The sequence below is a fragment of the Diplotaxodon limnothrissa genome, linkage group LG20 (genome assembly GCF_057381915.1).
Source record: "Diplotaxodon limnothrissa isolate DT_005_m linkage group LG20, D_limnothrissa_male_GT1.1, whole genome shotgun sequence".
NCBI classification, from domain to species: domain Eukaryota; kingdom Metazoa; phylum Chordata; class Actinopteri; order Cichliformes; family Cichlidae; genus Diplotaxodon; species Diplotaxodon limnothrissa.
Genome location: NC_140615.1, coordinates 27,209,354 through 27,351,996, shown reverse-complemented (window position 1 = coordinate 27,351,996; position 142,643 = coordinate 27,209,354). Strand labels below are relative to the sequence as shown.

The 142,643-nt window shown below is 42.3% G+C and overlaps 7 protein-coding genes across 10 annotated transcripts; 4 read left to right on the top strand and 3 right to left on the bottom strand.

Moving 5' to 3' along the window:
• The first annotated feature begins 27,750 nt into the window (after positions 1–27,750).
• Positions 27,751–28,434, top strand: bhlhe23 (basic helix-loop-helix family, member e23). Its single transcript, XM_085345226.1, has one exon. The coding sequence runs from the start codon at positions 27,751–27,753 to the stop codon at positions 28,432–28,434; it is 684 nt and encodes a 227-aa protein (XP_085201352.1).
• A 26,644-nt stretch (positions 28,435–55,078) lies between these two features.
• Positions 55,079–66,002, bottom strand: LOC146611094 (voltage-gated purine nucleotide uniporter SLC17A9-like). The gene is made up of 13 exons (XM_085344190.1): positions 65,606–66,002; positions 64,868–65,065; positions 64,228–64,367; positions 62,764–62,863; positions 62,356–62,486; positions 62,140–62,236; positions 61,330–61,426; positions 59,792–59,879; positions 59,653–59,687; positions 59,367–59,482; positions 57,202–57,257; positions 57,094–57,123; positions 55,079–56,719 (listed from the first exon to the last, which is right to left on the bottom strand). Exons 1-13 carry the CDS (start codon positions 65,734–65,736, stop codon positions 56,541–56,543), a joined length of 1,398 nt encoding a protein of 465 aa, XP_085200316.1. The 5' UTR covers positions 65,737–66,002; the 3' UTR covers positions 55,079–56,540.
• Positions 66,003–69,612: 3,610 nt separating this feature from the next.
• LOC146611093 (glucose-induced degradation protein 8-B homolog) lies at positions 69,613–72,325 on the bottom strand. 2 transcript variants are annotated; one of them, XM_085344687.1, is made up of 5 exons: positions 72,259–72,325; positions 71,770–71,899; positions 71,426–71,622; positions 71,129–71,326; positions 69,613–70,660 (listed from the first exon to the last, which is right to left on the bottom strand). In XM_085344687.1, exons 2-5 carry the CDS (start codon positions 71,885–71,887, stop codon positions 70,487–70,489), a joined length of 687 nt encoding a protein of 228 aa, XP_085200813.1. In that variant the 5' UTR covers positions 71,888–71,899; positions 72,259–72,325; the 3' UTR covers positions 69,613–70,486. The 2 variants fall into 2 exon arrangements, with proteins under 2 accessions (XP_085200813.1, XP_085200814.1); XM_085344688.1 differs by having other exon boundaries at positions 71,129–71,263.
• Positions 72,326–73,373: 1,048 nt separating this feature from the next.
• dnah12 (dynein, axonemal, heavy chain 12) lies at positions 73,374–98,885 on the top strand. Its single transcript, XM_085345436.1, has 73 exons — positions 73,374–73,582; positions 73,719–73,806; positions 73,906–73,932; positions 74,032–74,221; positions 75,506–75,575; positions 75,681–75,839; positions 75,936–76,131; positions 76,318–76,506; positions 76,605–76,758; positions 76,846–76,937; positions 77,034–77,212; positions 77,310–77,445; positions 77,544–77,669; positions 77,763–77,897; positions 78,876–79,069; positions 79,149–79,389; positions 79,480–79,665; positions 79,759–79,959; positions 80,097–80,291; positions 80,378–80,499; positions 80,588–80,723; positions 80,809–80,955; positions 81,107–81,226; positions 81,371–81,527; positions 81,640–81,812; positions 81,925–82,077; positions 82,163–82,402; positions 82,551–82,796; positions 82,895–83,014; positions 83,113–83,222; positions 83,367–83,550; positions 83,649–83,789; positions 83,889–83,972; positions 84,177–84,365; positions 84,460–84,579; positions 84,728–84,916; positions 84,995–85,146; positions 85,292–85,430; positions 85,929–86,095; positions 86,222–86,477; positions 86,595–86,891; positions 87,032–87,210; positions 87,380–87,572; positions 87,706–87,867; positions 87,946–88,140; positions 88,381–88,514; positions 88,597–88,759; positions 88,858–88,938; positions 89,046–89,222; positions 89,312–89,443; positions 89,619–89,708; positions 89,791–89,931; positions 90,021–90,262; positions 90,990–91,137; positions 91,261–91,406; positions 91,500–91,714; positions 91,808–92,000; positions 92,091–92,283; positions 92,385–92,557; positions 92,698–92,838; positions 92,951–93,109; positions 93,228–93,523; positions 93,638–93,891; positions 93,982–94,122; positions 94,216–94,353; positions 94,436–94,669; positions 94,788–94,976; positions 97,239–97,342; positions 97,436–97,640; positions 97,753–97,890; positions 97,996–98,087; positions 98,444–98,511; positions 98,692–98,885. Exons 1-73 carry the CDS (start codon positions 73,374–73,376, stop codon positions 98,883–98,885), a joined length of 11,919 nt encoding a protein of 3,972 aa, XP_085201562.1.
• Positions 98,886–100,159: 1,274 nt separating this feature from the next.
• asb14b (ankyrin repeat and SOCS box containing 14b) lies at positions 100,160–103,383 on the top strand. Of its 2 annotated transcripts, none has more exons than XM_085344415.1 (10): positions 100,160–100,224; positions 100,778–100,902; positions 101,002–101,054; positions 101,142–101,273; positions 101,361–101,519; positions 101,627–101,872; positions 101,960–102,128; positions 102,229–102,763; positions 102,880–103,033; positions 103,110–103,383. In XM_085344415.1, the coding sequence occupies exons 2-10, from the start codon at positions 100,778–100,780 to the stop codon at positions 103,283–103,285; spliced, it is 1,749 nt and encodes a 582-aa protein (XP_085200541.1). In that variant the 5' UTR covers positions 100,160–100,224; the 3' UTR covers positions 103,286–103,383. The 2 variants fall into 2 exon arrangements, with proteins under 2 accessions (XP_085200541.1, XP_085200540.1); XM_085344414.1 differs by having other exon boundaries at positions 100,174–100,224; positions 100,725–100,902.
• A 1,579-nt stretch (positions 103,384–104,962) lies between these two features.
• Positions 104,963–119,310, top strand: tasorb (transcription activation suppressor b). Of its 2 annotated transcripts, none has more exons than XM_085344498.1 (23): positions 104,963–105,349; positions 106,695–106,840; positions 106,963–107,055; positions 107,167–107,239; positions 107,534–107,625; positions 107,719–107,853; positions 108,080–108,204; positions 108,337–108,368; positions 109,787–109,892; positions 110,121–110,224; positions 110,462–110,571; positions 110,982–111,054; positions 111,175–111,249; positions 111,410–112,273; positions 112,636–112,946; positions 113,061–113,163; positions 113,262–114,202; positions 115,569–115,691; positions 116,391–116,550; positions 116,654–116,762; positions 116,877–117,055; positions 117,204–117,338; positions 117,604–119,310. In XM_085344498.1, the coding sequence occupies exons 1-23, from the start codon at positions 105,046–105,048 to the stop codon at positions 118,839–118,841; spliced, it is 5,631 nt and encodes a 1,876-aa protein (XP_085200624.1). In that variant the 5' UTR covers positions 104,963–105,045; the 3' UTR covers positions 118,842–119,310. The 2 variants fall into 2 exon arrangements, with proteins under 2 accessions (XP_085200624.1, XP_085200623.1); XM_085344497.1 differs by having other exon boundaries at positions 117,601–119,310.
• Positions 119,311–128,484: 9,174 nt separating this feature from the next.
• LOC146611089 (amphoterin-induced protein 3) lies at positions 128,485–129,846 on the bottom strand. The gene has a single exon (XM_085345451.1). The coding sequence runs from the start codon at positions 129,844–129,846 to the stop codon at positions 128,485–128,487; it is 1,362 nt and encodes a 453-aa protein (XP_085201577.1).
• Between the last annotated feature and the right edge of the window lie 12,797 nt (positions 129,847–142,643).

The window sequence follows — 142,643 nt, the reverse complement described above, 5'->3', positions numbered from 1 at the left end:
GCGATTTGGCCCGCATCTTCGGCCTGTGGGAGCGAGTTTCCCACGCCTCGGACATTAAAGCCATGTCCATTGGGATAAACGCCATCGAGGCTATTCTCAAAGGGAATCCCCATCTCCACGAGCTCTCAGGATTTTCGGGCCTACTGTCCAATCTGCAGAAAGCCAAGGAGACAGTACAAATCCGCGAGCTCGTCATACCGCAACAGCGACCGCCACAATCGGGAAACGTTTCCACGCTGCTGCCACTGGACTCCTCTCCATCCACCCTCCACTCTGACTGTCACTCACCCGCTGCTTTTCTCGCAGCAATGTGGTCGGAGGATGAGGAGCCGGCCGCGATCTCTCCGTCGTTGCCGGTTTCCTCCATCACCGCACCTCCGGCTTCCCGAAGAAAACGGCATTCACGCCGCCGTCGCACCACCCCACAGCCGGACATTCGGACTTCTAATTCACCTGCTGTGGTGAGTGAGGACTCTGTGTCTTTTCCAGACATTATGACTGTTCATTCAGGGGCTGTGTTTTGTGTGGCGGAAGTCAATGCGAGCTGCTTATCGCCTGCGCAGCCCTTCACAGTTCAGTTAGCTCCCTCGCAGCCACCCTCAGTTCAGTTAGCTCCCTCGCAGCCACCCTCAGTTCAGTTAGCTCCCTCGCAGCCACCCTCAGTTCAGTTAGCTCCCTCGCAGCCACCCTCAGTTCAGTTAGCTCCCTCGCAGCCACCCTCAGTTCAGTTAGCTCCCTCGCAGCCACCCTCAGTTCAGTTAGCTCCCTCGCAGCCACCCTCAGTTCAGTCTCCTGTGTCCCCGCTAGCTCCATTTTCACCTCTACCATCGCTTCAGTCATCAGTTCGGTCTGCCACTCAGTCGCCCTTAGCTCCATCATCCACACTACCACCTGTTTCTCTTCCACCACAACCGTCACTACACCCAGCCACTCAGGCTGCTACTCAGTCAGTCATTCAACCCATAGCCCTGCCGTTACTATACCCTGTAGCTGAGCCACTAGCCGCCCGACCCACAGCCACTTCAGCCACTCCTCCACCCGTTACACCTCCACTACAACCATCACCGCAGTCCCCAGTGCAGTCTCCAGTGTCCCCAGTGCAGTCTCCAGTGTCCCCAGTGCAGCATCCTTTAGCACAGTCACCCACTCAACCACCAGCACCACAACCGTCACTACCTCTAGTTCGTTCCCCTGTGAAGTCATTAACTCCACTACCTACTCCACTCTCACCACCACCGTTACTACAGACATCAGCTCAGGTCCCCGTGTGTCCAGCAGCTCAGGTCCCCGTGTGTCCAGCAGCTCAGGTCCCCGTGTGTCCAGCAGCTCAGGTCGCACCTGAACCTTTGGCCCAGTTCCCCGTAGCAGTGCGGTTTTCTAGCCAGCTTAACGTTGAGCCCGGGGTCCCAATTCTCTCTGGCTCTACATCAGCTCCTGCTGGAAGCTCGGATGAGCTCATCCAGGACTCCGCGGCTCCCACGCCGCCATCTACCTCGTCCGCTGGGGGTTCCAGTGAGCCCGGCCAGCACCTCCTCGTCTCCGCTGGAGGGTCCGAGGGGCCCGTCCAGCCTCCTGTCTCCGCTGGAGGGTCCGAGGGGCCCGTCCAGCCACCTGTCTCCGCTGGAGGGCCCGAGGGGCCCGTTCAGCCTCCTGTCTCCGCTGGGGGGTCCGAGGGGCCCGTTCAGCCTCCTGTCTCCGCTGGGGGGTCCGAGGGGCCCGTTCAGCCGCCATCTGCGACCGCTTCGTCATCGCCTGGTCCGGCTGCATCTGCCTCTGCTTCTGCTACGCCTGGGCCAGCCTCTGCCTCTGCTTCTGCTACGCCTGGGCCAGCCTCTGCCTGTGCTTCTGGTCCAGCTTTGGCTTCTGCTTCTGCTCCGCCTGGCCCGGCCTCAGCCTCTGCAGCCCCGCCTGGCCCGGCCTCAGCCTCTGCAGCCCCGCCTGGTCCGGCCTCAGCCTCTGCAGCCCCGCCTGGTCCGGCCTCAGCCTCTGCAGCTCCGCCTGGTCCGGCCTCAGCCTCTGCAGCTCCGCCTGGTCCGGCCTCCAAGTCTTCGTCCTCGTCTGGTCCTGCCTCGTCTGGTCCTGTGCCCACCAGGCCATGGCCAGCGCGCCTGGGACTGGAGGGCCGCCGCCGCCTTCCGCGCGGTCGGCCTCCTGAACTGTTTCCACGTCTCCGCCGTTGCCTTGCGCACGGCCGGCCTCCTGAACTGTTTCCACGTCTCCGCCGTTGCCTTCCGCATGGTCGGCCCCCTGAACTGCTCTGTGTTTGGGTTATTTTCTTGGGCTCCGGTGTTTGCTGTGCTCTTCTTTTGTTTTCTGTTCCGAGCCCTCCGTCCTGGGCCCCCGCCGCCCGCCCTGGGTTGTTTTCTGTTTGGTTTTGTTTTTCTGTGTTTGGGCTGTCTGGAGCCAGCCCTTGAGGGGGGGGTACTGTCATGGTCCTGGGCCATGTTGGCACAGTGTTCTTAGTTTCCTTGTATGTTTGTATTTTGTTCCTTGCTTAGGCCATGTTTTCTGAGTTGCCCTGTTGTGTTGTTCCCTAAGTGTTTTCCCTTCATGGCTTTTACCCCCTGTGTGCCCCTCTGTGTATCTGTGAGCCCTCGTCTCTCCTTATGTTTTATTCCATGCTTCCCCTGCCCATTATGTCTAAGTTCTCCCCGTGCTCTCTCTTCCCCCTGTGTGCCCTCTATGTATTTATGAGCCCTCGTCTCCCTTTGTGGTTGTTTCATGTTTCCCCAGCCCGTTATGTCTGTGTTTTCCCCGTGCTCTCTCTCCTCCTGTCTGAACCTCTGTGCACTTCCTGTTTACCTTGTGACTCTCACGCCCGTACATGTCATGTTCAGTTCACCCCGCCCTGTCTCGTTATGATTATCAGTGTCACCTGTGTTCCCCGTGTGTTCCCACTTTCCTCGTTAACCCTCTGTGTATTTCTGTCTGCGTCTCCCTCTGTTCAGCGTGACGTCGTCCCTCATGCTGCGTGGATTTCCCTGTGTCTCTCTCTCCGAGTGTTAGTTTACTTTTCCCAGTTTAGTTTTGTATTTCCTATGTTCTGCCTCTTCGGCAATAAAGCTGCCTTTTGAGTTCATCCCCGTGTGTGTGAGTTTTGCATTTTGGGTCCTCCTCCTGCCTGCCACACAGCCGAGCCTTGACATTTCCACACTATAAGGTGCACTTAAAATCCTGTAATTTTCTCAAAAATCGACAGTACGCCTTATAATCCGGTGCGCCTTATGTATGAATTCTGGTTGTGCTTACTGACCTCGAAATGATTTTATGTGGCGCTCAAAAATCTGTCAAAAAATGTTTTAGTACGACTTTGGTAAGCTACGAAGCCACTTAATGGATTGTCGGAGCATTACGGCTATTGTAGTCAGGAGCCTCGCAGAAAAAATGAAAACGTACAACTCTGCTATCACTTCCAACATAAATGAAGACAGGAAAGTAAACAGCAGTGACGTTTGTAGGGTTACTGAAGTTGGACTAGCTGGTATATAATCATGTGCTACGTGATCACTAGCAACACCGCTACGTTAGCATAACATAAACACAGTGAAGCTGGAGGATGAACGCTAATATTTTTCCACTCGATAAAAGTTAACACAAAAGTTCTTGATGGTTAGGGACAAATGCAATCACATGGCAGGATGCTGTAAACGGACCAAACTTCAGTAGGGAGAACAACTGAGATGATCCTTTCACAATACTGTCACGGTCCGGGGCAGCGGCCGTGTGGAGAGCGGAAGGAGGACTCAAAACACAGCACTTATTCAGGTGTGAGGGTGATTTATTGATAATATCCAATATAAAGTGGGGATGGTAAAACAGAACTAAGGATGAACTAACTGGGAGAAACTACACAAAGAAATAGCAAACCTGAGCATGAAGGGAGAACAGCAGGGAGAGCACGCAGGGGATTACACCAGGTATGAACACAGACGACGCGACGAGGAGCAGAGGAAATCACACACTATAAGTACACAAAGAGACACTGGGAAATCACACACAGGTGGGGGAAACAGCTGGACCTGATTAACCTGACGAGACAGGGGAACACTAACACCAGGGACCAACAGAGGGAGCACAAACCCAGAACCCAGTATCTAAAATCCCAAAACACAAACCATCCCAAAACAGCCCATGAATAATAAAGAGAATAATAACAATAAGGGACACAAACACAAAGTCACTCAGTCATGGCCGCAGGACCATGACAAATACGAGGTTATTCATTAATATACTGCAACAACATGGGAATAGAGCAGCTGCAAGAGAATTCAGCATTAATGAATAAATGGTACGGAAGTAGAGGAAGCAAGAAGAATGAGTTGAGTAAAGTTTGACTTACCTGACTGTTTTGTTTTGCTTAATGCGCCTTATAATCCGGTGCGCCAAAAAATATGGCAAGTACAAAAGAAAAATTGAGCTCATTAAACTTGAACTAGAAAACACACTAAAGCTAGAAACACTGGGATTACAAAATACTGATGCTAAAAGGACCAGAACATAAATGGACACTCAGACAAAGGATCTAGAGAGACAATAAATAAAAAAAATACACAGAAGAAGTAATTATGGGAAGTGAAGACTTCTGGGAGGAATGAGACATGAATGAACTAAATCACAGAAGATAAGACACAAAACTAAAAACAAAGTACCAGGACCACAACTCTCAAACTAAAACAGGAAGTTTTAACTAAACAGGGAATACAGAGAATAATCCAGATACAAAGGACATGACACATGAGGAAGAGCGGGGAATAAACTAATGCAATTAGGAAATGAGAACACAACTAAATATACTTAAGAGTAAAATATGCAAGAAAAAATATAACTACTAAGAGAACCAAAAATCTCAGGGAATATTTAAATGAATACTAGAAAGACTCCCAAAAACATCAACCTAATTTCCAAAAGGTTGATGTAATGCTTGCGTTGAACGCCCTGGAATGAAATCTTAAAGTCTGCACATCAGTCTTGGTTCTTTGATTTAATCACCACCAGACAACTGGTTTACAAGTTTTTCACAAAAACCTGTGAACTGTAGCTACATTGTAACTCACTTGGCTAAATTGTTGCTGTTTTGCTCAGTTGGTTAATCAATTGATCAGTATCACCACCGGACAACTGCCGTACATAAGAATGAGGCCACTACATCTGTCTGTTAGGAGCAGCACCTACAACTAGACCACGCTAGATGTGAAGTCTGCAGTGATCACAATGGGAACTTTCAAATGACGAGTTCTGCATTACTCCTTTATTTTATTTTCAGAAATCCTACAAATATTGCAGATGCCAGTTTACCAGCTCTGAGAGTGTTCGCAGTATGATCGCAGAATAAAACAACAAAGATGAAAGTAGTGTAAATGTTGCCAGTACTACTCATTTCTGTTTATTGCGTATCCTTTATTTACTCTAACAGGGCTAGCTGGTATAATGCACTCAGTGCACTACGATTGTTTTAATCTAGAGATATGTGCAGATCTTTGCTTTCCCCTGCTTGGTTGATGTAAAAACTTATTTCAGTCCAACAAGGTTTTTTTTGGTTCACTACAGGCCTACTGAGTATCAGGTTATTATTGAAAAAAATAATGAAAATAATGGGAGGCTGAAAACCCTAGACTGTAATAAACCACAATTATCCTTTGAGCTGTAGACCTGAGACTTGACCTGGACCAGCTTTGCTTTGTTTACTTTTCTAGGTCTATTTTTAAGGGTTTGTTGAGTTAACCTTACATCTCCGGCATAGCGAGAAGAACTACATTTCCTTAGTTAATTGTCATTGCACAATATTTGCACAGAATATGACTTAGAAACCCACATATGCCTTGACATTGAGTCATCACCCCAATGATCTCTATTAGGCTAATTAAGCCAATTAACCTACTGAAATAATTCAGCGAGGCCACAGCACCACCTCGCCAACGCTGAACGAAACCCTGAAGGTACATCACACAGAGGCATGTGTGTGACTGATCCCTTCCCAGATACACCAAAAGGACAAGCACTGTTTCATATCATTAGCATAAACAAATTAGGGCATCGCTCCCTCGTTAGGCCAAATATGTCTCATTAGTGCCACAGCTGAACAAACCTCCTGATTAGGCCTCACTGTCTCCCCTTGAAGCCCACAAAAGGAGAGTCTATTTTTTAATTAAGCTCATTTGCATTTACAAATGAGAAGCTAATTAATGAGACTCATTTTCTGGGGCTTTTCTAGTTTGGCAGGAAGCATGTGGAACTGTTTTTACCTGCACGCAGAAAATCCCGGAGTGAAACGAGGACAAGAAAGCGTGGCTCAGAGAACTTAGAGAGCCAATGTTGTTTCTGCTCTTTAAACCAACAAACTGATGTTACATATTTTCAAATCACATCACTGGCAGAGCATCCGTTGTGCAATTCCTCCTACTCGACTTCACAAAGAATCTGTTTTTTGTTTCTTTTTTGATAAGATGGCAGTTGTGACGGAAAGTTCTCATTCAGTTTTGTGTTTGTGGGTACACGTTAGCTAAGAGGCCTCCTCTTGGTGAGCCCAAGGTGGGCAGGATGGAGTAAGGGGAGGTGTGGGTGGCGTGTCATGCGAGGACAAGAAGGTGACAGGGCAATTACAGTGTGCACGAGTGTTAATGTGTGTGCCCGTGTTTGTGAACGTGCACGTGTGTTAGAGAGTCAGAAAAAGAGGGAGAACAAGAGGGAGAGAAAGAGGGAAAGAGAGGTGTGATATCATCAATTAAATAACCCTCCCACACAGCATCTGGTGCTCTCTCTCAGGCCGTCTGTCTCTTTCCCGACCATCGCACGCCGATTTTCTGCTTCTCCGTTTGTTTTTCCTCTTTCTGTGCTTTAGTAGTGTCAGTGTTTCTTAAGTTGAACATGCTAGTTAGCCGAAGTCAGAGGGTGTAGCGACGCTTCCTCTGTCTCACTAAGCATCGGATTTCACATCCTACAAAAATAAATATACATATATATCTATATATGCACAGGTTGGCTTGAACACACAGGCTGATGGAGGGCAAAACCTGAAATAGAAGAGTTAATGTAACCAAGTGGAAGACTGTTGAGGGCAAAATCACTGACCGCATGTTAATAAGGCAGATGTGCACACTTTGCTTATTAATTCTTAACTCGTTGCGTTAACTGTGCTACTTCAGTTTGGGCAAAGTCCGTGATTCAGTAAGACATTTTTCCATGCTAATGAGACCACTGTCCTCTCTGTCTTCCTCTGCCGCACCATCTTTCCTCCTCTGATTTATTATGAAATGAGGCCAGTTCATGTGTATTGTAGTAAGACTAATATGAGATCCAATGATGAGGACAAAGAAAGCTTTCATATTAATAGGAAGAATCCAATTATAAGTTTATGTGAACTGCAGCTAGCAGGGAAAATTAATTTGCATTTTAACATTTTGGGTTTTGATGTTAGATTGAAAGATGAGAAGGAAAGAGGGAAAGCTCTGAAATGAGAAAAGGGGGGAAATTACAGATGTGCAATTTGGTGTGAATGGATCAAATCAGCAGTTCAAATCTTTTAAGGTGAGAAGTGATGAATGGAATGATGGTGTTGCACATAAAGCAGAGACATAGGGTATGTTTCTTTTTTTTTCATGTGTGAGTGTTATTCTTTGTGCGAGTGCTGACACGGGGCAACATCTCTCTCTTCATGTGCATGATTTTAGAATCTAGGTCAGCCTGGTGAATTAGAAACAATCTGCATCCCTCTGCATGCCTACAGTGAAGCCATCCAATAAGGATCCGTGTGTATGCGCACGACACCCACTCACACAAACAGACACATACGTGTGCACATCAATCAAGCCCTAACAAATATAATCCAATTTTAGATATGAGCCCTAGTTTCTCAAAATTCTCAAAGATTTAAGAGAGAAAAATATTAAAGGTGTTTCTGTTAGGTCTGCTGACAACAAAATGATGTGTCTCTTTGACAAATGAGGGCATTTTTTTTTTCATACCGCAGTTCAGTGCATGAGAATGACACCACTGTGTGGGAATGAGTGGGATTTGATGGAGTCTGCGCTTTGTTGTAGAAAGCTCTTGGTTAATGATATGCCTCTCTCATCCAGCCCGAGTCGCGCCTCCCCTCCCATTCTGCAAGCAAGAGAGATAACGAGGGAGCAGACAGCCCAAAACTTCACACAAAGAAGAGAGGAATCAGCACAACCGCAATCTCAGCCTTCACTCGCAAAACTTTCTCTTCTTCTCTGTCTTCTGTTTGCCGATAGTCTTCAGATGCTTGTTCAAACTTGTTCAAATACGCCTACTGATCAAGTAGGGGACAGCTGCACTTGTGTAACTTAAATGTTGGAGGGCTCTCTGGAAACAAGTCCAATCTGAATGTAATGTATAAACAAAAAACTGAATCTGAGGGTAGCTCAAGGCAGGAACTGCAGTAAGGTGACGGAGACACTTTGAGTCCGTGACTCATAACTATGAGGACTGTTTGCTTGCGAGCGTACCTGTCTTCACTCTGTGCACGCTCGTGCGTGTGCACTTGCCTTCCACATATGTGCATGCGGGTGTGCACGAGTTTACGCAAGCTTACATGTTGTATTCGTGCGCGCATGTCTGCGACTCACTGGGACAGAGGCTCGTCCCCCTCTAGAGCACCATGCTCTGATGGATGTTAATGTGGACTGACGCAGGGGTGTCCCCCGAGGGAGGGAACATGGCCAACGAGTGAGGAAGGGTGTGTATGTGGGTGTGTGTTTCTGTGTATGTGTGTATGAGATGGGGAGGGGGATTCGTTCGTTCTAATCCTCTCCCTTCTTCACAGAGCCAGAGCGGGGAAGAGGCACTGAACCGCCCAATGAATAAATAAAAGCCTCAGCCCCTGCTTCCTCCTCCTCCTCCTCCTCTCCCCTCCAGCCCAAAGCCCTGCACAGGAGCACTTAAAAGCATTTTAACAAGAGAGTCACTTCATTAAATATGTACTTCCTGTCCACAAAAACCCTAGAAGGAAAACTCTGGGTGACTTTTCACATTGTGAAATATTGGGAAAAATGTGGGGGTGGGGGGTGGGGGCATTCATGGGAGTTTGAGGCAGACAGAGAAACTATTGCGCAGAGAGACAAAGGGAGAGAAATATAGCAGTGCTGAAAAAAAGGACAAGCAAGGCGCGATAACAGGAGCAGTGAGGTGGAAATTGGTGAAGACCTGTCAGATCTCTCTAAATTTTCACAAACCACACATCAGGGCAGTTTTGCGTTCATATTGCATCCTTTTTATGTTTGTGTGTGTGCGCCCATTTGTTACCTGTTTTCAAAGCTTTGACAGAAAACAAATTTCATCAAATTACATTGCAGAGTCGAATAAGACTGAAAAAGAAGAAACAGAGTAAGATAAAGACAGTGGGGGGATGAGTTCTGCTATGCAATCAGCTCAAAATTTTAAAGACTTAAAGTTTGTAGGAAATTTTGGAGGGAAAGAAATCGATGTTTCTTTCGTGTTTTTGAAGCCACTGCAAGAAATGGTGCAACTTAAGCACCAAATTCAGCTCGATGGTGTATTACAGTTTTTCTCAAATGTTAAAACACAAAAGCCAATCCTGTAACCCAAATGACCAGTAGTCTAAACACATTTACCAAATGTAGCCACCATATTCCAGTACCATAAACACATGTCACATGAAGACACAATTCACAAAACACAACCCTCTGTACTCATAAATCTAAACACATTTTTCCTTGCTAAAACACATGTTGCAAAACAACTCTGCTCATATTCTCAAATGAAAGCCCATGTGATGCAAAATGCTTGCCACAGTCACCAATCTTTGAACACAGGGAACACACCTGGCGTCATTCACTACACACAATGACTCAAAATTGAAGACACTTGTTGCTAATGCTGTACCCACATGTAAAAGCAAGTTCAGAGTGCACAGTATGCTGAAGAGTCCAAACAAACACAATGGATGAAGGCAGAGTCAGGGGAAGAGGAATTTGATGCAGAGGAGGGAGAAGAGCTGGCCCTGGAAGAAGAGGAGCAGGCCAATGAGGAAGAGGAGTTCAAATGAGAGGAGGAAGAGGAGCGACCAACGAGGAAGAGGAGAAGGCCAACATGGGAGAGGAGAAGGTCCAGGAGGGAGAGCAAGACAACCTCGCACCATCATTACGGACGAGATGCGAGCAACAGCTCAGCGACATGATGCCGCACAGTGATTGTGGTGTGTGTGTGGTGTGAATAACGTAAATAAAAAAACTTCACACCCTGTTCATGTTTTCAAGATTACTGTTGTGTGCAATAGATTCTGTTTTTGCATTGAGTTGTGTTACAGTAGTGTACGTACATGCAGGATTTTCTATAGATTTATACTACTCATATGAAACTCACAAATCTAAATGCCTAATCCTCTGCAGGGATCTACGACGATCCGTTACTGTACAGTTTATAAAAATATGCATTGGCAGTTATGAAACAAAGAACCTTCTCACAAATTGGGCATTGTGTTTTCAATAGTTTTGCTGTAGTGTGTAATGCTGTGTATAGTGTTTACAGTTTTGACAGCTTCGAGCTGCTCTCTTGGTGTGGGAGTTTGAGTTTTGCAGTGGGAAGGTGTGGTTGTGTTTATGTAGCTTTAGAGAAGGGTGTTGTGTTTAGACATTGGGGGACCTGGTGGTAACGTTTGTGACATGTGTTTTAGCATTTGAGAAAAACTGTAATGTTGAAACAGGCTGCTGTTAAAAGGGACTGTACCACCTCTGAGCACTTTTCACCCAGACATATTTAATATGTCATAAAAAGAGGAGTTCAGGTCAAATGTTAAATCTTTTAGCTTGCATCGGTGTCACATCTGCAGTCTAGAAAATGCTCCACACAGACGGTGATGGTGTTTATCAAAAGCACATTCATTCGATCTTTTGCGAGTTTATAATTTAAACTTCAAAATACATTTTGAAATTTGGCACATTCAAGGATCTAATTTAAAAAATCATGCGAAATATGATTACTGACATTCAATTTTTCATACCAAGCTTTACAGACACATACCTCTACTATAAATAATGCAAAGTGGTGCCTTAAGTAACACTTCAGATTGGGATATCTGTTGGGAAAGGTGATAAAGATCAGGCATATACACCATAAATACAACAATGCATCTGTACAGACCTGCTTAAAATGAACATAATCTGACCTGTAAAGTTTCTCATTGCAGAGATCACTTTACTGGTTAACCCTTGTGTGGTGTTTGGGTCCGTCGGGCTTGTTTTCAAAATCTCAACAAAAAAACCCAAACATTTTATCACGATTCAACCTCAGATTTTTCTCGTTTTCCGTGACCTATGAAATAACACATTTTCTATGACTTCCCATTGTGAAGTGTGCAGATGTTGTTCAACCAGAGCTAACAGTAATGTCTGCACGACATCAAATAAGAGTTTAAACCTTGCATCCTACTAAATAATCCTTATTGGGAGATTATTTCCTGATCTAAATTCTGTTCTAGATTCAGTAGTAAAAGATGAGCTGCACTGTGTGTGCCCAGGATAGACAGGAAAACACAGTATACGTGCATCAAGTGTAAGAAATACATATGCAACACACAGGAAAGCTCTGCCCCTCATGTGTTGCATAAACTGGCACGAATAAGATATTCCATTAGGGACTAAAAAAATAGACTAACATGAATCTCTTCACTTTCTAATTCAAGTAAATATCAAACTTTGGCAAACTTTGCTTCCTTTATATTTGTTCAAGGTACAGATGTTACGATTTTTCTTATTATATTTTGTTGTATGACTTGAAGATTAATGGTATTTTATTCAAACTGGCTCTAACAGAGGAAAATACCAAATATTTACTGTATAATATGTGGTATATGTTGCTTTAAAGCGGGATAAAGTAAACATCTGTTAAGTATTTCTTTGCATACATCACTCTCCACCATTTGGCCTTAGAACTGAAGAAGCTTCTCGGATGAGAGGTGAAACGTCTTCAAGTAACTTGAAGAAGTCCAGACGCTTTTCTTTGCAAGCTCCTTTGACCACGATGACCTGGATGACTGAGAACCTTCACAGACATTTTGCATACATTTATATGGCCGTATTGATTTGAAAACTAAAAAAATGCAGTGAATCCATCAGACCTGCAAGCACTAGCTGAATACACCACACAAGGGTTAATATGCCATTCAGTCTGGAATGTTTGGCCTCCAAGATGAATCTAACTCGCCAGCATTATTCATGTAGGAAAGGACATTTTAACTCTGAATGAAACTCCTCCTGTGCTGTGGTCTTATTTCAGCAGCTGCAGGTTTGTCATTTCATACACTTTAAGTAGAAAATAACAGACTATTTGTAAAAAGAGGAATCACGAGGTTAAGGGGAATTAGCCAACTGACATCTAAAGATGTTAAAGCAATACAGCACTGTTTTAATTCTGGACATAGCAAAAATGAACATCTAAACACTAGCAAGGTTAGGGAGGGTTACTAAAGGAATACTAATTCAAATACACTCCCCAGTCACTTCAGTATTTCATAAAGTGCCGATCTACTTGGACTTTTCTGCTAAACAATTTCTAGGATTTACAGAGAATGGTTGGAAAAAGATAAAATATCCAGTGAGCATCAGTTCTCTTGTTGATCATATGTTGGTGATAATTTGATATCTTGGTGATATGTTGTTGATGCCAGAGATCAGAGGAAAATGGCCTGATGGCTTCAAGAAGAAAGGACGGCAACAATAACTCAAGTAAGGACTTGTTACAACCAAGGAATGCAGAAGAGCATCTCTGAATACTACAGCAGCAGAAGACCACACTGGGTGTCACTCAAGTGCCCTATGTTTTGTATTATGTATTTATATATTTTAACTTAATTCATGATCTTTTCCCAAACATAACCAAAAACTAAAAGTAACATTTACATTTTAAAAATCCGCAAGTGCCAAGGTCTCAGAAGTGCATGAACCGCAGTCTTCTAGCTGACAAATCAGAGGCTGTTGTAGGCCTCTATTTTGGATCCATATTCTCAGGGTGTCCCATAAACCCCTTGCTGGTTTGTCAAGGCCCCAGTGGCAAAGGAGACCTTATGTGTAACACCGAGATTCAGGGCAGGGCAAAACAGCACTGAAGTACAAATAAGAACAAATTGATTTGGGAATTGGTCGCATGTCAAGAAGATATAGAAAGCTGTTAAAGTTGCATCCAAGAGTGTCTGAGATGACAGCATACACAACACGAGATAGTAATTAGTATGTTATTGCGTGGTTTGCATTATTTGTTGCTGAGCTTAATCTCCATGGAAAATATCTTAGTCATGGATTAGCTGGAATATTTCAAACAAACGGCGTATGTTGAAAAGACAAGAGACATTAATGCAGTGGGGCTTAGGGCAGTATTCTAGCAAAGTCCATCCAGTTAACAAACAGATGGATTGGCTGGTCATAGAAAATAATTTTTTACTGCTTACTAAGTTTTTTTTTTTTTTCACTTAAAAATACAACTGCTGACTGCTTTGACCTCCACGGTGATCAGGCTAACAGAACAAATCATCATCAAAACAAAAAAAGCACACTTTTAGATAACATTTTTATGATCTACACAGTCAGTAGTGAAAACAGAGACAGGTGTTCACCTTGTCCCAATGCATTTTCTTTCAGCACAAATTCTTTGATGTTTTGACTCCAAATCTTGGATATACATATGTGTGTCAAAAGGGAACGGTTGGATTTATGCTGTTCCAGCTGTGTGTGGCTACAATGTGGTAACATCCAGCTCGGAGCGAAGTCCACAAACATGCCGAATGGCTACTTGTGGATGGTTATAAAACTCAGTCACTCTCCAAAGACACTGACGCTCAACTTTAAAGTCTAACACAAAAAAGCTTATGTTTGAAATAAAAATTACCAGTTCAAGCTGTAGTAAGGCTTAAAGTTGTCAAGTCACACATGCCATTTCGTCTATGTCACGGAGGAGCAGGGAGGACTCGGCGCAGACTGAAATCTCAGAAAAACAGGTTTATTTACACACTCCAGGTGCACTATATACAGGTGAAGGAGAAGGGGGCCAGGGTTCCCAGGGGTGCAGAGCGGGGTCGGGAAAAGCGTCCAGAGTCTCCAAACCAAACACGAGAAATCTGCATACAGAGAACAAGGGTTAGCACGGAACTTTCACGGACAGAGCTCAAAACTGGCTGAGGCTAAAGTAGCACTGACGAGCGTTATTCAATAGTCCAGCGGAGAGGTGCTCTCAGTCACTGCCTTAAGTAGCGGGAGCAAACAAGGTGAGGAGCCACAGGTGATTGCCTACAGGTGGTGGAGGCCGGGAGCTCACAATGAGCTCCGCCCAGGCAGCGAGCAGAGAGAGAGGAGAGAGAGAAAAGACAAAACATAACATGTAGCCACACAGGGCCAGCCGAGCAGGCACGGGGACCATGACAGTACCCCCCCCTCAACGGGAGCCTCCCGGCGACCCACCAGGCTTACCCGGATACCGACGATGGAAGTCCCGGATCAACTCCTTGGCCAGGACAGCCGACCGGGGCACCCAGGACCGTTCCTCCGGCCCGTAGCCCTCCCAATCCACCAGGTCCTGGAAACCCCGTCCCCGGCGCCGAGAGTCCATAATACGAGTGATGGCGTACACCTCCTGACCATCCACAAGCTGGGCGGGCGGAGGGGCCCTAAGAGGGGGGCACAGCGGGCTGGAGAGCACGGGCTTGACCTGAGAGACGTGGAAGACGTTGTGTATGCGCATATTGCGCGGCAGCTTCAGGCGAACAGACACCGGGTTGACAACAGAGTCAATTTCAAAAGGCCCAAGGAAGGTGGGCGCCAGTTTCTTAGACTCAGCGCGAATAGGCACAAAGCGAGTGGACAGCCATACCTTCTGACCCGTCCGACGGCGATCAGCGAGGGCCTTGTTTCGCTCCTTAGTTCGGAGCAGGGCCGCTCTGGTAGTACGCCAGGCCCGACGGCACCTTCGGAGGTGGTGTTGCAGAGAGGGGACCGCATGCTCGCCTTCAAGAGCAGGAAACAGCGGCGGTTGGTACCCCAGAGAAGCCTCGAACGGCGACATTCCCGTGGCGGACGACGTGAGGCTGTTATGAGCGTACTCAATCCACGGTAACTGGTCGCTCCAGGTGCCTTGATTGTGGGAGACAACACAGCGAAGGGCAGCTTCCAGCTCCTGGTTGGCACGCTCCGTCTGTCCGTTGGTCTGAGGGTGAAAACCAGATGAAAGACTAACCTTTGCGCCCAGGGTCGTGCAGAACTCTTTCCAAACCCGCGAGGTGAACTGAGGGCCTCTGTCGGACACGATGTCGTCAGGGATGCCGTGCAGCCTAAACACATGTGCCGTGAGCAGTTGAGCAGTCTCCAGTGCGGTCGGGAGCTTTATGAGGGCAACAAAATGCGCAGCCTTAGAAAAACGGTCCACAATGGTTAGTATTACTGTGTTACCTGAAGAGGACGGCAGCCCCGTGACGAAGTCCAGGGCGATGTGGGACCAGGGCCGGCCAGGAGTGGGGAGAGGCTGGAGCAACCCGGACGGCGGTTGGTTGGGACGCTTGTTTTGAGCGCACGTGGGACAGGCGGTCACATAGTCTCTAGTGTCTTTTATCAGGGAGGGCCACCAGAAGTAACGTTGCAAGAAGGAGATCGTGCGATGAAGTCCAGGGTGGCAGGAAAAGCGGGCGGTGTGACCCCACTGGAGAACACGTGACCTGACGGACGTGGGAACATAAAGCCGCCCTGGTGGGCCCGTCCCTGGGTCGGTTCGGTGACTTGCGCCTCGAGGATTTGGGATTCAATCGCCCAAGTGACTGCTCCGAACACGCAGGAGGAGGGGAGGATGGGCTCAGGGTCAGGGTCTTTCTCCGTAACGGTGAACAGCCGGGAAAGGGCGTCAGGTTTTACGTTTCGTGACCCGGGCCTGTAGGTGAGAGAAAAGTCAAACCGTGAGAAAAACAGAGCCCACCTGGCCTGCCGGGAGTTGAGACGCTTCGCTGACCGGATGTACTCCAGGTTTTTGTGGTCTGTCCATACAATAAAGGGATGCTCAGCGCCCTCTAGCCAGTGCCTCCATTCCTCTAGTGAGAGTTTCACAGCCAGCAGCTCTCGGTCCCCGATGTCGTAATTCCGCTCCGCTGGTGTGAGGCGGCGAGAGAAGAAGGCACACGGGTGGAGTTTACCTTTAAAGCGCTGAGACAGGACTGCCCCAACCCCCGTCTCCGACGCATCCACCTCCACCACGAACTGTTGGTTGAGGTCAGGCTGTTGAAGGATAGGAGCGGTGGCAAACCTTTCCTTTAGGCAGGCGAACGCCTCCTGGGCTGGCGGGTCCCACTGAAACGACACCTTCGGGGAAGTAAGTCTTGTGAGAGGCAATGCGATCTTACTATAATCTTTAATGAAGCGCCTGTAGAAATTGGCAAAGCCCAAAAAACGCTGGAGCTGCAGGCGATTTGGGGGCTTGGGCCAGTCTAGGACTGTTTGGACCTTTGCCGGGTCAGGCTTCAGATTACCTTGAGCGATGATGTACCCCAAGAACGCCACTGAGTCTACGTGGAAGTCACATTTCTCCGCCTTCACAAAGAGTCTGTTCTCCAACAGGCGCTGGAGAATCTGTCTCACATGGACTTCGTGCTCCTTCACAGTCTTTGAAAAAACAAGAATGTCATCAAGGTAGACAAAAGCACAGCGGTTAATAAAATCCCTGAGGACATCATTGACTAGCGCTTGGAAAACAGCAGGGGCGTTCGTCAGACCGAAGGGCATTACCAAATACTCAAAATGACCAAGATGTGTATTGAATGCCGTCTTCCACTCGTCTCCCTTTCGAATCCTCACTAGGTGGTAAGCGTTTCTCAGATCGAGTTTGGTGAACACTGTAGCCCCTTGAAGTAGTTCAAAGGCAGAGGAGAGAAGGGGCAGCGGGTATTTGTTTTTGATCGTGATTCTGTTGAGGCCACGATAGTCTATACACGGCCGGAGGGTTTTGTCTTTCTTGCTGACAAAAAAAAACCCCCGCACCCACAGGAGAAGAAGAGGACCGCATAATGCCCGCGGCCAGCGAGTCGGTGATGTATTTCTCCATTGTCTCTCTCTCAGGTTGGGTGAGACTATACAAGCGGCCAGAGGGAAGCGGCGCCCCCGGGAGGAGGTCAATGGCACAGTCGTAGGGCCTGTGGGGGGGGAGCATTTTTGCTTTGTCCTTGCTGAATACTGCTGCCAGGTCGTGATAGACAAAGGGAACAGCGGACAAATCGCACTCCTCTGTGGGCTCAACTGTGGTTAGCCGAGTGACCGGGGGGGGTGGCAGTTTTAAGACAGTTCATGTGGCATTCCACACTCCACCCCGTAACACGCTCTTTCTTCCAGTCTATCTGGGGGTTATGTTGCACCAACCAGGGGTAACCTAACACAAGTGGTGCAAACGGTGTCTTGAACACGAAGAAGCTAATCCTTTCAGTATGGTTACCGGAGAGTGTGAGAGACAAGGGTTCAGTAATATGAGTGATGTCTGGCAAACGTTGGCCTGATAAGGCAGACACACGGAGCGGATTAGGCAAAGCTGTGGTAGCAACGTTCAGCTTTGTGGCTAGTGAGATATCAATGAAGCTCTGCTCAGCACCAGAGTCTATTAATGCAGAAAGAGGGTGAATAGCTGTCTGTATCATGAGCTTTGCGGGCAATGTTAAACGTGGATGGGAGTGTTTACCAGACAGGTCGCCCACCAGTACCCTCTCCATTACTGGTGGGCGCGCTCTTTTGCCAGAGCCGGGCAGGTGGAGATAAAGTGACCCTTACGGCCGCAATACAGGCACTCACCAGCGGAGAACCGACGCTGACGTTCCGCGGGTGAAAGGCGGGAGCGTCCTATCTGCATCGGCTGCTCTCCTTCCTCGCCCCTGCTGTACTCACGGGCTCCTCGTGACTCGGGGGAAGGGTCTCTTGTTGCCCGCGGCTCCCGCGGTGCGTGCCTCCGCACGCTCCGGCGCGCACGCAGCCGATCATCCACCTGAATACACAGCGACATAACAGCCTCCAGAGATCGAGGGAGTTCACGCATCATTAATTCGTCCTTTAGGTCGTCATTGATGTTGTTTAGTAACGTGGTCCTTAATGCCTCCTGCCCCCACTTTGTTTGCGCTGCCAGGGTCCAAAAATCAACAGAATAATCAGCCATGCTGCGCTTACCTTGTTTAAGGTTGAGTAAGCGGTGACCGGCGGCTTCTGTGCTGGAGCCCTTATCAAACACAGCCTTAAACTTGGAAAGGAAGTCAGCATACGTAATTACAGGGTTTGCTTGAAGTTGAGCCTGCGCCCAGGTCAAAGCACGGTCACGTAACAGCTGAACGAAATAGGCGATCTTGACCTCATCGCTAGAAAAGACATGTGGCAATTGGCGAAAATGCATAGCGCACTGCATCAAAAACCCCGCGCACTTCCCCAGCTCCCCCGTGAATGCCTCAGGTGTGGGCAACAGCTTATCCAAAGACACAGAGGAGAGAGGTGGTGCAGCAGCGCTTGCAGCAAAGCCTGATGTTACCTGAGGAGATGAGGCAGAGGCTGGGCGCTCCGGGGGGCTCGCCTCGGGGGGGCTCGCCTCTAGTGGTGTTCGTTGGGCGACGGCCAGAGCCAAGGCGGCCACCTCTCCACTGAGCCGGACTAACATCTGCTCATGCCGGTGTAGTAGCTCCTCCAAGGTGATCGGGGCCGGGGCCGAGGAAGCAGAGTCCGCTGAGTCCATGGTTGGCTGGACTATTCTGTCACGGAGGAGCAGGGAGGACTCGGCGCAGACTGAAATCTCAGAAAAACAGGTTTATTTACACACTCCAGGTGCACTATATACAGGTGAAGGAGAAGGGGGCCAGGGTTCCCAGGGGTGCAGAGCGGGGTCGGGAAAAGCGTCCAGAGTCTCCAAACCAAACACGAGAAATCTGCATACAGAGAACAAGGGTTAGCACGGAACTTTCACGGACAGAGCTCAAAACTGGCTGAGGCTAAAGTAGCACTGACGAGCGTTATTCAATAGTCCAGCGGCGAGGTGCTCTCAGTCACTGCCTTAAGTAGCGGGAGCAAACAAGGTGAGGAGCCACAGGTGATTGCCTACAGGTGGTGGAGGCCGGGAGCTCACAATGAGCTCCGCCCAGGCAGCGAGCAGAGAGAGAGGAGAGAGAGAAAAGACAAAACATAACATGTAGCCACACAGGGCCAGCCGAGCAGGCACGGGGACCATGACAGTCTAGGCTGATAGTAAAAATAAAGGTGGTTACGCATACAGCCCATGGACATATATGATATCACAGTAGCTACAACCATCTTTTATTTACAGTATATGGTTACATACTTGCTGGTGGCTGTAAATCTCAGTTTTGCTTCTATGGAAAACATGAAGGTGCCTTTGTGCTATTTGCTATTTACAAAAAATGTAGGTGACACTCCGCATGTTATGCATCACCAACACAGCTTATATAATGCAGTTTTAGTATAGCCAGTGTTTAATCACTAATAAATATAATCAAACCCTTGATGTGAAAGAGTCATTCATGGTTGGTTTAATCTAAATCTGTCAGTGATTCAAACTGTTACTTTCAGCATATTACAAAAGCATAATTTAGAACAGTAAATAGCTTTCTTTTATACCTACTGTATCACATCATATTTGTGTTTTTTTCCCCCTTTTGTTCTTTCTTGAAGCGTATAACCAGGCGGTACATTATATCACGGCTAATTGGTACCTTCAGATCAGGTACAGAAATTACTGCTCACTTTGCTGATTCATACTGAATGAATGATTTAAAGTCACTGATTACATTCTTGGTTCATTTCTTTTATCACATTTCAAATGCACTCGAGAATATACATTAATTAGCAACTGTATTTCTTCTCATACTGCTGCAACAGTCTGCACTGAACCTGACCGCCTTAACTTAACTGATTATTTCACTCTTCTGTTGGTTCAAACTTTTAGTGCCTGAAAGCTTGCGTGTTGTGCTTCCTGAGTAATTGTGTATCTTTTGATATATTAGACATTACATGTGTTAAAGGCCCATGTTTGAGTAGATTTTGAGCCATGTACATGCATCACTGTCCTTCTGAAATATTAACATGTAAGCTGCACAAAGCTTGTCATTATTATTTTGATTCTAACTTCTGTTTTTAGGAGTTCAACCAAATCATCTCATATTTATGCATATCCATGTCAGGAGCAAAAGAAAGACATGCACTGGAAGCACTAAATCTATTCAAATCAATACGAAAAAAATTAATAACACTAACAGCTAATGGATTTTTAAAAAAAACTACGAACCAAACTGCAGCAAGAAAATATTTTGCACTGATTCTATTTTAATTCTGAGTGGTATTGTATTTGCCCTAGTTGGTAGAGCCACATAGAAATAGCCAGATTCATGCACTCTGCATGTTACAATGCAAACATCATTATCAAACCTGAAGCATGACAACCTGAAACAGCATTATAAACTCACAAGATTGCTGTATGACAAAGTTTTGCTGACAAAATCAAATTTTCACAACAGTGTTTACCCTAGTTCTGTGCACATGCTGATTAAATCATTCAGCTCTTTAAACCTGTTTACACAATCAGCTGCTTCTTGCTCTAACCTTTGTTACTTTCCAACATGCCAATCTACCGGCCAAATGCCACAGATTACTGAACAGGCCACATGGAACCTTTGGCACGTTCATCTATCACACAGTGGATTTAGTTCCTGAAGATACTACATCTGAGTAGTAACTCAAACTGTGGGGAAACTTGCTGCTCCTATTTTTGAGACTAGCAGCTGTTAAGGACTCACACTGATAAGAGAGGATATATTATTCTCATTTTCCTCTCTATATTTTCATTCTAATGACTCTGGAGTAGATCTGCATGATTCACATATGTACTAACAGTTTACCGGTATGTACCCCATCAGTTCATTTTAGCTCTTTTCTGTCTTTAAGTCCAGTTTTTTCCTTTTGGCCAAGTTACGAAAGCCTGCAGAGGGGCAGTGACCAGTTCTTGTGAGGTGTCCTGCTTGTACATTTTGGGCAACGAGAGGATTGTACAAAGATGGCATCCATGATGAGATGGCATGGCCACAGCAGAAAAACATTTAAAAGCCTAGCAGAAGTCTGACGCCTGAGTTTTGTGCACATGGGTATTAGGTTTACCTCTTTATTTGAAACTGCTGCCACAGTCAGTATGAACATGTGCATCACTGTAGCTGCCTTTGGTCATTGTTTCTGCTACTGCTATGATCACAAGTTTTTTCCTCCTTGTGGCATCAATACAAATCAGTTTTATGTAATAGGACAACATTAAACATTTCATTCCAGCTCTAATTTAGTATGGTCACTGCACTTTGAGGACTCAGTGTGAAAGATGCATTCATATGTTAGTGAACACCTTGGTGCATATGGAGAAGAGACTGGAGGGCTACTTTTGTCTTTCAGAAACCATTGCATTCAACTTAAAGGCATCTTCTAGAAAAGCTGGCGAGTGAGCACTGCGGAAATACTGTGTTTTTGAACTCGATCATGATGCATGTTCTTAAATAGCTGTAGACATGCGTTTGACAGCTGAGACCACACAACTCACTTGTGAATTGGTTCTGTTCCTTTTGCAGCACTCATTTAAACATTTTGTGTTGACTTATTACAGAGTACGGCTGCGGCACCTTTAAGGGGGGCGAAAGGGACTCTAAAGTGGGTCAGAGTAAAAATATCTTCAACAATTATTCATGGGACCCCGCCTATCTCTACCATACCTCCACCCTGTGAAAAATCTGCATTGCACTGCAGTGAGGGGAGACAAAATGGAGGGAAAAAGAGATATGGCGCGAGGGGAACCGTGGAGGATGGAATTTCGGGATAAAGAGACCAAACACAGAGTCAGGAGCGAGTACTTTGTTTAGTTCTTTTGGCTCGGCTTGTGATGAAACGTGGGTGCAATAGGCGATATGCAACGTACAATGTGCAAGCTGCACTTGACAAAGATTTCCTTTCATGCTCAATGCTAAATTTTGCCAACTTTTGCTCTGTCATCATCAGAAAAGATCTTCCCAAACACTAACATTGTACCCGCCATTTCAGCTGACTCCTAAGACTGACTGAATTAAACATTTACCACACCGACCACAGCGATCTCGTGCTAACTAACTTCCTGTCAATTCTAAGATGAAAATAGAGAGGTTTGAATTGGGGAAAGGCTTTGCAAAGCGGAAAGTTTTGCGAAATCTCTCTGATTGGGCAGGTACAAAGTGTGTCCGGTGATTTGTGACAGCGTGGGGATTTTTGGAGACTCTGGATTGCGTGCTTAAGGTTGAGTGAGACTAAGACTTTTGGGTTTGTTTCATGAGTGCCTTGGCTGAAAGCATCACGACCGGAGCAATGAATAAAATAAAGAGCTCTAATTATTTGTGCAAAAGAAGAAGAAGAAGAAGAAACTAGATTCCAGTGCAGCAGAGGGGTGTCATGGCTGCCAGGTCCCTGCAGGTCTGCACTGTAAATCCACACATTAATCAGAGTCGGCAGGGAGAGATCAAAGGAGCCTGTTCCATCTTTACTCAGAGCAGCACTTTGATGTCTGTGTGTGTGTGTGTGTGTGTGTGTGTGTGTGTGTGTGTGTGTGTGTGTGTGTGTGTGTGTGTGTGTGTGAGAGAGAGAGAGAGAGACAGAGAGAGAGATGGGGAGTGAGTCAGACAGAGAGGGAGCAGGGTTGAAAGACAGCCTGAAAAGAAAACTCTCATCCTGCTGGGGTTTGAGATACAATCAAGACCTGGTCTAACTTTGAATATCAGCACCTGTTAAGACTAAAAAGAGAAGAAAAAAAAATGCTCCCGCTCACTGCATGCACGGGAGTCTACAAAGAGCAAAATTAGCGCACATCATGATGACAGCGTGAAGCCAACACAGCCGTGTGTATAACATGGATGCTCGCGTCCACACGTCTGCATGCATGCACATATAAACGCATTTGCCTACGTGCTTTGCCGCGTGCATTGTTCCTGTCAAATGTGACCGCCGCCAATTTCGGTGCAATGGAAAGTACTTTCCTGCCCCATGGTGGTCCTCCCCTGTCACTGCAGCGTAAGCCCTTCTCCCTTCCTCGCAGCAGACACTGTCACAGAGGATGGTGGTACGCCACCATCGCTTGGCAGCTGAGCCTGCAGTTGCCATGGCGACACGGAGCTGCAGCAGAGGCTTTAAAAGCATCATGTATTAATAGTTGGTGTGTTGACACTTTTTGTGCTTCTTCCATTCTCTGTGAAGCGGGAGCTTTTAGTGCCCAGTCCTGCTTGGAGAAGGTGAGGATTCTGTGTAGTGCTGTTAGCCGAACACTTGGGGATCTGATCTCAGTGAGCAGAGAAGTGCAGTACTGCCATTGCTGTATCTACTTACAGTACAAGGCTACGTTTCACTAACACTCTAGATCCTTAGTCTTAAAGTTAGTGATATTATTAATGCTCTGTGTACACCTTAGAGCTCTGCTTTTGTTTAGATGCTGTTTGCAAAACCCCTTTAAAATAAGCTTCAGTAGTTAGATTGACATGAACATTTGTGCGGTAGAAATAGCATAATCAAATCACACAAAATAACTCAAGAAATGACCAAAACTTTCTTTACAGACAGACCGTTTCTTTTCTGTTGTAATATGTCTAGGGTATTCTTTTTTTTTTTTTTTTCAATTAATGGACGTCTCTGCCATCTGCTGGCAGAAACTAATACTGAAAAGGTGAATTGCACATTAAGTTTGAGAATTAGATTTAACAAACTATGACGTGATGTAACGCCCACCCTTAATCATCAGAGTAAACCTGGACTATGTAGTGTTTGAAGTCACACACGTGAATAAATTGTAATATAAAATGAGGTTTTCACCTACAAAAAATATGTAAATAGCAACAATAAAAATAAAATCAAACCCACACTGAGAGGTTTGTGATCAAACACCTCGCTATTCTCTGTGTGATATTAAGAATATATAACTAGAAAGCATATTAATATTTCTATGGGAAGGATATTGTAGAATTTGTTTGTTATCATGAAGCTACATGTTTGCTACAGCCTTCAATCTTTTGTATATGGAAAATCTTTATACCCTGTTGTGCTTTATGTTATCTTTTTACCTGAGATATTTTTATGTGTCTCGCTAAGCACTGATAACAAAATTAATAACAGATTATTCCACAAAGCTGCTGCATTTTCAGAGTTATGGCATTGTGCATGGTGCTTACTGTCACACTGTCATGACTTACTTTTTGTCATTACAGTTTCCAAAAAGCTGTAAGACTGTAAAAATGTAAATAAAAACACAATAAATTGTTTTGGAAATGATTACAACTAGGGGCAAAGACAACATATCAGATGTTGGTAGACAGAAATGTGTTATTATTATTTTGGTATATGCTTATTTTCAATTTGATTGAAAAAGAAGGATGTCATATTTACCGATGTTTTGTGCTACCTCCTCTTTAAATGCACTCTGTAAGCAAATGAGAACTGAGGAGACTAGTTGCAGTTTTGAATACAAAATTGTGTGAGAGCTGTGTCTGTTTCTAATGTTACCTGGGAGCCTGAAGACATTTCCTGTCCTTTCAGTGTCAACTGCTTGCCATTGTGATGTGATGTGATTTCAAATTCCTGAATTCTTTGGAATCAAAAATGCATACCTATGCAATCTTTTATATGTGAACACCTTTTTCATTTTCTTTACTTTTGAGAGATTCAACCCAACTGGTATGTACTTTCAGGTCCAATCATTTGCCTATTTAGTTATCAGTATTCATCAGGTGTACACAACGATTTCAGTCGTTTTTGTTGATTTGTGGCCCCTCAACCTTTCTGATACACGCTGCTGGCATCAATGGGTTTTTTTTTAATGGAGAAAGAAAGTTGGAGCAAAACAATAAAATGTGTTAGTTTCAACAGTCTATATATTCTCCTTATTCTGTTGGATATGAAATAATTTTAATCAAATAATCTTGTCATTTGAAATCATTGTGTGCTATCATGGTTGGCACAGTGGTTAGCACTGCTGCCTGAAAGCTTTTCTGTATAAAGTTTGCATTTTCTCTATGTGTCTTCACATATTCCCCAACATTCTCCAACAGTCCAACATGCTTTATAGGTTAATCTATAAACTGACTGCGGGTTTAAGTGGTTGTCTGTTTCTGCAATTGACTGATGACCTGTCCAGGGGGTACCCTGCATTCTTTTACCGCAACTTTTTAAGAAACTTTTTTGTATTATGTTAGGTTGTCTTATTTTAGACCGCATCTGCCACTTGTCAAATCACACCAACAATAATTCAGTTAAATGTTTCAAAATTCAGTGAAATCAGTTGCTTCAGGATGTCAGAGCAATAGGTTGCCACACAACTACCACACAACTAAGTCATTATACATCAACTAGTAGTAATTGTGTCAAATTCGATTCAACAGTAATTCCTAATCCAAAGGAGTGGAAATACAAAAAAGCACATTGAGATAGTGTACCAAGAATGACTAAGACATGTAGTCCCGTGGACAGACTCAAATGTCCCATCTTTTAAGCCCCTGAATAGCACCGAAGCATTACAGTTTTACTGAGAGACCTAGACAACGTCTAATGCTGTGCTTCCAAGGGGCCATTAACCACACACATAACTCCACTCATGGTGCATTATCTATTTTCCACAACAACAACTGTACATCTGCAGTAACAAAACTAAAAACACCACAGCAGATGCAATAAACACAGTTCTCTTAAACTTAGCAACAAAAACAATGTTCACAGGGCTTGAGGGAAGTTTATCTAAGCCATTATAATAATACAATATATCAAACACGTGCTAATAATTACATTTGCACACGATCAGAATGTCACACTTTCTCTCCCCATGAAATGAAGGTGCAAACTGCTGTGACTGAGCTTTTCACATACAGTGAATCATTGTGCATCATGAAGATCAAACATCTAAGTGTCTAAGTGAAGTATGAGCCCCTGGAAGTATACACTACTCTTCAATGCAGGTATACTACGGGCATCTTCAAGAGTACTGCGTATATATATATATATATATATATATATATATATATATATATATATATATATATATATATATATATATATCTTGTGGTTCTCCTTCACTGCTTCCATGAAGAGCATGCGGAAGTTGGCCAGTTCTCCGGCTCGAAGGACCACCAGTGTAGGCTCCTCTGGCTCTAGTCCCATGCCTAGCACTTCAGTCTACCCCACCATATATATATATATACCTCGTCAAGCTGTCGCACTAGAGCATTTTTAAGGCATCTCCACAAGGTGGCACCATCACCTAAACAAAAAAATACACTAACATAGGGGGAGCTGAATGTACAGTGTATGGCTTTAGTGAGTTACGGGAGGCTTCACCGTGGTGTAATGCTCTACAGTGAACTCAGAGTGGCACCGTTATCTCAGCTATCAACTTAGTGACAGTCAGGACACCTGTTCCTCATCCTCAGGAAGTGTCTGACTTGCACTCTAACACCTACAGATATAATGACGTTTTAATTCTGATTATCGTTTGGTATATAATTGTATTACAAATCTTTATTTAGCAGATTTAGCAGATATTTAGAGATCTCAAGTTGACGCTGAGCTATTTTCTTTAAATTCTATCAAAGCATCCTATTGTCTCTTCTTGCAAAGAAGAGTATTGGCCTTTAATATTATCGCAAATTGTGACGATTTTCATGACATTTGGTTACTGATTCTTTCACTAATCACTGACTGGATAGTGTAAGGGGCTGTAACACCTGATGTCTGAGTGTATCTGCCCACGAGCTTTTGTTGGTGCTGATAGCAGAGTGCAGGTGAACGGCGGTCAGGAGGACTGTGGGTTCATTGTTAGGACTATCAATCAGAGAAGGCTGCACAATTGAAACTGATGCCCAAAACTGTCACTGCACTGTCAGCTTGTCTATCTATCACATTCACTTCAAAAAGCAAAACGCTCGAACCTGGAGGTCACATTCCCAAACCTCACAAAATGTCCTTTACCTGATCCCTCACTATGTTTCTGATCTAGACTTCTTCAGATAGGTGAGTCCTTTTTCTCCAACGACCTAGTCGTATGTTAAGGCTTGAGCTCTTCTTCATTTGTGCATTTTAAATGCCTAAAAAAAATCCTACAAATACCTCCAACTTCAAGTTTATTTAAAATATCGGAAAGAACAGTTTTGTTAAATTTGTATTTATTCGTGGAGAGTGCCGGCATACACGCGGCTGTGTCAGTTTGTGTTGCATTTATCGCTTTGTGATTGAAATTGGGAGCAGACCTGCGCTCTTCCTGAGTTAATTAAAACGCCCCCCTGATTGGACGGGCAGATAATCCCGACGGGCCTCGTGCTCCTACTAACTTGCAAGCAGGGCAGAGCGCCAGTCACAATCTGCCCAAGGCGAGGGAGGGCAAGAAAGACGCGCGAGAGGAAACCGACCGTACGAAAGGGACACGAGCGCTCCGGTCTCAACGAGCACAGTTAGAGAAGTGTTGTTGAACGTGGGCTATGCGCGCAACAAGGGGGGAGCGCAGTGTACAGAGGAGGTGAATGCATGTAGAAGCTTCAGATTCACAGCCTCCTTCTTGAAGAGTCACTGCACTGACAGAGGAAAGGAGTGAAGAAGGAGGGGAACTCCTTGGAAACAGCAACTCTTGGAGAGAACTACGCGAGAACACGCTACTGTTTCCAAAACAAAAGCTAGGATAAAGGATAAGGATAAAGGAAGCGCGGTAGACTTTTCCTGGTCAAAACCTGCTCTGGAAGAGAAAATGAATGCCAACGAAGAGAATCTGCTCAAGTCCATCAGCAACGACGCGCTCCTCGACCTGACGCAGCGCTACGGGCAGTCAGCCTTCGGGTTTGGCGCTGGCCATGGTGCTGGAAGCCCCGGCCGGTACCCGCTTACACCTGCCACTGATTTCCTCTCCGGGCAGACCGCGAAGTCCAACGAGAGCGGCGGGGAACACACGAGCGACGACGAGGATGGCTTCGACTCGCTGGAGTCCCGGAAAAGGGGCTCGTCATTTGGGGACGACAAGCCCGGAGGGGCCCTCGCTAAGAAGAGCAAGGAGCAACGGTCCCTGCGGCTCAGCATCAACGCCCGCGAGAGAAGGAGGATGCACGACCTGAACGACGCGCTGGACGGCCTGCGCGCCGTTATTCCCTACGCCCACAGCCCCTCGGTGAGAAAACTCTCCAAAATAGCCACTCTCCTCCTGGCCAAGAACTACATCCTCATGCAGGCGCAGGCTCTGGAGGAGATGAGGCGGCTGGTGGCGTATCTGAACCAAGGACAGACCATAACCTCACCGATCCCCACCGCCCTGGCACCCTTTGGACAGGCTGCCGTATACCCCTTCTCGGGTTCCGCACTCGCCACCTGTGCCGAGAAGTGCACTACTTACTCTGGGGCACCGTCGAGTCTCTTCAAACACTGTAACGACAAGCCTTGATTTGCTTTAACTCTCTTTCCTGAACTTTTAGCCTACCTATACTGCACCCGTGTCGGTCTCTCACCCACCCTAGTTATTTTAAAACCATTCTGTGGAAAAAAAGAAGAAAAAAAAACGACTTTAGTCTAATGCATAATCTTAAGATATGGTTAAGTGAGCATATTGCAATGTTTCATCCAGATTTAACTGACGCTACATAGAAACTGAACTGCTTAGGCCTTCTTATAGGATGACGTCCCTGTTACTTTGTCGCTTGTACTTTACAAACACTTACAGGCCATGTCCAAATTTGGGTAAATTTGAGAAAGCTTTTGTTATCAGCTCATTTGTAATCTATGCAACATTCAGTAACAACAACACGAAACGACGAAACGGGACCCAATGCTACAACATTTAGATTTGAAACCGCAATTAAGGCTTCCCCCGACTGACTATATGATGCTATGTGGGAGATAAAAAACACAACTTTATGTGATTCTGACTGATATTTTCTGATACCATGTGTTGACAGGTTTGTTTTTATTTTACGTTACTGCACATTTCTCATGATTGTATTGTACAACTTAAAAAAAAAATCACTTGCTTCAAGCCCGGTTATCTTAATGGTTATATGACTACAGCCTATCAACTGAAGAAGCGTTTTGGTTGTGTTGCAACATGGATTTCATATATTGTTTATATGTCTTTATAATTAAAACACATATCTATGCTCGGACTCGGTTTGCTTCATTTCAACAACAACGCCACAGCTTTAAAACAGTTTTACACGAGACACACCGCTGACATGATATTTAAACTTCAGGCAGTGTAAAAATACACACTTTACTTAATTTAAAATTTCAAAATTTTCAAATGCATTCTGTTTATATTTACGTTCCGGACACAATGCCGTGTTTTTTAGGAAACCCTGAAAAAACTGACACACTTTTAACGCATCTATTTTTCAAGGCAAACAAATGGGAGAATAACGGTGCATTGTAGCCACAGACAAATTTTATATGTGAAAAAGAAAATAAAAACTATCACGCTGCTAACATGATCTCTACTTCTTACCCTCTGAGTTGAACCCCCCACTCACCCCGCAAAAAATGAGTTGGCATTTTTCTGTTCTTGCATTTCAAGCCTTTGACATGAAGAGATGGGTCTAAACGAGCTCAGTGGGGCTGGTGAGGCCTGTTTGGCACGCAGTGGGGTCGGTGGCGCTGAAGGGAAGTACGCAAGAGCCGCCCGGGGCACCCAGGACCTGTCTCTGGTTATTTGGGTGATTGTATGCTTCCTTGGCGGGCTCTTAAAGCCTGGACAGCTATTAACACGATTTCTGCTCCTGTCTCTTTGGTAGACAATTCACTGAACGTTACAGGGCCAGCTCCCCTTTGCAGGTTGGGCACTGGATGAATTTAGAGCAAAGTATATACATATTTAAAAAGAAAATATGCTTGGTATTTGTACTGGTCAGAGAGAAGTGATATTCACATTCCTGAAAACAAGCATTTGTCTTTGTTTTTGATCATCTCTAACTGTCTGATAGTATCTCTGTTTGGCACACTAATAACAAGTCCATGTTATCGCTAAGTTTACATATCAGTGCTTTATTATTTCTCTTTTTAGTTATAGTAGTGTACATATGTTAATGTAAATAGTCAGATTTCCATTTGTGGTTTTGGGGTGTAAATAAAAAACATCTAACGTCACAAAATATATTACATATTTAACCTATTGATCTGGAAATTAACACTGAACAAAGATCCACACAGTAGTAGTGGATTAAACAACGCTTCCATTAGACTGATTACAATTGTAAACCGTTAGGTAAATGTGCTCTTTTTCAATCACCACCAGCCTGAAAAGTACTTTGATTTGTAAGAAAGAACTTAGAAAAAATGAGTAATACCAGAATAAATGTTGCCTTTAATCTCACAGGTGCTTTTCCTACACTGACATATTCACACTCATTTGTGTTCTTTCTACTTGCTCCGATGAATACATTAAACCAGACATTTGTTCTTGAGCAGTCTGGTAAATCTAGTCAGAGACTAAGTGATCCACCACAGTGTGTCTCTCTTACAATTTAGATACATGTCACAACAACAGGCCACCCATGGCATCTTAAATGGGACCTTTGATGACACATGCCTTGTCTGAGGCCCCGTGAGACAGTTAGGACAGCGGAGATGAAATGTGACAAATGCTGCCAATGATGTGAGGACTCTGGCCCTGCGCTTCATCAGTCCCTGTGCAGCCTAATAGCCATAAATGAGACTGTTGCTTTTTGTGTACCGATGGTTGGGTGGTCACTGTTCCTCCCTATAGGCCTCAGATGTCGAGCTAAAGAAATATATGTTATATTTTGGCACCTTATTATCTTAATGGCCATCAGCGTGCATAGTGGTAGTGTGTTATTTGACATGTTGGCTATACATTAAGACAGATTTGCGGTCTTGCTGGTCACATGATGGTGTTCCCCGATGCTTTAGCCAGTCAGCAGTGAATGAAGTGTGTTTTAAATAATCATTTATCTTCATTTTTCTGTATAACGAGGGCACTTTTGTGTGTTTTACAATTTTCGTAAATGTAAATCAGAATCTGAAGATGTGGGAAGTGGCAAACATTCCTTTTTCTTGTTGTGCAACATGTTGACTGCTCATTTAATTTGCTGATAAATGGACTCAAATTAAATAACTGTTCTTAATTATCCATGTAATAAATTGATAATTACATGGATAATTCATGTGACTTAAAGTAAGTGTCTAATGCAATATCAGAAAGTACAATTTGGTGTTTAAAAATATTAAAATTGAGAGAAATGTACATATCTTTTTTCATAACATACAGTAAAAAAAGAAAAGAAAAGAAGAAAGAATAAAACAAACACACGTAAAGAATTTTTATCCATACAACTACAATTATACAAACCCATTGATTTTGGATGCAACACAGAAAATAGATACATTTCTGGATATGCTCCGGGCAAGGTTAAAAACAAAATCTGCCACATGTTTGTGAAGGCTACAATTATAAAAACAAGATTTAAAGTCATCATTTAAAACTATGAATGAAGTACAGTGAAAGACAGTTATGTGTACTTATATTCCTCATCTGGACCTGTCTGATCTGTTCTACCATGACAGATTGTGGAGTCACCTCACACACAGAATTTAAAAATAGTCATATTAACCTGCGTCATCACTGTCCTCTCCTCACAAAAACACATTTTCAAACAGGTAGTGGGAGTACTGCAGTTGAACGTAGATTCATCTCTAAATATGATATAATCCAGGTATTTCAAAGTGTTGAAAGAAAATATTTTACTATAAATGCATTGTAGTATTGTATAGCATATATTAAGATTGCAAACTATTATTGCTGCCTTTTCTCACCTATTTTCTCTTGTGGACAGTGTATTTATTCGGAGAAATCCTCGGTGCTTTACTACTCTCACAGCCCAGTGTGGTGCAGGAGTACGGACAGACTGTGTGATGTCTGTAAACATTTGTGTTTGCTCTCGGTGGGATAGAAAGGGAGTGATTTCATTACCATGGCTCAGAGCTTTGAGGTATGTTTGTGTGCTTTTCTCTAACCCGATGGTATAGTACTAAAACCATATGCCCTTAAGTGCGTACCTCTGCCTAATGCATCTGACAGCGCTGTTTTCTCTAATTAAGTTCTCTCCATGTGCAAGCTCATGTGTCTGATGCACATTGTAGCACTCCGTTTCACACACACATAGCCCAACACACAAACTGTACTTACAACAGGGGCCTTGAAGGAAAATGAACACCCTTCGACTCTGATTAAGCTTACTGCAGGGGGACCAAAGGGTTTATTAAACATTAGAGATTTTTTGTCTTCATTAAAATGCGCTCACAGAAGCATAGTTGAGGCTTTGTATGTGAAGTGGCATTGAAGGCTTGTTTTTATGCAGGTTCCTGAGAGGGGGAAGGGGCGAGGATGTGAGATAGAGAATAGACCTAGGCAAGTGGATGTGTGCGCGGGGGGTTCATCAGTGTGTGGAGTAAAAAAGAGGGCACAGCACGTGGAGGAAGAGATGAGGTGCTGAGGAGATGAGAATGCCAGAGGTTGCACTGTAAGGATGCCCCACATTCACCCACCCAGCCACCCGTGGACCTCCAACTTCTCTGCTTCACTATGACATCACACTTTGTCGTCCCTCCCAGCCCCGCCTTGTCGGAAGCGATAAGCGGGTGAGTCAGTTGGTTCCGAGGAGCCATGTGATTTGGGGCGACGTTCCTACAAGTGTAGCGGGGACGGGCCAGGGCCTTTCATTCGTTAATCAGATGTCTAAAGGGGGGTTGGAGAGAGGATGTCTGTTTGTATGTGTCTGTGTTTTTGTGCATCGTGTGAATGTGTGTGCGCGGATGCCCGTGTTTTGTGCTCATATGGCTGAAAACCCTTGAAACATGGCAGCCATGCAAAGCGTTTTGCCTATCGCCACAAGGCACCTGACACGACGCATGGTAGACCCAGACAGTGTGGCAGGGGCCAAATTGGGCCTGGTAGGGGGGGAGAGGAGCTGGGATAGGCAGCACTTGATGACAACAGTCTGAGCCATTGTTGAAAATGATATCCTAGGCCAAAATTACCCTCATTTTTTGTTGATCCCAGGACATTTTGATTCTCAAAGGCTCAATTTTCTTTCAAGACCTCTTTTGCACTTTACTAAAGCTTTTCTCACCCCTACATTCTCCTGCTAACTTGCCTCTATTTCTCCTCCTCCTGCAGTCCCTCCCCCTTTTTCTATCCCTGTGCTCATCACACTCTTTCTCCTTTAGCTTGTTGTCTTGACAGAGGATATGAGCTGACAAACGGGGGCATCCGTTATTGTAGCATGGCCTAATCTCTGTAATGGTCCCAGACATACATAACTGGTGGTGGGCAAACACTAGACATACACAGACACATAGACACGCAAACACACCTCAACTTACTAGACAAATGTACATGAATGCCCTGGAGTCAGCAATCAGCAAACCCTCCATCACACTGTATCTCCTTCTAGTCCCAAAGACTTACCCTAACTTTAAACACTTCTTGCCTAGCACTAACCAGTACTCCAACTTTAAACCACATCTCAGCCATTGAATTTGAAGAATTATCGACAAGGCACGTAATGCAGAAGTAAAGTATACACCCATCTACACGCGCACACACACACTTTCACACACAGGCCCCAGCACCCCTCTCGCTGCTCAGTACCAGCTGAGGAGCACCATGGTTTTGTGGGGAGCAGGGGGAGCTCGTTATCCTCATTAATTAATGACAAAAGCGATGTAATTGGCCATCCATAATCCTCCATGCGGAGACGGTGTGACAGGCAGGGCCGGGACCATCAGCGAGTGCTACTCATAAACACACACACCGAGGGTAAATGAAGACACATTTCATCCTGTTTTTGTGCGTCAGTATTTATGTGTGGCTTCTGATGCACATTAACTGAAAGACATGCAAAGTGATACCAAAGGTTGCAAGAAGAGGGAAGCGTGACTCTGTGTGTTCCCACAGTTTCGGTGTCATTTTACACAAATGAAGAACATTTCAAAGTGTGTCACTTGGTTTTTAATTCTCATCTTATTGTACTGTTTAAGGCTCCACTGGGCCCAGGCTGGAGCACCACACTGCAACATGCTGTAACCCCCCCACTCAGGATGAAAAGACAAGATTAATGGCACTTCCTGTCGCTGACGATCTTGCACTAGCCTAATTAAAACCACTGGAACATGCGCGTAGCCAAGGATCAGTGGCTTTTAATGAGGAGCTTGTAGGCTGATTTGGGCCTCATTTTCTGCTTAATAAGGCCGGTTTAAAAAGTAATTTTGGAGGGATGTGACTCCTTTAAACCTGCTCATTATCAATGATAGCGCTTCACTTAAGTACTTCAGGAAACGCTGTGTTTAATTAATATTGTGTCGCGCACGTGGATTAGCTGACAGGCTGGAATGGTGGAGTGCAAGCAAGTGAGCAAGGGAGCTGGAATTGATGAAGAACTTTCAAGGGCACTGATTTCATTAAGCAGCTTCATTACAGCCCAAATAACTCTTCATGTCATTTCAGTGCTCCAGTCACTCTTACTGTGCACATACACACACATACACACTCACTCACACACACACAATAATCCTTTGCCGAACAAGGAAGGCGCAGCAACAACTTTTACATTTTAAGTGAAAAGAAAGACAATGACAGTTTTGCTTCAGGTGATCTTGATGACACCCATTCTCAACCTGACAGTGTTTTTCTATTCTTTCTTTGTGCAGTGCTGCCAAACAGAATTAGCAACACTGCATTTTACCATGTTACGTGTTTTGTTTTGTTTTTTTCATTTTCTCCTCTTCCCACAGCTTTTTCTTTGAAAGCTCATAAACATTAAGGTCAAGCAGTTTAAGGGCTTGTGAGTGCTGTCACAACTTTCATTGTGCATTTCTAACCCACCCACAATACAGAGGCTACACAAAAGCTCTTACAGCCTCTTTATCCCATTGTGTTAATCTTCTTAGCCCCCTGACTTCACTGTTCAATATGTATAGAGCAGAAAAGAGCTGGACTTGAGGGGCTTTGAGTGTCATACAGCTCAGCCTCTGGGATTTTCTTCACTCTAGGACTAATAACCACAAACAATCAGTCGGAGGACCCTGCTCTGTTACAGTAGGCTGTTAAACTGAGACAAGTGTACATCAGTCATTCTAGATTCCAGCAGCTGATGGTGTTCATTTTGTTTCATTTGATGTGTAAAATTTGTTTTGGTGTGGGCAATGTGTGAAAATGTGCTTAGACAAAAAGACCCTGAATGACTTAGCGCAGTGGTTCTCAGTGATTTTCTGGCATGCCCCCTCACTTCTCAGTTCACTTCTCACAACCCACAATTTTTGTCAATGATTAACAATAACAAAAGATCCAAGCTAGCTTCTAGTTGCATAAATCTCAATCTGATTGCATTAGCAAACTTTTTTTGTTTAAAAAGGTAATTCATTCATATTTTTCCGCCGATCATCCATGCCCTTCATGCAGTGGCTTCGTGTCCTGCCAGTGTGGCCATCCCACAGTTTGAGAATCATGTAGTTTGTGATTTCAGGAGGGAAATAAACTCGCCAGCATCAAAGGAGTGACAACACCAACATCAAATGTTCAAAATTTCATAGCAATCACAAGCTAGTGAAATAGACCAAAGTCGTGGCCTAACTGACACAGTTAGAAATACTTCACTCATCACAGCTGAAAATCACAAATGTGTAAAATCCTCAAAGCTAACTGAAAAAGTGAACCCAAAATTATGTTTCCTTAATTAACCCTTTTATTGGAGATATAGTAAATAACTTCTGTTTCTTTAAGCTGCATGACAAAGAAAAAGAAACTGTTTATGACTCATTCTGGGGCAAGGAGAGAGAACTTCAGCGAAAAAAACAAGCTTTACATTCTGGGGAAGAGAAAAATTGGAAAAGAGACATGCTCGGTTTAATCTCCAGAATGGGAAACTGCTTACATTATTTTTCGCCATGCCTTGTTGATAGTATTCACACTGTACAACATCCTATCAGGTAATATCACAGTCTTTGAGGGATTAGCGGGAATAAGAGGGCTTTTATTCTGTTTTTTGGAAGGGATAATTCCTCTGAAATATTCGAACATTTTATTACTAATATGAAAATGGATTGAAGAGTATTTGTTTATTTTGTCCATGCTTAGGTTTCTCTGGGACAGTGTAGTGGACAAGCAGGGTGATTTTAGTGATTGACAGCGAGAGGAACAAACAAACAGACAGATGCTTTATTCTCAGAGAGGCTGGGTTTTAGCATCACTGTTATGCAATAAAGCCTCTCTCTTTCTCTCTTAGTAAGAAACAGGGGTTTTCAAGGCTTTTGATTTTTGCCACCCTCTTGATGTAGCATCTTGAGCTACATAACCAAGTTAGCTTCTGGCTGCTAATGCTAATCCCACAGTGGTTAATACAGGAGCTCTAGATAAGCCATGGACCCACTCTATTGTTATTCCCTTTTCATACAATACAAATAAGAGGATAATAATGCCAGATATGATCCCCGGAGACTGCTATTGTTTTTGATTCTGAGTCAAACAGCAGAAAAACACCTCTTGTTTGTTTCTCCAGTATCCCTTGTTGTTTTTGTTTTGCTATGGTGAATATCTGGAAGGAGATGAACTCATATGTGAGACCTACTAAGCACAGCACTGAAAACATCATCTTGTTAAAAGACAATATTGTTCTCAGCTAATGAATCAATCAACTTATCTAACTGCTAAGCTCCTGTATATAAATCATTCATTATCAATGCTCTGGTAACCTTCCGGTTTTATCTCGGAGGTCCAATTGTCATCCCTCAGGTCTCCTGTCTCAAGGTTGATCTGCACAGAGGATGGACAAGAGACAGCTGCCCATCAGTCTCCTGCTACAGCAGGTCATTAGAGCACAGCCTGTGTTTGTGTCTATGTGTTTGTCATTTACAGGTTTAATTAGACAGTGCTGTTAATGGAGGAGATGACTTTGGGGCTGTGGATGAATGACACTCCCTCATCTCAGGCTGCAGGGCTACAATATGTTTTGCTAAGAGTAGAGGAGGGGAGCTCAAGACGGAGAAATGTGTTAGAGGAGTGGCGATAAAGCAGAAGGAAGGAGGGACGAGTGGGTCATATTGATATTATTTATGAATGGATGACTCTGTGTGTGTGAGTATGTGTGTGTGTGTGTGTTTGGTAATGGAGCCCCATACTGTATCACCGTTGGTCCAGGTCACCTGCCGTTCACTCTGTTGTGTTAAGGATTATCCCAGGAAGTGAACTGGAGCAACAATAATATGAAGTGTGCCTCTTACTGTAAGCTCGCCCAGGAGTTGCTGGCACACACACACACACACACACACACACACACACACACACACACACACACACACACACACACACACACACACACACAAATAAGCGCTCACACAGATACATGGAGAGACATTTGTTAAAGACCTTGAATTAAAGCTTGATGTCTGCAATTCAAGTATTTATTGCATCACAAATCCTTTGTGCTGGTGGCAAAAATTTGAAAACTGCATAATTTTCAAAATACTCACGGAACTGAGAATATCCTACAGTATAATTCATTTAACGTATAAATAAATAAAGAGATAAATAAATAAGCAGATTAATTGAGCCAAATCTTTGTACCCAGTGGTTTATTTCATATTTTGCCATTTCATAAGAGTCATAATCCAAAACCCCGCAGCACATTTGGAATATGTCCATACAGGTGACTCTGTGTTGAATCACATTAAAAACATGTTTTTGCTTCAAACAAACTGCACATGAATAAATTTATTTATTACTACTAAGAATGAAAACAATAAATATCACCAATCCAATGCTATCAGTTAGAATGTATCTTCTGTTAATACTGCAGACAATAAAACCCTATTTTTTTTTATAAAAACAAACAAACAGGAAATAACACGGGATACATTTATCTTATCTTCCTCTTTTATGCACACACACACACACACACACACACACACAAAGAGCGAGACAGAGAGCGAGACAGAGAGAGAGAGGGCGAGATAAAAAGTCCTGTTTCCTTCACTTCAGAGGACAGTACATTGATTTAATTCATTCACTTGTCATCACCATAATCAGGAAATTCCTAGAAGACTTAACCTACACAGGGTAACGAGGTCCTCACATTGACTTAATAAACATGTGCGTCCTCACAGAGCCAGTAATACGAGTACACACACACACACACACACACACACACACACACACATTTCTGATCTTCCTCATAAGGTGAACATGGGATTTCTGGTAATGTCCCAGCTCCATTTTCATTTTAATCACGACAATGGGATCAGACAAGCTAGTGGGACGGGCTTGGCCTGGCTTGGTTGATTGTTCTGATTGAGTTTTCTTTGTTTGGCAGATATGTAATGCAGCCTGCTTAAGAGGATTTGATAAGGGGAAGGAGGTTATTGTGTGATTTAATCATGTTCACTGAGGTGAACCTGCACTTATCTACTTCCTGACAGGCAGAAAGTGGTCTTAATATTTCAGCACAGACAGGGACAAGTTTGTTGGTATTATCAACATTCTGCCGCTATGCTACAGCGTGCAGCAGTGCATAGTTTATGATAGGATCTTTCAGCCATTTTTCATATGGTTGTACATTACTTTAGGACAGCGTTCCTGATTGTGTAGGATTAGAGGTAGGTGACAGAAATAAAACAAAAGGGATTGATATTGATATAGGTTCAAAAGTATTTAAAATGGTAGGTTAGCAATATTCTATCATTTTCAGAGAAGAGACAAAATAAAACATATTTGATGCCCCAACCCTGTCTGACACAACAAGCCTGTTCATTACAGACAAAGATCTAAATAAATAAGGATAAAATTTCCTGAAATACCTGGAAACTCTATTTTTAGGAAATGTTAATTAAACAGAAGTAAATGGTACCTTTGTGTGAAATTATCTTCAGCTGTGTATGTGATGTTTAACTGAACATTTACACACACAGTGCATGTCCTACTGCTGCAAATATAATCTACCATACTCTCTTTCATCATCACCCAGTGTGGTCATGCAGTTCACTCTTAATTTCTTTTGATAATAATGCACGTTTATGACCTAGGCTGTGGTGACACAAGCAATATTTGTCAAGTCAGTACTTATTGTGTTGACACTAAGGAATTTAAAAAAAAAATCACTTGAGTTATGCTTTAAAGTTTTGCCAAAAGAAAAAAAAAGTTGAAAATGTAAGTGTAGGAATTTAGAAGACTGAAGGTCTGTTTGGTTTACGTTTTGTGTTTTTGGGGGTGGGGGCATCTTTAACATTTGACACAGCAAAGATGGATTACTTAGCAATCCCTAGACACATAATAGACAGATTATGGTTAAGCAAATGCTATGAGGATAAACTATGTCATGAACAATGTGCAAAAGATTAAAAGAAATGCAAAGAGTTAGTGTGTCACAAAGGATTTTTGAGGTAACTGGACTCATACATTCCTACATATTTCTTATTAAACTGCTTTTTGTGCAAGCTAAATTCAAATCCAGGGTAATTTATATATAAAATAAACATGTTTTAGTTTCTAGTCATACCTGTCAGATTCACATAAATTTCAAGTGTACATCAATATCAATGTGTTCATATAAAATCAGTGCTCTTAATATATCCATAGGGGTCCCCTGATATCTAAATGGTGTTCCCGTCTGCCACTGGGAGGATTAAAAAGGCTAAAATGGGGGGTGATCTCCTCCTCCTGATGTTCACTCTCCCTCTTACATTTTCACCCTGTGCTCTTCATTACTATCTGCTAAAATAATCACCTGAGGATATTTTTTTTTTTACCAAAAGGCAGATTGAACTACACTAACTAATGTCTCTGCAGTATTACAAATGTAAAGACTTAAAATACAAGGCTGTCTGCTACTGTACTGCATGTGTGTGGGAGACAGAGGAGCAGAGAGATAGATAAGCCGAGCATTAGCTTTGCTCAGTTAGTGGGGTTTCCTCCATCAGCAGCAGTATTATTTACATGAGTCCCAGCAGGGTGCCTGCTCCTGATCCAACATTTTACTTGGTTAGTCTGTTGATATTTGACATGACAGTTTAATCTAGATTGAGAGAAACACGATACAGCATGCAAATTCATATATTTTTACTTTACTATAAATGACATAGATGTATCTTTTTTCAAACAAAATTATTGCAGGAGAGATCATCCAGTGCGTTTGGATTTCCTGGATATAAGCATTACAATATTAATATACATTTTTTAACAGTGTACACTTAATTACTTGATCCTCTTATGGCTTCTCCAATTCTCTGATAAACAAGGTCGTGTGAAAATATAGAGCATGTGTATGAGAAAATGATATGACCTATTGCAAAGAAATTGCCACACCCAAAAACACTGCGACACTATGACCTCAACAAACATTACCATTCAGCCCCTCCCTTCACCTCCTGCCACCCCCCTCACAAACACTCAGACAGGCCCATCTCATTTTAACCTAATCAGGATTTACAATATGTAGGTGCACACGCACACTATTTATTAAAGCATCTTGAAACTCGGATATTATCCTGATTTCCTTTATAAAATCTTTATTCTGAGATTTAATTTAATTGTGTTTTTGTTTTTTCCCCCTAATCTGGCACTTTTTTTTGTTATATTCTGCATTTGTGCAAAAATATTTTAAGCTTCCTCTAAAATGTCTCCACCGTCTCCTGTCTCACATCATTTTTAGGCCTATACTTGCACAGAGGCTTTGTGGCTGACTTGCTGGCTGGTTGAGTGTGACTGGCTGGCTTAGCGTCAGCTGTTGGCCCAGCCAGGCTCAACTCAGATTGCTCCAGATTAGGAGATGGGGCACTCTGAGAGCAACTATGATCCATATTAAAGCTGCATAAAATGAAAATTGCAAAGATTTAGAGGCGGATCATAGGCCACAGAGAATTTAATCACAACCTGGCAGTGTCTCTGTGTGTCTGTGTGTGCGTGCGTGTGCAACTCTGCATAATACAGAGTGCGCAGTGACATGAGGATTATTGATGTAGGCTGTATTTACTTATCAACCCAGTGTTTAAAGATGTATCACAAATGTTTTATCTGTGCTGTATTTTTTTCTCCTGTAAAGGCTCCCCGTGAGCATGGTGATGATGCATGAAAAGTGCAAGGCTTCTATGATTTAAACTTTGGACACAAATATAGTGCATTCATGGACCAAAGAGAAAAAGCTAAGTCTTGTATTTGTTCTGTGTTGGTGTGTGAGTGGGCGAGAGAGTGTGTGTGTGCTTGAGCACAGCCGGGGATGATTCTGTTCCGGTGTCCTCAACACTTGTAATCTCCCTAAAGCTTTAAATACTGTATTCAAATTGTAGTCTGGTAATAGATAGCTGCACAAAGGTCCTAAATTTAGCCATGATATTTACCTGTATTGTGTAATATTTTCTCTTATCTGCCTACCATTTAAAACTAAAATTAAATATTTCAGTTACTTTATTCGTATGAAGTCATCACATAAGATATTGTGAACAATACATATTAAATCCACAGTCCTTCGAGTCATTCAGAAGTCTGCCTGGTGTATCTGGACTAGTGGAAACATACAAATAACCTTTTTGGTTATCTTTTTGTTGTTTGAGTATTGTTATTATGTGCTGCTTGCATTTCAGAATTAAACATTATACAACAGATGGCTATCCAGATTCAAATAGACAAAACATTAAATCTGTTCAGAAGCCTAAAATGTTAAGCGATAGTTCTGATTCAGACAGCCCATAACCGTAGAAAACACTTTCAGATTTGGTTCATTAGCCAGCTGCATTTTCAACATTTTTGGGAAAGATTATATAACAAGTGCAATTCTGCACAAATATTTTATTTACTTTAAAACTAGCAGCCAATGTCACTGCTGTTGCTTACATATAATTTTATGCACTTTTTATGGATCTTGTTGTTACTCCAGCAAATGTTTTGTAAACCTATTTTACTCCTGTATATTCATGGATGTATACATTGTTTTCAGCTTGGACAGTGTTAGTAATAAAACAACAAAAAAAGTATTTTTTTTCCTTTACAGTTTTCTATTTTTTGCAAGTGTGCTTTTTTTGCATGTTTGCTTGCAACCACAGGCTAGATGCGCTGAGGAAACCTGACAGAATTTGTAATTTGTGCCCTATTTGTGCTCACCTGTATTTGTGTCTCTGCTGTATCTCAACACATATGATGTTACCTACATGAACATTTTTTCAGACTCTCTCCTTATATCACTTTCATTGTTTCTTTCTTCATGTTAGCACAGGTTTTTGTTGTTCGTATCTCCTCTGCTAGCTGTTTCATCCTCTCTTTCTTCCTCCCTCCTTTTTCCTCCATCCCATATTTCCAAATCCCTCTCCAAGAGCACATTGTGTGTGTGTGTGTGTGTGTGTGTGTGTGCGTCTGCATGATTGTCATACACACAAATGTGCACACACACATGCACAGAACGCAGACTTAGATCGAGCAGATGGTGACCGTATTCATTTTTTCCCCGACTAACATTAACCATTCATTATAGACAGCAGACTAAGCCAATCCCACATCCGCCCCCATGCAACACGTACACACACATCCACACACGCACACACATAATGTCCAATAATTTTGCCATTAGCTCAGTGATGGTCCCAAAATCTTGCATGCCCCTCCGTCAGTGTTGATACTCTCTCCTTCCAGACGGTCCCAGTTCTGCTCTGACTCAATCTGTTGACATTTCTGATTCCGTCTCTGTGACTCAAATTTCTTCTCCTTCACTTCAGCAACCCACAACAGGAATGAGGAGCATCTGACGATTCCCTCTGCCTCCCTTTCCATCCAATCCATCTATTTTTTTTTCTTTGTTCTTTCCACTTTCACTGTCTGGCTTCTTCTGGCAAGTTCCCCACAAGTAGGAGACACAATCACACAGTCACTCTGCTTCCTTCCTTTGTTTCTCTTTCTGCCTCATTTACATCCTTTCTTATTTTCTATCTCTCTGAAATTAAATAGAACAAAACTAAAACCTGTTAGGCAGTAAATCAGGTTTAATCTGTGGCTTGAAGAAAAGATGAACATTAATCCACATCTGTCCATACAAATGTTTACCGCTTATATTTCAGACGTGATTAGGTTCCGCTGTTAATCTGCATGCTCACAGTTATGTACAGTACACGCATGGCTGCAAAAGAAAAAAAGGAAGAAATACGTAGGAGTGCTATTATTTGCATACACAGTTTAGCTTAAATACATGCACATTTGCTTCTGTGCATCCCTCCCCCTGTAGAGAAAGCCATCTGAGGAGATTTTGGCCCTTTGCTGCTTTGTTCAGTCAAAAGGCTGCAGAGGCAGAGAACTCTCACTCTCACACACTTAAACTAATGAGAGTTGTAGCAGAGTGAGTTAGTGTTCCTCAGCCACCCGTTGGACATCAATTGCCCTGAAAGGCCTGATGGCTTTACTCAGTTCCCTTTGCGAAACCACACCCATCGCTGCCCTTTGGACACAGCCACACAGACCTGCCCACACGGACAGTCGAGGTATTTTTCTTGAGTAGTCTAACTCTTTTGTGGTCTATACCAGAAAGGGGTGCATCATCACAGCGAGCTCCTCTGGAAAAGCAGGTATAAAGACAGATGACTCAGTTCTGAGCTCTGATTCCACACAAGCAGTTGGTACAACAACACAAAGTTTAAAGGTGCCCTGTGGAGATTTTGACTACCATGGTATACTGTTATATGGAGGGGATCCCTGTTGTTGCTTATACAGTGCATACAGGCCAGCATTTGAATGACGCAAACTACTGCTTCTCATTTCAGCTATCCTGCTGATATTTGACAGTGACACACAAAGAGTGCACTGGACCTATGAAATGGGAATTTTAAAACAAACAAACAAAAACAACAACAACAACAACAACAGGATTTTATTAGGAAGAAAATACATTTAGCATCTTTTAAGCATCTTTTTAGTGCTTGATGATACACACAGTAGAAATCACTTTAGCATTGTTCTGAAACTGTACACATATTGTGTGTACTTTCATTAATCAACAAAATCACATGACTTTAAAGGAGCAAAACAGAGTTCACGGTGACAGTTTATGATATTACCTGTACAGTAGTTGTATTAAATTGTATAAATTGCACTTAAGCTTACTATATTTGTGTAAAAAATACTCCAGTTTGCAACATGAAATGCAGTGGAAAACTTAAATATTTGCTTTTTTGTTCTGATTGCTTTATCGGACATTAATTTGCCGTATGTCACAAAGGCCACGAGTCCTTTATATTGCACGGTTTAACTGTGATTCCTTTTCATTCTTCAGTTGGATTTTTTCTATGTTGGTGGTTAACCTGAGTAAAGCAGTGCAAGTGTCTGCCTGCGTAACGCAGGTGTGTCAAAATACATTTGATTGTCCGGTGCAATTTATTTTGTCTGCTCTGTCCATATTCCTTGCAAATAGGACCCATCCCCCCCAAAAAACACACCACAAAACACGTTGACAACACTCCTCTCCCTCCTTTTGTCTCCTCTCCGTCCAGCTCCTTTTCTGTCAGTCAGTCGGCTGCCCTAAAACTGTCCTAAATGACTTAATCTACAGGGCAATAGTACTCCAGAGAGGCTGGTGAGTGAGGACAGTCTCTGTGTGCTGTAAGGGGATTGCTGTAATTACTGGGATCTGTGCACCGTATTTATCTTTTCAAGGGATGGGTGATCCTGCCATAAAAAGCCCAACATTTGGCAGTTAACTAATGCACACCATTAGATTGATTGTGCTGGATTTGTGTCTGTGTGTGTGTGTCCCATATTTTCCTACTGCTGCCATGGTCTGTGATGTGTGTTAAATAATGCTTGGTTGTTCTCTGTAATCCTGATTAAATGAGGGTTAATGTGTGTCTGTTAAACTTTTTCACAGATCCCCCAACCGTGACCTTCTACAGCTAAATAGTTTGCATAAATGAACTGGCTTATGAGATATAATTAGATAGACGGAGACACAGGCAGACAAGGAAGAGGTACAAGGATCAGGTAATACCACAGGCTATGTCTGTTTTTCTGCCACGGTGTCCACTATTCCATTTCAAAAAATAAATAAAAACCATTGTCTGATATGCTCCTTCCTTGAACATAAACCTCAGCAGCTTTCAAAATCTGACATTAGGAGTAAAATAAAAGAGAGAAAATAATGAAAGAAAATGAAATTATCACTCTTCTTGGATGTGGCAGAGAAACAAACAGATTGACCACGCTCCTCTTTCCAAAATCCTCCCCCGTGCAAGCAACATGTTCCTCACGTCCATCTTGGCTGTTTTTTTTTTCGTTTTTTTTTCAGATATTTGGTGTCAGTGTGTGTGTCTATCTGTGTGTGTGTAAATGTGTAAATGTGTGCATTGGTTTGTGTGTGCTGGTTGTGAAGACGGAGGCTGCACCAGGCTGTCCAGCCTACACACAAACCGTCCCGTCGTTAAATCACCTTACTGTTCCATCCACCATCCACTGCCCTGAGCATGTTTTTCATTTGATGTATGTTTTGGTCGAAATGAAAGACACACGGGGAGAGAAGAGAAAATAAAAATGCAGGGGTATCAAGACAAGATGCATAAACATTGGATGTCAAAGTGACTAAAGACTGTCTTCTCCTTGCATTAATAAAACTAACTTTTGCCATCTTTTAAACTCTCGCACACTCGCTCTCTCATTTAATCTCTCTTCTCTATCCCCTTTCTCCCACTTGTTCCTCATTAATTTTTATGTTTCTGACCTCAGAAACGGGCATGAGTACACAGATATATTACAGTAATTATCTAATTTTACAGTGCCATTAAATGTCACAGAAATCCAGAGTTATGACATTAATACAATAAAGAGGTTTTGGGCCAGAGGGATGATAACTTACTACTGCTCCAAAGTGTCTGCTGTGGATTTTTGCCAGTTTCATTCTACCAACATCAGCAGTGTCTTTCATAGTTAAACACACTGCATACATTAGACAATTCGTTTATTAATATCAGGTTAAATGTTAAATTGCATGTGTGGAACTCCGTTTTATCTTTAACTGAATATTCAGAGAACAACCATAGTGTGATATGATTACCAAAGCATACATTCCACATCTTAATTTCTGTATTCAGAAGAATTTTCCAGTAGACATCAGATTCACAAAATATTATATTTAGATTCTCCTCATTTTCCCGGATTCTGGCCGGCAATAGTGTTATTTACTGTGGCTCTGACTGAGGCACATTTGGGAGCAGTTCAAATTCAAAGCTGTGCCAATCTACTCATTCCTTTTTTTGTCTTTTTTTTCACCCCCTCAGTCTCCCTCTATTTCTCTCACTTACTCTCCACTCATTTCGGTGTACCTCTGTCCCAGTAGATGGAGATGTGAAATATTTAAACACACTTTGTTGTTTGGGGACAATGCACTTCAGCAGATGGGCCATCGCTGCACAGACCCCAATGTATGCAAATCTCCATACAAAGCAGCCCAGGATGTTTTCAATATAACACAAGTGCCTCAGGCCTTGTTTTAATCCCTCTTTACCCACAGCCAATGCACTGTTTCATCCAGTCAAACGCCTTAAGCGCTGTGTCAACTTGGACATCTGGCCACATAACTGAACCCAACAAAAGTGTGCATGTGTGTTAGGAAGAGAACATGTTTATGCTGGTTTAGAAGTGGAGGAAAAGGTGATATAGTGCATGCTATTGAACTAAAATACCCAGAAATAAAATCATCAGTGGTGTTATTAGAGTCAGAGTACATCAAAGGACCAGTCATTGTAGTTTCTGTGGTGGATTCTTCGCCCTCAACACCAGGGGAAACAGGTGCCAGTGTTGCTTTCTTCATTGTCTCTTAACTTGTTTTGCTGTTTTTCTCACTTGTTTTTCTCACCCCCACCCTCTAGGAACAGGTAACCAGAAGTACACACATGCAAATGCGTGCGCAGATGCACCAACACACATGCACGCACGCTGGTGCTCATGTACACAAATGTGGCAAGGTAACACACGCATGCTGCCTGCAGACTTTCTGGTCAGAACACTGATTTCTGTCGTTGTGACATCTGAAGGGCGCTACAGCACAGCCAGACACCTGGATACACATGGCATCCTTCACTACTGTGTGTCAAAGTCCACGTGTGTGTGCGTGAGGGTTTGTGTGCTAGCTAGGTGTGCATTAGGTGTGGGGGGAAGGTTCCATAGAAGGCAGCATCTCCTGAGGGTAACTCATGAGCTTTTCCTGGATGGACCACAAGTTCAGACGCTTAGAGCAGTGCTGCATGTCCTCACTGACCTACATGATACACATGAACACGTATGTACTGCATATGTACAGTGTGCATACTGCAAGACTCGTGTAGGAGGAGGAAGCCATATTTACTCATACTGTCAATAACTAGGTTAGCACAATTCATTGAGCAAAATTTTTTAAAAAAAATTTAGCTAAACTTTCACTGAATGACAGTTTAGTGTTTGGCTTGGAAAGGTTGGAAAAATACACTTCAGTGTGAAATAATGAAGCATTGTGTGTTTAAAATGTTTTCTGATTTATTTGCATCAGATAGAAATTTTCACTTAAGGAACGCAATCGAAATATTCTATGTTTTTTTAATTATAAAATGTGCGGGATAAAATGTTCCATTTAATGGAATGAAGCTAACATTGCTACTGACAGCATAAAATCCCTGCACAATGAAACTACATGGATCAAAGTATAGAGCCATGATTAGAAATACTGATTGAAAGTCAGAGTTTAATGGATACATCTCTTGGATTTTAACATCTCTGTTTGCAGATTTTTATCAAATTGTAAAAATGTGTTCAGTGAGCAGCCACTATAAATTGGAGCTCTGTAAGCATATTCCTTTTGCGCCGTGTTTGGAGCTGGCATGAGAGAGACTGCCTGCAGCTTGTGTGATGGTCTGTGGATATGTGTGGATGTGGGGGGGCTTATGTGTGCATGTGTACTTAAACCTCAGGCCATGAAAGTGTGTGCGTGTCTGTGCGTGTCTGTGTGTGTGTGTGTGTGCGCGCGTCTCATTATGTGTATGCGGTTGCATGTGTATGGATCAGTACGTGCGTGTTCAGGGGGAAGAAAGAGTGTAGGTGAGTGCAGGAGACAAACCTGTCAGTTTCACAGCTGGTTTCTCTGGCTGCAGGGCTCAGGCCAGAGCAGGGTGACACTCAGCATCACAGCACCACAGCACAGGGCCTGGGGTAAACACACCATCATATACTGTAGAGGCAAACACATACACACATACACATACCTTGGTTGGCTGCCCTCACCCATAAGACCAAGAGACCAGTGAAACACACCACCTGGGCAAGTCATCATATCTTGTCAAAGATTTTTTTTTTTTTTCCTTTTTGGCTCGTCGAAGGTGTGAACAACATCACAGACCAGATTGCCTGGCAATGGACTGACCATCATGTTGTAAGGAAGGGGCGGGGGAGGTTGAGAGGAACACAGAGTGAGAGAAATAACAAGAGAAAAGTATAACGTAAGATGAGAATGGATGTGTCTTTAGTAGCTTTACCGAAAGACGGAGTCGCTTGTCTCCCCGCATTATGAGCCCCAGTTGCTCGTTTGCAACTATCACACTCACTCTTGACGCCTTATTGATGATAGGAGTTGGCGTGGACTATTAGCTGGGTTGTCGCTTCCTACGTCAAAAAGAGATGGCGCTTCCATCCTTTGGTCTCATTTCAGGACTTGTTTTATAAGTGCGTTCCCGAGTGGAATGGACTCTGCGGATGAAAGAGCCTAAGGCAGTCTCCCCCACACCCTCCCCACATCCTCCACCATCACACATTACCATCTCCGAGTAGATGGAAGTGATGGCAATTTCTTTAGGGTATTAGGAGGATGCTGGCCCTTTTTAAAAAAAATTTTAGTTCTCATACCAAGTACAGTTTTGAAGAAAAATGATCATCAAGGTAAGAAATGTGTTACATGAGTTAAGGTGATAATTATAATTCTGTGCAAAGCAGCTGAGCAACAGAACGCAGGTATGTTCAGGAAAATAAACAGCCCCACTGTGAATTCTGTTGACATTTTGCAGAGAAAGAACCCAAAGTGAGTCAATTATAAAAATAAAGTAAACATGTTGACAGGAGAAACGAAACTGTGTTTTGACTGCTCCTGTCGAGGGAGGTTCCCCTGTCTAAAGTTTACATAGTAAATGATTATGCTTCACTGATTTTGCCCTGGATATGTGTGTGTGCGCGTCTCTCTCTGTTTGAATGTGTGCACTCGGCGATCAACTTCTGCTAAATACTAATTACTGAATACTTAGTACGGATGCCCTTTCTATTGGGTCCCTTTAGTATAAACATTCATTATAGTGCTTTTTCTCCTTTGTAGCTCCATCATCATTATTCCACCACATCCCCTGAGGAGTGAGACAGAGCCGAGGCCGAGGCCGGGGCCGGACCAGGCTGGGAGAGAAAACACTAGAACCAGAGCGCCAGGACCTGGGAATGCACACAAGTGATATTTGTGCGAGGAGATCAAAAAGCGTTTACCTTTAGATGTTTCCCTGATATGAATATTCAACATCCTTATTGAAATCTAATTTGGGTCTCCTTGTCTCAGGGGTCTTTTCATCAGTGCCTGTTGCCTGAGGCCACTGCTGATTGACAGCCAAACTTTAGTAAAGAGCAAGCAGGAAAAAAAAGGGGAGATCTGGTGGTGTTGGAGATGTGAGCGGTGTGAAGCTGGGGAGAGCTGGAACAGATGAGTGGAGGGGTACTGAGGGGGGGTGGGGGTGGGCGAGAGGGCGGCGGGGGTGATTTATTTAACCTCCTGGTGTGCATGCACAAACAGAATGCAGCAAATTATTGGGAACATAACAAGCAAAACAGAACTATTTCACAATATTTTATGATTTCAGGCTTTTTGTTCTCTAACCATGTTGTCCACATGGACACAGCGGTATGTGAAGAAAGAATCACTATACTGGCATTTCTTTTCTGAAAAATAAGCAATTGGATTAACCACTTAATTGATGGTTAATCAGCAACTAGTTTGAAAAGTGACAATTTTAAACAATTTCATGAAACAGCTTAAAAATGTCTCCTGAAGCCAGATTCTCCAGTCTGAGGAGTTGCTGCTTTTCTCTGATATGTATCAATGCAAATCAAATATCTTTAGGTTTTGGACTGTTGCTCAGACATAACAGTGAATCTGACGATGCTGACCTGGACTCTGTCACTGATGAAATGAAAGTATGTTTATTCAAGCCTCATACTTTACATAAAAAACGTGGAAATTCTTGCTCATTTTGAACCTACTACAGTGATATTGGAGCTTTTTTAAACCTTATACTTTAGGTTTATAATTTTTATACCATTCCTGTCCATCTAAAGCTGTGTATCTCTGAATATGATTATCTTAAATGTGACATTTTTTTCTGATTAGATTAAGTAAAAACTGGAAGTTTGTTCATTTTAAAGAAAAAAGCTAAGCAATGTCTCTAATCTGAATACATGGCTGCTTCTGCGGGCTCATGAAAACTTTAATTTTAAAAACACCAAGGCAATTACAGGAATGGAAAAGGCATATGCGACATTGTAGAATATCATACACTACTGTAGATTAAACAGTATTAAAATCAGCTCAGCCTTAAACATCTACTGCAACAACAAAAAAAATGCAACAAGAATATTAATCCAAAATGCCACACACTGTATCTGCGAGGGACTATTTTATTGTGGAATAATTACCTTTATTTGTCATACTTTAATTACATTCTGCTAAAAATTGTTAAATACTTTTGAATGAAGGTTTTTAACTTGTACTGGAGTAGTCTTAATGTGTGCTGTTATTCTTACTTCGGTAAAGGATCTAAAAGCCTCATTCACCCAATCACATACATCGCCTTGACCAACACTCCCACACACACCATCCAATCAACCCCACTCGGGCCAACTCTAGGTTCAGTAGCAACCGCTTCAGAATGCACAGTGGAGGAGCTGGGGATCAAATCCACCCCCCCAATCAGTGCACAACCCGCTATTCCCTTCTGGGCCACAGCCACCCCCAGAAAGCTAAATCCAAATCCACCTTCCCCTGGACTCCACTTCTGGACTCAATCGGGATAATAAATTTGAGATTAATTAATAACACAAATAAACCGCAACCCTAGATCTGCATACCTGCTACACATAGCAAAGGGGCTGTGTTTATTTGTAATTTACTGCTCCAGTCACCTAATTTATTCACCCCAGTATTCAAGTATTCATTTTTTTCAAGATCATATAGCAAGAGATGCACTGAATGTTGTAATTCAAATTTGCTTGTTTCAGGTGAGATGAGACGGTAAGATAATTCATCCTCAACTGTTTGATATTTCTGATTAATTGATGATTTTATGAGCAGTAGCAGAAAACATTTTGCGATAAGAGCCTCCCATTTTTGGTTAATGATTTTTCTATCTCTTGCATTAGTAAACAGATTTTCTTTGTGTTTTGAATTTTTGAACAAAATGTACAAAACAGATTTTACTGGCAAATGATTTATGAAAAAATAATGAGAACACTGGGAGCTAAAAGAAATACTTTTACTCGTCTTAATATTAAAAATATTAGGAGAAGTAAAGTCATTCTCATTAACAGCAACGCACAGACATTCATGTTTAATAAATATACTTTCATTTGTTATGGGTGAACTGAAAAGGCGTGCTATATTTACCCCATCAGTGTTTTATCTGTTCTGTTCTTGCCTTAAAACCAAGCATCTGACACTCTGTGCCAAAGGCGTAGCACCATATTGTTTTCTAAAATTATATTTCTAAACATTTGTTCAGATATTTGTCTCTGTTTCTGACTAAGGACCTGTGAACTCCATAACCATTCATTTGGCAAAAGAAGAAAAATCTGTACTCTCACTCTGACTGCAGGGGAGAGCTGGTTTGCAGTGATGGAGTGCATTTGTGTCTTTGCTTCTCAGGGTTATATAATAAATATTAGACTCTGAAAACAGCCTGAGCCTCTTTTCTGCTGTTGTGGCTCTGAAAACAGAAAACATATCGCTGCGAAGGATTCAAACCAAACATACCTGTGGGTTCTAGAAACAGACCAAACAATTGCAGGTGAGGCTGAAATGAGATACAGTAGAGCCATGTGCATGTATACACACACACACACACACACACACACACACACAAACCAACACTGTCCTCATCTGGCCAGTGGGCTGAGCATGGTTTAATGTTATTATCACGCAGGTGTGGGTCTTGTCCCTCAGGGTTCCATTAAAATGATGCCCCTCTCAATGGAGGCTCCATTTGCTCTTTAGATTTAACACGGGCCATATGTCTAGCAGGAGGCAAACAGCTGATGGGGTTTTAATTGACAGAAATCAACATATTTGGTTGTGCGCATGTGTGTGTGCGATGGTGCGCTAATGGTGGATGAGCTTGGTCATCAGGGGATCCCTTTAAAGGGTCAATTATCTATCAGAAGAAAGAAAGAAAGAAAGAAAGAAAGAAAGAAAGGGATGGAGAAACGCTGCGGGTCTCGTTTAGCATTGTAGGACATAATCATGCACATCAGTGAGTGATTACAATTTCCTTCATTTTGGAGCTGACATTCATTGTCCATCCCAGGAACACACTGGGTGTACAGAGCACTAACTTCATGTTTCATCCAGCTCCACAGAGATAATGCACCAGGCTGCAGTCAAATCATGTAAAATTACCTCTGTCACAGAGCTGCTTTAAGCTCAGGAGGGGACCCAAAACCAAAGACTGTGTCTGCTGTTGTGTTCAAACTCAATCGCTGCTATAACAAGAGACTGAAATAACAAGACGTAACATACGAAACCATTTTACACTCACTTAAATGGAAATATTTCTTGGATGATTGGTGAAAAATGGTTGAAAGTAGTTCGAAGTCCTGAAGGATAACAAAACGTTAGGCTAACAGGCGCAATGCAATTAGCACATAAAGCCTGTCAATGGCCTTCAGTATCACAGCCCTCTAAGGAGTGGGAGACTTGTAAAGCCTCCTGATCTATTGCCACAAAGTGATTAATCCTCCCTAACAATGACCAGTCTTAAACTGGGCCTCTATATTATTAGGTAGTCCTATATAGCATTTTAGCTTTTCACTAATTAGCATTCAGATCAGGGACCCGAGAGACAACCCCTCCACCACAGAGGAAGGACATAGGATGAGATGGCGACACAGTGAAATGTCATTAACTTGATGTTAATTACTAATTAATGGGGCTATTTCATTTACATGTATCTCTGGCTCTCTGATGGGCCCTGCATTTACTGGGTTACTCCTACCAGCCAACAAGTAGAGAGGAGGTGGGGAGGGTTTATCTCCCCCTCTCTCCTCTACTCTCCCCTCAGTGTTTCATCTCTGCTAATTAAATAGTGGGCCACTCATCATGATTATGTCTGCTTTTACAACACCATTTTGTGTCAGTGAGAGCACTCCAATAAGTGACTGGCCATCTCTTTAACACCGACGTGTTTTCTTTTTTTATATGAACTGTACATCAAAAAGCTAGATTCACTGCCAACCCGCTCCGCTCCTCTGACTTTTATCTGACTTGTTACTTTCACTCACTTGTGACCCCTCCTTTTTTTTTTTCTTTTCATCGCCACGCGGCAGCCACAAGCCATCCGTCTCCATAGCAACCCGAGCCATTCGGTCCCATGAGGGGGAGTGACTAGCGTCTGGCCATTCGCACGTGGGTAGTGCCAGCTAGCCAACATGGCACACAGCATCCTGCCATATGGTGCCACCACATAAGTACTGCTGGCCTGGACTCGGGATCCGGGGCTGTAGTGTGGCCGGTAGTGTGAACACGACGAACCTGCGGTGGAACCTGCTTTGGACTGGTCTAAATAATGGAGTCCAAATAAAAGGTTCCCAGGACAAACCTTTATGGTTCCTGAAAAGCTTGAACGCTTTGTGTATGAAAAGGCTCTTTCGTGCAGAAGCTGGCGATATTTGCTGCAAATCGACATTCATGAAAACTTCATGGGTATGCTGTTAAACAGGAGGACCCCTTTATACATAACAGGAACTGTGGAGTATCTGGAGATTGGGAAGCACGCCGTGTGCTCGCCTCATTACTGATGCTGCACTGCCTCTCTGTGGAGATGCAGAGAAAATACACGCAGTATTTTCTCTGTGCAACATATTGAAGAAACTCAAAATAGTTGACAAAAATATATATTTTTTTATTCAAACTCAAGAGCTTTTAAATACAGTATATCTGAAACACATTAGAATACTGCATTTTATTTTATCTAACGTGTACATTACAGGTTATCAAAAACTATTTGACAGAAGGCTTTCAGCAACCTGTAGTAAGATATGTTGGCGAAAACTATTTATAATGTAAAAGGTTTACATTTTCAAGATGTGAACATAACAAAAAAAAGAGGCATGTGGGCATTTGTGAATAGTGCAGTGCAAGCAACTGTGAGATCCAGCATAAGAAAAAAAAAAAAACTGTTGAAGAGGGATTATTTTGTACAGTAGTCTTATGTAAGACACAAACACAAGCATGATCTGATGTCCCCGCATTTGTGTTGTTGTTGGATCATCAAAACCTATGTTGTGATGTCATCACAAGCTCATAACCATAACTATAGCCAGTAACACTAACCCTAGCCCAAAATCACACCCTAACGAACATTAATTATGATGATCCCGGAACAATACCAATACGTGGATATCGATACACCCAAGCAAAACACACTCTGTGTACGGCCACACTAAAAACATAGTGTTGGAACAGAATTTTAAGAGATTTGGGGAAAGATACTCGATTTTAGATAAGAGTTTTTAAAAAGGTAATCATAATTTATAGCTACTTAGGATTATGTTTTTCTACCAAACACAAAAATAAATAGGTAAAGAAATGTTCTTTTTTTTTTACTCTGAAAGACGGAGAGCTGCGCTTTAAATAAATCCAATGACTTCATTCTTTTTTGTAACAAGTGACAATGCCAACATCAGAAATGCACTTCATGTTACACCTCCAAGTATACATGGAATAAAATCCTAGAAAATATAAGCCAATGTGGAGTTGTATGCCAATAACAGTAACAAAAGACAAAGAGGCAACAAAAATCCAACAAATAAGGCAACTATCAGCAATGTACAGCAATCAGCACTTGACACTTTGTTACCACGAAGGTGCATGTCTTGCAGTTTTCTTGTTGCTCAACTGAGGCACGAAACAATAAATACATAGATTTAAGGTATCAAATAAGCATCTGGACCTAACATGAAAACAGAACTTGTAAAACTGTGAACGCCAAAGATAAACATTACATTTACCTAAACCTTCAGACGGAGTTATGCAGCTAGTTTTACGTTGCTACATAGGTTTCCAGTTCGATTGTACTGAATCCGATAATTTATCGTTATCTCGCCTGTCCCCTAACATTCATAACGTCACTGTGTAACTTGGAGACTATTTCAAACTGCCTTAGTGACAGCTAGCACTATCTATCATGAAAAGTTAATGGATGCCCTCTCAAATACTGATATCACTTCCTGTCTAGTGCCTAAGTAACAAAGGTATTAAGTGCGATGATAATAATGCAACCTAAAAAGGTTTCTTCTTGAAGAATCGTGTTGTCTGCATGTGTTGTTTTTACATTATTATGATATCACACTGGTGATTATTTAGATATATTTGTTGTCTATTTAACACAATTTAAAAAAAGAAAGTCTTTCAAACTCTATCCATATAAATATAAAATTACTCAAAGCAGTTAGGTGAGGTATTTCTATTCCATGCAATTACAAATAATGAAAATACAATTATTTAAATTAATTAATAACCTTTGGTCTTTCAACTTAAAACAAACCCTTGGAGACAACGATCAGCGAGAGCGCCTAGGCAAAGCCTTGCTGCCATAAAGCTCTTGGTGATTCGAACCACAGAAGGTAAATTGTATAGGACATTAAACCGCCTTTAAAGTAATTAGTGGCTGGGTAATGAGGTGTCACTCAGATCTCTCAGTGACGGCTGAGTGAGGCGTACTAATAAAAGACTTCAGGTATGAGAGGCTGGACTCTCCCTGTGTCATCCACGCCGCCTAACCCATCCCTGCAGGGCAAAAACAAACCACCTCGGTCTGTCACAGCTCTCACTCCGGAGAGTGACACATCCATCACTGTCACAGCTCCTTCGGCACAAACACAGCAGAGCAGTGGGCTATGGCTTTCAGTTAACAATCTGTTTGATTTTCTTGTTCCTAAGTAACACAGTTTGTACACATGTTAAGTGTAAACTATTTTCCATGGAGCCTGGAGGTAGTGTAGTCTTTCCTACTTCCACGTTCTTCTTTAACTAGCACAGCACCCTTTAACACAGTTGTCTTCTTTCCAGGATCCAAGGTTAAAGCCCGACAAGACTTTTCAGTAACATTGTGCAGGCTCTGCTGTGTGCTGCTGTTGCAGTCAAACAACCACAGAGCCAATCAAACTTTTCATAATTGTTGTGTGCAGTTCCATCTATGCGCTGGATAATATCGCAGCTGCTGGTTGCCCGAGGTCACATTCAGGTCCCTCCAATAACTGACGATTTAGATGTGTATGTTGTGGTGGCGGAACTTAGTAGAGTCAATGTCAACCCGGCGTGCCTCAGCGAATGCCAGGAAGGTACAGAGGCCAAGCAAGTTGACCGTGGTGATGAGGGCAAACACAGAAGCCCATGAGCCTGTCGCCTCAATGAGATACCCCGAGAAGTACACCATTAAGACCCCTGCACAGGAACACAGAGTAGCTATAAATAGCAAAGCAGCACAAAGAGGGTAACAACATGTGCAAGTGGCAAAACTATTCAATTTGTCCCACATCTAAATTTCTACAGAGAAAATGTCAATCTTTTCTGTGTCCCTCACAGGACCACTAACTGTCATCTCCTCATCCCTGTATTATTCATCTGACACAAACTTCATCATGGTCCCTTGATGAAATATGAATGGGACAAAGAGACAAGCGGGACTGACATTCAGCACATCACCTCAAAGTTTGAATTTAGAGAAGTGAATCAATGATTTCACTTAAAAGCATGGAAGCAACTACTGGTAAAAGATTAATGACATGTAGATATTTTTTTAATTAATACAAACTCACCTGAGAAAGCACCGCATGTATTCATAACGCCTGGAAAAGAAATGTACAGTAATTACTCGTAAGGTGTGACATTTTGCCATTGTTCTAAAACACATTTTTAGAACTTACCAAATAAAGCGCCAGCACAGGACGGAGCAAGATCTTGAACATTTACAGAAACACCACTGCAACAGAAAAACATGTCATTGTCAATTTGAACTTCAGAAATGACTCTAAATACATCCCAAACCGCAACAGAGTATAAGCCTAACTCTGAATGGCATTTTTTCCCATAAAAAAACAGATGGAGAGAAAATCTGTGTCTGTATGGGCTACTGCTGAATGCATATTTACTGGTTTATTGTAAACATATCTATATCAATTCCACTCTCTTTTAGTCATCAAGGCTGGAACCAGAGTGAAGAATAGATTTTCTTTAGTGAGTTCGAAATATCATTAATGGAGCCACATAAAAACAAAATGAAATACATTTATTGTCCACATCATAATCATTAAATTTACTGATTATTACTACGAGGTAATATATGTATATAACTTATACTTTTTATTTACACCATTCAAATATGTATAAAATGTAGTATTAGGGCCACAGTTAGAAAAAATCTATATTGATGATTGTTTTGAGAATAAAGTTAGAATTTCAAGAAAAAAATCAAAATGTGGAGATTACAGTTGATTCAAGACCAACTGCCACGGTTGCTGTACCTTCTGAGTTAGTGAAATCATACTTCAGAATCAGCTTTAGTAACAAGGAAGGAAAAATTTTTTTCTTTAAGCACATAAACACTATTTTGTCAAACAGAAAAACCACATGGCTGGTAAAAGGCTGCTAATGAACAGATGCAAAGTCATTGATGGTTACCATGGTCATTGTTCCTCAAGCTTCCCCTTTCAATATGCAACTGAATACACTAAAAGAAGTGCACTCACAATTTCATTTAAAGGATATCTGATTATTTTTAGATATATTTTTGATAGGGTTAGCACTGTTGCCGCACAGCAAGAAGGTCCTGAGTTCAATTCCAACATCAGGCCGGGGTCTTTCTGTGTGGAGTTTGCATGTTCTCCCCGTGTTTGCGTGGGTTCCCTCCGGGTACTCCGGCTTCCTCCCACCGTCCAAAGACATGCAGCTTGTGAGGATAGGTTACCGGTAATTGGAAAATCCAAATTGCCACTAGGTGTGAATGTGCGAGTGAATGTGAGTGCGAATGGTTGTCTGTCCCTGTGTGTTGGCCCTGCGACAGACTGGCGACCTGTCCAGGGTGTACCCCGCCTCTCGCCCTATGACAGCTGGGATAGGCTCCAGCGCCCCCCCCCCCGCGACCCTGAAAAGGAGAAGCGAAAGCGAATGGATGGATGGATATTTTTGATATCTTATTGCTTTGAACAAATCCCTTAAAAGCCCCAAACCACCAAAGAACTGATCATTGTTTTCTTATTCTTTTTTATCCTTTTCTTTAGTCACTCTTTTTTAAAATGTTCCTCTGTGCCAAAGAGCTCCAGTGTTGTTCACAAGTTATTAAATACACATCAATGAATCATACCATTGTAGCGGCTGTACCTTCATTACCATAAACCCAAGTTGGCTTGCATACTTATTAGCACACCAAACATGCATTGATGCATTCTTTAAAAAAAATGCAGTATTTACTTTGGAAGTTATTTTAACTTATTATAATTAAAGTCGATGTTTATGCCCTGTTAGTAGCTGGGATGACGAATTCCAAGACAAACCAAATGTAATAAGGCACTACTAGGTAAAGTGGTTAAAACATAAATGCTTACAGACACTGATCCGATACAATGACAACTAGACAAACTGCATGCCTAATAAAAGCTGAGATCTGCCAAGTCTTCCTTGGTTATGCCTGAGCCAAGCAGCATGATTTAAGACTTTTTCAAATACAAAGTTGTACACTGGGGGGCGGAGTGGTGAAATATTTAACATTTAATTTCTAAGCAGCTATGCAAATAAGGGTAATATTCTGAAATTGTATCATCAAGTTTGAGTGAACAAAACACAAAACAATCTCTCAGGAAACACCACATTCACATGTAAAGCTAACCTCACATCTGCACAAATACCCACAATGGGGCAAAACATTTCTTACTAAGGAACAAGCAGGTTAAAGACCATTTAATATTTGATCCAGTCACGTGGGATCAATGTGTTCTCATAAGCACCTCTGTCGGGTAATGTTTAGAAAAGTTCAGGGCTGCAGCATAAGTGTGAATACAGCTACAGAGTGTGAGGAAACAATGGGTGGCAGTACCTGTGACTGAAGGTGGTGAGGCCCATGGTGGCAGACACAAATGCTACAGCCCAGGGGAAGGTAGTTGTGCCACACAGAAGAAGGGTAAACACACTGGACACACCCATGGAGAAAAACTAACACAGAGGGATGGACACATTAAAAAACCCCACATCAAACACAATTGTACATAATTCATTACATAAGCAGTGTAAACAGGACAGTCATGCACTTTGTACTGGGAAGAAGAATCACACTAAACATGCAACATACAACAGAATAACTGAACAACTGAGAAATATCGTACCTGCATCAACTTCCTCACTGATGCTGTATCGAAGCCTGAGGGATTCAGAAGAGAGATTAGGGAAGTCCAATGTAACGATATCAGTGCACTAAACATTTAAAATAATACTGATGTACAGTTTATTTCTCCTATTGTTTACCTTGACTGATGAGGTGGTCAGAGAGACAGCCACTAAAGAGGGATGACGGTATGGCCACTAACCAAGGAATGACATTGAACACCCAGCCCTGGAAAGATAAAATATTTTTGGGCTTTATTTGACCACATACAGCAGCCAGCTTCGTGTAGTGTATCAAGGACATGTGCTGTTTTAGTGACCTGTCTCAGTGATGATGATCCTAACAATTAATGACAAATAACTGTGACTTAATGTTGCTTTAAAAAGTCGACGAGTCTTAAAAATTATTTTTAGAAGATGGATGTAGAAACCCAGTGGTTTCTTGACTGCATTTTAAAGCCTAAGCAATAGCATTTTAGTCACTGTCATGCTTTTAAGGAACCAGAGGAACCCATGTTTAGGAAATATGGCAGGGTGCTAAATATACTTGTTCTTCAAGTATGTTAAATACAAATATACCTGACAAACCAGCTGCCTACATCACCAAATCTGGCAATCAAAGTGGCCACAGCTAAAAATCTTAGAAAAACCACGAGTTAAAACAACAAGAAAACCCACCAATTGTAGAGCTGTTATGAATTTGGGCCATTTTTGTGCTAGGTTGTAAACATGCTTTGCAGTGGTGTTTGTTAATTTGGACATTTTAGCATGCAAATCTATGGAGATTGCCTCTGTTTTGCAGCCAGGCTCAAGTGGCCCCTCCAGGAACTATAGTTCTTGTAATTTTTCCAGCTGCTTGGTCAGACAGATTTTCAAGTTAAAATGCTCAACATTGTACCATAAGTAAACATGTTTGCAGCCTAGTACAAAAAAGGAGGTTTTGGCCAAAGAAAACCCCCACCTAATATCTACTTCCATAACAGTTCTGGGAGGTTGATTTTATTTTTCATCCTTTCTTGTAATCTCCTTCTTAAATTTCATTAAGTCTTAAAAGATGCAGAATAAGATGTCCAAAGCTAGTTCACCTCAGCTAATTTGAGTCACTGAACCAGATGACTCAATTGCACTTGTGTTACTTGTGCCTTTTGGAGCCTGTTTAATGCAACTACCTGACATATAATATTGCTGGCACCATTTTTGCTGGTTATTTTTTCCTACAGCCTATATGTGAATTCTAAAGAGTCAAACTGTAGTATTTTATTCGTATGTTATTCAGCAGATATCTGTGTCTGTGCAATGCAGTCTATGAATCCTCCACAGTGTCATTTAAGTGGTCACTTCTGGTTCCATGAAACCAGGATGGTGATGGCCAAAATTCTAAAATCAAAGCTTCAAAACAGGAGTTTACAAAAGAGTGCATTTTTCCTTGACTTTTCCTCAAGCGCCACCATTTGGTCAAAATTTTAACCTATTCAGAGTTTTGATTTATATAACTGCAAAACTTAGAACATAGTTCAAAGCGCCTTTATATCTAATTCTACTTTCACAAAGTCACTCACATGGCTGTAGACTCTAAGTCTAGTAAATAAAGGTGCAGTATTTCATATTTTTATCCCTTAAGCCCTTTTTTTATTGATTGGTTTCTCTAATAATCAAAGGAGTCATGAGAAAATAGTTACCTTGGCATCGGGGAATGTGTCTTTAAAGAATGTTGGCAGCCATGACAAAAGAGTAAAGAAGGTGCTCGCCGTGCAGAGGTGCGTCACTATTACAGCACTGGTTATTGAATGAAGAAAAACAAGTCTCAGTGAGCCCATTATAATTACACAACTACTCGCTCTGGGTTTTTTAGCACACAATGACACATTGACTTAGATACTGTTTTTCCTATTAGACAAAGGTTTGTATCTGTGCTATTTGTTATTAACCGATACCTCTATGAAGGTATGATGCATTATGTTAAAGTGAGTCAACAGCATAGTAATACTTACAAGCCTAAACTACCATGTAATATGTGGAGGTGTCAACAGGGATCAGATCAATTAAGACCACACATGTACTCTGTGTCACTGAAAATGGAGCACATCAGGTGTATTACAGTGTATAAATATCTAGGTCATAGGGAGGGACTGGAAGGAAAAGACCTCAGAGACATGATTCAGACAGTTGAGGAACACCAACATAAATCCAATAATAAGATATTTTACATATTTCCACATTCCTCCACCTATTTTTTTTCTTCTAGCTCAACACACATGCAATGGTTACAATTAGTATTCTGAAATTTTGAGGTTGCAGTAAATCAGCCGAAGCATTACATCAGAACCTGAAGGCACACAGGCAAGATTATTGCTGCTTATCCATCTGAATATGAAAACAAGCATGCAGTACTGCACATGTGCACAGAGCATAAAATATGTGTGCAAAAATTATAGGTGCAATTGCACATAAAGTCACACCCTCATAAATAAACACAGGCTTTATCTCACCAGACAGCAGGTTGTTTTAAGAGCCGTAACCAATGTCTTTTGGTCAGTTTGGACTGGGCTCCACTGCTGCCCAGGGACTCCAGGGTGATTATAGGCCCTACAAAACACAGATAAAATACAGGAACATGAGCACAGAAGAAGATGCTGACTCCAGCTGAGCAGGTACAAGATAAGAGACAGCACAGAAACTACTGACACAGCTGAAGCATCACTTGCCTTCTCCTTTGAGTAGATATTTCCACATGCAGTAGGCCCACAGGACTGAAAGGAGTCCAGAAACATAAAAAACACTCTGCCAGCCGTAAAGGTCCAACATGAGGGAGCCTGCCCCCCCAATTACCAGAGTGCTGGGAAATAAAACCACAACAACATGACAAGTTAAAACACAACCCTGTAAAAAGACATTTCCGCATGTGATTAGTATGACAGAATTTTATTGTGAAATTTCCTTATACATTTTTACAGAAACAATAAAATCACCATATGTAATAGTAACTGCTATTAAAATCAATAAAAGCACAAAAAAACTTCTTGTTTTGCAATAAAAACACCCAATAATGAACTAAGAAGGAACACTCAGCCTTTTCTCACTACTACCCAGTTATTGCATAACACTTGACTCACCCCAGATAGGAGCCACTACCCACGGTGCTCATGAGGAAGCCTCTTTCACTTTCCACCACCTTTTGTGAGCACAGACTTGCAAGAGAGGGGTAATGAACTCCTGACATGAAAACACAAAGCATAACCAAATTTTAGAAGGGCTTAAGGTTCAGCGGAAGAACGTTACACATTATTGTCTAATAAGACAAACATAAAAATGTGACAGAAAATAGAAACAGAGTAGTACATATGATACTGTGCTGGGTTATTTGAAATAAAACAATGCAGTCAAATCAATTTAAGGACACTTTTAAATGACTAAACTTAATCGCTGTTCTAAAGCCAAACAAAGCAAAGTACAGATGTCTGTTTGACAAATCGAACATCCCACCAGCAGAGGTAAATATGTCTTGATTGCTCAACAAATATGAGAATTATTATTTGTTTTCTATATAAAAAGTAGCCATGATGAATGTAGGATACTCAAAGATCTTGGATTCCTGGGATCCCACATTTTTAACATTAAAAGACTAGCTAGTGCAAGGGTGTTTTTAACATTTCTTTGTTGTCTCTGCAGTGGACACGTTCAAGTCACATTCCTTGTAAGTGTGACTGACAAATTGAATCATTAAACACAAGACAAACGTCCGCAAACATGAACCAACAAGGACTTTAACAAGTGTCTGCACGAGTTCATGTGGGTCAGATAGATTATTTCGACTTCCCTGATGCAGACAGTAAGCAGATGCATTGCAAACAGAATTTTGTAAGAAATGCCACAAAAAATAAATGAAAGACCATTTACTGGCAAATGTTCTTGAGGCATTAAAGGCAGCAGCAGTTGTGGTCAGATGAATAATGTCTGATTGCCCATCCCTACTGTTCTTGTGCACAATATCTTTAGAGCACACTGAGAAAATCTCACCAAATCTGGGGCAAACATTCACTTGGACTCAAAGAAAGTCACTCTGACCTCACATCGCTTTGTTGTCTCTTCAGTTGTTGTGAAGATGATATCTCAAGTAACCCTAAAGGAAATTTTGTGTCTTCAGGTTTGGCACGAACGTCTTCTTGGGCTTAAAAATGTTTCAAGGTCACATAAGGCCATAGATAGAATAGAAAATTACAAAAACGTTAAGGGGGGGGGGGGGGGGGGAGTGGTGACATTTTATATTCAAAAGGTCAAAGATTTGCACATTTGCATGTTAAAGGTCTGAAAAATAATCAAAAAACTTCTGGCCCTCACTCAACACTGTATTTCAGAAGTCTTCACAATGTGAGTCCATTTAAACGGAAGCATGACTTTTTGGCAGGGACATACGACTGAAAAACAGCAATTACAGATGCAAATAAGTCTGGCAGTTATCGGGAACCCGAAACTGCGACCGATGGGAGTACTGTCCGAGACCTTTTTCATTACCTGGATCTTACACCTCACTAATGTAATCTCAAGTGGTGATTCATCTTGCACACCGCTAATCTCACCTTGCAGTAGGCCCATGAGGAAGCGAGCTAGTGTCATAGAGAGGATCGGCTGGGAGCAGAAGTGGGCCAGGATTGGGGTGAAAGCTGTCATTGAACCCCAGGCTGCTGCAGACAGCAGGAGGACCTTCTCACCTCCCACCCTGTGAACAGAGCACAGATGGGTTGCATTAGCTTTAACTTTGGCCTACTAAGATATCAACTTTTGACTTCTAAGATATCAGCTTGGAAGAACACATTGAGAGGTTTTAATCTTTTGGATAACTTTGGCTGAAAATATAATCATAGAGAATATTTGATCTAAATAAGGTGAGCATTTAGATCAAGTATTTTGGACTGTTAACAGTTTCTAGAGTGAGGAAAAAAAATACTGTGCAGACACCCATGCAGCTTATCTGTTAATGACACTGTGACTTAACATGACATTACAGGGCAAACATCTCGCTCTGTAGACTGAGCAAACACCACTGGGCTGCTTACGTCAGTGCCAGCACGGTTCAACATAAAGCGACTTGATTTTAATTACAACTCTAAAACTAGAACAGATGCCAACTGAAGACCCGCTTCAGAGTTCTGTAGACTCAAGATGATTTTCAATCATAAACCCAGAGCCTACCAACTTATAGAGCATGCGGTTTCTTACCGGTCACTCACGTAGCCTCCGAACACCTGAGTGAAGCAGTAGCCCCAAAAGAAGCTGCCCAGTACCATGCCGGACTCCCTCTTGCTCCAGCCGAACTGCTCTGCCATGCTGACGGCACAGATGGGCATCGCCACACGGGCGCAGTACAGGAGGCACGTCCCCAGCAGCAGCACCACTGTCCATATCCTTGCCACAGGCCTGCACCGGAGGAGAGCAGAACAATTTGAATTTGGCTGCACATCCCCCAACAGCTGGGGACAAACTTTGGCCTTGTTAGACCAGTTCGTAGGGGCTGTCTTATCTACAGTATGTGGCGGAAGCAAGTCCAACCTGTAGGGCATTCAACAGGGGTTAGTGGTGATGGGTTCTAACATGGTTTGGTTAGATTTATACATAAGATACTAGTATTCAAAATGTACATCATAACTTTATAATAGTTCATGGCAGTCTTTTCATAAAGGCAGCACTGTTATTTCCTTCTTTTTAGCCAAAACAGCACTGCATAAAAACACTGAGCCATGAAAGGCCAGAAAAGATACGTGTCACCACCAGATACAGCACTTCAGAAACCCTGAGAGGACCGGCAGGCATTAAGCGTCATTAACGATTTAAAAGTTAAAAACTCTCCCCCCCCTCCATATGGCCTCTGTGAGCCTTTTAGGCGGTGGGTTTGATTTAGTAGAGTTGTTAAAACATGGTTAAAACGAGCCCCGATGAGTTGGTGTTACCAACGGTTACCTTGACCAGCTGGTGTTGTGTTCAGGCCACTTCTTATGACACCCGGGGACGATCTTGGCGGGCGGGTGGTTGTCCTTGTGACAGACCAAATCTGGACTATAGGTCTTGCCATGTTTTTGAATAACTGCCATTCAACGTGAGGTGACGGACGGCAGCCTCTTCTCAACCGCTCCGGGTATACTGCACTTTCTTCCCTTTCCGGTCGATCAGTGAGAAAAGTAAGCGTTCGGGTGAAAAGGGGAAATCTTCTCCTAAAAGTATGCGCGAAATCACATCATAGGATCCTGACGGTGAATTCCATACCCTGTAAAACTGGACTAACAGAGAGAGAGGAGGTGATCGCCGTATTCGAAACAGAGCTAGAAGGGGGGGCAGTCTGTTTTTCCTGATGGCCTAGGAGGAGTAATCCACGTGTCAGTTTTTCTTCCCTGCCTCCTCCTCCAGCCAGCAGCCACGCAGCAGTTCTTCTTGTCGTCGCTAGGGTTAATCAGGAAGTGGTTTAGCCCGGCTGCTTCATCCGTTACCTTATCATCTGAAACGTCAGAGAGACGCCTGTGACTACGGGCCCTCGGCGATGATGACGATGCAGTACTGCAAGTAGAAACAGAGCCTCCGCGGAGAACCAGGATGGGCTCTGTCGGTGAGCTGTCCTTGCCGGATGAAGATGTGATTCTCCCCGTGCTGAGATGCAGCTGTCGGGATGGGGCACCAAAATGCGCAGTACCTAGAAGGTTGCTGAAATGCTCCCCCGGCTATACTGAGTTAGCAGGAAATTGTTACATAACACGTCACAGCATGTATGCTGGTTGCCGGTGGGAATTAATGTACGGCAACAGTGTAAAGTAACAAACTTTTTGATAGTAAAATAAGAGGACAAATTAACAGCAGACTTCACCTACACACACACACATACACATACATATATATATATATATATATATATATATATATATATATGTATATATATATATATATACATATATATATATATATGTATATATATATATATGGTAACATCAGGTAGAAGGAATTCTCAGAAGCTTGAGAAATACCAAGGGCTGAGAGCGGCGATTTGAAGGGTGAAGCCAACAGTGACCCCCAGACTGGTAGAGTGGATAGACTGGTAGATCTCTGTTCAGAACAGTGCAGTTCCAGGAACAGCAAAGACCCAAGCTTGAAGGATAAAGACTGCCCGCAGGGGCAAGTTAAGAATTTAAGATTTTTTTAGTTGCATATTTAGTCACCGTTTAGATATCACCGCAGTGTGTTGTCTGTCTCTATCTCATCCAATCACTAGCTTACTCTTCTGTTACACCAATCCTTTGAATACATCAGTGAATTTTCTCTGTGTTCTTCCTCTTTTTTTCCTGTCTGGCATCTCCATATTCAACATCTTTGTCTGGCACATCCATTTTCCCTCCTCTGCACATGTCTAAACCATTACAACCTTGCCTCTTTATCTTTGTTTCCAAAGCACTTAACCTAAGCTGTCCCTTTGATATGCTCATTTCTAATCCTGTCCATTCTTGTCACTCCCAATACAAATCTTAATAGCTTCAGTCTGCCTCCTGTCTTTTTGTCTGTGCCACTGTCTCCAAACCATGGATCCATACAAACACGCAGAGGCCTCACTGTCATCTTATAAACCTTCCCTTTCACTCTTTCTGCTGTCCTTCTGTCACAAATTCCCCGACAACCATTTTCACCCAGTCTACCCTGCCTGCACTTTCTTCTTCATCTTTCTTGTGCACTGTTAGTTGCTATGGATGACAGACCCCAGGTTTTCAAACTCATGTCATCTCACTAGATCTCCTCCTTGCATGTTCACCTTTCCACTTATCTTTTTCCTATTCATTCACATCAAATCAAATCAAATCAAATCACTTTTATTGTCACATCACATGTGCAGGCACACTGGCACAGCACATGCGAGTGAAATTCTTGTGTGCGAGCCCCACAAGCAACAGAGATGTGCAAACACAACAACACAAACGAGCAAAATACAAGAATGGCCAACCTGAAACTAATAAATATATGTACAATATATAATAGTGTATGCATTTCTGGATGTGTATACTAAATATTTTCCTACGTGTGTGTGTGTGTGTGTGTGTGTGTGTGTGTATACACATTTTTACAAATTAAATAGTAAAAAAATAAAATAATAATAATAATAATAATAATAATAATAATAATAAAATATATAAAATATACAGAGTTGAATATGTGCAAAACAAGTGGCATTTATATACAGTGTGGAGTGCATAATGTTGAAGTTCCAGTAGTGAAGCTGAGGTGTCTATGACGTGTTCAGCAGTCTGATGGCCTGATGGAAAAAGCTGTCTCTCAGTCTGCTGGTACGGGACCGGATGCTGCAGAACCTCCTTCCTGATGGAAGCAGTCTGAACAGTTTATGGCTGGGGTGACTGGAGTCCTTGATGATCCTCCCCGCTTTCCTCAGGCAGCGCTTCCTGTAGATGTCTTGGAGGGAGGGAAGCTCACCTCCAATTATCCGTTCAGAGCACCGCACTACTCGCTGGAGAGCTTTGCAGTTGTAGGTGGTGCTGTTGCCGTACCAGGTGGTGATGCATCCAGTGAGGATGCTCTCAATGGCACAGTGATAGAAGGTCCTGAGGATGCGGGGGCTCATGCCGAATCTTTTCAGTCTCCTGAGAAAGAAGAGGCGCTGCTGCGCCTTCTTCACTGTTTTGTTTGTGTGTACTGACCACGTAAGATCCTCAGCCAGATGTACTCCAAGGAACCGGAAGCTGCTCACTCTCTCCACAGCAGCGCCGTTGATGGTGATGGGGGTGTGTACTTCTCTGCACCTCCGGAAGTCCACTATCAACTCCTTTGTCTTTGCGACGTTGAGGGTGAGATGGTTGTCTTGACACCAGTGGGTCAGGGCGCTGACCTCCTCCCTGTAAGCCGTCTCATCACCGTTGGTGATAAGACCCACCACTGTAGTGTCGTCCGCAAACTTCACAATGATGTTGGAGCTGTTAGTGGCTGTGCAGTCGTAGGTGTAGAGTGAGTACAGGAGAGGGCTCAGTACACACCCCTGTGGAGCACCAGTGTTCAGTGTGATGGGGGATGAGGTGATGCTGCCCAGTCTGACCACCTGGCGTCTGTCAGACAGGAAGCTAAGGATCCAGCTGCAGAGGGAGCTGCTCAGTCCTAGATCCTGCAGTTTCCTGTCCAGCTTCGAGGGAACGATGGTATTGAATGCTGAGCTGTAATCTACAAACAGCATCCTCACATACGTGTCTCTCTTCTCCAGGTGTGACAGGGCAGTGTGTAGTGTCAAGGCTATGGCATCATCAGTGGACCTGTTGTGGCGGTATGCAAACTGTAGAGGGTCCAGTGAGTCGGGTAGTGCAGAGCAGATGAAGTCCCTGACCAGCTTCTCGAAGCATTTGCTTACGATGGGGGTCAGGGCTACAGGTCGCCAGTCGTTCAATGAGGAGATGGTGGAGGATTTGGGTACAGGGACGATGGTGGCCATTTTGAAGCAGGCTGGGACTACAGACAGAGAGAGGGAAAGGTTGAAGATGTGCGTGAACACTCCAGCCAGCTGAGCCGCGCATGACCTGAGGACGCGGCCGGGAATCACATGTACTCCATCTGGCTTCTTATACTCCAGAACATACCTCCACCACTCCAGGCTCTCTTCCATCTCTCCCTACTCTCATTAGAGATCACCTATACATGAATGCATCAGTAATAAGTATGATTCACAGGCAGGACACTTTCTAGAGTTAATAAAGTGAACACTTGTTTCACAGCATGTCATTCATCATTGTGTCTCTTTCAGTGAATTCCTATAAGTGAAAGTATGATATTGTTTGTTTGGTAACAGTCAGTATAACATGGTAATGTTTAATGTAATTGGTAAGCTGTCATATACCAGAATTTTAATGGAATTAAATATACTTGATTGCTCTTTACCTCTACAGTTTGAAGTCTCTAGAATTGAAACACACCAAGTCTTTCAACACTTGCCCAGTTTAAAAATCCCACTTTTATTGCAAAATAATATCCCAGCAAAAAAAGAAAAGCACATTAAATTTTGCAAAACAGCGACTGGTTTCATAAATGTAAATAAATCCATCTGTAAAAGTGCCTCCATGTCTGCGGACACATTATCCATTCACATCTTTAAACATTATCAACAGTATTCAAAACACTGAAACTGAGGCTGCCTTTACACTTGATGGCATTCCGGTAATCTCCTAGATTGCTAATATTATATTTAGTCTGAAAGTCTTTGTGGGCATCTTTTTTTTAATAATGCCTCAAGCAACAATACAGCATAAAATCTGAAGCAGATTTTAACTTTAAAAGGTAACAGTAGCTTCAAACACCCCAAGTATCAAGTTGTGGCTACTGTCATCACACAAGAGTAGTAGCTGAAAGACCAACAGCTTAGCTGAGCAGACTTTTTTTCTAGGGATGGAATATATGTTTATTTGAAGCAGTGCACACTAAGCCAACCATTTATCCTGATCAAACTTTTCCTCCTCTAAGTGGTTACACACAGAAAGTGATAGCCTAATTTAGGCTTTATTCACACATTCCAATGCCAACAACTTTCCCTGCCAAAAGACAGAAAAACTAGTGTAACTTAAGTATACTAATTTTATATAAACAAATATGTAAATTAGAATACCAAGTGAAATACTTGCACGTCACTTTAGTGTGAGAGGTCATTTTAAAATGCCATCCAGTTTCCTGCACATTCTGAGTTAATAAAGTATCAAAAAGCAACCCTTACAAAAAGAAAAGGTTGTACTCTATATGAGTCAGTTTGTTGCGGGGTATGAATAGATAAAGGAAATGTGTCCATCTTGTGATGCTGTGGTACTTTTTTCACTTTGATCCTTATTTTGGGTCTTCAATGGTTCCCTTGCTGAGGTCAGTCATTTTAGGATACTTCACTTTCTTTTGGTCAAGTTCATTTTGAGCCCACAGCAGCAGCTTCAGGAGCTTGGCCAGCTTCGGGGTTGACTCTCTGTTTTCATAGTCTAGTACACACTGATTTACTTCACTCCACACCTAAAAAAACAGAAAGCAACATATAGAATAATTTCTTGTGTATGAAAATGAGATCACTTCATTTGATGTTCTCAGATTATAAAAATCTGTCTTCAGAACTACAGCAGACGTCACAGGATGAAGGTCACTTCCTGTTGATGGGAGTTTTTATCTCACACCATCACTAGCTGCTGCTCATAAGGGACTGTCTGATTGTTGGAGTTATCTTTGTAATACTGTTGGGTTTAAACCTAATAATATAAAATTCCCTGAATTGACTGTTGTAAATTCGCACAACATAAAAAAAGCTGAATTGAACTGAACTTTACAAACGCTCACTGGGTGAGAGTAGTACTGATAATTTAAATTGGCTTCTTATGTAAAACTGCTAGAATGTTCCCTTCAATCAGTTAAAGGACACTTTGCCTATACAGTAAATCAGTTTAAAATTATAATGTGTGTATAATAATTATAATGTGCTGATTCTACCTTTTGCCTCTGCATCATGTTAAGGAGGTCTCCGAAAGGTGACTCTTCTGGGTTGTCAAATGCCAGCAAGGCCAGCGTCCTCTCCATCTCTGTCAGACATTCTCGGCTTTCTTCCCCCTGTTCTGCTAGCTGAGACTGAGCAAATTCAAGGGCAGCTTCAGTCTCCCTCAAACGAATCAGCTCAATAAGATGCTGCTGCTGCAAAAACCAGAAAGCCATGGATGCAATCAGGTGTTAAAATAGCAAGGCATACATAACAAGAAGCAGTTATTAAAGTACAAAGCTGAGATGTCTCACCTGGAGATGAAAGTAGAGGTAACGATTTGTGTCCAACAGCTCTGGGTGCAGACTGTTGATTAGGGCGATAGCATCCTGGATCTGTCCTTTCAAGATCATTTCTCTGATCTTAATTCTTTCATCTAAGGAGTCCAAGTCCACACTAGGCTCTATCCCAGACTCCATCCTGAACTTCTCTGCTGCCTCCTTAAAACCCTCTGTTGGACAGGAAAAAAATATATATACATAAGAAAAAATCCGCTCCCAAAATCCACACTCACATCTGTACTTGGCTTCAGATGTCTGTAAGAATAGACATCTGAAACCCAACTTTCTGTAACAAAAACCACAAAAAGATACCTCACCTGTCACCAGGTAGTTCATAATGAGTCTGTTCATATCAGCCCTCTGGATGTGGACATTGTTGAGTTTTTCCATCCACTCCTCCCTTGTTATATCCTCCGGCTTCTCTGCATAACTCATTATGATAAGATCCTGCAGGAGTGCATCGGGGTTATGTTTACAATTTAAAAAGATATAATTTTAGACACCGAGAATATTGGCTTATGTAGTATTAACGGTTTATGTAACTAACTGTAATTCCTTCAGTGTGACTGCAACATGACAACATGACATATGAAATTCTACGTAACAATAGTTTGGGCCTTCTCTGAAAAACACAACACTGAAGCCTGACTTTCGTCAACACGAATCAAAACAAAGATAACCTGCACCTTTAAAAGCATATACTTCGGATAAACGCATCAAGGACGAGCCTTAATATATTTAATTATATTCTATTAGTATTTATATACTACATAATGTCCACATAATGGGTAGTTTTATCACAATACCTGAATATTTTGTCGCTACTTTCAAGCAGTAGCTAGGTAGCTAACGGAGAGTAAGCCTCTTCTTCTTCTTCCTTCGTCTTCCTTATTTCCGGTAGCAGAATGTGCCGCAGAGAAAATGCTGCCCCCTAGAATAAACCCGAAGCACAGCAAATGCACACTCTGTGACAAAGTCCATTGTGCATAAAACATACCGTTTTCAGTGCGGTTTGAAGAGGACCACAGGTGTAGAATAGGAGTTAGAACAATCTAAAAATGTCTGTATTCATGTCTCTTCTTCAAAAAAGAGCTTTCTTCAGTAATTACCGCGAAATTAAGTTAGTGTGAATATCCTGATAAATCCTAAACCTGATACTTTACTCTGAAATCTGTTCAAATTATCAACTGACCAGACTTCCCTTTGTATTGTATTACAGCTATTTAAACGATCATTTCACTGGTGAAGAAAATATATTATAAATGCATGAGCCACCCGTATTTCTTTCAATGTTGCTTCCAGGGAACCAGATTTTCTTGTAATTTTGTTAAACTGTTCTTGTATGCTTTTTTTTTTTTTTTTGCAAAAAAACCCAAAACATTCTTAGTCAAGTTCATAGCCATTTTCAGAGAAATATATATATATTGTCTCTTAAGGCACTTAACAGTTACCAATTTATCATTCAAGCATAAAAAAGCACTAGTTGATGAACCAGTGCTGTGTTTACACATACCAAATAAATTGGCAAAATAAATAAATAAATAAAGATGTAAGTATCTTTATGCACTTTGTTACTAGCGATCTGCCATTTGTTTCAAGGATGGGAACAATAAACTCCGCCTCTTCCTGTGGCCTGTTAACTGTTTCTATGGTAACGACGCCGTTAAAGCTTCACAAGTCGGTTCAGAGACTAAATTGTGATTATTTATGAGTAAACTAAGCAAAGCGTAAATGTATTGGAGGAACAAACAGGTGAATCGACAGATTTTCACTGCAGGTAAATACTGTAATAAATAATGCAACGTAACGTTTGCCTGTTCACGGTGAAATGTTAGCAGAACACTAAAGTTAGTTAACCAAATAGCTTGGAATCTTTCAGCTAGTTTTTCTTCTGGTTCTCTTCAGTTTCTTGCTGTCAGGAATGGCCACCTCTCCCGGAGTGTTCAAAAACACACAGAAAAGGATGTCCAACTTTCCAGTCCTGCCCCCTATTGAAGGGGCACAACAGCTTGGAGAAATTGAGCAAATCATAGCCAAGAAGGAGGAAATAGCGGAGAAGGTAGCGGTCTCCAAGAAGCTGCTGAGACACAAAAGGAGCAAAATGGAAGTAAAGCAACGCCTAAAGATACTGTATGTCCTTTCTTCAGCTATGATTTATTTAATTTTTTTTTTCTGTGTTAAAGTAGTCCATATGTCTGACATATGCAGGTATTTATATTGGTTTCTGTTTCCTGAAGTGTGGCAGTTTGTTGCTTGAATTTTTTAGGGTCTCTAAAGCAGCAGAGGATTTAAGACAGAACAGAGAGAGGGGAGTTGTCCGCAGCTTGTCCCCAGAGCCACAGCTCCCACCTTCTGTATGGCATCTACTTATTTATGCATACATACATACAAGTACTAGCTAAATAAGAAAATATTCCCCAAAATAATGGTATATTTCAATCCTTACTTTACAGATGTTTAGTGAGCAACGGAAACAAATGGTATGTGTACTTTTAAGTATTAAATTTGATATGTGAACAGACAACCTCATTAACATCTATGTTAATCCTTGACTATTTAATGTATTTCCACTTTTACAGATGAATTACAACTTCCTTAAGCAGTGTGTGGAGAGACGCGAATGTCCAGTTATTCAGCAGCAGTGGTTAGACTCGATTGTAGATCGAGTCCCAGCAAGACTAAGAGGCAGCCCCGAGTCAGAAAAACTGCTGCAGGAGCTCTGCAAGGAAGTCAGCGACAATTTCAATAGTGTAATTGTAAAGTACACAGGTATTTCCAGTTATTTATGTTGTATGAATGTACAGTGCAGTGCAAGAGTGTAGGTACTGAAATTAAAAACAGAAAGCTTTCAAAAATATGTTTTACTTTAATTTTTAAATGTAGTAAAAAAACAGTTTTCCAACAGTAAAGAAGAAAGTTGTATTCCTTTTTCAGCAGTAACTTGAAGTAATAGTTTTCTATATGATTTCATCAGTCTCCCACATTGCTGTGTAGGAATCTTGGCCCACTCTTTTTTACAACGTTGATTCGATTGTGGTTTGTGTGTGTTTGTTAATGCACAACTGGGAATCTGCAAAATTTTAATTGTTTTATTTTTGACCAAGTGTTAGCTGTTGGACAGATGGCCTCACATTTGGGTCTTGAATACTTTGGTATTCAATGGTGGACTCAGTAGCTCCAAAACAGTGTCAGATTATTCAGTGCTGTACTTCACAGCTGATATGAGGTGTTTCTGATATGCTGTGTTTGGGTTTCATCCAACAAGACACTGTGTGCCATGGCCAAACATCTCCACTTTGGTCTTGTTTGTCCAAAGGACATTACTCCAGAAGTCTTCGGGTTTGATCAGATGCAACTTTGCAAACCTAAGCTGTGCTGCCATGTTCTTTTTAAAGAGGAGATGCTTTTCTCCTGGAAATCCTTCATAACAAGCCACACTTGTTTAGTTTTCATGGTTCTGGCTTTAAATAGTTAACAGGTTATAGTCTGAGCTGCACCTCTTACTTTTTTTTGGAGCGTCTCTGAGCATTGCACAGTCAGACCTTGGCGTGGATTTGCTGGGATGTCTACTCCCTGGGAACAGTGTGGCATTGCATTAAAACACACCTGAATCCTCCGGACTAGCAAACTAACAAGATGTTTTCCTTTGATAGAGGTGGTCACACAATCAGTTGATTTGACTGCAAATCAGATCAATCACTTATTAATTTCAATGGAAGCAGAAGGGGTGTGCAATTCAGTGAAAGTTTTCTTTTTCAAATCCATATAAATGTAAACATTTGCATGGTCTTCCAAGCAGCTTAGACACCATACCTTAGTTTTTCTGTGGCTTTATACTTCCCCAAAGTGATTTCTTGTTAAAACTGGGGCTCTGGGGTAGCAGGATTTTGCAGGACTTTTTGTTGCAGGTTTTTTCAACTCACTTTAAGTGTTTTATGGCTATTGTTATGTTGCACAATGACAATATCTGCTGATCATATAGATTAGAGTCTAAACATCTAGATTGTCTTAAACTAACCAGATATGTGTCACTGGTATGTTGATCTCCTATAGTGGGCACAGTGTTAAAGAATCCACAGGCAGATGGATTGAACTCAGAAAAACAGAGCGCTACACAACCAAAGTGAGTCCTTAGTGTGCGTTTAGATCTGTGATTTAGACATAATGACTAATATTCATCAGTCTTTTTATGTTCCCATTTTTAAACTGTATTTTTGATCATTTGCAGAATTCTCAGCTTCTCCCGTCCATGGCATGATAGTTTTATCAGAAGCCGCAAGATGATAAAGGCAAACTTGCATATTCTTAATCCTGTAATGCAGACTCTGTTGGATCTTGGAAACACAACATTCTCTTCACTGGTCCTAATTGAGCTTTCATCATACAGGTGAGGGATGTGGACATAAAGGCAAACAGGCAAATTTGACCTGTCTCAGCAAATATAGACATCTATTTGATTTTACTTTGGCTTCTGTTGATATAGAGCTTCAGGACCCGTGGATTCTAAGAGCCTACAGAACAAAATGGCTGTGGAGTGTAAGAGGACAGAAGATCGCATCATGAACACCTGGTTTCCCAAAGTCATCCACCTTTTAACAAATCAAGAAACTCTCAAGGGAGTTAAAGAGGAAAAAATTGATTCCTTTTACAATTGTGCTTCCACCCTAATTTCCAATCAGGTAAGATGATGCTCACTATATTTTAACCTGAAGAATGTCATAAAGACCATTTCATAATTGGCGGTTGACAGCTAGTAAAATCAGTATTTCACAGTGTTTCATTTAATGAAAAGCTTAAATATATGTAAAATGTGATTCTTAATTGTACAGTTAGTCTCATGCATATGTTTTTCTGTAAATTCGTAGCTGAAATCTCTTCTTCATGGAAGTGTGGAGGAGTTTGTCGGTGTATTTGATCCAAGCAATCACCACCGCTTGCCCATCTTTCGGATGGCTTTAACCTTTGACGATGAAAAGATGGAAATTTATCCCGCCTTACAAGATCTGGAAGCTGCTGTTCTTGACATTCTAAGTGCCATAACAAACACTTTTCAGGTGAAATTATCACTTTATGCCAAATGTGTCAAATTTATGCTAAATTTGCCAAAAATGCATTCAGAGCTGGTAATGATATCTATGACATTGTTCTACAGAAAGTACAAACTGTCCAGTCGTGGCTGGCACAAAACACATCTTTATTTATGGATGCCAAGGTGACTGATCAGATCCATGCTTGGGCTCAGGCCACCGTGAAGAGTGCTGTGCGCAGAAATCTAGAGGAGCCTGACAAATATTTCCAGAACTATGGTAATGTGCCATAATATGGTCATTTGTAATCTGCACTCCAGTAATATTACTTCAGTTTATTGGTGAAATTTGTGGTTTATTTCGTAGTTGACAGTTACGACTGGCTGGTTAATGGAACTGCACAGGCTAAAGTAGAGACGTTTATGGAAGAGGAACACTCTTTTGATGAATACACTAAGGTAGCAAATCATAAAGTTGAATTCAGATTCTTGCCTTATCTTGTTTTATCTTGTTTTCTGGTGACTGTCATTGTGTAATCTCACTGCTTATTAAAGCAAGTGGAGGAGTTTCGTGCTCTGTCAAAGGAGATTATGAGCCTCCCATCAAAAGCCCGCTTCACAATGGTCCATCTGGACTGTGAGGAGCTGAAACAAGGGCTTGCCAACAAAGCCAAAGCTTATGCCGAAATACTTCTGAAGAAATTAGTCTCCAGGCACCATGAACAAAATCTAGAGTAAGTCAGTTCTTATAATACTACCAAACAAATCTGTCCTTCTATGCTTAAATTGGTCACATTTTAATTCTTGTTTGTGTGTGTGTGTCTGTAAAAGGATTTGCTCTGAGTTTGAAAACATCAGAATGAGAGCTTTGAAAGTTCCAGAGAATACAGAGGAAATGGCTCAGATGCTTGACTTTATACATGAAGCTAAGAGTAAAGGTCTTGCAGAGCTTAATGAAAAAATTAAGGTAAATAAACCAGTAATTGCTTCCACCTGTTATAAAAGCATACTAATTTTTGATGTCTTGCATCAATTCTAACCTGGTTTGCTGTCTCGCTTTGACAGGAAGCATGCTGCAGACTAATCTACCTCTTGGAAGTCCACGTCATTGAAGCAGAGGATATGGAGCTTAATTCGACTGTTTTTCTCTGGCCACAAAACATCCTTCATACTTTTGAACTCAGCGATGAGGTAATGCGGTAGCGTGTGCTTAGTTCAATATAACATGAGTGTTTTGTTTTGTTATGAATAATCTTGATTCTGGACGGCTCTATTGTTTTCCAGTTAATGGAGAAGGCCAAGAAGAAAGGAGAGGATGAGTTGGTTGCTAAAAGAGAAAAATTAATGGTGCAGCTTGAAAAGTTGGGACGCAGGACTGAGGAGTTTAAATTTCTCTCTGAGCTGGAAATGATGCAGCAGGTAGAGCATGGTTTATGTTTCAGAATACCTTTAATGAAAGAGTTTTTTCTTCCTTTCTTTTTTTTTAGTAAATTCTTTATTTGTATTCTTGCCTGTCCCATCTGTACAGTAAATATGTTTGTTACATTCTTTGAAAGTCCAGTGGATATGGGGAAGCAACAAAGGAGGGTCTAGGTCAGGGGTCTCAAACTCCAGGCCTCGAGGGCTGGTGTTCTGCAGGTTTTAGATATCACCTTTTAGATATCATACACCTGAATCAAATGATTAGTTCATTACCAGGCCTCTGAAGAACTTCAAGACATGTTGAGGAGGTAATTTAGCCATTTAAACCAGCTGTCTTGGATCAAAGACACATCTAAAACCTGCAGGACACCGGCCATCGAGGCCTGGAGTTCAAGACCCCTGGTCTAGGTTGAAAAAAGAGACAAGAAAGCAAACTTGGCAATTAAAGTATTTTCATTGATTAAACTGAAGAAGACAGTCAAAACACTGTCACCATTACTATCACCTTAAGTACTCTGGCCTATTGCTGAGTAGAGTCAGCTGCACAGAAGGGTAGCGCCTAAAGCTTGACAGCGAGCAAGACACACCCACAGGATCAAAAATCACAGTAGGCCATGCTAGGGATGTAGCTTAGCTTAAGAGACAGTCTGTCCAATATATGCCATCGCCAAGCTTCAGGACCTATGCCTGGCCGGGTTCGGTTTTTGCATAATAGTGATTTACTTCTGAACAGAGTAGATTATCCGTTGCTCCAGCCTGATGCTAAAAACGTCAATTCTGAAAGAACTGTAAAATTTAGCAAAAAGTGATACAACTTTATACTCCTGGCCTAAATTGCATGTTATTTTGACATATTTATTACACAGCAACAATAAGACTGTATTATTTGTTTTGTTATTTCCAGCTTAGACGCTAATCAATAGCAAAACATGTCAGCAGCATTGCTATAACTGGTATCTCTTTTTTTTAAATCAGTATGTTGCGGATGTCCGAATAGTTCAGAAACTTCTCCACGAGGCTGAGGAGGCTATTACACTCATTAATAAGGAAGAGGCCTTCTACAAGTGGGACCTGACATGTTTCCCAGAAGTTGAGATCATCAACGAGAATATCGAACCATATCAGAAGCTGTTTGGATTTGTCCTGAACTGGCAGCGCACAGAGAGCAGGTCAGATTCCTATTTGATGCATGCTGTTCCTTTTTTAAATTTTTAAATCCTGCTAACCTTTTGTTTCTTTTGTGCCTAGGTGGATGGATGGCTCCTTCCAGGACCTTAATGGTGAGACGATGGAGGTAAAAGTGGATGAATTCTATAGGGAAATCTTCAAGATGCTCAAGTTTTTCCAACAGAAAAAGATTAAGGCTGCGCAAGAGATGGAGAGGATCTCTGAGAAGAGGCGACACCCTACTGAGGATGATGTGACAAAGGAAGAAAGCCCAACTATCAGTTTGTGTTCGGCTGTAATGGAGCAGATTAAAAACTTTAAGGTATTCTACACAACTGATATTTAAAAAGAGTTCATTAACAAAGTGTTGCTTTTTATGGAATGCCATTAAAAGGAATGTGTTTGTGTTTAGAAACATATCCCCCTGGTGTCCATCTTGTGCAACCCTGGCCTCAGATCTCGCCACTGGACCCAGATGTCACAGATAGTTAGCAATGAAATCACCCCCAATGGTGGTACAACACTACGGAAAGTTCTCAAGCAAAATCTGACTCCATACCTGGAAGACTTTGAGTCCATCAGTGCTGCTGCCAGCAAAGTGAGAAGATTTTGAAAGTCTGTGTGTGTTTATACAGGTTGTACTTTATTCTTTGTGTTAAATTATATATGTCCACTCTATTACTCACTACAGGAGTTTTCCCTTGAGAAGGCTATGAAAACCATGGTGGGCATTTGGGATAGTGTCTCCTTTCACCATCAACCTTACAGGGAGACTGGCGTTTCCATCCTGACCGCCTTAGATGACATTCAGACAATGTTAGATGACCAGATTGTGAAGACTCAGACTATGAGGGGCTCACCTTTCATAAAGCCCTTTGAAAATGAAATCAAGGTTAATATGAGTTTTATATTTGCATAACAAATAAATGCTGAATTTGCCTATTAAATTTGTATAATTTGGCACCTGGGAGTATTTTTTTAACCTCCTACATATAGAGAAAGCTTTAACCATTTGTTCTGTGATGTTAGCAATGGGAGGAGCGTCTGCTTCGTATCCAGGAATCCATAGATGAGTGGCTGAAAGTACAAGCCCAGTGGCTTTACCTGGAGCCCATCTTTTCATCCAAGGACATCATGCAGCAGATTCCAGAAGAGGGGCGACTTTTTCAAACTGTTGACAGGAACTATAAAGAGGTTATGAGGCATTGTGTTAAGAACCCTAAGGTAAGAAAAAATGCATTTACATTTACAGAAAGTAAATCTAAAACTATAATTTTTTGGTTGATTAACTGGATAATTTGTTAACATAGATTCTCCCAGCAACCTCGCTACCTGGTTTGCTAGAGAAACTGCAAGATTCCAACACCCTTCTTGATAGCATTATGAAGGGCTTGAATGCATATCTGGAGAAGAAACGTCTGTTTTTTCCTCGGTAAAAATATTTTTTTGCAGATTTTATTTCTGTCCAGATCTTTCATATTATCACAGATTTTAATATGTAATGCTAACCCTGGTGATAGGTTCTTCTTCTTGTCCAACGATGAAATGCTGGAGATTCTGTCTGAGACCAAGGATCCACAGCGAGTGCAGCCACATCTGAAGAAGTGCTTTGAGGGTATTTCCAAACTAGACTTTCTGCCCAATTTGGATATCCAGGCAAGGCAGTCACACATGTTGTTTTCATTACATAATGGTGTGGATGATTAAGCCTTTGACTAAACTGCACAATGTTCTTGTTCAGGCCATGTATAGCAGTGAAGGGGAGCGCGTTCAGCTCATCCAGCACATCTCCACGTCCGAAGCCAAAGGAGCTGTGGAGAAGTGGCTGATTCAGGTGGAAGACGTGATGCTTCGGAGTGTTAGAGATGTAATAGCCCGGTCCAGGGTGGTGAGATCACTGTTCTTCGTACCTAATTTGAAATAGTATTATGGTTTACTTACAATGCTGTCATACTGTGTATGATCCTGTGCATCAATATATATATATATGCATGTGAGTCAGTGACAAATGAATGGATGTATATGGGTGTCTTTGGCAGGCATACGCTGAGACTCCACGGAGCCAGTGGGTCACGGAGTGGCCTGGGCAGGTGGTACTTTGCACCTCACAGATTTTCTGGACATTGGAGGTTCATGAGGCTATCAGAGCACACCCTAACGTGGGTCCTTTTACATGTTTCTAATAAAGAAGTGATGTTTCTCACTCTTGATCAAGTGACCTGAGTATCTTTTACAATGAACTAGACACCTTAAAAATATCACCTTGGGAAGAAACTAAAATAGTAGCCGGCTGTTCTCTGCAGGGTTTAAAGAAGTACTATCAGAAACTTCAGAGTCAGCTGAATGACATCGTAGAGCTGGTGAGAGGAAAACTGGCCAAGCAAACACGGATTACTTTGGGAGCTCTGGTCACAATTGATGTCCATGCCAGGGATGTAGTCATGGAGCTTATTGAGAAAGGTACTGCAAGAACAAAACAGGTTTATTAGTATTATGCATTATTATATAAAATACCTTTGAACGATAAAGAGAAAATGCACAGCGATTAAAATGTTTTCTGGATTTTTAATAGGTGTATCACAAGAAGCTGACTTTCAGTGGCTGGCCCAGCTTCGTTATTACTGGAGTAGTGATAATGTTCGCGTTCGCATAATCAACTGTGATGTTAAGTATGCCTATGAGTATCTGGGGAACTCGCCACGCCTGGTCATCACTCCTCTGACTGACCGATGCTATCGAACCCTGGTAAGAAAACATTTCTTAAAAATAGTTAATTAAATATGTTTCAGAACTTGCATACTTTTGCTTTTGCTGTAGGAGTGATAACTGACATCATATTTTAACTATTCTTTTTGAGATTGGAGCTTTCTACATGAATTTGGGTGGTGCACCAGAGGGTCCAGCTGGAACAGGAAAGACAGAGACGACTAAGGATCTGGCTAAAGCACTTGCTGTGCAGTGTGTCGTCTTTAACTGTTCAGATGGACTGGATTATCTGGCTATGGGAAAAGTAACATCCACAAGTTGAAAATTTTCCTTTCTAATGCTTTTTCAGACATTCAAAACATGGTTTACTAACTTGTAATTTCATATAGTTTTTTAAAGGTCTTGCTTCATCTGGTGCGTGGGCCTGCTTTGACGAATTCAACCGTATTGAGCTGGAAGTGCTGTCTGTAGTGGCCCAGCAGGTTCTCTGTATTCAAAGGGCCATCGAGCAGAAGCTGGAGTACTTTGACTTTGAAGGGACCATGCTCAAACTCAATCCCAACTGCTTTGTGTCCATAACAATGAACCCTGGCTACGCAGGACGATCAGAACTCCCAGACAACCTCAAGGTCTTTTACCAGTAAAATATTTTATCACACATAGCATACACATTGCTGTTCTGTTTCAAATCACACATGCTGGTGCTCTACACATCCTTAAGTATAATCTGAAAAATGTATGTTACTGTTCAACGTTTTTTATATTTTCTCTGTGCAGGTTTTGTTCCGAACAGTTGCCATGATGGTGCCCAACTATGCACTTATAGCAGAGATATCTCTGTATTCATATGGCTTCTTAAATGCCAAACCTCTCTCGGTGAAGATTGTGATGACCTACAGGCTTTGCTCAGAGCAGCTCTCCTCTCAGTTCCATTATGATTATGGCATGAGGGCTGTCAAAGCTGTCCTTGTGGCTGCAGGAAACCTCAAGCTCAAGTATCCCAAGGAGAATGAGGACATTCTGGTATTTACTAAACATCGATCTATACTTTGTGTCCTGATTGTGAACTTTATTGCCAGTTTTTGATCCTTTCAATTTCTTATTCATGTTGTAACATTCAGCTCCTGAGATCCATAAAGGATGTTAATGAGCCCAAGTTTCTCTCCCATGATATTCCGCTGTTCAATGGAATCACCAGTGATTTGTTCCCAGGCATTTGCCTTCCCGAGGCTGATTACCAGGTCAGTGTTGATTTGGGTCCATATTGTTTTGCCCAAAATCTAACAAAACCCTTTATTTGTGTGGTTATGTGTGTTAGAATCTGTTTTTTGTTTGTCAGCTGTTTCTAGAGGCTGCTAAAGAATGCTGCAAAAATCACAATGTACAGCCAACAGACGTTTTCATACAGAAGATGATCCAGACCTATGAGATGATGATTGTTAGGCACGGGTATGTTATGTGTTTCAGTTTCCATGCTGGTGTACTATATTATGATTTCCTGCTTGATATTCACATGATTGGAAAATGGCTTGGAGGAAATGATCTAAAATTCAATATGGATTTATAAATATTGTTATAAATACTGTTTTTAAGATTCATGCTGGTGGGAGAGCCTTTTGCTGGAAAGACCAAAGTGCTACATGTTTTAGCTGACACTCTGACTCTCATGAATGAGAGAGGACACGGCCAGGAGGAGAAAGTCATCTTCAGGACGTTAAACCCAAAGTCAATTACTATGGGACAGCTGTTTGGACAGTTTGATCTAGTTTCTCATGAGGTAAACCCGTGCCATCGATCTTTTGTTTTACAGATAAATAAAAGCGTGTTTACAGTATTGACATAGAGGTGGCTTTAATTTTTTATCCTCATTCTTAGTGGACAGATGGGATTGTGGCTAACACGTTTCGGGAGTTTGCATCGGCTGACACTCCTGACCGTAAATGGGTGGTGTTTGATGGTCCAATAGATACACTATGGATTGAGAGCATGAACACGGTGCTGGATGACAACAAAAAGGTACATGTTGCACAGTAAAATAATGTATATAATATATATAATGTAATTATATATATTTTTCTGTTTTTCATACCTTTTTATTTTTTGCTTCCTTGACAGTTGTGCCTGATGAGCGGTGAGATCATCCAGATGTCAAGTCAGATGAGTTTGATTTTTGAAGCTATGGATCTATCACAGGCCTCTGTGAGTTGGATGTTTGCAGTTAATAAAGTTATTTGCTAATCTTATTTTAAAATGTAAAATAATTTCTAGTTAATTTGCAAAATGATAACCTTTCTTTTATGAAGAAAACTGTCTTTCTAAAAGGTGCTTGATAAGACTGTTACTGTAGCATTACTGTAGCTTGAATTGATAGGATGCTTTTTTCTGCATTTTCTCCAAATGAAGCCAGCCACAGTCAGTCGATGTGGTATGATCTACATGGAACCATCTCAGCTGGGCTGGAAGCCCTTGGTGCTCTCCTGGATGAACACTCTTCTTGATGATCTTCAGACTCCAGACAACCGTTCCTTGTTACTGGAGCTTTTCCACTGGCTCCTGCCACCTGCTCTCACAATGCTTCAAAAACATTGCAGAGTAAGTGGCCTCAGAATCCAGGGAGTGTATGTGTTATTCACATTATATCAATACAATAATTATTTGACATGCTAAATTTTGGTTTGGTTTATAGGAAGTCGTTTCCAGGAGCAACAGCAACATTGCGGTGTCTTTGTGTCGACTGTTTGAGATGCTTCTCACTAAACCTGTGAAGACGGGTCAAAGTGATAAAAATATCCGCTGCTGGATAATGGTAAAAGGGCTTATATCTTTTAGAATTTGATATAATATTTGAACTTATTTATTCAAAATACTTGTTAGGATCTGCACCTTGCAAATGTTTTGCAAAAATGTTTTTTGTATATGCACTTTGCACTGCTACTTTTTCTTTTTGCCCGCAGGCAGCATTTGCGTTCTCACTCGTGTGGTCTGTGGGTGGGAGCTGTGATGCAGACAGTAGAGAGAAGTTTAGTAGCTTCTTCAGGTTGATTGTTGCAGGACAAAAAAAAGAACATCCTATCCCTGAAACAGTGGGAAAATGGGAGTGTCCATTTGAGGAGAAGGGGCTAGTGTATGACTATTTCTATGAGGTATTGTGTAATTATGTCACTCAGAAGACTTTAGCTTGTGTTATACCAGAAAATCATAATATATTCTTTCATTTCCAGTTTAAAGGGAAAGGCAAATGGTTTCACTGGAATGAGGCCATTAAAAACATCAACCTGGGCGACAAAACCACCAAAGTGCAAGAGATCATTGTACCCACCATAGACACAGTTCGCTACAACTACTTGATGGATCTTTGCATCAACTACGAAGTGTCAGTATTCTCTGAGGGATTGGTCAAAACTGTTTTTGTTGTTCTTTGCATCTTTAGTACTATGATAATAGTGCATAGCCTGAACTTATATACATTTAATCAAACATAATACACTTAAAAATATATGTTTTGTTTTGCCTTTAAGTCCTTCCCTGTTTGTGGGTCCTACTGGAACTGGAAAATCTGTGTATGTGAAGGAAAAACTCATGAATAATCTGGACAAAGATCAGTACCTACCCTTCTTCATCAACTTTTCAGCCCGCACAAGTTCAAACCAAACTCAGGTTAGTGTGAGAGACATGAGACATACAGTTCTTAACAAATGTATTAGACCACCTGTCATACAAACGAGAAAATAAATATTAACAAATATTTTTTTGAAAATCTGCCTAAAACTTACATAAAAGGAACAAGAAACATTTTATACCCAAATTTGACCTGATGCACTGGTCAAGAGCATAACTTTCAACCAATAATTTTTTTTCTGTTCAGGAATGCAAGTAAATAACTGTAATTTGCCATCTTAATTCAAAAATAATAATGTGCTTCAGTAATTATTAATGTTAGCCTTAAAAATCTGATTTTGATCAAAGAAGTTGCACATACTGCTAAATTAACCATTGGTGGTCTAATAAATTTGTTAAGCACTGTATGTGAAATAATGTCCCTGTAGAGAAACAGCTTTAGTGATCATATATTATGTGAGGTGTTTGTTTGTTTCTAAACAAATAAGAGGTTATAGTTATTTAAATTGTATTTATTCTGTTTATTTCATCATGTAGAATATCATCATGTCCAGGTTAGATAAGAGAAGGAAGGGCGTGTTTGGACCCCCCATGGGAAAAAAGTGTATCATCTTTGTAGATGACATGAACATGCCTGCACTGGAACAGTTTGGAGCACAGCCTCCTGTAGAGCTTCTTCGACAGTACATAGACCACGGAAACTGGTATGAACCACCTATTACAGGACAAATTCATATTCTAACGAGAGAAATATAAATATATGAACAGGACTGAATTCACTAGATTAGAGCACTGTTCTTCAAACAAACAGACCTCATCTACTCTTGCAGGTATGACCTGAAGGATACCTCCAAGATCACTCTTGTTGATCTCCAGATCATCTCAGCTATGGGCCCCCCTGGCGGGGGAAGGAATGCTGTGACTTCACGCTTCTTGCGGCATTTCAACATTTTTAGCATTAATCCCTTCAGCGATGACACCATGGTTCACATTTTCTCCAACATTGTGTCCTTCTATCTTAAAAACAATCAGTTCCCACCTGAATATTTCACTGTTGGCAACCAAATAGTGACAGCAACAATGGAAGTGAGTGCTGTAAAAACAGACATTGGGAACACAAAAACCAGAAAGCTGGATAAATTCATTTTGCAGTTGTATAAAAATCTAAATCATCTTTATGTTTACGTTTTTTATTTTCCATAGGTCTATAAGAAAGCCATGGAGAACCTGCTTCCAACTCCAGCCAAGTCTCACTATACCTTCAACCTGCGGGACTTTTCACGTGTTATCCAAGGTTGCCTGCTGATTAAGAAGGGATCTCTGGAGAGCAAACGCACTATGATACGGCTTTTTGTCCATGAGGTCTTCCGTGTCTATTATGACCGTTTGGTAGACGATGACGATCGAGTGTGGCTCTACACGCTGATGAGCAGCATTGTGAAAGATCACTTTAAGGAATCCTTTCACCAGGTCTTTGATCACCTGAAACAAGGCAGCAAAGTGAGCTGATAGTCCCTTATCCTTACTATTTCATGTGCTTTACTACTTTTAAAATGAAACAATACAGCAAAGAAGATGTGCTTGCAGAATTACATCTTGATGTGCCTGAATCTGTGGCATTTAAATTTGTGAATTTCTAGCTGGTTGAAGAAGACATGCGAAATCTTCTGTTTGGTGACTACATGAAACCTGACCTGGAGGATGATGAGCGTTTGTATGCTGAGGTGCCCTCAGTTGAAAAATTTGCCGTGGTGGTAAAGTCCTGTCTTGAAGAATACAACCAGATGCATAAGAATCGGATGAACCTTGTCATCTTCCGGTAAACAGCTTTCAAAGAGGATATAGTTTTTATAGATTTTCTTTCTTTCTTTAGCAATAACTTTACAAGTTGACTTGACTTTTGTGCAGTAAATGAATGAGATATGTTTTTATCTGTAACTTGTAATTTGTGTTTAAACTTAATTAACTGAAAATAAAATCTTATCTAGCTATGTCCTGGAGCACTTGTCCCGTGTCAGTCGTGTGTTAAAGCAGCCAGGAGGAAATGCCCTCCTTGTGGGAGTGGGAGGAAGTGGACGCCAATCCATCACCCGTCTGGCCACATTCATGGCCCATATGACCATGTTTCAGCCAGAGATCTCCAAGAGCTACGGTATGACTGAGTGGAGAGATGACCTCAAGGTAAGCTGTAAAGGCTTCTGTTACTTCTGTTTAATACAAGTGTGTTTTGGTCGTATTATTCTCATTAGATCCTGTGGCTTTTTAACAGTCCTCGCTGCTGTACTCTGTCTCACTGCTTTCCTTTCAAATAAAGATGTTGCTAAAAAATGCTGGGGTGAAAGGCCAGAAGACAGTGTTCTTGATAACTGATGCTCAGATCAAAGATGAAGCTTTTCTAGAAGACGTGGACAGTGTCTTGAATACAGGAGAGGTTCCCAATCTTTTTGCCATAGATGAGAAACAAGAAATCATAGAGGTAGGATATTATAATCTTATATACATACCTTATGAAATTGTATGCAATAAAATTCTCATTTCATCTGTTTTTCCCCAGGCAGTACGTCCCATTGCCCAAGCTGGTAATAAAAACTTGGAGCTGAGCCCTTTGACTCTGTTTGCCTTCTTTGTGGCACGCTGTAAAGAGAACCTGCACGTTGTTGTGGCATTCAGTCCTATTGGAGATGCCTTTCGAAATCGCCTGCGCCAGTTTCCAGCTCTTATTAACTGCTGTACCATTGACTGGTATCAGGTAGGGCACTATAACATGCGTGCATTGTAATATACTACATATAAAAATGTCTGAATCACTGAAAACTATATAGGTATCTGTTAAGCGTCAGCTGTGCTCTTGGATCTGGAAATAAAACCAAAGAAAGAAAATAGGACATGTAAATTCATTAGCAGACCCTGTTCTGTGTCTTCACTCTTGTCTTTGTATGCCATCTTTGATCCTGCCCTTAGTATCGCTTTCCTCTCTGTACTTTGACAGCCATGGCCTGAGGAAGCTCTTGAGCGAGTAGCCAACTCCTTCCTGGAGTCACTACAAATGAATGAAAATGAGAGGCAGGAGGTCATACCTATCTGCAAGACATTCCACACCTCTGCCAAAGAGCTTTCACAGAGGTATGACAGCTTTATTCATACTTTTCAGAATGAAATGTAAAGTACATTTCTAATCCTTTAATTATGCTGTTTTCACTTGCAGATTCCTTTCTGAGCTTGGTCGCCATAATTATGTGACACCCACATCCTACCTGGAACTAATTGCAGCTTTTCGTCAACTTCTCACTCAGAAAAGAGACACTGTCATGAAGGCAAAACAGAGGTACACCAATGGCCTGGATAAGCTAGCCTTTGCTGAATCTCAGGTATATGAAATACTATTTTCACTGGAGCTGTTTTGTCTATTCTCTATTTCTTGTATTATTCCTATGCAGTAGTTTATTTGAGCAATATATTTCCATAGGTGGGTGAGATGAAGAAGGAACTTGTAGACCTACAGCCTAAACTGGAACAGGCAAAGATAGAGAACACCAAAATGATGAAGGTGAATACATTTCACACAATCGATCAACATCAGTATCCTCCCCAGAGTACATATGTATCAGAACATACATAAATCCGTACTAAATGTACACATGTATTAATTTTCAGGTTATCGAGGTGGAGTCTGTGGAGGTGGAAGCCAAGAGCAAAGTTGTGCGGGTTGATGAGGAGGCAGCAACCATAAAAGCCAATGAGGCCCAGGCTTTGAAGGATGAGTGTGAGAGTGACTTAGCTGAAGCTATCCCTGCCCTGGAGGCTGCTCTATCTGCCTTGGACACTTTGAAGGTGAGCGCCCTTCAGCAAAATATCTTTTTTTCATTACATATCATTGCAGTTAGATAACTGAGCAAGTCAAGCTGTCCATTTCTTTTCAGCCCTCTGATGTCACAATTGTGAAGTCTATGAAAAATCCACCTTCAGGGGTGAAGCTGGTGATGGCAGCTGTGTGTGTGATGAAGGAGATAAAGCCAGATAAGATAGCTGATCCAGCTGGGACTGGAAAAAAGGTTAGACTGAGTACAAAAATTAAAAGAAAAATTAAATCATGTGAAATGATTAAAGTCTGGTACTTATTTTTAGTCTTTTAAAACACAGCTAAACCTCATTCGAATGATATAGTTTTTCATTCTGTTAGAAAAAGGGCATAAACACAGTGAGTGACATGTTTGCTTTATTATCTAGGTTTTTGACTTCTGGGGTCCGAGCAAGAAGTTGCTGGGTGATATGAATTTTTTACGAGATCTTAGAGTATATGACAAGGACAACATTCCTGTGAGTGTCAAAATTATGTCACAGTTAAAAAACATTCAACTTGCACTTACCCCTAACTTACTCGTCTGTCTTTGGGTTGCAGGTCCATGTGATGCAAAAAATCCGAAGTGAGTACATGACTAATCCCGACTTTAACCCCAGTATAGTGGCAAAGGCATCCTCTGCAGCGGAAGGCCTGTGCAAATGGATCCAAGCAATGGAAGTGTATGACAGGGTGGCAAAGGTGCAGTGTGTTTGGATATTCAAACCACTTGTAATTGTACCTGCACACTTACTTTTTCACACATTTCTTGATTTCGTCTTTGGTTTCAGGTTGTGGCTCCTAAGAAGGCCAATCTTGGAGTGGCACAGGAGTCCCTGGCAGCTACCATGGCCCTTCTGGACCAGAAGAGGGCTGAGTTGAAAGAAGTTGAAGATCGCTTAGCAGCTCTTCAGAAAACTTTTCAAGAAAAGACAGAGGAGAAAGCCCAGCTGGAATTTCAGGTGGATTTGTGCGCCAGGAAGTTGGAAAGGGCGGAAAAACTCATCGGTGGTCTGGGTGGAGAGAAGACCAGGTCATGAAGACACTTATAAATATTTCAGTGCCAAGCAGTGAAGCTGAGGAGACTTGTTTATGCGTTTACTTATAGGTCTTCTTCTTCCTCTTTGTTTTATTATTATTCATTGGACTGTAGAGTAAAACATTTGAAGATTTTGTTCACTGACTGGGAGCAGTTTGCCAATTTCTCTAATTAAGACTCACGTCTGAAGTATTATAGCACCACCAATGGGTGGAAGTTGGAAGTATGTCCATGCATGCAGATTTTTAACTGTTAGCCTGCTTCTTTTAAGGATTCCTTGAATCATTCAGAGTTCAAGCTATATTTCAAGAATTTAAGCTATACTTAACTTTCTGAAGCTTTTTCCAGCCTTCACCAAAATTGGCGCAGATGAAAGTTAAATACCAAGCTTGAAAGACCAAGTATCACAAAAGCAAGCAGTTGGCATTTACATTTTCAAAACTGTTAGAACCAATAAAAATTAGCAGTTAAACCACCAGACGGCAAGTAATTTCCTGTAATTATAACCTCTTAAAAGTTTACCTGCGTCACTCGGGTAGCTTCAAAATGAAAATGTGTTTTTACATCTTATAGCTATGCTTTTATCATAGTTACATGAAGTTGTTATGACAACTGTGCCCAGCTGACCTGCTTGGCCTCCTTATTGCCTTGTTCTGTTGCTTGTTTCCTGCAATTTGAAGAATAACTGCATACCAGTGACTGAATGTGACTATTTACTCAGATGGTCTAAAGCAGCAGACGACCTGCAGAACACGTATGACAATTTGACCGGAGATGTTCTTATCTCTGCCGGTGTCATCGCTTATCTGGGGGCTTTCACAGCTGGCTTCAGACAAGAATGCACCAAGTTGTGGACCAAACTTTGCAAAGTACAAAGTTCTTCCTTCTCTCCTCTCATTTTTATGAATCTTTGTCATACATATGTATTTCTATGTCTATATTACTTACCTTAGTAAATAAATATCTGTATTTGCACCTCCCTCTATCTCTAGTCTAAGAACATTCCATCATCAGATGACTTCTCACTCAGTAAAACTCTGGGGGATCCCATTAAGATCAGGGCATGGAACATTGCAGGGCTTCCCAGTGACACTTTCTCTATTGACAACGGCGTCATTGTCAGTAATTCACGCAGATGGTGAGTTTGTGTTTCTGAAATTTGTGAAACTTATGTTGAAATATTTGTGAAAAGATCCTTTTCATTTATTACCTAATGCTAATGTTCTTGTAGGCCCTTGATGATTGACCCTCAGGGTCAAGCCAACAAGTGGGTCAAGAATTCAGAGAAAGATAACAGCCTGAGTGTAATAAAGCTAACAGATGGGGACTATATGAGAACTTTAGAAAACTGTATTCAGTTTGGAACACCACTGCTGCTGGAAAATGTAGGAGAAGAACTGGACCCTTCTCTGGAACCATTGCTGCTCAAACAAACCTTCAAACAAGGTGCTAGAAGTATAAAATGGATGCCAAAGAATAATTTTGAATTTAGAAAGAGTGACAGTTCTTAGCTCCCAATTTTTTTTTTGTTTCTCTTAGGCGGTGTTGATTGCATCAGGCTCGGGGAGAGTGTGATTGAGTACTCCAATGATTTCCGTTTCTACATCACAACAAAGCTCAGAAACCCCCATTACCTACCAGAGCTGGCCACCAAAGTGTCCCTGCTCAATTTCATGATAACCCCTGAGGGCTTGGAGGACCAGCTGCTCGGGATTGTTGTTGCCAAGGAGAGGTAATACCTGCAAAATGGTTACTTATTTTATTGACCGAAACGTTTTTTTTATAGCTCTTTTACTCATGTCATCTACTTGTATTTCCACAGGCCAGAACTGGAGGAGGAGAGAAATGCATTAATCCTGCAGTCAGCTGAAAATAAGAGGCAGCTAAAGGAAACTGAAGACAAGATCCTAGAGACACTGCAGTCCTCTGAGGGAAATATCCTGGAAGATGAGAGTGCCATTCAGATTTTAGACTCAGCAAAGATCATGTCCAACACAATTACCAAGAAACAGCAGGTGTGAATTACACATAAAATCAAAGCTGAATTGTGAATTTGATGTCTTTTAAGTTAATTTGATTGTCTCGTAGTCTAACCTAATGTTTACATCTTTCCAAGATTGCAGAGAAGACAGAGATCAAGATAGCAGAGTCCAGAGAGGGTTACAGAGCTATTGCAAAACACTCGTCCATCCTGTTCTTCAGTATTACTGATCTGACCAACATTGACCCGATGTACCAGTACTCTCTCAGCTGGTTTGTTAATCTCTACATTAACTCCATACAAGACAGGTAAGTGATCCAGGCGGAGTAAACCTGGTTAGTGGTATGGTGAAGTAATGAACTATGACACATCTGCCAGAACTAATAGCTTTTAGTTTGTCTGTGTTATTTGGAAACTTATAAACTGTATTTTGCCTTTTGTTCATCAGTAACAAGTCCAAGATTCTGGAAAGAAGGCTTCAGTTTCTTATTGATCACTTCACCTATAACTTGTACTGCAACATATGTCGTTCTCTGTTTGAGAAAGATAAACTCCTCTTCTCCTTCCTTCTCTGCTGCAAATTACTACTGTAAGTTAAAGTTACAAGCAATTTTGACTCTTACTCTCATGCTTAGTGCAAATCTATGTGGATGTTTACTTTTATATTTGATGCTATTTTTTTATCAATGTTTTCTTCTAAGAGCAAAAGGGGAGATTAAACACACTGACTTTATGTTCCTGCTGACTGGGGGAGTGGGCCTCCAGAACACCACTGCTAATCCCGACCCCACCTGGCTACAGGACAAGAGCTGGGATGAAATCTGCAGAGCAAGTGAACTCCCTGGTTTACGAGGATTGAAGTAACAAGCTTTAATCACTAAAATAAAAATGGCCTCATCATCATCATCATCATCATCATCATCATCATCATCATCATCATCACTGTTTACCCAATGTGGATTGTTATTTATTTTGCAGAGAAGCTTTCATTAAAAATCCAGATGACTTCAAGTCCATTTATGACAGCAAAGATCCATGCACTATTGGTTTGCCTGCTCCGTGGTGTGAACAGCTCAATGATCTGCAAAAGATGATCATCGTTCGCTGTCTCAGGCCTGATAAGATACTGCCAGCTGTGGCTAAATATGTGAAACGCAACCTAGGGAAGAAATTTGTCCAACCACCTCCCTTTGACCTGAGTAAGAGCTACTTGGACTCCAACTCTGCCATCCCACTCGTGTTTGTGCTGTCTACAGGTGCTGATCCCATGGCTAGTAAGTTCTATAAATCTGTTTTACTGATTTTCAAAGGGCCACATAAAGTCAGTGTCAAATCCTGAAACTAGGAAAACTAACTCTTTTAGAAAAACTAAAACTATCCTTCCACAGGCTTGCTGAAGTTTGCCAGTGACAAGAACATGGGTGGTGCCAAGTTCCAGTCTATCTCTCTGGGTCAGGGACAGGGGCCCATTGCTTCTAAAATGATATCCACAGCCATGCAGGATGGGACATGGGTGTGTTTACAAAATTGCCACTTGGCCGTTTCCTGGATGCCCATGCTAGAGAAAATCTGTGAGGACTTTAGTCTTGCAACATGCCACCAAGACTTCCGCCTCTGGCTCACAAGCTACCCTTCAGCCAAGGTAAAACCCATAAATGAACAACTTTAAGGACTAAATAGATATAACTGTCATCTGAAAGAGCCTTCAGTATAGTAAAAAAAAATTAATCAGTTTCCAGTGACCATCCTGCAGAATGGAGTGAAAATGACAAATGAGCCCCCAACAGGACTCCGTCTCAACCTGCTCCAGTCTTATTTGTCAGATCCTATTTCTGATCCAAACTTCTTCAGCAACTGTCCCAATAAAGAGCTGGTGAGTCAGGAGGAAACCTATTTAGAATTTTTTATGCATAATTATGTATTAATTCTATAGGTGTGTGACACAATAAATGAATTTCCTAACTAGATCTGGGAGAAGCTCCTGTATGGACTGTGCTTCTTCCATGCTCTCGTTCAGGAGAGGAAAAAGTTTGGTCCTTTGGGCTGGAATATTCCGTATGGCTTCAATGAGTCTGACCTGCGCATAAGCATCAGACAGCTACAGGTATTTACTCAAAACACTCAGTTGTTGTGTTTCTACCCTGAAAAAAACATCAAAAACTCATTTAATTTCTCTTCCTCTTTAGCTGTTTGTAAATGAATATGACAAGGTGCCCTTGGAGGCCATAACATATCTGACTGGAGAGTGCAATTACGGTGGCCGTGTGACAGATGATTGGGACAGGCGGCTCCTGATGACTATCTTGGCTGACTTCTACAACAAGGACATCATTGAGACTTTTCGCTATCCTTTCTCACCTAGTGGCGATTACTGTGCCCCACCAAAATCTAGCTATCAGGATTACATTCTGTTTATCAAGGTGCAGACACTCCAGAAGCAGTAGTATATATAATTTATATAAAATAACTGCATATAATCCTTAATTTCTTTCAATTTTATGGTATATTACTGACAGCAGTGTCTTTGTTGTACTCTAGGAACTTCCATTCAGCCAGCATCCAGAAGTGTTTGGGATGCACGAAAATGTAGACATTTCCAAAGATTTGCAGCAGACAAAACTACTGTTTGATTCACTGATACTCACCCAGGGTGGAGGCTCCGAGGGCGGAACCCATTCTGAGAGCGACAACATGCTGTACGACATAGCGAATGACATCCTCACCAAGGTACAACTTAATCAAACTTCCTCTTCATTTAGGAGTTTTTAGCCATACCAATGGCATGGTTGGTCCAAACAAAAACATTTCAAATACCAACAGTTGGATTTCCCTAAGTTTTTATGCAGAATAATCCTATTAACCTTTGGCAATTACTTAATGTTCCCTTAAGCACCATCACACATCGAGATTTCACTCATTCTGTGAAATACAGCATCTCAGCATTGGCTAAGTTAATTGACACATTTGGTTTTTTTTTTTTTAAATAACATTTTTCAGTTCCCAGACACTACTTTCAATTTTACCGACTTTGGTCTTACTTTGTCTCCTCTGTTTTGACTGAAGCCAAATTTCTCAACATCTGTTCAGTGGATTTCAGTAACTGCAGTGCAGGTGGACATATTCCTGCTTCTCCTGGATGAATTAATTTAGGTTGATAACCTCCCTTTTGATAGAGAATTATTTTTATTCTCTGTCATTAGTCAAATAGTTTGGTTAATGACTAGTTTATATACTGTGTAAAAGTCTTGAAGCACCCCTAGTTTCTTTATAATTGCTCCCAAGGAGCCACAATGTTTTGAAAATTGGTCTTCAGCAATAGTTTTTCAGGTTTTTGGAAAGTAAGTCAGTTTTTCTTTGAATGTTGACTGCTTTTTTGTTTTCGGTTATCTTTCGTTCAGTTCTTAAGCCCGACCATTTTCAGAAGAATGTTTTTTGTTTTTTTAAGCCACACTGACCTATGACTCATTCAAGCATAAAAAGACACCTAACCCAGTGTTGTGTCTACACAAAGCAGACAACTTAGCAAAGAGTCCTTTGGCCCTTTCACAAAAACACAGATTTATTTCCCATCACTTTAGTGGAATTTATAAAAAGTGCCAAAGTCAACAGAGTTTGAGTGCCATAAAATTGCATTTTTGCACCAACAAGGTGATTCCAAGTGAGCTATCCCATATGGAAAAGAAATAGAAAAGACTTGCATCAGATGTGGCCTACTTCATATAGTGAATCATATAAGGCTTATATGATTTACTCATGAAAGTGGCCACTTTCATAGATTGTTTTAGTAAGTATCCAAAACATACACGTTTCATTTATATAATTTTTCTAGGGATCTTATGTCTGTTTTCACTCTTGTATGCTTTTCATACAAGTTTCACACAAGACAGACACAAACTTTATAAGATTTATATGTATCTTTTCCATATGGGATTATCCAAATTGTTTCACAACTTGGCATAGTGTGCAGTGTGTCCTTAAAACATGTGAGGAAACTGGAGAAGTGGAAGTCAAAAAAGAAGTATCAGACCTAAAGAAAAGCCCTACCAGACACCTGAGAGATACATCTGGCTCCATACATATTGGTTCAAACCAATATGTATGGCCAGTATGTATGGAGGAAATGAGTAGACAGGAGTAAGCATCTGCAACCATCTGAGAAACACAGTGGAGCCTCTGTCATGGGTTGGGGTTGCATTTCAGTCAGTAGTGTTGGGGATCTTGTCAAATTTCATGGCATTATGAATGCAGAAAAGTTCTGTCAGATTTTGATCAACCATGCAGTACAAATGGAAAATGTCTGATTGGCAACAGCCTCATTTTTCAGCATGACAATGATCCTACACACACCTTGCCAGTGCATTAAAAGCATACTTGGATAGAAAAACATACAGTAAAACACAATCAGTCATGGATTGTCTTTGCCTGAACTCAGAGGTCAACATTAGTAACAGAACACAAAGCAGCCAACATCCAAAGTGGAGCTCTGAAATGTTCTTTAAGAAGCCTGGAGAACCATTCCTAAAGACTGCGTGCTTATGTCATTTATTTCTATGTATGTTTTCATACTTCAGTATATTTCTGAACCTATATCACATTATCCAAGCAAAAAATAAAGAAATGAGTGATGGCTCAAAACATTTGCACAGCACTGTAAAAAAATAGCATCTCCATTAAACATACATGTGCTTTGTGTTTACTGCTTTGCGTTTCCTCTGGGTATTCCAACTCCCTCTCAGAGACAGTGTAAGGAAGTCCTACTCTCCAGCCATATGGTTTTGGGGGCCAAGTGGTAAAGAAAGTTGATAGATGGATGTATTGTGAGCATGTTAACATATTGTTACTAGCGTATTAGGTACATTTACTTTTTATTGTCCAGATAGCACCAGTATATCTATAACTCTCTACGTTGTACAAACGTTGAGAGTTGTCTGTGCTCTGTGTCCACTTCACCGTGTGTTTATAACTGCCACATTTGCTTATTTCCCTAAGCTCCCAGCTAACTTTGACACAGAAGCAGCTCTCTTGAAGTTTCCTGTGCTCTATGAAGAAAGCATGAACACAGTCCTTGTCCAAGAGATGGAACGCTACAACACGTATGAACAGACAGCTCTCCACCCTGTTTTAAGCTATATAACCATTGCAACCATTTTTCTTTCATGACTTAACTGCTGTCTTTGCTCTCTCAGGTTGTGTAGTTTGATTCGTATCAGCCTGCAGAATTTGCTGAAGGCTATTAAGGGATTGGTGGTGATGGATGCAGAGCTGGAGGCAGTTGCAGGCAGTTTGGTGGTTGGAAAAGTGCCAGAGAAATGGGCCAAGCGCTCTTACCCCAGCCTCAAACCCTTGGGCAGTTACATTAATGACTTTCTGTCAAGGCTCAAGTTTTTGCAGGTAAGACTAGTGAGCAAAAGTGATTTGAATGAGCAGTTTCAACTCGGCATATCAAAGCTTTGTGCACCTTTTCAGTCTCATTATATTTTCACTTTATTTTGTGTGCCTGTAGGTTTGGTTTAACACCAGCAAGCCCAATGTGTTCTGGCTGTCTGGCTTCTTCTTCACCCAGGCCTTTCTAACTGGGGCCATGCAGAACTATGCCAGGAAATACCACATCCCCATTGACCTGCTGAGCTTCGAATTTGAGGTCTGGAGACTCACACTTTTGGATCTCTCTTCACATGTAAAGATCTTATCATAGCCCTTAGACATTACTAATTAGTGGTTTGTCTTTTATGATTTTATCTTACAGGTCCTTCCTTTTGACGAGATACAAACAACGCCTGAAGATGGTGTTTACATTAATGGACTGTTTCTTGATGGAGCTCGGTGGGACAAAGAAAGGTACATGCTCACAGCAGCGTTAGGAATACAATATTGACTATATGCTTATAGCAGTATAGCTTATAAGCTATTACTCTGCAGGAAAAAAGTCATTCACTGTACTTAAGCACACATTTGAGGATTTAATGAAAATATTCTACTTCATGTTGCTTTATATTACATTTCAAAATTAAATATTTATAATACTTTTTATTGGGCTAAATTTATATTTTTTAATATTGGCCCTTTACTTGTAATGGGGATTTTTTTTAATATATATACAGGATTTATATAGGATTTTTTTTACTTTGTTCATCACTAGTGAAATATAGGGAGACCTGATAAGGATGGGTTTGTTTGTCTCTCTCTATTATCAGTGGAGTTCTGGCTGAGCAGTACCCCAAAGTCCTCTTTGACTCAATGCCAATCATCTGGGTAAAACCCAGTAAGTATTGCCTGACTTTGTGCACTTCTAGAGCTGGTGTTTCAGATCTGCAACAATCTGGATGCAATTAATGTTTTCAGATATCTCTTTCAAGTGCATAATTGCTTGTTTCCTTGTATTATTTTATCACCATCTATCTACCATTTTCTGTGTTCCTTTGCTTTCATTTCTGCCCAACAGCTCAAAAGAACAGCGTCAGTCAGCCTCAGAAGATGTACATTTGTCCTCTATACAAGACCAGCGAAAGGAAAGGCACGCTGTCCACCACAGGCCACTCCACCAATTTTGTCATTTCCATGACGCTGCCCACCAACAAGCGCCCACAGCACTGGATCAAGCGTGGTGTTGCCATGCTCTGCCAGCTTGATGACTGAGATCAGTCAGCACATTGCTTTAAGAATCAAATGCTTTACTGCAGCTATTCTCAATCCTGCTTGGATTAGTTTAAACTCTGTGTTCCTTAATACAATAATAAACACAATGTCTATGGCTGATGTGGAGATCTTAATGTAATATAATGTTGGTATTTTCAATTCACAACTTTGTCCATTAACTACTTACAAAATAAAAAAGCTGCTGTGCTTTCACCAGAAATGTTACAGTGAAAGATTAAGCGCATCAGATGTGCTGTTTTATTTTTTTGAACAGAAAGACATGGAAACAGGTACGCCTCGGTGCTCAGCTGGTGCTGTGTGAGTCCTGATGGAAAAACCTGTCAAAAATTAATTGCAAACACACTGGTTTCAAAATATTTGGCTCACATTTTAAAAATATATTTCATGTAGGTTCTTATTTTACTTAATACAACGTTTGACTGCAGTACACAAGAATAAGCCAAGAACATTGCAAACATTCTTTGAACGCTTAAAGGATAGTTACACCTATACGGTATATCATTGCAGTTATGCCTTTACAGTTTTTACATTTAGCCATGTGTCTCCTTGGAGTGACTTTTTTCATGTGCTGTAATACTAAGGTGGACACAAGCCCAATAAAATGATCACTCTAAAGATAAAAACATGGATTATACTTAGAAAACCTACTGACGGAGAGCCTCAGCTTCCAAACTAGTTTTGCTGTCTAGACTGATACCTTATTATAAACCTTTTGTCCTTTTTCTCGCTGTTCATTTGCCTTCTTAGTAACCTGTTTGCCTCCTTTTCCCTCAGTGTGAGCTGATACCATCTATAGACTATAAGCTATTAATGTGCAGCAGCAATAACAAGTAGAAAATAAAAGTCTTTTAGGGTGAATCATAAGAGATTAAATATAATTGAATTTAGCAGTGTGCTATGCACAAAGAAAACAATCTTGTTAAATCTGAAAAATTGTATTTTAAAATTGTATTTTATGGAGGGGGTGAACTTCCAAAGTGAACCAACTGTTGGTTTGTGTTTGAATATTAGATTTTGCATTATGAATACAATTGCTTATGAGTTGAATGATGGCAGTTGTTGCAGTTGCTTAGTGGGTCAAACTAGAAACTGGCTGTGAAGACCTTGTGATCTGATATTTATAGTGTGTGTGTGTGTGTGTGTGTGTGTGTGTGTGTGTGTGTGTGTGTGTGTGTGTGTGTGTGTGTGTGAGAGAGAGGGAGAGAGAGAGAGAGAGAGAGAGGGCAGGATATAAATAGCCCCAGTATGTGTGGCTGCTAAAGAGCCCCCTGGCTATACTGGTGTTAAAACTACACAGAGAGCAGCTTTTTGACTGAAGGTAAACACCACGCGATGAAAAACATTTTTATTTGGTTAAAAACTTGATTAGTGTGGAGCTTGAATGCCACGCTGTCATATTATACAAACTGTTGCAATACATGTGGCATTTGAATTTCCATGCTATAACTTTGTGTCGTGTTGCAGTCTCTGCTCTCGTAACAGCATTTCCTCTGCTGCTTTATATGTTCTTTTTAAGAAATGTCCACTGGAGTCATTTGTGAATCTCCATTTGTTTGTTTTGCCGATGCTGAAAGAAAAAAAAAACCCTGCAGCTTCTCAACTGGAGATTTGCTTTTGACATTGAGAGTTATTAGACTGAAAATTGGGACAATAAGTCCAATTAAAGTCATTAGATCCAATATCCTGCATGTATTATGGTGTCAGTAAAGTAAAAACAATGAGACTGACTGCCACATTTCCTGCTTAGCTGCACTGTGTTGCAGTTGTTATTCAGGACTGTGAGTGGTGTGTGATTTAATGCTCTTGTTTACCTTATAGCTGTGCCTCCTCAGAGTAACCCCTTCTGCACTGGCTCTTTTTACACTTGTCAGATGAGCATGGAAACAGAAGATGACTTTTATCAATCAGAGGAAGACTTGGACGAAGATGAGGCAACGCAATATATTATTGAACAAAGTCTAATTCAGTATAGAAAGCTAAAAGGATTAAATCCAAGGTTTCTATCTACTCACCCAGCATTCACATATAAGTATCTATATTATGAATGTCTTGTTTGTTTAAGTGAATCCTTATTCTGTGCAATAACTTTAAATAGTGATCTGAAACCTTGTGAAGACCCTGATGAGATTTTTAAAGCAATTAAGGAGGGTAAGCTGATGACCTTTAACCTCAGTGCTGATTCAGACAATTCTGAATCTTTCTCAAAGATCTGATACGTCCCGTCTTCATATTCAGGTGATGAGAATGCCCTGAACAGACTTGCAGCCCAACCGGAGACTCTGTCCAGAGTTGATACACGAGGATGGATCCCGCTGCACGAGGCTGCGGCACAGCAGAATAAGAAGGTGCTAGAGATTATCTTTTCAGGTAAATGTAGCTGTAACTTTTGACTGGCACAGGCTTGTTCATTTCAACCCTGAGGTGTTGATCGGTTCCTGGGTGTTTGGGTTCCAGCATCACCCCCGGGTGCAGCCCAGTGTCGCACTCTGAAGGGTGAGACGCCACTGTTTTTAGCTGTGGTCCACGGGCTCAGAGAGAATGCTACATTCCTGTTACAGAATGGTAGCAACCCAGATCTCCAGAATGACGAGCAGGATTCTCCATTAGTGGCAGGTATCTCGCGCTATGTTCGTCTAACTTCAAACACATTTTATTTTAGAGATACCTCAACATGTGTGACACTTTCTCATCCTTTTCTCTCCTGCTCCTTTTGCTCACAGCTCTTCTAAATGATCAGTATGATTTGGCCACGCTGTTGCTTCGTTACAATGCCAAAATAGACCAAACCGGACCACTGGACAGGACAGCTCTACATGAATCCGCGTTTTTAGGCTTGGAGAATTTTGTGTATCTGCTCTTAGAGTCTGGTGCTAATCCAAATGCATGTGACGTTAAAAAGAAAACTCCACTGGCTCTGGCTGCACAGAATGGACATCTAAATGTGGTGGAGGTTCTGTTACAGAAAGGTAAATGTAGTGATTCAATCTCCTTTTGCTTTTACATATGTATATAAGTAAATGCGTGTTCTCATAGTGCTTTAATTCATTTTTTAGGTGCACAGGTGTGGTGTGAGTCGGAGTCAGGTACGATTTTGTTTGATGCAGCGGCATCAGGAAATCCTGACATAATCTCCTTGCTGCTGGAACACGGTGCAGATCCAAACGTACCCCTTTATAGTGGGCACCTGCCAGTTCATCGAGTGGCATACCATGGACACAGACTGTGAGCATTATCTATACTTATTTTCCTGAATTTTTAAATAGGGTTTCAACCAATATCATGTTCTCACATAAAGATTTTTTTTGGGTTGTTTTTTTTACAGAGCACTGGAACATCTCATCCCAGTGACGAAGCTGCATGCTGTAAAGGAAAGTGGGATGAGTCCTCTCCATTCTGCAGCTGCTGGGGGACACGCCCAGTGTGTGGAGATACTGCTCAAAGCTGGCTACGATCCAAACTTCATGCTGCACCCAAGGATCCGCCGCAACTATGATGATGACCGCAAGTCTGCCCTCTTTTTTGCTGTGTCCAACAATGACCTCCAGTGCACCCGCTTACTGTTAGAGGCCGGGGCTCTCGTGAACCAGGATCCCATCAACTGTCTACAGGTGGCTCTGAGACAGGGCAATTATGAACTGATCAACATCTTGCTGAAGTATGGGGCAAATGTCAACTACTACTCCCGTGTCAACACCACTCATTTCCCCTCAGCGCTGCAGTATGCCTTAAAAGATGAGGTTATGCTGAGAATGATCCTGAACCATGGTTATGACGTGAAGCGCTGCTTTGACTGTCCATATGGTGACAGTTCCCATGATTACACTGCTTGGACGACGTCAGTCATTAAAGACATGGTGGTGAGGCCAAGTTTATGCTAAAAAAAATGATAAAGACTGGAACATGTGAAGTGCAATGGAGTAATGCTATTCTACAAAGTTTCAGATTGACTGTCACATCTCTCTTTCCTTTCTAGTTCTGTGAGGTGATAACAGTATCCTGGCTGAAGCACTTATCTGCCCAGGTGGTGCGCATCATGCTTGACTACACTGATCACGTCTCCTTCTGCACCAAACTAAAGGACACACTGCAGGAGCAGAAACAGTGGCCAGAAATCTGCCACATTCAAAGTATGAACTGCTCACTACCTGTTGTCAGCAAAAATGTGCGCTTCATCTGTAGTTGCTGACTTTTTTTGTCTGACAGGAAATGTGCGGAGCCTGAAGCACCTGTGTCGCCTGCGGATAAGGGAGCACCTTAGACGCCTGCGTTTGAGAGCACCAGCTTTTATCAACTTCCTTCCTCTTCCTCCCAGGCTGAAAGATTATCTGCGTTACAAGGAGTTTGACATTTACAGCAGGGGCAGTATGATTATCCCCTGATGAAAACATATTTATAGATATCAAAGATGTCACTCTTTTATAGAAAGCTTCCTGCTTTATTATTATTATGTGTGATTAAAATTACATTACTTATACAGTCAAAAAATGTGAACATAAATTGTACTCACCTTTTAAATATCTATCAGAGACATATATATGAGCGCAGCGGGACATTGGTGGGTAACAGTTTGTTTGCAGATGACGTGGCGATCTGCAGTGAGAGGAGGGAGCTGGTGGAAGAGAACCTGCAGAGGTGGAATATGCGCTGGACAGAGGATGAATGAAAGTCGGTAGAAGCAAGACGGAGTACATGCGTCTACATGAGAGGGAGATAGGTGAAATGATGAAGATGCCAGAAGTAGAGGTAGTGAAGGTTAGATGAGTTCAACCATCCAAAGCAACAGACAGAGCACAAAAGAGAAGTGTAGGTAGGGTGGAGATGAGTGTCAGGGCTGATTTGTGACAGAAGGATAGCAGCAAGAGTGCAAGATAAATGGTGGAGACAGTGACAAAAACATGGGCCAAATGGAGGTGGCAGTCTAAAATTTTTGATGGGAATGACCAGGATTCGTACAAGATTAGGAATTAGTATATCAGAGGGACAGCTCAGGTCGAGTGGTTTGGAGACAAATTTTCAAAGGCTGACATTGTTTGTACATGTGCAGAGGAAGGATAGTGGATACACTGGACAAAGAAATCTGAATATGTTAGCATCCAGCCAGAAGTCAAAGAGGAAGACTGCAGAGAAGGGTCATGGATGCAGTGAAGGAGGACAAGCAGAGGGTTGGTGTGATCCACTATGGCGACTCCAAAAAGGAGCAGCAAAATAATAATAATAATAATAATAATAATAATAATAATAATAATACCCTTTAAATATCGATTTTACTTACTGTAGAGGTTTACGTTTATTGAGTCATGTATGAAGGCAAGTGTATTACCGATACACATATGAAAATCACAGCCTCTCTGCTACCATCTAGTGGTAGAATGGGGTATTACAAGCGTGATTGCTCTGTATTTAGTTCTACACAAGATTTTAATACATTTTTAATACATAGAATAGAATAGAATTAGAATAGAATTCAACTTTATTGTCATTGCACATGCACAGGTACAGGGCAACGAAATGCAGTTTGCATCCATCCAGAAGTGCTTTAGTGATATAGATATATTACAATATATATTGGCAATAACATAGATATGTAAGTATATTACAGAAATGGGTCTATTATGGTATGTTATAATGCACACGGTATGAAGTATGTTGTGAATATTCTATAACTATAAGTATGTACAGGCTGTAGTCTTTAATACGTCTTTAATACGTGCACGGTGCCCGAAAATACATAGCAGAGCCAGTACTAAAAAAAGAAAAGAAAAAAGAAAAGAAAAGAATCGGTTTGCATAAGTCACACTGTCAGGGCTTTCACAGCTCCAAAGCGGTGTTTCACATCCTCTTTCTTTTTCTCTTTTATTTAATGTGAGAAATAGTTTCACTTTTGCCATCCTGTTCCCTCCACACACAGCCAATCAGACGGACGGTCACCGCGTCATGTGTTGCAGTACGCCTATCGGTCGCTGGGTGGCGCGGATTCCCTCGTATGTAAACAGTGACGGCAGCGTTTTGCAGTGGTGGAGAAGACCGTGTACGTCATTTTCACAATGGCGGAGGCTGGGTGAGGAGGAGAGTGTGTGTGTACAGCGGCGCCGTAATCGTCAGAGCTACATTGTCTTTAATACGTGCACGGTGCCCGAAAATGGCCCTGAACCCCAGCGCGGTGGGAAAAAGGGACTCAGACTATACCGAGACGACGGATCTCCACCCGAAAGGTGGCGAACCCCAGAAGAATTCAGCCGCCACCTCGGCCACAGCCAACCAAAATGGCGATCAGCCTGGATGTGGAGACAGTGTAATGCCCGAACAAGAAGCCCCTGAGCGGCGGAGGAGCATGCAGGCGGACGCTCGGAGCTTCAGCAGTTCTCCTCTGCCTGCCCAGAGATCGACCGATGAGCTGCCACGGAGAAATTTCCAAATCCCGAGGAAGATTCGCGAACGGAAAGGTGGTGCCATATCGCAGCTATTTTGAACAGAGCCTGTCCTGTCTTTCATGATTCTGCTGCTGCATGTTGCTAGCCTGCTAGCTAGCTACTTGCTTTCGCCAGTTATATTGGTTTAGCTAAAGGTTTGCGAACATTTCGGTTTCGGGCTAGATTACCATGCTGCAGTTTGAGCAGGCGAATAATGTCGGTTGGCGTAGCGTCTGTTTGCAGGCATGCCGCTAGCTGTGGTAGTCCAAGTTAACCAGCGGGCAGCAACGGTGCAGCGAAGGCGCCACTTTGAAAGACTGGCCATCTGAAAGCACACCATGTTCCGTTTCCTCATCCCTACCCGGCACCGTAGTACTGTTTAGTAATACAGCAGGAGTCATGAGTGGTTTGCAGTCATCACCTGACAACATGTGGGTGTCTCTTTGACCTCAGTGAAGGGCACGGATTTATCCACCCCACACGTCCATCCCGGAGTGTTTTCATAGCACCATGGTTCATTTGGTGGGGCTGCCCACCCCTTAACCCAGCTTGATGTCGCTGGCATTTCAGAGCATCAGTTTTGCACTTCACCTGAGTACCCCTGAGAGCATTACTCTGTGCATCCACCTACCTACGTTACACCCGCCCTTCCCCTTCCTTCTTGCAGAAAGGTGGATGGGCACTGTTGGTTACATTTTCCACAACTATGCTGTGGAGCATCTGTTATTTGGATATATGCAAAGTCCTGTTGAAGTGGAATTATTCTAGCACTATAGGTTGCATAAGTAATTTATAAAGTGTGTTAGTTTCCTAACAGCAATGAGGTACACTGGGCTGCCCCAGTACCCCGTCTCCAGCCTTTTTGTCATTTTGACTTACAGTGGAGAGGTTTACTCTTATCACACAGGCTTGAGGATGTTGACATTTCATTCAGGTTGTCTGCTAGTCATGGTTTCACTTCTTTGCATGAGTTTGGATTACTTGATAAACCTTATGTAAATAAATGCAGGTACTAGACTTCATCCACTGTGTCAGTGTAGCTGCCAGGATTGTAAAAAAAAAAAAAGCACTGGTCACTGGTGTTACGTGCACCATCGAATGCCCATGGTTATTTTGTAATATTTCAAATGATAACACGTGACATTCATATTCAGCTAAAGCCTAAGAAGGAACCGTACGCTTTAGACTTAAAGTCTTACGGCGAGGTTGTCTTTTAATCGAGGGAAATGGTTGGTTATCAGTTTGATGTGGCTGCCTCCTGCAGGTTAAATTTGAGTTTAAAATGTGACTTTTCGAAGGGATCGTCCTCTGCTCATTCGCTCAGTCCTGCAAACTGCAGATGGGAAATGCTAATCCGCTGATTCGCTTCTGTGTGCAGGCTTGTACCAGTTTCTCCCCCCCGAGAGCCGGGAGTTTGAGGACCTCGTGAAGATCATCTCCTCGTTTTACCTGGACGCATCATCGCGAGGAACCTTCACCTACTGCAAGGCCAGGCTAATTCACAATGAGCTGCTGAAGAAGGAGGTCAGTCGTCAAGTTTCTGGATAAAATGGCAGGCAATTTAAATAGCTGTGCTGAAGAAATGTTAAATATTGCGAGGTTGCCCCCGTGTCTAATTTACTGTCTGCTCGCCTTTTCTTCGTCAGTTCATAGAAAAGCGGAGAGAGATGAAGCAAGAGGGGCGGACCGAACAAGAACTCGCTGAGTCGTACTGCTTCCTTTTCCCAGACAAATCCAAGGTTGGCCTGCTGGCAAAACCTCACTCATATATGCAGAAGGATATTGACAAATTGGGAAGGCGCGGAGGTTTTTGACTTGCTTCTGAGCTTTGCCTGTTCTGTGTTTTCCAGCTCCAGTGGATCTGTGAGAAGGGTTTATCAGTTGGACACTGTAAGATTAATACACTAGGAAATCCATCAGTGGGTAAGCCGGGTGCTCCCATGTTGCTGTTATATGAAAATGGGCTTTGCAGAATAATTAGTCGAATTCCTTTTTATTTTACTTATCTGCAAGTTTCACAAGCATTTTACAATTGCCTCTGAAGTCTAAGGTAATGGCTCTTACATATGCAATAATATATTAGTCCAATGTTTATTACATACTTTGTTTTCGGATACATCGTTTCTAAGTAATATTAACAAGCATCAGCAAGTAATTGACATAAACGTAGCCTATTAGAAATGTTTTCCCTTAATTTGTTTTTTGTAATCCTTGTAGGTGTTTACCTCTCCAAATATTCCGATTTGTTACAAATCAATCCTTTTGAAGTGGGCGCGTTTGGAGACATGATCATTTTTAAAGTTATGAGGGTATGAATACCTTATCTGTGTTTTGCATTAGAGCTTTGACAGTTCTCTGTTTCCATTTGGACTTTGAGTCAGTAGTTGCATTTTGTCTCTCAGGGACGAATAAAGCACATCCACGAGAACACGCCGAAGAATGCAATCGAATCTTCACCCAAGTTTGACTGTCACTTGTCCAAAAGTGCCAACAGGGTTACATCTCTGCTGTCTTACAGGGCTTTTGAGCTCACGCAGGTAAGTGCTGGTTCCTCTTTATTACCCTGTTTATTTAATCTGGTGTTCCGTCGCGCGTTAGCCAGGTTCTCTAAAAGGTCCCTTCCTGTTAAAAGAAAGTTCTTCCTCCCCACTCTCAGCAAATGCTTGCTCGTAGTGGGTAGCTGGGTTCTTCCTGTGTAATCTTGCGCAGTTGTTGTTGGGATCTAGTGCTGTGTTTTAATCCATCTTCATTTGTGTGTTGCAGCAATATTTTTTTGAGTTTGCATTTGATGAGATCAAAGCGCGGCCCAGGCACGTGTGCCCCTACGCTGTGGTTTCCTTTCAGTACAAAGGCAAGGAAGCTGCAGCAACTCCTATGGCTGCACACAGGTACGTAATCCCGCAGGAAATGGTAAAAGCCAGAAAGCATTTCTAGGCCGTTGAAGTTTTTAAAAAAACAAAACAAAAGTATTACATCTCCGCTGAGTTTGTAAACAGCCTCTATGTTTTGCTCTTTAACAGGTTTAACACTATTTCCTCTGAAGGGAGTAAAGGTAATGGTATTTAAGCTTTTCTCAAATGTAATCAAAGAAATTGGCTTCTTTTGTGTTGTGTTAAAATAGTGCCACGTGTGTGTAAACGTAATAATATATGAAGTGGGTCTGTCCAATAAGAGAAAAATCTATGATGTGCTATTACATGACTTAGGCTAAATAAACAAATACTGAAGTGGGGCTATAAGATACATGGTTCATGTGTCTTGCTGCTAGCTTTTAAGACACCAAATGTGTCTTGAAATGAGGCAGCAGTTACAAAAAGTTATGAAGTATCATGCCTGATGTCTGTGTATGTCTGTGAAGGTTCTCAGTCATCCAGGTCATCGTAGTCAAAGGAGCTTGCAAAGAAAAGCGTCTGGACTTCTTTAAGTTGCTTGAAGACATTTCACCTCTCATCCGAGAAGCTTCTTCAGTTCTAAGGTCAAATGGTGGAGAGTCCCAGATATAAACCTAGTGGGAGTATCCCCCCACAGAGGGACAAAAGGACCCCCTGATGATCCTCTAATCGCCTGAGCCAAGGTGTGAAACTGGGTGTGGGGCCCAATCAGCCAGAGTTTCGGGTGTGCTCATTGAGAGAGTTCAGGAGAGTTTTCTCCAAGCATGACATCCCGGTGCATTTCAGACCCAGCAACACGCTCAGACAAAAACTGGTTCACCCGAAAGACAAAACGCCAAAACACAAACTTAACAATGTGGTGTATGCTGTGCAGTGCAGCGAGGAATGCTCAGACCTCTACATTGGAGAGACCAAACAGCCACTTCACAAGCGCATGGCACAACACAGAAGAGCCACCTCCACAGGACAAGACTCAGCAGTCCATCTGCATCTTAAGGATAAAGGACACTCTTTCGAGGATGCCAATGTTCACATTTTGGACAGAGAGGACAGATGGTTTGAAAGAGGAGTGAAAGAAGCCATCTATGTCCACTGTGAGCGACCATCTTTGAACAGAGGCGGGGGTTTACGACACCAACTCTCTGCCATCTATAATCCAGTTTTGAGATCCCTCCCCAGACGCCTTAACGCCCACTCACATCCTGGGCCAGCTGACCTCAGGAATTCGCATGATAAGGTGGGGCCAGGTTTCACAATGAACTCACCCGAAACTCTGGCTGATTGGGACCCACACCCAGTTTCACACCTTGGCTCAGGCGATTAGAGGATCATCAGGGGGTCCTTTTGTCCCTCTGTGGGGGGAAACTCCCACTAGGTTTATATCTGGGACTCTCCACCATTTGACCTTAGAACTGAAGAAGCTTCTCGGATGAGAGGTGAAACGTCTTCAAGCAACTTAAAGAAGTCCAGACGCTTTTCTTTGCAAGCTCCTTTGACTGATGTCTGTGTAGGTTCTCAGTTATCCCGCTCACGTTAGTCTCAGGAAGAATGACTGATGTTTGACCTCTGCCTGTTGCAGGGAAGAGCTGCTACACTGTGTGGAGTGGTCCACTAGTGAACAAGGGCCAGGAGTTGTTCCCCATCTGTTTACGATCCTCCCTGCGTCCTTACCTTCCTTTCAAACTGTGAGTAAACTTTTTCCCCTCTCATGCAAGTCTTAACAAAAGGTCCACAGAGCTACTGGACTTTTCTTTGTTAATCATTAAGGACACTCTTTGCTACACAAGGTTTTTTATGTGCTGAACTTTAACTCTTTGCATAATTTGTAGGAGAGGAGAAAAAGCTACAATGTCCTGTTTTGTTGTTCTTGTTGTTGTATGTTTTTTAATAATGTAACATGTGCCCCGGTGCAGGCCTGAGAAGTTGGAGGTGAATCGGGGCATGCAGCTAGAGCAGGTGAAGCGAAAGATTCCCTCAGTGCTCTTTTCCTGGGACACCTACAGCGTCTCACGGGAAGGTTAGTCCAGAACACACATTTGTTTCTCCCTTTTTTTCCTCTCATAATGATCATAATGGCCCCTGGCATGTGGGCGGTTGTGCATTACTTGAAATTCTGTAAAGCTTTTCTAAAAGCATTCATGCATCATGAAGCCCGGCTGTCTCAGTAAAGTAGCTTTTGTGTGTGTGTGTATCATAAATGATTACATGTTGAGTTCCGAGTAACGCATTCCCGCCTGCTTATTTCTGTCTGCAGTTATGAAGTGTGGGATGTCCTGCAGCCTGTTTGAGGTGGTGGACGGGAAAGGCAAACCAACCAGCGGCAGCTTGGCCGCTCTGGTCAACAAACTGGAGAGAGACCGGATGGTGAGTCACATACCTGCAGTTTATCCAGGTTCTCTCAGCAAAATAAACACAACATTCTCAGGTTGTACAATATTCAGGTAAATAAAATGCTCCTTTCTGTTTTGACAACTTTGCATTTCTGTGCATTTGTTTGATACAATTAAGGAGGATCTCGTTTCATAAACAGTTCCATTTTCTCATTGCTTAGAAAACAGTGTAGGGATGTCATCTGTCAAGCTGCCGTGCTAATCCTGTTCTATTTTGTTCAGTAATTTTAAACAAATGGCATAAACCTGTCAGTTTAGCACTCATTTACACACTGAGCAAATGAAATCCTGTCCAGAAACAGACTGCTAATATGATTGCTCCCATTGTGCGATAATGATCTATTCCCTGATGTTCTGACTGCAGCTTTTGCTTTTCTTCTTCAGGTGCTGGTGAAGTCCTTATTTGATAAAGGCTTTCTCTTCCTGTTGTCCTCGGCTCAGATGGTTGAATCCAAAGGTGCCAGAAAGCTTTATCTGCCACTCTCCTCTTGTAATTCTCTGTTGTGTGAGTTGAACACCTACTTGTTGCCTCCGGTGAGAGTTTGGGTTTTAAAAAGGTTCTCTGTTTGTTTTCTAGAGCGGCGGGGGCGGGTAGAGAAGAACCTGCAAGCATTATTCATCTTTCAGGAGCCAAGGATGATCGTCAAGTACTGTAAGTCGTATTCATTGTCTCTACATGCATTTTCTGACTGATCCCGAGTGCCAGCATCTCCGTGCAACGCTAAAGAATATTTCATTTTTGTTTATCGCTGTTATCTTTGTCATGCCGGTTTTTACACGATTCTGATGCATTTTTTCCCCCTCATTCTTAGCATCGAGGCTGTTCGAGCCAGAGCCGCTGACGGTGGAGCCTCATCCGGCTTTCTTGTCATCCATGGAGTCTTTCATCCCCGCAGTGCACTACGGCCTGTTCAAGTTGCGCCCAAACCCAGGCAAGGACCTGAGCTCTGGGGTGGAGCGTCAGGCCACCGATTACCTAACTCGTATGGATTCGGGCACAGTGCGTCCATTCATCCTACCCGACTACAAATATAATGTAAATGAAAGGACGAACCCCGTCACAGCACCCAGACCCAAATGTAACATGGATGCTGTGCTGCGATCGTACGTTCACAACCCCGCAAACTATATTTTACCTCTGAACAAGGCAAAGGACATCATTGAACGAATACGGAACCCTGCACCCGCACCCGCTCCAGCCCCAGTGGAATACAGCCCTGTTTCTGACTGGGGCGGCTCGGACAGGGGCTCGGACAGAGCAGAGAGACCCTCAGAAAGGCTGTCCCAGGAGAGGGCGCCTACAGAAAGGCCAGCCCAGGAAAAACCGCCGACTGACAGCAGCGGCGGCAGTAGTATTAGTAGCAGTAGTAGACGGAGGCCAGGGGTGGCCCATTCAAACGGAGCCCAGCTGCAACACAAGCCCCACGATGAGTCCCAGCCTCAGCCGCAGAGGTTGCGGCTGTCCCAGAACGAGTACGATAAAGACAAAATGAAACAGCTGCTTAAGCTAATTCAGCTTCATAAGAAGGCACTCGTGAAGGATCCTGGGAAGGATCGGGGGGAGGACGGCGCCTGGGATGCCAACAGTCTGAAAAGGAAATTTGAAGGGGACGAGAGAGGAGGCGCGAACAAACATCAACGCACAGATCAGCTGAGCAACGGAGAACCCAGCAGAGGTGAGGCGCGCTGCGATCACCTGTGGAGCCAGATTTCAGTCGTAGAATTTAAGTCACAGCCAATTGAATGAATGAATATTTTATTCGTTTCACAACAGTCTGATTAGTTCTCAGGAATTGAATAACTTCAATACATTTTTAAACAGGTTCATTTCAAGATGCATGTCTTTTTGTCGCTAACCCAGGGGGCTGTTTGAATATCTGTGCATACTGAGAAGAACATCCTAAAGCTGAAAAATAACCTATGTGATGAAATGATGAGAGGGTTTCCGAATAACCTCAAGTTTATTTTGGCACATCTGTATTGCAGTTTCAAAACGTGCACTACTGCTAACTTATCTGCCTTACTTGTGCCCCACTAGGCGCACAAGGGGACGACCTTGTGGATGAGGGTGGGCAGAACGAAAATCTGACAGCAGTGATGGAGAGCATGGGGATCTATGACACCGACCTAAGGGCCCGTGGCAACACCAATACCTCAGCCGTCAGCGAGACCCAACGCCTTCTCAAGATCCTCCTGGCCACACTCAATAAAGCTGTGGCTCAGGGTTCAGTGTCTGCAGACTCAAACCACGGTGAACCATCAACAGGTTCAGGAAGGGTGGAACCCGTTTACCACGACCCGGACCATAGGAAACAAAACGAGCCTCCGTCACAAACGAACTACGCCGAGGTGAGATGTAAACAGCTGATAGGGTTGTTATTTTGGAATATTTTTTCCTATCCAAAGATGAATAAGTATTTTATTGTACTTAAAAATATCTACTGGTGTGTTCTCTCTGTGCAGGAGGACATGGACTGTAGCCCAGGTAGTCCATTCAGCCCGGGCTCCCCACCAGAGCAAAAATGCACATCAGAAAACACAACCTGGGATATCCCCGCCAACGAAGGTACCTGAAAGCAATGAGTTCACACAGTCATCAATCTTTGAGGCATATTTGTGCTAACAAGGCATCACCGTGACTAATTTCATATCTGGCTTCCTCAGACAAAGCGCAGCCATTTAATGAGCAGAAGCCCGAGCCAAAACTAGAGCTGAAGTCCGAGACGAAGCCTGAGCTGAAGCCTGAATTGAAACCCGAACTGAAGTCCGAGCTGAAGCCTGAGCCAAAGCCTGTGCCAGTGGCTGCGCCAGCGGCAGACGTTGACCCAGAGCCGAAAACGCCTGCCGTTGTGGAAGTAAAAAAGATGCCTAAACCCACGCTACCTGCTGTAGAGGAAGTTCCATTCAGGCCCTCCATCAGCTTGGACACAATACTAAATCAGGAAATCCATAGCCTATCTTCTGACATTAAAAATATCATGCACACACAACACATCAACTATACCTCGCAGCTGCCTCCGCGGTTGCCTCCTCGCCACTGCTGGGTGTCTAGCAGCTGCTTCTCACACTTCGTTGTGCCCTACGTCTCCCCTGTCCCCATTCAGGGGCACGTCAAAGCGCTGTGCGAGAAGATGGACAAGTTGATCCCAGCCCCACCTGCTCCCTCCAAGGTCACTTCTCCACCTCCCCCATTGACACCATCTAATCTTACTACCCCACCCCCTGCCCCCATCCCGACCACCAAAACGAAAGCAGAGCCCTCTCTGTCAAAGAGCACCGTCTCCTCACAGAGCAGTAAAACAAGCACCATCAAAGAGATGACATCCACTAAGATTAAATCGGAAGCCCCGTCAGCAGAGATGGGGGGAGAGGTCTACTCTCCTTCTCAAGTCACAGCGGAGTCTCCGGAGCAGAACTCACAAAACCCAGGCGCAGCTTCTGGCAGTGGGCCTGGGCTGCTAGCCGGCAGCCTGATTGGTCAATTGAAACCCGAAGTTTTCAGCAGCCTGGTGGAGATTTTTAAGGACGTTACCAAGAATACAGTTAAATTTTACATCTATTCTGGAGACGAGGGGGAGGAGAGCGCTGTCTGCAAGGAGATCAAGGTACAATGCATTATGTCATTATGTTTGTAAAGATTATTGATTAACCACAGGATTCTATAAATAATTCATTGCAGCTGAACCTATTGCAGCTACAATACAGTCAGTCAGTAAAAAGCCAGACAGTAATAAAAATGACGCTGAGGAAATTGAGTTGAAAGATAAAAGCAGAAATAATCTTTTTTTTTTTTTTTTTTGTGTTTGCATCTGTTTTGGGGGCATCTCAAAATATAAATACGAGGTGGAAAGAGTCTGTAAATCTGCAAAGGTTTAAAAAAACAAACAAAAAGAAAACAGTGGCATAGTTATTTTCTATACAAGTCTAGGATTTCCAATATTTCACTGCTTAAATGTCACAGTCATCATCATCAGTTATAGTATAAAAAGATGGATGTCATTTCCAGGTCAGCAAACATCAGTGCTTTAAACATGCATTTTCTCTAATAACCAGCAGAGGGCAATTCTTCTGACTGCTAAAAGATTACATGCTGTGTAGAAGTCAATGGGAAAATAGCTCTTGGCTACATTGCTCTGTGACCTCAGATGGGTTTATCTGTTCAGGCATGATTTCCAGGTCACGTCTAATAAACTGTGAAGTTCATTTTATAAATTATGGTCATTATTAGGGTCAGGAAGGAGGATATCCAGGGTTTGCTCATTGGCTAACGACTTGTGAGTAGTCATTAACTAATGAGTGCACACTGTCCTCAATCCTTAACACCCCTAGTTGACATCTAAAGTGCTGCCATTTTGGAAGAACTACTTAACAATGTTACACCGAGCTCCAGCGGTTACGTGATGATTTGATAATGAACAAAAAGTTTAGTTTTTTTACTCAAAAATGCCAAATGGTTTCAGAAAAAGGCATTTGCTGTTTTCATTGTCGTGTGTAATAGTCTTCAGATATCATTAGCTGCTGGAGTGTGAATCAGACATATAACAAGCAAACTGCACGCAGTGTGGGCTCATTAAAAAAGATGGAAAAGCACTTTTTCAGGTTTTTATATTTTGGAGAAAATTGTAAGAATTCGGCAATGAAAATCGTAATTGGTTGCGGCAGTAATGGTGTTGTTACTGCCCATTTTACATGTTTTCTTTCACTTTCTTCATTACTTTTTTTTTTCTCCTTTTACTGGAACCAGAGAGCTCATGTTTATTCTTCAGAGGGGATGCATACCATGAGTGCAAATACAGGTCATTGTGGGAATGTGCAAGGCTGCAATAGCTTCTCTTTGTCACTGTGGGTTCATGTCTTAGTGCTCAGCTCTTTCTGTGTCTGTCAGTCAGTCAGTACTCGTATGTGTAAAAGAAGAAGACACATTCATCTGTCTGTCTCTAACAATCTCATCCTCTCCTGTCTGTCACAAAGGAGTACTTGAAAAGTCTTGGCAACAGCGAGTGCAGCCCACAGACATTTTTGGAAAACAGCAGCAGTTTGGATAAGCTCCTCATCATCATTCGGAACGAGGACATCGCAGCACATGTGCATAAGGTACAATCGCCGCCCGTTATCCTCCCTCCAGTCGCTCACATCCAGATTGTAGTTCGGATGAATCGGCACCCGCTGAGGCAGGTAGCGATAAAACATAAATAATGGGAAGTTTTACATCTCCCGCAGAGTGCTGTTTTTCGTCTTGTTGCCTGTTATTTACACGTTCTATTTAGTTATAGTGCTGCGGAAAGGTTTTAGCGCCAATAGCAAAGCGAGGATGCTTTTAAAATATTATCATGAATTATTTCTCTTTAATTTACTTCACACAGTGCAGTAAACAAAACTACCAAATAACTGAGGATCAGTATTCGCAGTGAGCACCCTTTTCCTTTAAAAGAGCACCAGGTCTCCTACATATACGTATCTATAAAAGTACTTTGCTTTTAAGTTTTGGGTGTTTTTTTTTTTTTTTGTTTGTTTGTTTGTTTTAGCTTTGTTTATTTAGTAGTGTCCCTAAAATCTCAGGCCAGTTACTAACAGATCAACGTAAATAGTTCTTAATAACACTGGCTGTCTGTTGTTTTGGGTCTCAGTGATTCTGAAGAATCAGTTTGGGATTAGTCAGACACTTCCCTGATGCTAAACGATTTAAATGCTGGACCTTATATTTCGAATTAAAAGATGTTTAATCTGGAAACTATAAAAACAACTTAATGTTTGGGGAATTAAAAAAAACTCACTCTTTCCTTTATTATGCAGATCCCGGCTCTGGTGTCTTTGAAAAAGTTGCCTTCAGTGAGCTTTGCTGGAGTGGACAGTCTGGACGATGTCAAGAACCACACTTACAATGAGCTCTTTGTGTCTGGCGGCTTCATGGTGTCTGATGAGTTTGTCCTCAACCCTGATCTTATCACGCAGGGTAAGTCGTGTTTTTCTTTGTGTGGACTGTACAAGGTCCAAACAAATATTACTCGACTAATGCTTGTATTGCGTGTTGAACTTGTATTGTGTGTTTTGTCCAGATCGTTTGCAGGGACTGCTGAAGTTCCTGGAGGAACAGAGCACCCCTGAACACCCCTGGCAGTGGAAGGTTCACTGTAAGTCCCAGAAGAAACTTAAAGAGCTTGGGAGGTCAGTATCTCAGTAAGAGATTAGCCATAATAGCTGTATCCACATCAAAATGTTTGCCCATACTGGTTTTAACTGACCTCTCTATGGAACTGCTTTTGCTGTTGTTTCTTAAAGGTTAAACACTAATGCCATGGGGCTGCTGAATCTTCTGACAGCCTATCAGAAAAAGCATTTAGTGGAGTTCCTCCCGTATCACGAGTGTGACACGCAGTCGCGGCAGGCTCCAGATCTGGACTGCCTCATCAAACTCCAAGCTCAGCACACACAACAGCGACACCTCATCTTCCTCACAGGTAATCTCACTTCACCCCCCCCCCCCCCCCCCCCCCAAAAAAAAAACAAAAACAAAACAAAATCACCATTTCCACATGCCTCGTTAAGATTGTATTTCTGTTGTGTTAGCAAATGTCTTTTACTCACTGAAAACGCTCATTTTTACAGAGAGACCGTTTGAGATGTTCCTGCAGTACTCCAGAAACGGAATTGTGATAGCGAGCATCGACGATGTTATGAGCGGTTTCCACAGTCTCATCGGATCCATTAATCAGAACGAGCTTCCTACACCTCCTTCTACTGGTGGGTAGCATCAAAAAGGGCGCAGAACACAGAAACAGCAGAGTTCATGTTTTCTGTATAATCTCATTGTTTTGCTAAATTGCCTTTTTCTCCAGCCATCTCACCAGTTAAAGATTTATGTTCTGCCAGACAGTTTTTTAAAGCACAGTTGTTAATGCAGCCATAACACATTTGTTGATTATATCTTTCTTTCCACTTTTCCATTACTCTCCCACTTTCTCTCTCTCTGTCTCTCTCTCTCTGCCCTCTCCTGGTCTCCCAGTAGTGAATGATGAGTGTGTGGAAGAGGAGGACATGTCATTAGACTCTGATGATGGCGAGCCACCAACCATATTAGATCCTCCAGAGCAAAAGCAGCAAGTTGCAAAGAAGCCTCCGCAGCCACCCCCGCCAGAGAACGAGTTTCGTCCTCCGCTCCCAGACCAGCAGACCACCCCTGAGACGACGCCTACACTGTCTAACTACAGTGCTTTCAAAACAGCCATCTCTCAGTTCAAAGCCACGAACCAGATAGGCATGGGCTCTTCAGACATTGGCAGCTTGTCACCGGGAGGTTTCCCTGTGAATCCCCACCAGAGCTTCCTGTGCCCTTCGGCCTCGTGGTCATCATATACGGGTTCCTCTAGCTACACGGCCTCCCCAGCCTATCCCGCCTCCCCCTGCAGCGGCACACAGGAACCTCCAACCACAGTTTCTTCCGGAGCCCCAACCCCGCCTGTCATGCCCCCAGCAGGACCTCTAGCTAACCTGGCCTCCCTCCCCTTGGAGGTCAAGCCTCCCCCTCCCCCTCACCTCATGATGCTGGGTCATGGATATAGCTCGGATGCTGGAGGAGCGGGAGCTGCTGGGACCTCTCCCCTCACCACCACAGTCCCCCCCTTCACAGACCGTAATGACGCAGCTCAGCCAGGTTTCATTGCTGGGACCCCTAAGAATGCTAGTGGGACCCCCAATCAACCGGACAGGACACTCAGTGGACCTGGGGACGGGGTATGGGGGACTGCAGGGACCACAGCTTGTGACAATGCAAGCAACCCGGGCGTGGTCCCACCTGCCCTGGTGGATCCCAGTGGGCTCGCTAAGACTGGAGAAGCACTTATAGGCAGCACCCCTTGTAGTCAAGGGGTCAGGACTCAGGTGAATTGCGCTGACGGCCTTGGTGCATCTGTGGGTATTCCCACAGTACCCACAAGGGGGGGCTCTGTACTCAGACCTAAGCTGCCTCCACATCCAATGTCTGGTGTGGGCTATGGCAGTATAGGTTGCATGCCTCCACATATGGATCACAGGCCAATGATGGGTGCTATGGGCCCGGGTTCTTTAGGAAGTTATCGAGGGAGAGGAGTCCCACCTGTAGGACTATGGCCTCGGCCTGGGCGAGGGCACGAACGAGGCGGTGGGACTGGAGGTGGACCCTGCTCTTGGGGTTACCCAGCAGGCAGGGGTGGGCCACCAAATTATTACACAGACTATTCATATTCTCACAATTATGCCCCTGAATAGACAATCAACATGATTCAAGAGGCAACACAAACACCATACACCAGAGACTATAAGTGCTGGCTGAATGTATATATTTCCTTGTCATAAATGCATTGATTTAAAGCAGAAAATAAGGATCCTGGTTTTCTACATTAATAAAAATTGATACAGGCAGGGTTGAGTGTCCTACTGTCGTGTAAACTGTCTGTACACTCTTTCCATGTGAGCTATTTGAGACCCTGTTCAAACCACTATATTTATATTTGCCAACAAATGTTAATGGCCTTCCAGCTTCTCCGAATTAATCATGTTCTGTTTGTCCCAGTTTGGAAACGGTTTGTGAACAAGGGGAAAGGCTGATATTTTTTTAAAGAAAAAAAAAGAGTGAATGAAATTTCACTTTTGCTGTTGGTTTTCTTTTCTTTTTTTCTTTTTATTTACACACTTGGTTGTCCAGAATTCTATGAAAAATAAAACATTTCAAATCTTGTGTGTGATGGGTTTGATGACGGTGTCAAACAAACCATTAAAAAGATAAATCCCAGCTGTCTTACTATTTTTTTTTTTCTTTGCCTTGGAACTTCCCACCAACCAAACAGTTCAATTTTCAGCATGGAGGTGGATGATGGAGTTAAAGTGTAATATTGACAGTGTAGAGTACTGTAATGGAATTAAAATACTGACATCAAATGTTATTGCTTGTGCTGGTAGATTTAGAGGCCTTTTTTAAAAAAAATGCAGTAAGGAAACATTTCCTGACATTGACATAACATCAAATAAATCTATATTCTCCAGCACTTACATCCTTTGAGGCTCCATACGGAGTGCGACCACCTCTTCAACTCTGTCACAACCGAAAGACTCATTAAGAGGGTCGATGAGTGAGTTGTCTCATCAGCCATCTGATAGAGGGGAACGCCAGGGGGCGCTGTTTGCTTTTAATGTAAGAAATGGGTTAGCAGCACCTTTTTCTACAGAACCTCATTCCAGCTGTGCCATGGAAGCTTAGGGAAATGTGAAAATAAGTTCTTCCTGCTAAATCAATTATGGTTAAGACCCGTCACACAAATGCTGAGCAAGATGTATTTTTATTATTTATTTTAGCAACCTTCTCCACATGGTTATTTATACTTAAAATAACCACTATAAATGCAATATTGAGCGGAGTTCTGAGGCTTGTATACCTCATACAGGTATGCTTGGTTCTGGAGCATGAAGCACAAACAACAGACTGACTTCTACTGATTTTTAAAGGGACATACACATTACGCAAAATATATAATTTACTATGCAAGTTATGGAAAAAATGCAATTGAATATGCTGCTGCTGCTGCTAGCCTTTGTTAGTTGCTGCTAAGAGTTGTAACGAAAAAAAAATCAAAGATGATAGCTGAGGTTTGTAAAAATGATCATTTCAAGCAACTCATAGAGGTTAAAAAATTAAAAGGTTTGAAGTTAGGTTTTTATTTTGAAAATAGGACATTTAAAGCACGGCCTAAAAAGTAGCTTGAGACTTTTATTTTGAAATCCCCACAGAAATAGTTTTAAAAAAATAAAAAAAAAACATGACATTTTAAAGCATTAAATTGGATATTTTATTTTAAAACATTTTTCATAATTTTAAGCATCTACTTTTCTTAGAATTGGACACCGTAATAACAAATTTTAAACTGTGCTAAAGCTAACAGTAGCTGCTCGTTCCTGGCTAATCGATTCATGTAAGTCTTTACTCATGTTCCCTCGTTCCCCTTAGCTTGTTTGTTCGAGGAAAAAATATCTGACTCTTAAGTTATCTGCACAGAGAGCAAGTAGAGTAGGTCTTGGTGCATTTTCTTTCAAAGAATGTGGGCAAAACAATGAATAAACCTGAACAGAAAAAAAAGCTTTTGGCAAAAACAAAAATAACAGGTTAGTTTTAGCTGAAACGTGTTAAAATGCTCTCATCCACTCTGTTTGTCGTATTTTTCACGAGTTTGTCACCAAGAGGCATTTTGGAGCGCAACTATGTGCATTTAGTCCCTAAAGTAGAGCCTGCATACTTGACTGAAGCACTTCCGTTTTATTCTCCTTTATACTTCCAGTCCCTCCACTACATTTGACAACTCTCATTGCTTTTCAGACGAAAACAAAGCCTGGTTTCTACAACCTGTCACATTCAGAAAATCTAGGAGTGAAGTCTCCACCACTCAGAAAAAAGATATTTCCACTCTCAAGCTGTCAGTTGGTTTCCATTTAGATAACTGTTTGAGAGGCAAAGATGTAAGAGGAGTCAAAAAAATGAACATAAACTTGGATAGCAGAACTTTGCTACCCCATTAATCATCTCTCAGCACTTCAGCTTTATCAGATAAAACTACCCAGCCTTGTATAATAAAGTAGCACACTGCAGCAGGTTCAAGAGTAAAATGTTTGGTAAAGCAGTGATGCATCAATATTAAAAGTCATAAATAATAATATTTCTGTCAGAGGAACCATTTTTTTCTGCAGAATCAGGACTTCTGCTTTTTCTACCTTTTGGTGCTTTCAGTATGTCGATTTAGGTACAATTCAGAATGGAAGAACTTTTACTTAGTATTTCTTAAACTGATATTTTATCACCCAGCGCAGGAAGAACATTTCAGATCTTTTATTTAAGCTAAAGTGCCTGTACTGTACTACACTTAATATTATTAATAAAATACTTTACAACTAAAAGTCCTGCATTGTCGTTGTTACAGAAATAAGAAAGTAAAAATAAAAATGGATGTTAAAGTGAGTTAATGATGCATTTTATAATATTGCTTAATATTTTAATTTGAATGTGAAGCCGTTCTGGTGTGTTTGATCATAAGAGAAACTTAACACCTGCATCTGGATAAGCAATAGATGGACCTAAAAATAAAGGAACTGCACCAAATCTATGCTAAAATGTAATATTTCTCTCTGAAATGTAGTTAATTTGAAAAATAAGTCATCTTAAATTTGTACATTCTCGAGGAAATGTGCACCTCTGTTGGAATTTCAGCTGAAAATTCTGATCTGAATAGATCTTTTACCACTAAAATGTGATCATTTTGAACATAATACACTTGATTCTTTAAAAGAATTTTCATTGGATTATGGGACACTGTGGAAGAAAGAACCAGGTCAAAAGAAGTATGTATTTCCATTGCTTTAAAATTGGTCCTGTGGGTTCAGTGAGCAGCAGAGATCTCTGGGTTTAGGTGTTACCTTGTAGATGTGCCTTTGCAGGATGTAGGGATTTGGGCCAGAGTCAAACTTGCCTCTGTTCACGAGCAAGTGTAACACCAGTACCCCTTCTCTCATTACCTGACATTATGGAAGACCCATTCCTCCTTACACTGCAGTTTTTCTTGTCTTTAGTTTGCAGCCTAAAGGCAACATTGCAAACATTACATTAGAATGCAGCTTGAGCAGAGAGAAGTAATGTTGCTTAAAGACAGCTTTTTTTTATGAAGCCCTTTGAGGCGATGCACAAAACAATGTAAACAACACAGCAGAGGAAAAAAATGTAATCCAGTGCTCTTCTATGAGTCTCCGTCAATCACATATAGCTACATTAAGATTATAAATGTAGCCAACATGGCGATACCATAACGACAGCCTTGCAGGCAACACTATGAGGCTGCACTTGGACACAGCAGAAGTTCTAGCTACATTCATGTGAAAAAAAAAAAAAGTTTTCACACTATTTTGCGCAGTCCTCTGAAAATCTAAACACACTCTCACTGCATCCTTAGGATCTAAGTGGGTAAATAGCAGAGAGGGGCTGCCAATCAATTGACTTGTTTAACTGATAGTCAACAAGTGTTGCCACCTGTGTAAAATCAGGTTTTGGTAGGAAAATATTTTGCGCTGCTTTCAAATTGGTCCCAAATAGAGCCCTTTTTCTCACATGACTGTGCATGCTTACAAAGATAATGCTAGCTCGCTGACGTTAATCATTTCAAATTCCAACATCACTCTATTATTTGCTAATTAACAAAATTGAGTGTGACTGTCATTGGTTCTTTAGAAAATTGGTAAGAAACCAAATGAAACATACAGTCGTGCCTGATGAAACATCAGGGGATCAGAAGAGTTATTCCTAAACAGACTTGGATGTGTGCAACATTTTTTTATGGCCATCCATTCAGTACTTGTTTCTTTCACTCAAAAATCGAATATCTTCAGATTTACTTCTTCGAGGTCTGTACAAAAAGTAATGGGAATCCATTAAATAATAGCTGAGATGTTTCAGAGTTTTAGACTGACCAACACTGCAATCCTCAGAGCCATTGTGTAAGTATGGTAGCAAATAGTATCATAAAGCACAGTTGTGAGTGTCTGCCACCAGTGACACTGTAATGTATTGCAGATTGGGTAGCGCTAGTGTCTCTGACAGTTAAGGTCTTTTTTTTTTAATAGAAATAATAAAGCCAGATTTCATCAAAGTTTATTGTTGTCTTTTAGTGGACAAGTATGACACGTTATAACAAAAGAACCGGTACAGCATGATACAGGTACAATAAAGCCAGTGGGAAAAAAATACAACTGAATGCCAAGGAAGAATAAATAGACAAGACAGTGTTGTAAAAACGTAGTCATGGGCTGCGGTATAAAACTTGAAACACACTGGGTCATTTTGATTGTCAGATCCTATAATGTCCATCTAAATTCTACTTGGTGAGACACAGTGAGCCAGGAGACTGCTCCAAAATATGCTGCTTAAGAGCATATACTCATTTGTTTGCAATGAAATGTGACGGGCCTGTAGGTCTGATTAAGGAAGTATTCATATGCTATGTACTCCACAGTGCTCTGATTGAGACCAGATCCCTGCTGGAAATCCCGCTGCTTTTCACTGCTTTGAAAACACAGAACGTGGCTTGCATTCGCATTCAGCTCAGAGGTATGATGAACAGCCTGTTGTCTGGTGTAGCAGTGTGCATTTATTTTAGGCTTTTTTTGGAAGCAACTGACCTACCTACTCATTATTATCATTATTATTATTACCTCCTAAAAAAAGATAATGTAGCCTAGTCAGTAGCTTTTCACAAGCGCATATTCCAAGTTAGGTGCCCAGTTAGAATAAAATAAGGATTGTAGGTGACACAGGGAGTGTGTGTTTGTGGGTGTCACAGCATTTGAAAAATGAGTATGTATCTGACACAGCTGGATGCCTCCACTCTTGCCTGATGACTGTTTTGACAGTTCAGTAATAGCCTGTGTTGACAGTCAAGGCTGCCTTCCACGAATGAAAGCAATTCAACCCGTGCTATTCAGACTAAAACTCCTCTTTCACAGTAATTAGATTCTTGACTAAGATGATTTCGAATCCCTGGGAGCCCAGTCGAACTTGGGAAAACAATTAATCTGGAAAGGGGAAGTACATGCTTTAATTTGGGCCTGATGGAGTGTTTCGCTTTGGAGAAGGACATCTTTTCGAGCATTAAGGAGTTGCTTCCTTTACATCTGGGTAATTTGTCAGAATGCCTCGGGATGATTTGCAGGGAGCAAAAAGACTGAGCTGTACAGAGTTGCATTTTTTTTTGTATGCTGGAAATTAGCTATTTATTTTACAGTGTTATTATCAGGACTTTCCATCAGCGGTTAAATGTTAGTATAAACAAAACATGAAATGCTGGAAGGGTCCTGATTTCGGCAAACCAAATCTGCCTCTTGACTACCTCCTCATGTCTGAAATGAACTGGAAAAAGCACAATAATCATTCATTCCATTTTTGCAACGCAGTGTTGAGGCCTCCCATTATCAGTTAAGTACTTGTTGTCACAAGGTTAAAATAAAATGCTGGATTCCAAATAGCTTTAGGATACCAGCTTCACTCATCCTGACTCTGACATCCTGCCTACACTGAGGTTTATTTCCTAAAGCTGGAGTGAGCTTGCATAACCAGGATCACCTGTGGACCCTCGGCGAAATGGAAAGCCCTCCATGAAAAGCTCACAACATGTCCTCTTTGTTTTAACCTGTTAATCTAATCTAATCATATGAGAAAAACAATAAATCCCAACCCAGCTGTGTTTGCTGCGTCAGAGAGCGGATTAGAAGGATTTAAAAACAGTGCAATTCACCAAGAACCTGGTTTTTTATCCTTGTGGTAATCTCCTGAAATCTCACTCCAACTCATCGCACCATTTAATGTTTCTAGTGCACTGTGTCTGAAAAACAAGATACAAGACGTTACATCATACAGGCGCACAGCAGCGTCTTATGTAATCTTTGTTGAGAAAGGATGCTTACGACACTGAAAACGTTTGATACTCGATCAGTGATGGTGTCATGAATAGAGTAGTGCATTATAGCACGGTGATCTATCACGGCTCATCGTTTCTGACTAAGGTCCACACAGCATCATCAATAAAGGACCCTTAAAATTCAAACTTCAGGAAACGCTACTGATTTTATTTTATAATTAGAAAAAAAACCCTATAATTTTATAAAGTTCAGGTGCTACTTTGAGAATAAAGTGGTAATGTCAAAAATAAAGTCAGCTCTCATAGATCTAGTAGTTATTACCACACTTTATGTGCTAAAAGTGAAATAATATCCCCATTACTAAGTCTAAAGTATGATTTATCTTAATATATGCAAGGCATTTGGCAGGGGCAATCATGACAAAGTTAGTGAGGCAAGGCTGAGATGGTTTGGACATGCACAGAGGAAAGTTCATGGATATTTTGGGCACAGGATGGTTATTATGGAGCTGCCAGGCAGGATGAAAAGTGAAAGACCACAGATGAGGTCCATGGATGCAGTGAAGAGGGGCATGCAGAGGGTTGGTTGCTAAGGATAAGGTGAATTGGGGGCAGATGATCCACCATTGTGACCCCTAAGAGGAGCAGCTGAAAGAAGAAGACTATTTTGTGGATGTTGCCAATTACTAGCAGGTGTAGTTTGAATCGAAACAACTTTTTTCTAACTTGTTATACTTTATTCTTGAAATGTTACAAAATTTTGACTTTATCCTTATAATAAAAAACCACAAGATAAAAAAGTCCTTTAAATTTAATACTTGTATTATTTTGGCCCTAATTCTCCTAATCCCTCCTAATCCTTCGTAGGTATCTGGGCAGGCAGAAACTTTACGATTACTCTTATTGTAACCTTTTACTGCTTTGTCCATGAACACCATATGCTCGTGTATTACTTTCTACCTCATCATCTGTCAGTTAAAAAAACCTTTCCCTAACTTTTCCCTGCTGTTGTGCATCCTTTTCAGTATTCTTCTCCCAGCACCCAGTCCTCTCCTTCCTGTTTACGCTGATACACACACGCCCATGTTGTGAATGCACGATATTATGTCCATTTACAGCCGTGTTAGTATATTCAGAGATTATTTTGTAAGCTGTTCTAAAACCAAAGTTGTTTTCATTGTTCTAAAACATAACAAAAAAAGTGTTATTATGGATGCAGCCTTAGTCTCACGAATTTTTTTGGGTTAATCCCTGTGAGTTTAATACTGATGAAACTCATCGCTGTCAAAGAGCCAGTCTGTTCCACTTTCATGCACCGTTGGCCATTTGATATCAGATTTCCCACCTCCTTTTGAACTTGAATTTACATATAAGCTGCACAACAATATTAGTCGCCTCTATCTTAAAAGGAGTCATGTTTTAATTAAGGATTTCAAAATAATCAAAGGCCCTAACTCCAATGACAAGCTCTGCTTTGTAATACACGCAGTTACTGATGACTTGTCCCTGACATTATATGAAGGATTACATCTGATCCTTTTCAATCTTGATGCAATCCCTAGTCCCACCCAGTGTTTTTATTAAGATTAAGCTACAATCTTAAAACATTATGGATGCTTAGACTTGAAGAAAATTGATTTGTTTCTTTTGAGGCTGCTGTTTGTCTCGGCAGGGTTCCCTTCATCATCGACCAGCTATATGCTGTCTTAGCTCTTTTATGCAGTCAACCTCAGGGTTTTTTCTAGGCTCTGAAACGGCCTTTGTGGGGTGACTATACGCAGCAATAAAGCCTGATTGATCTACATACGGTAGAGGCCATAAGTCATAAGAAAAATGTGCATTTTCAGGCTTTTTTCCAACCATTTGATAAAATGCGGCCAATATGCTGATGCAGGGTTAAGTAAATGAAATCCAATGAACAAAACTGGTTTGAATGAGTTCTAAAAGATTGTAAAGCTGTGGACTAGAGGGGACCTGACCCCTGGAATTCAAAAGACACGTTGCTTGTTGAGTGGTTGTTTGATAAAGTGTTATTAAGCTCTTTTAGAGAGGATTTAAATTGCTACTTTTATTCTCAGTCCCTTAATCATTTGGTGCTGGTTGATTTTCCTTTGGGGGCTGGCTAAAAACCTCTGCGGGGGGTGTGCCAAAAATGTCTTTATGCAGGAAAAACCCTCTCACCCATGTACTTTGTTCCTTCAGTGCGGAGCATGGGAGTCTTTTCTTTAGCATCTTTCATCTCTGTTGTTGGAGTGTGTAATTCTGTCATTTGAAGCACGTTTTGCTGAATTAAAAAAAAGAACAAACAAACAATATTCAGTCACTTCAGTCGAAAAAAAAAAAAAGCACGCACAAAAACACAAAACACCAAACAGTAAGAACAAAGCTATACAAAGTAATGCCACCTTCAGGGTTTGAGTCACAGCTGCTTGAAGAATTTGTCACTTCAGTCAAAATTTAGTGGTTGTGTTTATTCTGTAGTGTTCAAAGTGCTCTGCTGTGTTTGATCAAAAAAAGATGCTGTCTTTGAAGAGCAGGCCAGTTGCTGCTTTTTGTCTGGGTTCTTGACACTCCTGATTTCTACACTTTGCTCTTTGCCAGATAAGCAGCATGCAGATCTTTTTTCCCCCCTGCCAGATTAATGCAACAGGTTTATATGAAACATGTATATTTATGATGGCTCACTGCAGGATGCACCTCTGTTTTGAGCTAGATAAGATTTTTAAATGTTTGCTGTAAGCTATGGCTTCTGAAAAAAAAAGATTACTAAAATAATACAAAATCAGACATAAGCAGTTTAGGAAAATGAGGATATGAAGTTTTCAGGAGCTGGTGCTACATGTTCAAGCTACACATTAGGGGATATAGGGTGTATATTGCATTTCATTTTTAAATTTATCTTTAGTTTATGCAGTGCTAGCACTTATCTGCTCTACACTATCTGTAAAACCTCAATCCAGGTAAGGTGTGCAAACTGATCTTAGTTCCAGCAGTCAGTACAGTCATTCACTTGCATTTTTTTTTTTTTTTGGGAGTGGGGGGAACTAATCCATCTTCAAAACTTTGAAAGGGAAGCCATATTCATTCTCAGATCCCATGAGAAATATTCCCCCTAGTGCTGTAGCTGAGCACGGAGAAATTATTAGCTGATTTTAAGGACTGATAATGGCTCCGCTGTGATTTGGTGGTGCCAGTACGTTGCGGGTATAAAGCAAAGTTGAAACTTTCATTCCGACTACCTGGCCACATGGCAGAAAGAGGAGAATTGAAACAGGAGATATTACTTTTTTTCTCTTTCTTTTTTTTGTTCAGGATGCCTCTTAACTGCATCTGACAGTTGGAAAGGAGACGTGAAGTTCTTTTTTTCCCTTTATAGTATTATTACTCAAATAGCATGTCCTAGCTAGATACAGAGGAGTTTTCAGTTAAGACTTTCAGTTTCCGCCTGGGGGGGTGGAAAAAAAACTTCAGCTTTCCAGAGACCAATCTGTTCCTTCTTCATTCATCACCGGGTCAATGAAGGCTACGTGTTTATTAGTTTGGCTTTTGGTCTGGTCTCTTGTAGAGTGGAAGAGGGTAGAAGATAGACTGCTTGACTCATACTGCTTTGACCGTTTGCAGTAGATGCAGCGACATGGAGTCAGATAAAGGTAGATGAGGATAATCGTTGTAGTCACCATACAGCCGAGCAGCGTTGTGTAGCCAGTGTTGAATAACTCTGCCGTGGGCAGCAGCACCGTCACGTTCACCTCCCGAGTTGCATTCAGTGCCTGTTTAATATCCACAGCTGTGCACACATACAGTCCCGAGTCATTGACCTTGGTTGCTCGGATCTCCAAAGTACCATTAGGAAGCAGGTTAATTAGATTATCATCTATGTTGGCCTTGGTGATGTGCCCCTTGCTTGGGGAGAGCCACGTAAAGGAGAGATCTGTGCTCGTCAGGGATGTTTGGCAGTCTAGACGCATCCTTTCTCCCTCTGAAACCAACACGTTGGAAAGGAGAACTGTTACGGGCTGCAAAACGGGTTTTTCCACAGTGCAGTTGAGGAAGAATCGGTTCTGTTGTAGAAATTGGATGGACGATCGTAGGTCTCCGTTAATGAAGCAGATATGCTCCTCCTTAAAGTCCCTCACTGAGTCATAGCCCCTCAGGTCCCAGTGCCAAAACACGCTGTACATGGAGCAGTCACAGATCAGAGAGTTGTTGTAGAGATACAGGCCCCGCTGCACCAACCTGGGTAAAGCTTTCACATCCTCCCATTGCAGATGGGTCAGTCGGTTGGATGAGAGATCTAACATGCTCAGGAATGGATGAGTGTGATCTTGGATTGAGAAGAAAGGGAAGTCTGTGATTTGGTTGAGGCTGAAATAGACCTTTTTTAAGCTGCTCAGGCCACTCAGTGTGCCGGCCTCCACCCGTGCAATCTTATTATTGAAGAGAAGGAGCTCCTCCAGCCTCCAAAGCCCCTGAAAGTAGTGCTGCTCTACCGCACGAAACTTATTGGAGGACAGGTCAAGGTGCCTGAGACCAGAGACGTTTTGAAAAGTTCCAGGATTCAGGGCTTTGAGTTGATTGTGCGCCATCAGCAGGTTTTCCAGCCTGGACATCCCGTTGAAGCAGCCTGGACTCAGCCAGGAGACATGGTTGTGGCTGAGGTCGAGACTTATTGAGAAAGAGGGCAGGGAGTGAGGTAGCTTGGTAAGTCTGCTGGAGCTACAGCTTACTGCATCGGATATACAGAGGCACACGGAGGGGCAGGTCTCCTCAGTGCTGTGGAGAAAACAGAGCAGCACCAAGAGAAGGCTTGGATTTAGTCCGCAGGTCATGGTTTTTGAATCCTTCAAGGTTTCTAATCCCTCTGGTTCTCCCTGAAAAGATAAGAATCAAATGAGAAACAGGGTGATATATGAGAAGGGTATACTATTTTCAAGTGTTTCAGGCTTTGAGCTGTTCAGCCATACTGGAGCTCTCAGTATCTGTGGTACAGTAGAAGATGAAATGGTTCACTTTAGTGACCATGAATCCTTTTAACTCTATATAAAATATTTGGAATGCTTTGGAATAAGAAATCCTCATGCTGGGATATTTTCAAATGTTTCAACAGTCAGATTCATGCAGACTACTTATTCCTCTATTTAGTGATTATGCCTCTGTAGATCAGCAAAAGGCGATTTTAAATGACAAGAACTTCATCTTTAATGCAAAGGCTCTAGCAAAGATATTGCAAATATGAAATCTTTTCCATAGTCATTCTATTTGCACAGACCCCAAAGTCTTTGAATAATTAGACATTTTTAAATATAAAGACTGTTTTTGACTGCCTCAACCTGAAGACATCACCATGCATGTTTGTTCGGTCTTTATTTTGGACAGAAATCATGTTTAGGTGAGTTGAGATCAGGGCTTCTTTCTCAGTATATTTTATTTTTCAGTTGTGAAGTTCCATTCTGCAGCATTTCACTGATCTTGCGCAAAAAGTCCAACCAAGGTCGTTTTAGAAGCAAGTCTCGCCAGCCGTTATCTTAAAACCCCTCTGGGTACCTATTTTGGAATATTTTTAAAATGTATTAAACTTTCAAAATAGAATCAGTCAGTCAGATCAGATAAAAAACATTTAAAATCAATGCTGAGTTTTACCTAAAAGTATATTTTCTTTAAAAAAATATTTTTTACTTGAACCACAGTTTGTATTACTACAGAAATCGACTATAGTTTTCAGCTATTTTATAAAGTCTCTGTTACACCTCTATACACTTACAGTTATATACTCTTATTGTCTTGATAATTTGTTTTGTTTCTGTTTTTCGAGTCTAATGATGACCTCTTATTTTCCATGTTCACATCTTTTCAATAAACGGCTACACAATAAAAATACTTAGCCCAAACCAAACACTTAAAATCAGTTTCTTAATTTGTCATGAATAACGTGTAAACTGACCAACCATGAACTGCTCAGTTGGCTCGCTTAAACCTAATTCTTTGAAAAAGGAGGACTGTGTATAAAATTGGCTGTAATTTCTAAATGGTTAAGGCAATGTTTTTGTTTACACCCTTGAATTAAAGCTGAAAGTGCAGTGCAATCACATCTTGATTGCTTCATTTAAAATCCATTGAGTGTGCACAGTCTAAATTGTGAAAACTGTGTTCTTGTCCAGCTACACGCGGACCTGTATACACAGTAATCACTGTCTCTAAATGACAATTATTTTTATTGTTTCTTGGCACGTCGATTGTTGTGTGTTATTAACTGAGCATTCAGCAGCTAACAAAGAGGCCAAAGCCAAAACTTTAAAAAAGGCAGACATAAACTGAGATTATCCGCAATCACAGCAGAAAAGTGTCTTTCAGCCTGCGACATAAAGCTTTTTTCAGTTCAATACCTCTGAACTCTAACAACTCATCTATACCAAACTTACAGAAAATAAATGCCAACTAATTTCCCTTTAATCACCAAATTCATAAACTGACTAATCACCACAGCTCTATATAATTAAAAACTTTTCAGCACATTGTGAAAGCATAGTGTGGACATACTTTACCTTCAAAAATGTTTTTAAGTCTTTATGAAATTAAAAGCTCAAAAGGAGAAAAGTTCACACTACTCCCAGACAAGTGAGCAATTTTGTTCACATAGTTAATCTCATTCTCCCTTCCAAAAAAATAAAATGAAGAAAGGAACACACGGCCAAACCACAAATCCAAAATAAACTGCTTAGCGACAATACGAGACTCCAACTTTCTTTCGTTTTCCCGCTTTCAGAGTTGTATCCCCATCAATGAATACCCACAACATAGCTGTCTAATCCTTATCTCCTTTCGGATCCTCCTCCCGAGGCGCTCGAGGAATAATTCAAGGCTCCCGCCGTTCTCCTCAGCTAACTTTAAGGTCCCCCTAGCAGGCTTTTTCTCCTCTTCCCAAATGAGAGTGCCGCTCGAGAAACATCCTGCGGTGCTTTGCAGTGTATAACAAACAGCATAGAGCTCAGTTAATCTCCCACAATCCCCCCTCCTTCTCCGTGTCATTTAGAGACCAGTCTTGTGTCTCCCTCTCTCATCATTAAGTAATCATGCTGGTGGCTGCCCTCCTCGTTCTCTCTGTCTCTCTTTCTCCATTTTTAACCAATATCAGTTTTCCCACACTGATCTGTTAGTGTGCTAGTAGATTTGTATGATTTTGCTTGCTAACATATTAGCAGAGCCCAGGAGCTTTACACATGAATATTGCATGTGTTATCCGGTAACCTTTCACCAGTAATCCCAGGGGCATGAAACTTGGCTGTGCTCGATGTGTTTTTGTTTTTCTTTGAGTATGTGTGACTGTGTCTTAGTGCTGGTTTTCTTAATGCTGTAAATACACCTGTTTTTTCTGTGAGCTTGGAAACCCTCTTCATCTTTTGGTGTATTTGAAGGCTTTTCGGGTCTTTTCCTCACCTGTGTGCTCTGCGTCTATTTGAGTGGTTTTAAGTCGATCGACATTAGCTTCCTCCTGCCCCCGAATATGCACACATTCACTCTTCCTCTAAGTGCCTTATGCAGTACATCCTCTGCTTTCTTTCTGAACTCCAACATTGCTCCGTTCCCATCTCTTGGCTGTGGGTTTGACTGGATATATGCTGTCCATGGTGCTTGGTCATGGTGGTCCTGACAGCTCTGGTTTCTGTCACAGTGAATTAGCTTTGCCTCCCAGCAGCCACCTCCTCTCTGCTAGCCCCAACCCACCACCTCCCTCTGTGCAAGTGCTCGGGGCTTTGACTGACTCCCACTCACTCACTCACTCACTCACTTTGCAGAGGCACATAACCTGATTCCCCACGGATTCAAACTCGCTGGATGGGCTTCACTTCCTTCTCAGACGGTGGGGTAATGGAGAAAGATGTCGGTGTCCACAGAAATGTGGATGAGAACGACTAAGGAGGAATGTTAAGTTCAACAAGAGATCGATTTAAAAACCTGCTCCTTAGTTTGTTTGGGGGTTTTTTTGTTTTTAAAAATGGGTTGAGCATGAAGAAAACACATTTGGCTGTGTTTGTGCTGAAATGAAAAAGCAATGACACAATCTTGTCCCAGGGCTAGTCATCAGCTTGGCTGCAACATGTAAGAAATACATACACCCACACGTGTACATTTGAGATATGTTAGGAATGGATTCTAAACAGGCCCTTCTTGTAGGTGTTATGTTTACGTGGGCTTGTAATGTGGCTCAAATGGCTCTCTTAGTAATTTGTCTATTTGCCTGCAAATTGAACCTTGTCCTACTATAAAGAAAGCCTTAATCTCGATAGCTTTTTAAATATTCACCTTTCATTGATTGTTTTAAGGTGTTATGTAACACTCCTAGCACCGTTTGCTGAATGGGCTGCTGAATGTATTGCTGTAGTGTTAGTCCCCAAGTCCCTGATTATAAGGGGATCACACATGACCTATAAACCAGAGTGTGCATAAGCTGATAATGATTCATGGTTTTGGCATATGAGGCTTTAAATTAGGTTCATGATTGTGCCAGTGTGATGTCACTGGCAGCATTTGGTTTTAGCTTCGGTGTAACTGTGTGGGGAACGTATTCTTTTGCTCAGGCAGGCCCTTGTTTTGCTGCTCTTGATGTGGTTGAACAATTGTGGTACTTTATTATTTTTGATTTTGACTCCCAAGATCAATTCAATCAAAGCACGAGGAGGTAAACAAAAGAAAAAGAGTTGAGCGTCTATGCAGCTTATTCTCCTAAATTGCAAAACAATTATTTTTGCCCTTTTCTGCTGATTGTCTTGTCACGGTCTGCGGAGGCAGACCGTGCGGAAAGGTGTGTGGTGGACCCAGGTGCGAACACAAACGAGGATGCAGGAGTGGATTCCAACAAACGAGCCTTTTATTATGGCTGATGAAAAGAACAAAAACAGAATGAGGGCAGCATACGTGTAGTACTCAACAGAAAACCTAAACTGGACAAAACTAAGGAAAGACTATGGCTGGAGGTACAGAACACAGGAGGTGGTAACACAGACGACGCGAGACAGACTGTATGAAACACAGAGACTAAATACACATGAGGGATGATCAGGGGAAGTGGCCACACATGGGAACACAGCTGACACACATGAACTTAACGACAGGACAGAAGGAGTGAAACTGAATACACTGACCGTGAATACAGACTTTCAAAGTAAAACAGGAAACATGGAGATTAGACAAGACACATGAACCGGGGAGACGTAGTACAGGGGAGATGACATAACCGACAGCATGGACTTGACAATATAAGACACGCAGACATAAACACACGAAGGGCAAGGGAGACTTAATACACGGGTAATATGTACAAATGGCTGGACTGCCTTAGTGACCCTAAACAAAGAATAAACATCAAAATAGGCTAAAACACAAAACACTGGGTCGCACGACCCAGGACCATGACAATACCCCCCCCTCAAGGGCTGGCTCCCGACAGCCCAAAACCGAGAAACCAAACAAAAACAGAAAAACCCCACCCAGGGCGGGAGGCGGGGGACCAGGACGGAGGGACCAGAACAGGAAACAAAACGAACAACAGAACACACAGGAGCACAAGACCAAAGTCCAAACAAAGTTCAGGGGGCCGACCCAGAGCCCACAGGCACAAGAGTACACGGGTCACATGGTCGGTGGGCCGACCAGGCGGGCGGCACAGGTGACAGAGCTGGTCCGGAGGCCGGCCGCGCAGAAGGCAGCGGCGGCGGCGAAGGAGACGACGGAGCAGTTCAGGGGGCCGGCCGCGCGGAAGGCAGCGGCGACGGAGCAGTGTCAGGCGCACTGGCCGAGGCCCGGTGGACACAGGACCAGACGAGGCTGAAGACTCCTATGAGGCCGGACCAGACAAAGACGCCGGCTCTGAGGCTGCAGCCGACGACGACTCTGAGGCTGCAGCCGACGACGACTCTGAGGCTGCAGCAGACGACGCAGAAGGTGGCTGGATGGGCGGCTCGGGCCCCCCAGCCGACGTGGCATGGTGCTGGACGGGCTCCTCGGGCCCCCCAGCAGACGTGGCATGGTGCTGGACGGGCTCCTCGGGCCCTCCAGCAGACGTGGCAGGTTGCTGGACGGGCCCCTCGGGCCCTCCAGCTGAGACATGAGGCTGAACGGGCCCCTCGGACCCTCCAGCGGAGACATGAGGCTGAACGGGCCCCTCGGACCCTCCAGCTGACGAGACATGAGGCCGGAGGGGCTCCTCGGGCCCTCCAGCTGGCATGACGTGAAGTGGTGTGGATGCTGCAGGATGCCGGATAGGCACACCCGGGCATCCAGCAGCAGGCGCAGGGTGAACAGTTAAGGAGGCCCCTGGCTGGACCGGGAGCAGGGCTGCCACCTGGACAGGGAGCAGAGCAGGAGGCTGTCGTGGTGGCGATGACTCTCTTGAGCCTCCAATGGAAACATGAGCCGGTGCAGGCGCCTGCAGAGCGACAACCGCTCCCACCTGAGCGCCGAGGCTGGGTGCGGAGCTCAGCTGTGTACTGACTGGCATAACTTTGGGAACCCACCTGGGTGTAGGAACAAACCGGACGGCAGCCATTCCCGCCTGGGGTGTAAACGCAGGATATGGCTGACCTCCGGCTGCCCTGACCCTGGTGGTGGGAGCTAGCTCAGGTGCTGGCTGGGTGTCCACTGCCTCTACCTGGAGATCAGACGCAGGTGAGAGGTCAGGTAACGCCACAGCCACCCTGGGAGTGAGCACGAAGCTCCGGACACTGTCCTTGGCAGATGTAAGCAGAGGAGCAACGACAGACAAGGACCTTGATGTCTCTAAGTCCTTAACACAGTCCGAATTGTCCTTAGTTGCCCTTCTTGGGGAGCTAAACACTCCTTCTGTCTTGGAGCACGATTCAAACAATATTTCAGACCAGAAGCAAGGTGGCTCAGTGACACAAGTGACAGTTATGTTGTCCCAGGAAGCATGACTCTTAAGGCCAAGACTCGATGCATGAACCCACATAACACAACCAGGACTAGGTGCAGATGATTTGAACACAATAATTTGGCAGTCACATGGGAGACAACTACACTTACTGGAGTCTAAGAGCCCTGTTGGCGAGACTGAGTTAAGGAGGGGTTCAGCCCCACACACTAGGCGGCTGTAGAAAGCTAGTGAGTGGGATGCACATGGACTTGGCGTGGCATAGAAAACATAGTGGACTGGCTCTGAGCAATCCGGCTGAATTGTCCTTAGATCGGCCAGTTCATTAACTGCAGTCAAAAGGCCCTGGCCCAGGGGTGCGGTTAAAGGGCTAGCTGGTTTGTGATGATTAGCGTGGCGCCCCCACCCGACAGTCTTGGAAACACAAAATACAGCCTTGTCATTAGATAAGGGGAAAGCACAACATAAACAGACCTTCACTTTAGTATTAACAGAAATCACAATGCCATTCACAGACATAGGAAAACCCGGCAGGCCCTTAATACTCGTCCAGCCCCGGCGGACTGGTGCAGAAGAGCGGTTGCTGATGTCGGACCCCAAAGCACTCACTCTGGTCAAATCATCAGCAGAGTGAGGAACCTGGGGCCCGATTAGCGCCGGAACATAACATACAATTTCCCGATCAACACCAGACGTTCCTTCTTGCGCTGGGCTAGTTACATAAGCAGAACATTCATTATTCGGCTTGGGAACAGGGAAAAAAGACCCCAAAAGGTGGGTGCTAGTCAAAGGGAATACAGTCTTATTACTAGTCAGATCAGACGTTTTCTCACGTGATTTATAGTCAATGGATAGCAGGGGCTGAGACACAGTCTTCGAAAAGGCTCCAGATGCCGTAACAGTCTTAAAAGAAGCCTCCTTAGCGAAAGACGCATGTCCTGGGTGTGCAGCGTCTTCTCTATCCTCTATCTCCCTAACCTCCCCCTCAGCCTGCACACTCATAATAACAGGGTTTAACAGAACATCGCACGGGTTGATCCCCAAAACCGAAGTGCCTATGGCCGGTTTGGCAGTGTCAGGTTCACAGTACTGTGAGGGCAGTGTGGCGTCCCCAAAAACAGCATGCCCAACACCAGAAAACTTAGCTTTATTGCCAATACAAAACGTAGGCACGAGAGTAACACCTTCAATATCAGTAGCCAGAGGCACGGGAAAGACAGCTTCTTCACTGGCCTCCGAGAAAACAGACTGTGACACGGTGCCTGGGGGGGTGACAGAGTTAACAGTACCGGTACACGGGGTCTTCATCTCTGAGACATTTATTGTCCCTCCGAGCCCCTCGCTCTCAGTACATCCAGAGCGATTAGGTGGACACAAAACATCGTCACTAACCTCCGAGCGTCGGGCGATGCGGCGGCGACGCGAACGCCGTTTCTTCTTGGCCGTGGGTCCCGTTGACGTGGAAAGTGGAGCCTCTTGCGGCGTCGCAGAGGCTGAGGCGGCGAGTGTTGGCGGGGCGGCAGGCGGGAGCTCCAGGCAACTCCGGGGGCCCCCAAGGGCTAGGCGTGTCCCGCGGAAGATCTCACCGTAGTGAGGAGCGAGCCATGGCTCCTCCCGTAGCTCCTCCTGCAGTTGCGCGCATGCGGCGCGCTGCCGCCCCTCGAGGTCGGAATCCATGCCCCCCACAGCTTCCTCGTGTAGCTCAGTGGAGGGCGACACATGCCGTAGCGATGAGCGACGGCGACGTGAACGTCGCTTCCGTCTTGAAGTGGACACGGACGGAACTTGGATTTCTGTGGCGAGCGGCTCCTCGTCTTCCGACCACATCCGCGCCAGATAAGAAGCGGGAGAAGTGTAGTCCGATCGAGGCGGCGAGGACGGGCGGCCGGTCCGAGGCGGGGCGGCTGGCAGAAGCTCCTCCTCGGAGATAAGCCAGGGCTTCCAGCGTAGCTCGTCCTCCCGATACGCCCGCAACACCTGCTGCCGCTCCTCCTCACCGAAGTCAATAGCCTCGGGCATCTCCGTGCAGACAGGCGATGGCGAAGATGCGGAAGCCGATGAAGTGTGTGTGTCGGTGGTGAGCCTCACCATTCCGACTCTGACCGCCACTGGTTCATGAGGTAGCGGGGTAACACCGCAACAGCATGGCTCTGGTGACGACTCACGCTCGCCGGGCCGCTGCTGCTGCGGGCGGAGTCGGAGAGTGGAGACGAGAAAGTCGCTGACGAGGGGGTGCAGCGTCTCCCATAACCAGGGGAACACGGACACGCACACCCCTACTTGGCGGGCTAACTCTTCCCGTTCCCCCTCTCTGGGACAGTGCAGCCATCGGTCGCATAGCGACTCCACTGTCCGGACGATCTCCATGTCATGTGTCGCTGGGTCCGGCATGCTCGCGTCGTACTGTCACGGTCTGCGGAGGCAGACCGTGCGGAAAGGTGTGTGGTGGACCCAGGTGCGAACACTAGTGATGTGACGTTCTGTATCGAGGCTTCGGAGCGTGTGTCGAGTAATGGAGGGGGCGTTTCCGCGAAGCGCGTATCGAGGCTTGCTTCATTTATGGGAGGAGCTGAAAATGATGACGTCCGAAGCCTCGCTGCCCGGCTGTACCACGTGACTGGTTCGAACTTTGCCGCGAGATATGACAGCGATATAAAGCCCTCAGACTTCATTCAAAATGTGGGTGTTTGATGGAGAGTTGCGGTTAGTGAGAGTTTGGAGACAGTTTGGAGGTTTATGAGAGTGAGGAGAGAAAGTCAGGAGAGAATGGAGCCAGCTAAGAAGAGGAGGATGTCCTCCCCTGTGTGGGAACATTTTGATCTTATTCCTCCCAACAAGGTATGTAAATTTCTACAGAAGATGTATTTTCATAATACTGATGGTGCAATACAATTTATGTTAAGCTGTCTGTACTTTTGTACAAGGTGAAGTGTTTGCTATGTGCCAGGGAGCTGGGATATAACAACTACACCTCATCCATGCTTAGGCACTACAGAGCTTTGCATGAGAATAAGGGGAACACCGATTGTGGAGCAAGACCAGGTGAGCCATCAAATGCAATGATAATATAGCATGCTGTAATGTTACTAAATGATATAACAATATTATACAACTGTTATAAGTTACGTGTGTGATATTTATATTTGTGCTTTATCTTTATTGTCTTTCCTCAGGAGAACAATCTCAAATAGATGAAGACCTGGTCAGCATGGTGATTGAGGACTCACAGCTATTTAGCATTGTGGAGGACAAAGGATTCAAAAGATTTGTTAAATCATTAAATCCCAGCTATGTTCTCCCCACTAAAAAGGCCATAAAAGCAGTGAAAATGTAGTTTTTACAGAATAAAATATGAACAGGCAGGACTGAGGCTCAAAGCCTCAGTGTGTAGCTGTCCATACCTCAACGTTACAAAAGCACAACTACTGTCCACACCCCAACCACACCTCACCTCACAGTAAATGATCATTTCCATTTCAAGCATTTCCAAATAATCATTTTCCATACTGCCACTATAAATATACACAGTATACTGCCATCACTACAATATACATGTTTTACACACTCCTTTTGTTGTTGACATTTACAGGCTGTGTGCAAAATGCCACACTCTTCAAATTCATGCCACCTATTATTTTTTACGTCCAGTAGGTGTCCTGCTAGAGCAAATGAAGCTTCATGAAGCTTCGCATTGGGGTGAACCAATTGGATGAAAAGCTTCAGTGCTTCATGGGGCTTCATCTGCCCATCACTAGCGAACACAAACGAGGATGCAGGAGTGGATTCCAACAAACGAGCCTTTTATTATGGCTGATGAAAAGAACAAAAACAGAATGAGGGCAGCATACGTGTAGTACTCAACAGAAAACCTAAACTGGACAAAACTAAGGAAAGACTATGGCTGGAGGTACAGAACACAGGAGGTGGTAACACAGACGACGCGAGACAGACTGTATGAAACACAGAGACTAAATACACATGAGGGATGATCAGGGGAAGTGGCCACACATGGGAACACAGCTGACACACATGAACTTAACGACAGGACAGAAGGAGTGAAACTGAATACACTGACCGTGAATACAGACTTTCAAAGTAAAACAGGAAACATGGAGATTAGACAAGACACATGAACCGGGGAGACGTAGTACAGGGGAGATGACATGACCGACAGCATGGACTTGACAATATAAGACACGCAGACATAAACACACGAAGGGCAAGGGAGACTTAATACACGGGTAATATGTACAAATGGCTGGACTGCCTTAGTGACCCTAAACAAAGAATAAACATCAAAATAGGCTAAAACACAAAACACTGGGTCGCACGACCCAGGACCATGACATGTCTCTCATCATACAGTAAAAGTCTGTGTACTTTTAACAGAATGAGGTCCCCTGGAATGTCACTTTTAGCACCTTCTTCATCTCTTCCACCTTTTTTCCACTTGAGATTGCCTGCAGATCTTTTTGGGAGTCTCTATTTGTCTCTGCATGTTCCGGTGTGCGTCTGTTGTCAGGCTGGTGTCTGTTGCTTCAGCCCGCTGTTCTGTAAAATCCCTAATCTAATCAGTATCTTTGTATCCAGCTGCTTCGCAAATCCTGCCTCCCTCCTTCTCATATATGTGATTGGACTCAGCCAATGCAAAATACGCTTGTCAAGTCAGCCAGGTTCAGAGTGGACCTCAAAGCTTAAACCCTGACCCAGATGCATCCTGTCCCCAGCAGAAAGTGATTTTTTCTCTTTACCATCTGCTGCAGGGAAGGGGGAAAGGGGGAAAAAAAGAAACGCAGTGGTGCACAGCGAAACGTCTGCTCTTATCTTGCCCTTGAGAAACTGCAAAGCTCGCTAAGAGTCGATAATATAAAGCTTTAAATTCTCAGATGTAAGAAGAATATTTTTGTTGAACATTAAAGACATGCGGGGATGTAGAAAAGACTATTTCAGACTTCTTTTGTTATTATACTTCCTCTTACTTAAAAATAATACCTTGGTTCAGAAAAACCTCGCTGAGATTAAACATCTCTTTCAAGAAAAACCTGACAAAGATAGGCAAAAAGAAAGATGAACACAGGTAAACAACATTACACAAACAACACAAAAATAAAACATCTCTCCGAAGGATATGTCACACTGCAGAGCGAAAAACACTCCAGCGTGAGTCCTAAATGAAAAATATGTTAATATCACAAAACATTTGGTGATGTGATTTGAAAAACAAGCTAAAGTGAAGGAAACTCAGGTGAAACAAGTCATGTCAAACTGAGAGTCAATCACTGAATAAATGACTGACATTGTGACATGTTAGGTTGAGACACAAAAGCAGGTTTGACTCTCACATTATTGCGCATGACCTCCCAAGTCCCGCAGATGAAGTGTTTCCACTACCTCTGTGTGCCAGTTGTGAACCTTTGAACCTGAATAGGTGCACCCTTGTTCAGTGTCTTTCAACAGCTTTTTGTTAGCATGGCTGGCAGCCAGGTTCTCAAATATAAATGAGTCAGTGCCTGGGTAAAGATTTGGAGCGTTGCATTTTATTTCTTTTCTTTCCCCGGGCGAATTTGCAGTCTGGATGAGTTCTTTGCTGAAAAGGAGTTGCAGGCAGTATGAGACTGTTTGCTTGTCACGAGGAGCTGCTCAGATGCTCCATATGTTCTGTGTTCACTGTGATTGCAGTGCATTATTCAAGAATATCTTACTCAAAGCTCCCACAACCTGGTGAGTTTTTTTTTGTTTCACGTTGCATAATCTGAATCACAAACAGCATACTTAGGCACAACATGACTATCTCCACTTTGAAATGTTCTTCATTCATCCAGTCTCTTGCATAAAGTGACTGTAACTGTGAAGAGACAAGCACCCCATCTAGTGGTTTAAGACTTTAACATTCCAGTTACAGTATTTTTGTTATGTTTTCTTATTAGAATTAACACTTCTACAAATTAAATAACATTGATTGAAAGCATTAATCTGTAGCATTTACATGATAACACTGAATAAAACTTGCTAGAAGACACACAGTACTTTAATAATGATGCAGTCAAAGCAGCCTTTATGTATTGGTTCAGTTCTGGATAGTGACTGTCTTGTGTATATTTCGTGCATGTTGCCTGAATCAGCAACAGTTAGCTCAGTTTAATGGTGAAAAATTACTAGCCTTGCCTTGTGGAAACTCACTCATTTAATTCATTTAGCATATTGTTTACTTCATATCCAAGCTGCACATATTAAACGCATGATGGATAACTTGATAAAACAAGGTGGTAATCTAGCCTTGCTGGCTCCCAGTGCTTCCAGCGCTTTTTTTATGCTAAGCTAAATTACTGTGTGCCTGCTTTGGCTCCGTATTTAACAGACAGTTATGAAATTAATATTGATCTTGTTTTAATAGTGCAATTTTGTTGATTGCATTTAAAAAAAAACACTGACAGTTCTGGACATCGTTCGATTTTTAAACCCGCTTGAATCTTGCAGAGCGTGAGGCGGGCGGAAAAGAGAACAAACTTAAATTTGAAAAATTATCCCTCACTGAGGTGAAATCTCACCTCACTGCTTTCATGCTCAGATGTTTGGTGTTTACACGACCGTCGAGTACAAGCGTAACTATCATAATAACACGTCTTGATGCGTATCAGTATATGAAGAGCAGACAGAGGGCTCGGGGTGTGAACTGCCCATGTCTCCTCAGCCTCTATTATCTCTGTTGATTGTTAACGGATTTCAATTAGGATTCGCAGG

Bases quoted from the DNA above. Each gene is read 5' to 3' on its own strand.
- LOC146611093 (XM_085344687.1), bottom strand. From the start codon at position 71,887: ATGAGTTATGCAGAGAAGCCGGAGGATATAACAAGGGAGGAGTGGATG. The intron at 71,623-71,769 runs GTGAGGTATCTT...CCTGTCCAACAG, and splicing joins TATGAACTACCTGGTGACAG to AGGGTTTTAAGGAGGCAGCA. The intron at 70,661-71,128 runs GTAGAATCAGCA...CTGTTTTTTTAG, and splicing joins ACATGATGCAGAGGCAAAAG to GTGTGGAGTGAAGTAAATCA.
- asb14b (XM_085344415.1), top strand. From the start codon at position 100,778: ATGAGCATGGAAACAGAAGATGACTTTTATCAATCAGAGGAAGACTTG. The intron at 101,055-101,141 runs GTAAGCTGATGA...CTTCATATTCAG, and splicing joins TTTTAAAGCAATTAAGGAGG to GTGATGAGAATGCCCTGAAC. The intron at 102,764-102,879 runs GTGAGGCCAAGT...TTTCCTTTCTAG, and splicing joins CAGTCATTAAAGACATGGTG to TTCTGTGAGGTGATAACAGT.
- LOC146611089 (XM_085345451.1), bottom strand. From the start codon at position 129,846: ATGACCTGCGGACTAAATCCAAGCCTTCTCTTGGTGCTGCTCTGTTTT.
- dnah12 (XM_085345436.1), top strand. From the start codon at position 73,374: ATGGCCACCTCTCCCGGAGTGTTCAAAAACACACAGAAAAGGATGTCC. The intron at 83,223-83,366 runs GTATGTTATGTG...ACTGTTTTTAAG, and splicing joins ATGATGATTGTTAGGCACGG to ATTCATGCTGGTGGGAGAGC. The intron at 91,138-91,260 runs GTACAAAGTTCT...CTCTATCTCTAG, and splicing joins TGTGGACCAAACTTTGCAAA to TCTAAGAACATTCCATCATC.
- bhlhe23 (XM_085345226.1), top strand. From the start codon at position 27,751: ATGAATGCCAACGAAGAGAATCTGCTCAAGTCCATCAGCAACGACGCG.
- tasorb (XM_085344497.1), top strand. From the start codon at position 105,046: ATGGCCCTGAACCCCAGCGCGGTGGGAAAAAGGGACTCAGACTATACC. The intron at 105,350-106,694 runs GTGGTGCCATAT...TTCTGTGTGCAG, and splicing joins GAAGATTCGCGAACGGAAAG to GCTTGTACCAGTTTCTCCCC. The intron at 116,763-116,876 runs GTCAGTATCTCA...TGTTTCTTAAAG, and splicing joins AAACTTAAAGAGCTTGGGAG to GTTAAACACTAATGCCATGG.
- LOC146611094 (XM_085344190.1), bottom strand. From the start codon at position 65,736: ATGGCAGTTATTCAAAAACATGGCAAGACCTATAGTCCAGATTTGGTC. The intron at 65,066-65,605 runs GTAACCGTTGGT...CCTCCGGTGCAG, and splicing joins CACAACACCAGCTGGTCAAG to GCCTGTGGCAAGGATATGGA. The intron at 64,368-64,867 runs GTAAGAAACCGC...CTCTGTTCACAG, and splicing joins GGAGGCTACGTGAGTGACCG to GGTGGGAGGTGAGAAGGTCC.